At 40.6% G+C, this 123627-nt stretch overlaps 2 protein-coding genes across 5 annotated transcripts in view; one reads left to right on the plus strand and one right to left on the minus strand.

The window, feature by feature from the left end:
• The first annotated feature begins 7266 nt into the window (after positions 1-7266).
• Positions 7267-65697, plus strand: CLUH (clustered mitochondria homolog). 3 transcript variants are annotated; one of them, XM_063449788.1, is made up of 26 exons: positions 7267-7520; positions 25680-25873; positions 27675-27846; positions 33253-33396; positions 34540-34667; positions 39538-39692; positions 41862-41987; positions 45589-45736; positions 46124-46216; positions 47091-47785; positions 50063-50286; positions 51196-51300; positions 51964-52064; positions 52570-52722; positions 53986-54048; positions 54340-54584; positions 54879-54963; positions 57035-57188; positions 58207-58346; positions 58530-58610; positions 59517-59642; positions 60190-60311; positions 60807-60900; positions 61297-61431; positions 62613-62686; positions 63316-65697. In XM_063449788.1, exons 1-26 carry the CDS (start codon positions 7436-7438, stop codon positions 63485-63487), a joined length of 4014 nt encoding a protein of 1337 aa, XP_063305858.1. In that variant the 5' UTR covers positions 7267-7435; the 3' UTR covers positions 63488-65697. The 3 variants fall into 3 exon arrangements, with proteins under 3 accessions (XP_063305858.1, XP_063305850.1, XP_063305867.1); XM_063449780.1 differs by lacking the exon at positions 7267-7520 and adding an exon at positions 16937-17745; XM_063449797.1 differs by lacking the exon at positions 7267-7520 and adding an exon at positions 23684-23794.
• A 33566-nt stretch (positions 65698-99263) lies between these two features.
• Positions 99264-123627, minus strand: part of PAFAH1B1 (platelet activating factor acetylhydrolase 1b regulatory subunit 1) — a 68374-nt gene continuing 44010 nt past the window's right edge. For both annotated transcript variants that reach the window (XM_063449857.1, XM_063449862.1), the window contains exons 6-11: positions 112527-112695; positions 111709-111811; positions 110572-110800; positions 109466-109567; positions 104069-104225; positions 99264-102950 (exon numbers count right to left, since the gene is read on the minus strand). In XM_063449857.1, the coding sequence (XP_063305927.1) occupies positions 102877-102950; positions 104069-104225; positions 109466-109567; positions 110572-110800; positions 111709-111811; positions 112527-112695 (834 nt within the window). In that variant the 3' untranslated portion in view covers positions 99264-102876. The remainder of the gene's footprint in view (positions 102951-104068; positions 104226-109465; positions 109568-110571; positions 110801-111708; positions 111812-112526; positions 112696-123627) is intronic.

The raw sequence follows: 123627 nt of genomic DNA on the forward strand, positions 1-123627 counted from the left end.
ATATGGTCTCACAAGGGGTCTGAGGATCTCATCTCGGTACCTAGTGGCAGTCAGGCTACCTCTGGCGAGCACATGGAGGGCTGTACAGTCCCCCAAAGAAATGCCACCCCACACCATTACTAACCCACTGCCAAACCGGTCATACTGGAGGATGTTGCAGGCAGCAGAATGTTCTCCACGGCGTCTCCAGACTATGTCACGTCTGTCACATGTGCTCAGTGTGAACCTGCTTTCATCTGTGAAGAGCACAGGGCGCCAGTGGTGAATTTGCCAATCTTGGTGTTCTCTGGCAAATGCCAAACGTCCTGCATGGTGTTGGGCTGTAAGCACAACTCCCACCTGCGGACGTCGGGCCCACATCCCACCCTCATGGAGTCTGTTTCTGACCATTTAAGCAGACACATGCACATTTGTGGCCTGCTGGAGGTCATTTTGCAGGGCTCTGGCAGAGCTCCTCCTGTTCCTCCTTGTACAAAGGCGGAGGTAGCGGTCCTGCTGCTGGGTTGTTGCCCTCCTATGGCCTCCTCCACGTCTCTTGATGTACTGGCCTGTCTCCTGGTAGCGCCTCCATGCTCTGGACACTACGCTGACAGACACAGCAAACCTTCTTGCCACAGCTCGCATTGATGTGCCATCCTGGATGAGCTGCACTACCTGAGCCACTTGTGTGGGTTGTAGACTCCGTCTCATGCTACCACTAGAGTGAAAGCACCGCCAGCATTCAAAAGTGACCAAACATCAGCCAGGAAGCATAGGAACTGAGAAGTGGTCTGTGGTCACCACCTGCAGAACCACTCCTTTATTGGGGGTGTCTTGCTAATTGCCTATAATTTCCACCTGTTGTCTATCCCATTTGCACAACAGCATGTGAAATTGATTGTCAACTTAGGAAGCAACACTGAGTGACAGTTTGATTTCACAGAAGTGTGATTGACTTGGAGTTACATTGTGTTGTTTAAGTGTTCCCTTTATTTTTTTGAGCAGTGTATATATTTTTTAATTTATGAAGACTTTCCTTTTTTAATAAGAAATAGTTGTTGATCTCTTATAGCCTAATTAAAGGAACATTGAGCAGAGTAAGTGATGAGAACCGCACTCAGTCCCAACGGCCAAGGGTGCTCCAGAGCAGGACCAGCAATCCCAGTACAATAATCCAAGAAGAAAAAACTCACAGGCACTCCAACTTCAAGCCGCAGGCAGATTTATTATGACAGAATGCAACGCAACGTTTCGACCGGAACTATGACAGAATGCAATGCAACGTTTCGACCGGACTTTTGAGGTCTGCACCTTTAACCCCTTAAGGACACATGACGTGCCTGACACGTCATGATTCCCTTTTATTCCAGAAGTTTGGTCCTTAAGGGGTTAATCTGGAATAATGTCGACTGTGCCTATGTATGAGAGAATATAATTCGACTATATAGTCTCTGTCCTTATATATACAGACTCTTATGTTCCATATGGGAATTCCCTGTCCCTGTATTTTCTTCACTGTCTCCTTTTTATTTTTTTTTGCTAGGTATAGGTGTTTGACTTTTGAGGTCTGTACCTTTAAAATGGAATTGGCTTTTATTTGGTATGATGATTATTCTAAGTGTCCATCTCTGGTATTCCTATATGAATAACTGTTACCCCTGTTTATTTACATTGATTTATATTGTATATTACATCTAATAGATTTATTTTCCTGATCTGTGCCATACAACATGCCTGAATGATTAGGATGTTCTGTGAAGATTTACTTTGGGATAGTGATGTGGCAGAGTGAACATACTCCACTATGTGGGCTGTGCAATGGTGAATTGAACACAGAACGATGTTATGTTTGGTCCTCCAGCCAATCCGTTCGGAGGAGGATTTCGCACGTGCGTTCCAATGACGTCACGTGCGGTTCACAGACCCGGAAGTGGGTTACGTTTGGATACTATGGAGGATACGCTGCATGTATTTACTCTTTTTATTTGATGTTTTCTTGTTTTCTCTCCTCTATGGGCATAGTATTTGTAACCAGGGAATACTCATGGCATCATAGGTTATCCTATATATATACATTCTAGAATTCCTAGCATTAATATGATCATAGAATGATTCATGTCTTGTGTGTATGAAGTTAATGATATAGTGTGCATTACTGATCTGATTTATGTATATATTGTAATATTTCACATTTGAAATTTGTTTTTTTTACAATGCCTTTTTAAATTACCTTTTCATCAATTAGGATTTTTGTTATATAAGCACATTTTGCACCATGTGGTGTCAGCTTGAAAAATACCTTTCCGGTCGAAACGTGCGTTGCATTATGTCATAATAAATCTGCCTGCGGCTTGAAGTTGGAGTGCCTGTGAGTTTTTTCTTCTTTAATTAAAGGAACATGGCCAACTTATTTGCTGAGAACAGCATTTGAAGCTCTCAGCCAGTGAACAAGCCCTGCATAGCAGGGTTCAACTCTACAGCATGGGTAGGCAACTTTTTAGTAGTACTGTGCCATCCTGAAATCCCTTGGTGGGCCAGTCACACTGTATGTTTGGTGGTATGTTATGTGTAGGGCTGCTTGGGGTATTTCATGTGAAAGGCTGCTTGTGAGATTGTGTGGATTGTCAATGGTGTTGTATTTGAGGGGACTGTGTGTCTGTTTGTGTGTGAGCTGTTCGTATTATTTGTATGGGGAGGGAGGTTTATTCTGCAGATCTGTGTATATCTAGCTGTGTGGACTGCTTCACTGGGGTTTAGTGGGGACCCCGCTGGCCAAGTACAGGTCAAGGCTAGGAGCTGCGATCCAGTGGCATCACTAGGGTTGGTGTCACCCGGTGCGGTAACTCACGGTTGTTGTTTTTTTACCAATGTTACTCTTAAATCATAACTCCCTTATAACACTAAATGTAATGGAAATTGTGACATTAACAACTAGGAAAATTAAAATGACCTTTAATTATTTAACCAGAGCCATGCGCACAGGGTGTGCTGGGTGTGCCTCTCTGATTAGGCGGTTTAGGCAGTAGCCTAAGGCCTAGCGCTGTCTGTGGCATCGCAGCCGCCTAAACTCCCTTAACCCCTTAAGGACCAAACTTCTGGAATAAAAGGGAATCATGACATGTCACACATGTCATGTGTCCTTAAGGGGATAAGGCAGACTGTGTCATGTCACCCGACACCAGGAGGGGGCCCGGCGGCTTGTTCTGTATACCGTTGGGTGCCAGGGCCCTCCAGTCTGTCGGGAGGAAAGCGCCAATTGCAGACACCGGTCTGCAGCTCTGCAGTGTGCAGAGCTGCTGCAGACCATGTGTCTCGTGAAATCTGGCCAATCAGAGCAGTCTGCAGCTCTGCACACTGTTCCACGCAGTGGCACTCACGCTGTGAATCTCCCACACAGCCACTTGACATCCAGGACTCTACAGCTGTCTTTGAAGCCGGCTCTGACAAGACAGTTTTACAAGAGCATCCAGGCTGCTGGGATTGAGACTCTATAGAAAGGTTCCTTACTATGATGCACTTTTGTGAGTGATTTTATTTATTTTTAGCTATGGTTTGAATAAATTTTATATGGAGAACACTATGTCTCTCCATCTTATATTGTAGAGACGAAAAGGTGGATGGTGTCGTAGGAGAAGAAATCATTTGGATTCTGTTGGTCCTTTATGTAAAAGGTGTTATACCTGCACTTTTACGTTTTCTAACTGATGTACCATACTATTATTTATGAGCATACTAGTCTGTTACTAGAATATTTGAGCTCAATTGGCTATTTCCCTTGTTGTTCTCGTAGCAGGGATATCTGCCTAACCTCTACAAGAGCTTACATTTAATAGACATTATTGGATTGAATATACTCCTTTATATCCTTGGGGCACTCTTTTATCGAATATTCTTATAGCTGAGATTGCCTAGCACACATGGATACTTTGTATACCTATTTATATGTATAATTCTCTGTATCTATTTTCTCCTGATGATATATTATTCAAAAGGATACATTTAATTGAATCATCTTTCTACAGGTACTTATCTCTACTAACTTTACTGTGTAGTAGATCTACCATCTTTACTGGAGGTATATCCATCTATAACTCTTTATCTGGATTTACACTTGTTCATTAGAAATATAAATTTAGGGGTTGGTATCTACTCCTGGTGGGGGCAATAGATTGTTTTCTTTTTGCTTCCTTTATTACTATTCTGCACACTGTGGAGCTGCAGACGGGATATCCTGCCCACCGGACTGCCAGGGAGCCCACACAGGACCAACAGGGAGCCCACTGGACCACCAGGGAATAAAGGACACTGAACCACCACGGAAATAAGGTATTTAATCTAACCCCCTTCCTCCCAGTATCCCCCCTCGCTTTCACCCCCTCCCAGTATACTCCCTCCCACACCATTACCCCTCCATCCCAGAATCCCCTCTCCCTATCACCCCCCTCCCAGTACCACCCTCACTATCACCCTCTCCCAGTATACTCCCTCCCACACCATTATTACCCCCTCCCTCTCAGTATCCCCACTTAATATCACCCCCTCCAGTGTACTTTAGGGGGCTCCCCTCATGTCCTTTAGAACTCACCCCTCCTCTTCTTTCCCTTAGTGCTTTCCCCTCCTTTTCCTTAGTGCTCTCCCATCCCCTCCTGTCCCTTAGTGCTCTTCTATCCCTTAGTGATCTCCCCTCCCCGCCTGTCCCTTAGTGATCTCCTCTGACACTTAGTGATCTCCCCTGTCCTTAGTGCTCTCCACTGGCCTCCTGTCCCTTAGTGCTTTCCATTGCCCTCCTGTCCCTCAGTGTTCTCCCCTGCCCCCCTGTGCCTTAGTGCTCTCCCCTGTCCTCCATTCCTTAATGCTTTCCCCTGCCCCCTTGACCCTTAATGCTTGCCCTGACCCTTAGTGCTCTCCTCTGCCCCCCTCATTCCCATAGTGCTCTCCCCCCTCGTCCCCTACAGTTTTCCCCCCTTCCCCATCTTTCCCTTAGTGGTCTCTCCTCCCCCCCATCTTTCCCTTAGTGGTCTCTCCTCCCCCGTCCAGCTTTCCCTTAGTGCCCCACCCCATCTTTCCCTTAGTGGTCTCTCCCCCCCATCTTTCCTTGGTGGTCTCCCCCCCCCCCATCTGTCCGGCCCGGCACGGACCGTGGTACAGGAGCTTCTGTTTCCTGTACCCGGCCGGGCAGAGAGGAAGTCTGTCCGGGTCAGGAAACAGAAGCTCCTGTACCGCGGTCCGAGCCGCCGGCCACGCTACACTGAGTGACTCGTAGGAGGGAGCGCTGTGCGGTTCCCTCCTGCCGGGTCACTAGAATCTTTCCCCCCCCCTGGCCGTTGAGCCCTAGGCGACTGCAATCACTGCTTGGTTTACACTAGCAGGTATCTGAAGTTCCACTGGATGTCTTGATAGGCCAGAGCATGTCTGTCTCTGCCAGCCTTGAGTGCCGTACAAAGGCACCTCGGGAGCCATGCATGGAACACATGCCATAGTTTGCTGATCCTGCTCTACAGCTAACAGAAGCTCATTGCAGAACCTTCTACCTCCAAAGGAGTAGTTGACCAGTCCTGACAGACTCCAGGTAAGTTATAAAATGGTTTGCAAACTGTTGCTTACTTAACCTTCGGAGGGCAGTAGGCCACTGGTGGCACCATAGTACCTACAATGTGCTGTAGTGGTTATGGTGCTTAGAGTGTTTCTTTATACTACCTCACATTCGATTACAGCTCTTGAAAAAATTGAGAGCCCACTCCAACTTTTTGTTAAATGAGCATCTCTACATGTATCGCAACGATTCTATTCATGTGACTGTTAAATTCCAACACAGGCACACAAGATTCTACTTAATGAGGTACTGATAAGGTGATTACCTGAACCAAATCTTATTCAAACAAATGCTATAGGGTCAGGAACACAAACATGTATTTCTGACCCTGTAGAGTTTAACATCCATGTTAGTTGCCCATCCCCCCTTGCTTCCCTTAACCCCTTAAGGACCAAACTTCTGGAATAAAAGGGAATCATGACGTGTCAGACATGTCATGTGTCCTTAAGGGGTTAAATAAAGTAAAAACTTACATTTATTCTAACACAGCGCGGGTCCGACGGTGCTGGCCCTGCCCTCGATATGCCTCCTTGGCTGAGATCAGTAGAATTGATATTGGCTGAAATTGTCAATTCTGATTATCTCAGCCAAGGAGGTGGGGTGGGGACCAAGACAAATGCTGCTCTGGCATATCAGCATCTCCTCATAGAGATGCATTGAATAAATGCATCTTTATGGGGAAAGTTCACCGTCTCCATGCAGAGCGTAGAGACACTGAATGTCAGGTCTGCACGTTATGCAGCACTGACCCAGGAAGTACCTCTAGTGGTCATATGACTGCCACTGGAGGTGTCCCTAGGGAGCAATGTAAAGAATACCCTTTTCTGAAAAGACAGTGTTTACAATAAAAAGCCTGCAGGACAAAGCTCCATGCCACACAGCCAGGTCAATCAATATAGGGCCAGTAGATCAAGACCCTGTCATGGCCAGCCCAATCTCTAGACCTAAACCACATTATAAACCTCTGGAATGTCATCAAGTGGAAGAGTGATGGTCTCAAGCTGTCAAACAAAGCCGAGCTGCTTGAGTTTTTGCCCCTGAAGTAGCATTAAGTCACCCAAAAGCAATGTGAAATACTGGTGGAGACCATGCCAAGACGCACAAAAGCTGTTATCGAAAAGCAGGGTTATTCCACCACATATTGATTCCTGTATTGTGTAGTTTAAAAATGAATATGAACTTGTTTTCTTTACGTTATTCAAGGTCTAAAAACACTGCATCGTTTTGTTGTTGTTGCTATTTTGACCACTGGTCATTTTCTGCAGCTAAATGCTCAAAATGACAAATATTTTTATTTGGCATTTTGGATTATTAAAAAAAATAAAAAAAAATGGACAGCAGTTTATAGAATAAAACAAAAAAAATATATTCATTTTAGCCAAATGAATACTTATAAATATAAAAAACCATTGAAACTGATCCTTTTGCAGAACTTATTGATTTCAGAGCTGAATAAACAAACAAATAAATAAATATGCAAATATCACAAACAAAAAAAACAGCATTCACTTGTAAAAAAAAAAAAAAAAACAACAAATAAAAAGTATGATTTAACTCAAAGCTTTTTTTTTTCTTCTTTTTTTTCCTTTGTTGACAGTCCCAGCTTGCCAAACCAGCTGCAGTGCGCCTGTCACTTTAAGGCGTTCTGTGACTCAGCCGGTTGTCGCCCAGTTTGTCCTCCAGCGGCTGCCGTACTGTGCAGTCTGCTCTGGAAGGTCGGGTGGCAGAGGTTACAGCTGCACCACGTGTGTACGTACGTACGTGTGTGTGTTTGTATGTGAGAGTGTGTGTCTCTGCGTGTTACCGGTCGGCTCAGTCCTTCTAACAAGCTCCACAGACATTCGGCAGCCCAGCGTGGAGGACATGGTCAGCAAGACAGAGGAGGCCGGCATGCCGAGCTGTGCTACCGCCGCACACCCCCCACAGAGGAGCCCAAGCCCCTGCTGCGGTAATAACATGGGTCTGCATGGGGGGACCGGGCACAGAGCTGCACCCTGCATACACTATGCCCTTCACCATCCAGGGGGCTCACTGCATGCTGTCTGACACTATAACCACATACCTCAGTGACCACCTACCTCTGTGGGGAGCTCCAGCAGCCCTGGAGAAACATTCCCATAGAGACCAGCCAGCTGAAGGGTGGCTGATAGTCATGGGATTCATAGCCTGAGTTCCAAAGCTTCCTTTTACTAACAGTGACTTAGAGGGCTGTGTAGGACAGGCAATGACACAGGGATGGGGCGGGGGATACAGCTCATTATGGGGGTCTTGTCCACACACTCACTACAGAAAACTGCAAGAAAAGTACTAATGGATGTGTCGGCTTCCAATGATTTTGCAGTATTCAGTTGACTCCTTTTGTCATGGAGTAACCAGGATGTACCTGGGTAAGGTTGTGGTGCTAAGGCCATTATGTAAAGTGTGTGAGGGTTCAGGAATATGCACTTCAGTTGTTTTTAGTGATTTGTTACAGTATCAGAGGAGACAATGCAGTCTGATCAATCCCCAGCTTTGCTGCAGTATAGATAGAAGCCTTGATGTGGTAATCCTATGAATTGTGATGCCCTCCTGCAGGTGATATATCGCCTTGTTGGCATGCATGTGAAGAAGTGTTATACAGAACTTCACATATAATGTCCTGTCTGCTCAGAGCATATTCCTTTAGCAAATGTAAATATATATGTGGCTGTATTTAGATAATTTTTTCATTCGTTTATTTGGTGGTTTCACATGCCTATTAAAGTCATATTATCAGTCGAGTTGCTTTAATCTTAATTTTCTTTTATTTGTAAACACATGTATTCTTGCTGTAAGAACGTTTAAGTTTATAGAGAAGGTATGCAGTAGCTGAGCTGCTGTTTTTGTGTAAATGTATAGCCATGCATCAATAGTTGGAATGTGTTTTTACAATCCATGGGTCTGTTTTTAATCTAAAGCAATGATAGTGAAAGATTGTTTAAATTATACATATGACAGGCTGTTGTGTTTAATGATTAAGTCTCCTGTGCTCCAGCAGTGGTGTAAAATACATGACTTCCTACTGTTGGATAGAAAGGATGATCCCAGTGTAGTCCAGACATATTTCCACCCTCCTCCTTCATTGGATCTACTATGTAGTCAGTGCATGGTGCTAAAATGGCACTTCTTCTTAGGGCTTTGTTTGTTCCAGTTACTAATAGCATATGTCCTCCAGTAACCATGTGATTTTTTTTAAAGAAGTTTCATAGGGACTCACACACTCTGCTAGAAGTGTTTCTCCCATAACTGTGATTCCTCCCTATCAAAGGGTAGCTGATAATCACACACTGTTCTAGAACTACAACTCCCATGATGCTCTAGCTTTACAATACCTGGGAATCTATATTGTATTAGGGTAACTCCCATGGAGCATGTAAGGTGGCACTGTCCCTTTTAAAGTCACTAGGTGTGCTCCTGTGGCACATGCCTATATGCAGGGCCGCCTGTGCCCTGGCCATGTGCAGGTGTCTGGGAGAAAGAGGCATCCATTGGCCTCACATGGATGCTTTGACAAATATCAGTAAATGAAGGTCACCTTCACTCGACCGTACCATCTACTGACGGGGGGGGGGGGGTCACATATAATCCAAGTATTACACCACGTGTATCTGACTAGCAGACCGTTACATTAGCGACGTCTGTTTGCTAGCTATATGATGGATGTATTTATTAACTTTTGCAGGTTCGATTAGAAGGAAGTTAGTAAGAGTAATTGCCTGATAGAGGCCGCCCTCCCCCTATGGAGGTTTATCACAATGGTACGCTCCGTGACCTGGGATGTTGTTTGATGGCGAGCTCTGATTGGCTGTGACAGTGTGGGCGGAAGAGCAGTGACATAGCTGGGCTTGGCTGGGTTAACTCGTGCTGCTTCCTGGCAGGGGATGCTCAGGCTAGTTGGTATTTTCTGGTTTCCTGTAAGAATCATGCTGTCAGCTCCCTGGTTAAACCCTATTCTCTAGCTAAATGTGTGTGAATATTCACTAAAGTTTAAAGTTAATTTTAATTTATCCCCCCCAATTCAACTATTGGGGGCTTAACATGTACTTTAAATTTTTGACAATTCACACTCTAATTGAATCCCTGCCTAGCTTGCTCCAGGACTTGGTAGTTCTTATTATTTATATTCTAGCAATTTGCATTTTTCAAAATATTTTCAAGAAGAAAAGAAAAAAAACAAAAATACAAGGGGGTTTATCTTTTAGCAATTTGCATTTTTCTTTATTTTTCAACATTTGTATTATTTTTATTATATATTATTTATATTCTAAGTAGCTAAAGCTTAACTGACCTGCCAGTATGCATTGATTGTGAGGTTAGTTTGCAAATATGAAGGCTTTGATAAATTTGTCAGTTTGTTATAGTGTGCACATCTGAAGCTCTTGTTGCAATGTGAAAACTACACATTAAACCCATTTATTTAAACATAAACAGTGTATCTAAAAAGAGGACATCGTCTTAAATTAGAGGGACAAAGGTTTAAAAATAATATCAGGAAGTATTACTTTACTGAGAGGGTAGTGGATGCATGGAATAGCCTTCCAGCAGAAGTGGTAGAGGTTAACACAGTAAAGGAGTTTAAGCATGCGTGGGATAGGCATAAGGCTATCCTAACTATAAGATAAGGCCAGGGACTAATGAAAGTATTTAGAAAACTGGGCAGACTAGATGGGCCGAATGGTTCTTATCTGCCGTCACATTCTATGTTTCTATGTATCCAAGACATTTAATCAGTGTATTCATATTTCTTTTTTTTTTGAATTCTTTATTTTTGCACTCGACAGGAAAGGCAGAAGCAATACGACATGTAAGCTTGCGCAGAAGCCAAATTATACAGGAACATATAATCAAAGACAAATACATAACACCTTTGGCACCCACAACAATTCACTGTATGCAGTGTATTCATATTTCTAATGATTTTTTTTTTGTCAGTCTTTATCAACTATATTGCTTGCTTTGCGTCTTCAAGGAACACTACAGTGATTATTTGTTATTTTTTTTAAATCACCATTCAGTAGATATATCGCCAGATAAAACATAATGATTTGTTCTGCATGTTGTCTTTTGGGGGTTTATGAAAAATTATCTTGCAAAAGCTGCAGATCTCCTTTCTCCAGCCTTTGCAAGGCATCACCTTTACCTCCATAGTGGATTGACTTCTCATTGAGCTAACTCTGTGGTCAATCTGCCAGCATGTGCAAACAAGACTTTCCTTTCAATGAACTCGTTGGAAAGTATTAGTATTATGACTGGAGCTAACGGGAGAGACAGAAAACCTCCCCAGATGTTTGATAAAGGAAGGTTTCTACTGAAATTGGCACTTTTATCAATTGAATAAAAAATAGACTCCAGACACATGCTTTATCTGTTCAGATGTATGCTTTATGGCAGTTTCAGATCTGCTATGAGCAGTTTTGTGGTACAGCATATTTTCATCAGTGTGTATCCCTATACCCTCTTCGTGTGCAGAGATATTTTCAGTCTTCACTTGGTCTTAAAATCATATTGAGCTTTTTAGCTTTAACAAATCTTATCATGGGTTACTAAGATTTTCAGATCCTTTCTTTAGTCATTGTGCAATATAAACCATATTTGTGAACATATTACAGATGCTCACACATGCATGAAACGAGAGACCATAGCATGCAGGTAAAGCAAAGATATGGTCGTACATCCTAAGAAGTTACCAGAGTACTGGCTTTCCGAGCGGAGGCAGGTCTGACAACCAGGTTTTTCACTTATCACAGTAACTGTAATGGTATTGACAAAGCAGTTTCGTCATTGGGCATGTTGGTCACATTATGTACACTCATGTCATGTGTTGAATTCTGGGCTGTGAAATAGTTGCCCTCTAGTTACAATCTCTGTGATTATTAGTCTCCGTTATATATCTTAAAAATTAAAAAAAAAAAACCTTACCTGTGACTGCTCCTCGTTTGCTGCATTTTCCATAAAGAGCAGGAAGTAGATTTCATAGCCTTTTCTCCCATTATTTTCAGCATGTATATCATGCATATCCTATACTTTTCTTATTTATGTTAATGTATTTGATTAGCTGTTCCAGATCGCTTTAGTTGTTTATTATTATTATTATTATTATTATTACCCTTTTATATAGCACCAACAGATTCCGTAGAGCTTTACAACATTATAAGATAAGGGGGATTTAACTATAAACAGGACAATTACAAGAAAACTTACAGAATGGTATGTTGAAGAGGACCCTGCTCAAGCAAGCTTACAGTCTATAGGAGGTGGGGTGTAATACACAATAGGACAGGGAATAGCAATCAAATAAGGTGGGAGTAAAGCAGAGTTGGAGGAGAGATTAGAGTGATGCCCTTTAGGAGAGAGCAAGAGACAGGTATGTGTGGTAGAGGTTACTCTGAGAGGCCTTAAGCTTTCCTAAAGAGATGGGTTTTAAGGCACTTCTTAAACGATTGAAGGCAAGGGGAGAGTCTGATGGCGGCAGGCAGGCTATTCCATAGGAATAGAGGAGCCTGCGAGCAGTCCTGCAAGTGTGAGTTGGCCGTACGGGTGCGAGCAGCGGACAGGAGAAGGTCACGGGCAGAGCGGAGAGACCGAGAAGGGGCATACCTCTGGATCTGTGAAGAGATATAAGACGTGCTAGAATAGCTTAATTTTATGTTTATTCAATGACATGTGGGCTCCTGTATAAGCAGTCACATAGAAAGTCCATACATGTTACTTTGCAGGTGTACAACACACATGTTGCATAGCTTGGGGCGAGCTGTGATTCCCTTGTGATCTCATATTGTGTGGAGGATGCATACACCTAAATTCATTTTAGCAAAGAATAGTTACACTCATAGTCCTGAATAAAATACAGATAGGGAAGCTCATTGCACTAAATATGTAACATTTGATAGGCTGGTCTTCCCTCTTAATGTACATATTCAAGTTGTTCCCAGAACCTCTGGCATGCTTTTTCCATTAATGGAACAGAAAGTATTTTGAAGCTGCAGCGACGTGACTATCTTGTATAGTTCAAGGCCAGTACACTGCTTCATTTGCATGGGAATGACAGCCTAAATTATATATCACTAACATTTAAAGGGAAGCTGTGTGAGGGAAACTTTTTATGTATGTATAATATAGGTATCACATTAAAATATCAATAAGAAAAATAGAAATTCAAATTGAAAGATACCGTCACAGGTTGTTTACACTCACTTTATAGTGAGCATCTCTTTAGTTACAAACAGACGCTCACCAGAAAGAGGCTGGCATCAGTGAGGATTGACTTGTTGGGGAAGCGCCCCCAGCAGGACCAGTAGACTGTCGGCGGCAGTGGAGAGAACCCTCTGGGATGGCAGCATTGGAGCGAGGACCAGCAAGTAAATAATATAGCAGCTCCCAATCCACAAAATTATATGATTTGTCACTATGATAATTCATATATTTAGTGTCTTGGCAGCTGCCATCTGTTAAAGCAGTAAATATTGTATTTTCAGAGAAAAGGCAGTGTTAAAATTACATCCTAGGCATACCTCCACTGGCCACTCCTCATATGGCTGCTAGAGGTGCTTCCTAGATCACTATTGCACAGCGCTGTCATTCAGTGTCTGCGCCCTCTGCATGGAGACACCAAACTTTCCTCATAGAGATGCTGATTGGCCAGAGCTGTGTTTGACATGTGCTGGCACTGCCCTGATCTGCCTCCTTGACAGTCTCAGCCAATCCAATGCTTCCTATGTGAAAGCATTGTTATTGGCTCAGAACACCACTTCTGATGATGTCAGCCAAGCAGGCAGATAAGGGGCAGAGCCAACAGCAGCAGACTGGAATAACGGTAAGGTTTTACTATATTTAAGGTGACCTGGGGGGCTAGATGTTTTTTTTTTTTTTTTTTTAACTATAAGGTCACCTCAATGAGAAGCCTTTGCGAGGTAGGTGCTTTGTGCAATTGTTTCCTCTTGATTTTAGCTCCACCAAGCCAACCAAACCAGGAAGTAACAGGACCAGTTGTCTGATATCCAGGAGGTATAATAGGGTTAATTTCTAAAAGTATCAATTTCTGTTGAATCCTGCACATTTGTAAAAACTGAAGTGCTTTAGGGGTGTAGAGCAGGGGTGCCAAAAATGGAAATCCCCAGATGTTGTGGGAATACAACTCCCATGATACTTTGTCATTCTACAGATATGTAAGTTGTAGTTGTAAAACATCTGGGGATTTGTACTAGGCGAGCAAAATGCCATCAGGGTCCTGGAGATGTTTATAAGCCACTTGACCTGTAAAATATAAATGCTGCAGTAGTTAAATAGAAAATGCCACATACAGCACAAAGTGCAGTGGATTTAACTGCAATAATACAATGCAATATAGTCCAACCTAGTTTGCATATGTGGTGTCTGTGTCTTACTGTCAAATTAAAGGGATACTATAGGCACCCAGAGCACTTAATCTCATTGAAGTGATCTGGGAGCAAGGTCCCTGTCACCTTAAAACTGCAATGTAAAACACTGCATTTTAAGATAACTGCAATGTGAGCCTCTCTTGAAAACCCTTACATGAAAGCATTGCATCAATGCTTTACTATGGAAAAGGACTAATGCATGTGTGGCGCTCACCATGCATGGTCATTGGGTTCCCCCTCACGATGACGCTGGAGGAGGAAGTAAGTGTTTTAAAGGATTATTAACATTTTGACTGACTGGGGAGGCGAGGGGGCAGAGTGACCTTTATAGTTTAAGGAGCACAAAACTGTATTCCTAACACTATAGTGTTCCTTTAAAGTGACACTTTAATTTTGTTTCTCTCTCTCTCTCTCTCTCTCTCTCTCTCTCTCTCTCTCTCTCTCTCTCTCTCTCTCTCTCTCGTGTAAAGGCAACAGATTAGAGGGACATTCCAACCATTGTAACGATTTATATTTGCACAGTAACGATGCAAGAAGGTCCCTTGTCCCTGCACATTGTTTCTTACAACTGTGTCACGTGTGCAAAAATGGAAGAATCCCACTTCTCACTCGAATATGCTCACAGCTTAACATTGAGTAAATAGTTTCAGCCAATCAGCAGCAACTAGTAGATTGACAGAACTTCTTCCTTGCCAAACACCCATTCAGGGTTGTCTGTAGATGACGTGAAAAAAGAGAGCGCCTTACTTCACAAATAGAGAAACATAGAATGTGATGTCAGATAAGAGCCATTCGACCCATCTAGTCTGCCCAATTTTCTTAATACTTGCATTAGTCTCTTATATCTATGATGGCCTTATGCCTATCCCACGCATGCTTAAAGGACCACTATAGGCATCCATACCACTTCAGCTCAATGAAGTGGTCTGGGTGCCAGTTCCCTCTAGGGTTAACCCTGCCTGCTGTAAACATAGCAGTTTCAGAGAAACTGCTATGTTTACATATGGGTTAATCCAGCTTCTGGTGGCTGTCTCATTGACAGCCGCTAGAATCGCTTCCCCGCTTCTCACTGTGATTTTCACAGTGAGAAGATGCCAGCATCCATAGGAAAGCATTGAGAATGCTTTCCTATGGACTGTCTGAATGCGCACACGTCTCTTGCCGCGCATGCGCATTCAGGCGATGATGGCGAAAGGAGGAGGAGAGTCCCCAGCGCCAAGGGAGCCTGGCGCTGGAGAAAGGTAAGTGTTTAACCCCTTCCTCCAACTCTAGCCCGGCGGGAGGGGGGCCATGAGGGTGGGGGCACCCTCAGGGCACTATGGTGCCAGGAAAACGAGTTTGTTTTCCTGGCACTATAGTGGTCCTTTAAACTCCTTCCCTGTGTTAACCTCTACCACTTCAGCTGGAAGGCTATTCCATGCATCCACTATCCTCTCAGTAAAGTAATACTTCCTGATATTATTTTTAAACCTTTGCCCCTCTAATTTAAGACCTCTTGTTGTGGTAGTTTTTCTTCTTTTAAATATACTCTCCTCCTTTTACGGTGTTCTTTCCAGAGAAACATGCAAAATGGTATAATCATAATTCCAACAATGTATCAAGGATGGCTGAATTAGCCGCTGCTGTATACATTTTGCAGTTACATAAATCACAACTACACTGCAAACGGAGACCATATGCCTGAAGTCAGGAATACATTATTGCCAGCAGGCTGCATCTTGTTGAAGTAAGAATTCAGAAGGAGGAGCTCTCACTTCAAAGTGCACTTCTCAGATTTCAATACAGATCTTGAAGTAAACAGGCATTCTAACACATATCACATGTAGCAAATTGTTCTTTTTTGTGCAAACACAATTTGGAATAAAGTACACTGAATGAAGGACACCTACAAGTAATTGCTCCAAAAACACATTTGACATAAAGGATCAGATTTTTGCTTAAACAAGCCTGTGGTATAAAGGATTGTAAATAGAGCTTTAAGGAACACTCCAACATTAGAAATAAGTACATTTAGATTACTGGCTCCTCCACACTGCCATAAAAAGGAATTACTTCTGTGACAAGACCAATCTCGCCACATTGCATTGGAGAAGCATGGTTGCCCGCCTGTTGCCTCTGGACTATGGCCCCATGTTAAAACGCTTGATTTTCCTCTGCAAAGACATGAAAGCCGGGTCATTCGGTGCTTACCCTGTTTGAGCGGTGATACCCCAGATAGCTATGCCATGGAGCCCATTCGTATAATGAAAGACTTTGGCTCCATGGCAATTGAACTGTATGTGTGTGATCTGTGCTCCATTCAGTAATAATGTGCGCTCAGATCTGAGCTATCTGGGGATATGTACCTGTTTTATGCAATGGCTGCACAGTTATATATTTTTATGTATTTTATTGTCTTTTGCTGCCATGTGTTCAATTGAGTTTTGCCTCTGTCCTTGGAGATAATTGGATTTCTTCCCAATTATCTCCAGGATCAAAGACTCTGTGGAACTGGTTTTGGGCAGAAAAGCCATGCTTAATTTGGTCACAAAGGACTTCGGTCTATCTTTTGAACCAATGGACCAATTTGGATTATTTTGACACATGTTTGTATTTGGAGTATGCTGTTTTTGAAAATGTAAGTTTTTTTTTTTTATTATTATTTTTATGTGAATGTGAGAAATTACCATTTTAGGGTTTTGGAATTGCGTTGTTGTTATTGTCTACTCCCAGGCAGAGGTCTGCTCACTACTTCTTCGAATGCCTCTTTTTACAACCGGATTTTTTTTTTTCCTCAAAGGAATTTCGTAGTAAACCTCTTGTCTTGCTGATTTACGACTATACTGATGTCTAGGTTTTCTGAAACTGTAGTGCAGCCTCTTGGAATTTCAGACAATATTTTGGTTGCAGAGCCCGCTCTTTATAAATAGTAATTGACAGCACAAGTAGCAAGTTCAGTATTAGGTGGACCTCTCGTTATCCTGCATGCTGAAAACCTTCCCGTTGCTCCTGAATTGTTGAAAATGGGTAACTGCGTTTGCTGCCAATGCTGCAGACGTTGTTTTAAAATCCTTTTTCGAAAACAAGAATCTCATTCTGATGGGGAACGAGTTTCTCTTCTTCCTCCATCGAAGAAGAGCCCACTCCACGTCCAGGTATCAGCCAGTAAAGACTATGGTATCGCTTGTGCCAACCTTCAAGGGATCATGTTTTTGGAAAAGTCTTCGTACAAAGAATCAGTTTGCTACCATGATGCTCTAGGAGGAACTAATGCAAAGCATTTGAATTTGGAGAATGAAATTGATGAGGGAATTTGTAGCTGTGAAAATGTTCATCCCAAATCTTTAGACTCTGAAATTGACTCTGTGGCTTTTAATGTTCCTAGTGACTTTCAAAGTGACCTTGGCATAGTGGAAGTGCCAGGCTCCTCTTGCACATTCGCGAAATGTGTTAAAAATGAACCTACAAACAATATTACTCTCTTAGAACTGCAAGATGAGACTCTGGAAACAGCCGACCGAGATGTTGCTTATGCAGAGCCAGAAAACCAGACTTTACAAACACAAAGCAGCTGGACCTATCCGAATGTATTCATGAATCTGGACTCTTCACGCAATCCTAATAGAAAGGCTCCTCCTGCAATAGTGTACACCATTCAGTTTGAAAGAGAGGAAGCTGGATTTCCACTATTTGCAGATTTAAAAACCAGCCCTCTTTCTGCGTGTGATACAAATGAACCAATGTGTGCTCAAAAACACAAGGTGTGCATTAGTCTTGGGAAAGGAATACTGCGTTCAGGTGAGCTGTCAAAACATTTTCTGAGTAACAACACTTCAAGCAGAACACTGTTTAAGCCTATTGAGAGAGATATATATATATATATATATTATTTTTTGAGTCAAAATAGTCAGATTTCAAAATCGAACCTCAGAAACAAAAACAAATATTCTACCAATGATTTCCTTTGTAAAACACAAGGCCAGCAGCTGCAAACCATTTAGTGGGGCTTGGGATGGTCTTGCAAAACATGTGTGAAATGTGAAACTTCAGGCTAAATAAAGGCACTCATTCCTGAACATAGTTCAAGTTTAAAGCTCAGGTTCATGGTTCCAGACTTTTTTTTTTTTTTTTAAATATGAATATTTTTCTAATTGGACAAAGAGGCTTGTATTTAAATAATATTACATCTTCTACAACATGTGTTAATCACTGTTCTTGTTTATTTTTCTTTGGGGATGTCAGCTTTCATGTAGTCTGACTTAAGAGATGTTACGAGGGCTTCATGTTTGTAAATACTCCCAAAATGCACCACATGCGTGTGCATCCCTCCCAATATTGGAAGGTATGAGAATGCGACGGAGTGAGTAAACCGAGAAGGAGAGAAAGCCAGCGATGCAACTTCCATCCCTGGCGATGGCAATAATGGGCAGATTTGCCTGAAAAAGTGCGGATCCAAACACTGAAGGGGCATGTCAGCCAAAAGCCTAAACCACATGTCATCCATACTTTTCTATTTTAATATGGAATAAACCTCTACTTTAACAACTACAAGACTTTATGGAGCTGCCCACGCTTAATAAGCAGGATGTTTTATGCTAGTATGGGCTGTTTGGGGACTACAGTGAGATGTCTGCAATATGTAGCATTTATATAATTTACTAAAATGAGAATTCAAAGCGTATTTCGAATTTGAACACCAGAGAAGTAAAACTGAAAGTAGAGCAGATGTCGAATTTTTCCAGTTTGGCTATTTCGACCTTAAATTTAAAATTCACATGGAAATCTCAATTTTAGAAAAAATATAGTACACCATAGTGTCCCTCTGCTAGCAAATAAGGGGTTAAACAATAACTTTTTTCTCTCACCTGATTCCAGTGCTGATGACCCTCGGCACTGGATTGGGCTCTTACACCAACTTCTCAATCATCCGGAAACCTAATGAGCACGCACATTTCCACATAGGAAAGCTTTGAATCCGTGCTTTCCTAAGGGATTTTTCGAGACACAGTCGTCAGCGTCGTTTCATGGAGATAAACCCTGTGAAACTACAAGAAGTGCCTCTCGTAAACAGCCACTAGAGGCAGTCTTATCCCTGCAATGTAAACATTACTGTTTTAGAGCAACTAAGATTGCCGGGATAAGGGTACACGAACACTGCACTCAGACCACTTCAATGAGATGAAGTGGTCTGAGTACCTATAGTGTCCCTATTAAGTTGATAACCCTGTCATTCGTTAAAACCATCTCAGAGTGAGAGCCCACAATAAAATAATCAGATAATGTTGGAGTTAGCCACAACTAAATTTCCTTATTAAAAGCTTGTGCATCTCTTCCAAGGTGGCCACTCGAAAGGGAAAGTGATTGACTGCACGCACAGCCTCTATTTCCTATGTGATATTTGTCATTTGGGATTGGTAGCTACTGCAGAACTACCACTGTGACCATGTTCTAGCTTGAACCAGAGGTATAGCAATAAAGCTTTGTGAACACTAAATACTCATCTAGGAACTGCAAGATTTTAGCTATACATTTGCAAATTTTATAGGTGAAAATGTCACCACTGAAAGGTGAGAAAGCAGGAGTTCGGCAGTCTGTTCACGAATGATCTGATATGGTGTCACTTTAATGCAAATAATGTTTTCGGCAGTAAATGTTTGATATACGTTATTAAAGGGACACTATAGTCACTGAAACAACTTGAGCTTAGTTAAGTAGTTTTAGTGTGTAGATCATGCCCCTGAAGTTTCACTTCTGAACTCACTGCCATTTATGAGTTAAATCACGTTTGTTTCTGTTTATGCAGCCCTAGCCACACATCCAATGGCTGTGGCTGACGCAAGCAAAATGGTTTCATTTACAATCAGATGTTACGTACTGTAAAAGTTTTAAATTCCTGCTCTGTAAATTGAACTTTAATAGCATACAGGAGGCTTCTGCAGGGTCTAGCAAGCTATTAACAGAGCAAGAGATAAGAAACTCTAAATTAAACAGAATGGTCAATACAGGAAGTATAAACATTAGATGACTCTTTAAAGGAAGTGTTTAGGAAGGATGTGCAGGGAGATGTGCCTAGGGCTGTATAAACAAAGTGATTTAACTCCTAAATGTCAGAATTGAGCAGTGAGGCTGCAGAGGCATGATCTACACACCAAAACTGCTTGATTAAGCTAAAGTTGTTTTGGTAATTATAGTGTCCCTTTAAACTATAATGTAATTCAAACTTCTTGACTTTTACCGCTATTGCCAGAATGCCACAGTGACTGCACCAAGTATAGATGGAATAGATACAGGGGTCAGCAACCTTTTTCCACATGAGGGTCAGGTGCATATTTGTAAATGGACGAACAGGGTTTGGTGATTTTTCTGGATTTTTCCCTTTTCAAAAATATTGCTATAACTAAAATGGTTATGGTGCTTACTGTGACCTGAACAACTTAAGAAGAGTAGTTTTAACTAATTGTACTTTTGACTCTCCAGGATAGAGCTCCAGAACCGCTTTTAAAACAATCATAACAGGTGTTGAAATACGGCACTAGAACTTGTATTCAACACAGATAACTGCATAGGGCCTCTAGCTGAGACAAAGCAGTTCACAATTCTGGCTAAAGCTTTCAGCAAGCTGTTTAGAGCCAATAATTGCAGTAGAGATTAGGCATTAGGGATTCGTAATTCCAGCTAACGTTTCTGTATTAATTTATATCCGTGGGAAGAATTAGTTTGCAGCCAAATACTATTTTATAAATATCAAAGTTCCAACAAATGAACTGATGCTGTGCATGGCAGCCAGAATACAAACAAAATGGCCAACAGTAAATATTGCAAAAAAAAGGCATAGGACAGTATTGAGGCATTATATTGGTAGGGAGTTAAAGCATACTGCGAGTCAATTTCACAGTTTTAATAAACAAATTTAGGCCACCCGGACCGGCTACTTTGTGTTTTTTTTTTTTTGTATGTATAATGCTAATATACACAGCTACCCAGGGAGAGAGGATTCAATTCATAAAATGTAGATGTTAAATTATATATCTAGTTATTTACCTTAACTGGGAATTGTGGTGAACTGATAAGGGAACTGAAATTTTTCGGCCAAAACCTGGTAAATAGAATGGTAGAATTTTTTTCAAAATCTGCTTTTATGACTTAAAAGTCCCTTGTCAGTTCTCCCCTTGACTTATTTGTTGGTCTAGTAGTGTATTTGCAGAGTAGCTTCTATTTTGGCGTGGGGATTCGGTATTACAGGATTAGCAGACTGTAACACGTGTTAAGATTTATGTGTAGGCCACTAGACCATGACCTAATCTAAAGTTGGGAGGCTGATCACCAAGTACCAAGTTGGATCCAAAATGCAAAAATTCTCAGTTATTCACTAAAATAATCTCCAGAGTCACGATGGTGTGACTCTGAACGTGTGCGAGCCTGAAGAGTCCATCTGGAAGGTGGATCTTTGCTGTAGTAGTAGGTGGATTGGTAAAATCTCTACTTTGCTAGATCCCAAGGATTAACCTGTTGGCATGTCAATCGCAGTGACAGGTTCATAGCTTACAAGCATCTACTTACAAAGCTGCTCGCTAGAACAGGAATTGTTGGACATTAGTGCCTTCTCTGGCATTTAATGTAATTTGATGTTTGACCTGGCTAGCTATATGTTTATCCTGACTTGATTAGTAATCCCCTGACTTGATTAGTAATGTAGATTAAACTGTAAACTTTTGACATCCTAAACTTTGGCTTTTCATTGACTGTGTTTTGTGCTGTATACTACATTGCTTCCCTGAGGACTTTTGCGATATGCCCAACTATTCTAAAGAACTGGTATTAAGGTGCGTTTGTGTGTGTCTCTCGAAATATTGACAGAAGTTCAGGAATGGACTGAAATGTTGATGTGTATCTATATATCATTGCACAAAACAGCAGCAAATTTCAGCAAAGTTCTTGGAGTGTGCGCTATGCAGGTGTGTGTGTGTGTGTGTATGTATTACACTCACATTTTTTATTTATTTTTTTGGGGTTGCATTTATATAGCGCGAACATATTCTGCAGCGCCTTACGAGATTATGAGAGTGAAATTTAACAATAAATGAGACTAGTACAAAACGTTAAAGGAGAAGTAGGTTGAAGAGGACCCTGCTCAAACGAGCTTACAGTCTAGAGATATATATATATATATATATATATATATATATATATTACACACACGCGCAACACTTTTGTTTTTGCCTCCATTTTTCATGGGCTGAACTCAAAGATCTAAGACTTTTTCTATGTACACAAAAGGCCTATTTCTCTCAAATATTCACAAATCTGTCTAAATCTGTGTTAGTGTGCACTTCTCCTTTGCCAGATAATCCATCCACCTCACAGGTGTGGCATATCAAGATGCTGATTAGACAGCATGATTATTGCACAGATGTGCCTTAGGCTGGCCACAATAAAAGGCCACTCTAAAACGTGCAGTTTTACTGGATTGGGGATAACCAGGGGGGGGAGGGTCTGAAAACCAATCAGTATCTGGTGTGACTACCATTTGCCTCACGCAGTGCAACACATCTTCTCCTTCGCATAGAGTTGATCAGTGTCAGTGATCGGTAAAGCCAGGATTTATTCTGCTAACTGAGTTATACGCAAGTGAATAGCAAAAGGCCTCCAAATCTGTCCACCAGGTTGATAAACCTCAATAAACATCACTGCAATACATTGACAAACAGAAGTAATGCAGAACTCTACCACCATACAGTCATACATAATACAGGTGTACTAAACTGCTATATCACAGCATCAAGTGACAGTGATATGTCCAGGGTGTATGAATCTTTTTCTTCATCTACTTTTGAGATGCAACTAGCCGCTCGTGAATCCATGAAAAGGATACAGACAGATCTAATATGTATCCACCAGGACAGACCGTGGAAACGACCAATGATAAAGTACACCACCTATTAAAATGTACTAAATTGAACAGAATACCAATCTCTGATGTTTAATAAATATACAAAAATCAATCTAAGTGCAGTGATACAAAGTGAATGTTATAATAAACAAATCCACAACTTGGTGTGGATACATCGTACATACTACTAATAATAAGCCCCGAACATCGTAGCTCCACATGTAGAATGCAATACTTACAGAACATGTGGAAGATAAATCCTAAACAATATACCGTATATAATATCAGCTGTATAGGACTCCAAGGTAGGGTCAGGCAAAAATAATGCTCCAAACTACCTAACATACCTGGATAAACATACCATGGGCCAGAAATAACTGGATTTACCACGACAGGGCAGTCACTATACAAACAAATTCCTAATCAAAAGAATTGTCAAAAATGTGAATATAATACTGCTGTAAAAAAAAGTACCTTTTTATGAATGGCACTACTGGCACCATGACAATCTCATTTAAATAAGTTAAATTAAGTTGTTATGGAGTGTTACTTTAAAAATAAAATTTAAAAAAAATAAAAATTAGTTTCTGGAAACACCAAATACATTGTTTGCATCATATGAGTGCCGTGAGGCTGGAATTAATAAGTTTGACATGTTCTTTGCTGCGGAGGAACAGGAAGAAGTTTCTGATATCCCATGACAAGCGATGTGGACTTTTGAAAACTCACAGAGCCTGTTCCTGCTCTGCCTCTGCCTCAGGTTGCAACCACACCCACTGCACAGCATTTTTTAAACTTTTGTGCCAGTATTGGAGATAATCTGCTCCCCCCTTCACCTTGTGTAACTACGGCATGCAAACACACACTTTCTCTCATTTAGCATTTTTCATTCAATCTCATTATTAATAGCACTTTGCAGAACCAAGTGTCTGCCCTGGAGAACAGCACATTTTGCAGGTAATTCACAGTATTTTTATTTTCTTTGACTTCTACGCCTAAACACCATACAACAACTGAATGAATGAATGAATTGAGGAATGGATGATGATTTTTTTCAGACTGATGATGGCAGCGTAGCAAGCGATATACAGACTGCCCGTCTCATTTGTGAAGCTGGGGGGATACAAGGGCCTAGATAATGTTTGATACAAATGACTGATTTCATCATTCTTTATTGATACATCACATATGTTTATAAGTCACACAGCCTCCAGAAATATGTGGCCAACAAAGGGCTAACATTGTGTGAGACTGGTGGAGTTTACAAAGGAGTACTGTATTTGATATGGCATGACAGAAAGAGTTAATTGTGTACTTGTTTTACAGTTTGATATACAATCCTCCAACTCATGATTCTCCGATTGTCTCTGAGCTTTATTGAGGCTCTGCGGATAGCAATACCCAGTGGCGTCGCGAGTACCTTCTAATGCTCTGACCACTGGTGACCAGAATGCTTGTACTGTACTCTATCCAGTGGATTGATGGAGCTTCCTTGTCTTTTTTTGCCTGCCTGTTTACACATAAGGACTCTATCACTTCCCCCCCCCCCCCCAGCCACTTTCTTAACTTGTCACAAACATATTGGCACCAAGGGTGGCTATGGGCTCAACACTCTGGTTTCCAACTGTGTAGATGTAGTCTCACGCAAGGTCCACACACTGTTTTATGTTTTGTCACACCTTTTTATAACACCAGTGTTTGGGTACAAGGTGGGAAGACCTATTTATTACATTATCCAGTATCTAGTTGGTGATTAGGTGATACTACTGAAGTTGAGGCTGCTAGGCGAGTAGCTACAAGGTACCAGGTTGCTGCAGTAGCTTCGGTCATTGGTAGTATGGATAAAAGGCGAACGCGCTAGCAGGTTCATGTCTAGCTTCAAAGAAAGGAACCAGGCACACAGCACAGTCAACATATAAGCCTGTTGGTAAAAGTTATCCCATTTGCTTATATAAAATGTTATCTACCTAAAGTAGCTAATAAATGTAGCGTGGTCTCTTTTTATGAAGAACCTTCAAAAAAATATTTACGATTTTAAATCTTTCAGGGCTAGTTAAAATCGCCAACCTCATAGAAGCACCATATCAAATGGGAAACCATTTACATATGATGTTGCACTGTGATATCTCATATGCGCTATTGAGTATGTAATCCACCAATGGCAAAGTTTGAAGAATTGAAAAGGTTTTGGCGCAATACCAAGTTAATCATTTATACACACTCATTTAAAGGCATATTACTCTGTCACCTTGCAGGGAAGCTTTGTAATCTAGTCCTACACCAAATATTATGCTCATACAAAAAGTGATACCAGGTAGGAAAAGAGGGGCTAGGAGATTTGGGTCTCAAAGAGGGACTGTCCCACCTAACTATACTGTACTTGTACAACCCCTTTATTAGTGATATAACTCACATCTTAATTGATATGTCCTAATGCTATTGGCCTGTATCTACATGATCAGTATCTTCATACCAACATTACAGATCTGTGCCTCCTACCTCAGAGAATAGTTACTATTAATATGCAAATATTAACCTCAAACGTGACAGTTGCATTTCCAATCAGAACTTTTCTACAATATTATATGTTTTCTCCTCATTCCCTCTGTTATATCAGAACATCATTCTCCCCCCTCCTATAATTTACCCTTAAGGTAAGTTGGCCCTTTTTCTCACATGCCTACCACTTGAAGTGAGCGCTATGATATTTTAGTTCATCCCCACTTACCCTTCCCCATCCACCCACTCTTCCACTTTATCAACTCTTCTGCCAATGTTGAGTTCATTACACTAGTTATAGAATAATGTTATAATTATATTCTCTATTTTTCTTGTGCTACAGATCATTCTACCGGTATGACACTGATGAATGGTGATGGAGAACACAAGCATGAGGCTGATGTGGAAACAAAACAGAATGGACATGATGCAGGAGAACCGACAGAAGATGGAAATGAGCAAGAAGTCATTGTTATCCAGGACACCGGTTTTTCGGTCAAGATACAAGTTCCCGGGTTAGAGATGTTTACTATCCAGGTAAAGTATTTGCTTTTGTGCATACGCAAAAGGAAATTCTCACCTTATAGTTGCAGGTTCTTGCGATGGTAAGAGTATTCGATTATCCACAATTTATTAATCTACAAAGTTGGTTTCGATATGTGATTAATAATCACGGTGACTTTGCCTATAGGAATGTCAGTTCCACTATGTTTTCTTGAACACACATCACTTCTACATATTGATGGGCACCACAAGAAGAGTGCTGTCCTGCAGGGTGGTATTCAAGCCATACAGCACTGAGGAATCCTCCAGCCGATGTAATGTTCATACTACAGAGCAGCATGCTTCATGTACTGCCAGTCAGCATGAAGAAAAGATTTGTGTTCTGAAAAAACTTGGTGGATCTGTCTACCCTATTATGAGTATATGGGGCTACCTGCACCTTTTTATGTAGTCATTCGTTTAAATATTTGTACAAGAACAGAAAAACCATGGGTTATTCTCAAGGGAAAACAAATCCTCTGTAGGAACTAGCTGGGAATTAACACATTCGAACGAGTTAGTAAGGTAGCCATGAAAACCTAATTTCCACCCCTATCTTGTTTCAAGATCATGTTTGGTTTTTGTACACATAGAAACAGGTTTGGCCCATCTAGTCTGTCCAATTTTGTAAATACTTTCAATAGTCCCTGCCCTTATCTTATAGTTAGGATAGCCTTATGCCTATCCCACACATGCTTAAACTCCTTTACTTTGTTAATCTCTACCACTTCACTCTCTACCACTACCCTCTCAGTAAAGTAATACTTCCTGATATTATTTTTAAACCTTTGTCCCTCTAATTTAAGACAATGTCCTCTTGTTGTGGTAGTTTTTCTTCTTTTAAATATAGTCTCCTCCTTTACTGTGTTAATTCCCTTTATGTATTTAAATGTAATGTACTCCTGTATATTACATTTAACATATTTCTGGCCATGCAGAGACCGCATCCTATCCCTTCTTGTGTGCGGGTCTTGAACCTCATGGTGCGGTACACATCCACAGCAACATGGAAGGAATGTCTAGACTACACATACAATTAAGCATTTGCCTCTGCTGCTCTAATCACCCCAGTAAACATTTCAGTAGCATGTATTGGGGTTATGAAAGGGGCTCTGTCATTATCCGGACATTAAAGGGTCTCTCCAGTGCTACGAAAACATTAATTTTCCTGGCACTGCAGGACCCTACAGTGCCCCTCTCACTACCACACCCCCATCATCCCAAGTCGCTGAAGATGTTAAAACCCTTTCAGTGACTTACCAGACCAGCGCCGAGGGACATCGGCGCTGGGTCAGACTCCGCCTATACTCCTCCCGCTGTCAGGCGGCGGGGGAGACCTAATGCACATGCGCAGCGTGAGGCCGTGCAGCGTTGTATAACACACTTTTCGTGTTCTAAGAACACAAAGTCCCTCTAGTGGCTGTCTGAGAGACAGCCACTAGAGGAGGACTTAACCCTGCAAGGTAATTATTGCAGTTTGTAAAAACTGCAATAATTACACTTGCATGGTTAAGTGTAGTGGGAGTTGGCACCCAGACCACTCCAAAGAGAAGAAGTGGTCTGGGTGCCTGGAGTGTCCATTTAACCGTTCCCTTTATAAAAAAAATAACTGAAAAATAGGCTTAGTTGCGGTTTCATATTAAATGAAAATTATTTGTATGTTTGTGTTTTTAATTTTGACAGTGAAATTTGCAGATCATTTCCTGATGATATCAGGCCTGGCGACTAAACCTCATTACGTTGCAAGCCATGTAATACCCCATCATGTATTACGAATTTCTCTTTCCTTCTCCAGGTCTCTCCGCAGGAGATGGTGCAAGAGATCCACCAGGTTTTAATGGACCGAGAGGACACTTGCCATAGGACCTGCTTCTCTCTGCAACTCGATGGAAATGTTCTAGATAACTTTGCTGAACTGAAGACCATTGAAGGCTTCCAGGAGGGCTCTGTGCTCAAGGTGGTTGAAGGCAAGTTTTTGATGTTCTTTTATTGTTCCTCTTTTTATAAAATTTCTCATTGTCTGAAACAAACATTTATTTATGGGATAATTTTGAGAGGTTCCTTAACCCCTTAAGGACCAAATTTCTGGAATAAAAGGGAATCATGACATGTCAGGCACGTCATGTGTCCTTAAGGGGTTAAAGGGAGAAAACCAGCTTCTACTTATTACATTTTCCCTTGTAAGAAGGTCATTTCTCTTTCTCTACTCCTACATGCTGGTTTTTCCCCATTGATTCTAGGGTGAGTCCAGTATTCCTCCTGTACTCCAGACACCAATACTACTTTAATGCATTTGATAGGTTTTGGCCTATATGCTGTATCTTTTTTTTTATTTTTAATAAATAAATAAATGCTACACCATGAGCCTGCCTCCCTTGTCATGCCTCCTCATGCCAGAGAGACTTCCCTATCAAAAGGTATACACACAGTCTGAGTCCAAATAGCACTGAGTGAGCTGCACAACCTAACTACAGACAGGTAGTTGATATGCTTGCTATATGTCTCCCTGGGTGTCCTATCTTTCTAAAGCAGGTTGCTTTTATAGTTCATATCATTCAGTACTGTCAGTGACTGAGCTGTGTGCATACATCTTATTATTTTATGTATTCTTATTACCATTTATATAGCGCCAACAGATTCCGTAGCGCTTTACAATATTAGGAGAGGGGGGATTTAACTATAAATAGGACAATTACAAAAAACTTACAGGAACGATAGGTTGGAGAGGACCCTGCTCAAATGAGCTTACAGTCTATAGGAGGTGGGGTGTAAAACACAATAGGACAGGAAATAGCAATCAAATAAGGTGGGAGTGAAGCAGACCCGGAGGAGAGAGTAGATTGCTGCCCTTCAGGAGAGCGCAAATGACAGGTATGTGAGGTAGAGGTTAGTCTGGAAATGTTCTATAAGGAAGTGTCCCCAAGCAGGGGAAATGATAGAAGAATACAGGTGGACCAGAGATGGATATTACAGGGGAGTAACACCCACAAAACTAAGGTAATGGTGATGCTGGACCGGCGGTAAGATAATATGCACTGAATACATTGTGTGTCTCTGTAATGTGCTGAATGCATTGCATTTGTGGCTGATTTATGTTAAAGTAAACCTTTTGACACCCTCACTTTAATACCGGGTTTACCGGCTTCTTTAGGTTGACACAACCTAAATCATCTCCAAATGCACTGAATACTTAAAATGTAAAGGGACACTATAGGCACTCAGCTCATTGAAGTGGTCTGTGTGCATATTCCCAGGTCCATGCAAAGGTAATTATGGCAGTTTTTAATAAACTGCATTACTTACCTTTGTGTGGTAACCCACCTCTAGTAGCTGTCTACCAGATGGCCACTAAAGAGACTTCCAAGTAATTATGCGGCTTTTGGTTCACTTAACTGATGCTGGACGTTCTCACACTATGCATGAGGACATACAGCGTCACCCGAAACCCCACAGAAAAGCATTGTAAAATGCTTTCTTATGGGGGAAGTACTAATGCGAGTGCAACTTTTGCCGCGCATGCTCATTAGGTCTCCCCTGCCAGCTGACGTGCCCAAGCCAGCGTCGAGGGATATCACTGCTGGGCTCAGGTAAGTAACCCCTTCTGTGCCACAGGGGGAGGGGGAAGGGGGGGCATTATAGGGAACTATAGTGCCAGGAAAGCCACTTTTGCCTTTAAATCACGGTGTCTTGTTAGATATGACCGCATACTGTTCAGGTTGCACTTGCTATACGCTTCTTACAAATGACTATGCACGGCAGTGCAGGTTCACACGTACTTTATTCTCTCTACATCTGTTAAATGGAAGTATTGCCGGTAAGTAGGATTATACTTTACAGCATTACTGTCTGGCTTAAAGGGAAAACAAATTGTGGATTTATACAGGACTTTCTTTAGTTTGCATGTGTCATTGTCCATTTCATTGCTTATCAAAAATATGATGATCCATTTATCTTACAAATACTAAACAGGCTGAATACGTATCTGATCCACTCAGGGATAAATTGTAAGTGCTTCAGGCAAAAAGCTAGTATTCATTCTGGGTATTTTACTTACAGCTGTTCTCAGAAGTAACATTTACTTTAAATGAACTGTACCAGTTCTAACGTGCATCGGAATAGATCTGTCTGGAGATCTCCTGTATATATTAATGGATGTTCCCATAAAATTCAGTAATAAACAATTCGAGTTAGAGTGCTGCTTAAAACGTATAACCCCCTTCTGAGAGATGGTGTCATTCTAAATGAAAGTTTAGCAATTTTTGGTATATTACAGGTGAGGGCAACATGGAAAAACAAACCTCCAATAAAGACATAATAATCCAGCCGTTAGTAAGGGCAAATCTTTATAGTTGTTACAGATCGTAGTTTATTACTTACAGGGTTAAATCGTTTCCCTTGGATATACTGCGAAGGTGGAAAATCCCATTGACAAAGCCTTTTCCAAACAATCCTCTTAATTGACTGAATCTGGAAAGATTTCACTCTACTGATGATCATCAGTTCTTATCAAAAGCAGCTCAGGTGTAATAACAATAGAGGAGGTTTGACAAGACAGGTGTTATTCTGTGGCAAAGCACTAAATGAGGAGAAATCGCCATGGAAACCAGTAGAATCTTTATCACCTGGTTTGCCTTGATAAATCTCCTCCTATGATGGGCAGTCATAGAGATCTACACTATCCCAGTACAAGAATATCGCTTGTCTAATCACTTCCCTTTGATGTACTCTAAAAGCTCCTCATTTGTATCGGACACAGCTACATACTTGCTTTCTTTAATACGACATGTACACAACTTTTAGTATTAGTGTTTTTCAAATCTATTAATAGGCCTGTTTTAATTTTTTTAAATACACACACAGCTGTGTCCACAAATATGATTAAGATACTAATTAACTTTCCTGTGATAAAGCCCTGGATTGACACTCTGCCATGTTTTTGGATCCCAAGGACAGGTTTGTTGCCTTCATTAGCACCCCTCAAAGGGCCAAAGTCCTCTTACTATGTTGATCCATTTTGCTGACTTAGAAATCTAGAGTCCTTTACAAAGTTAGTTCCACCTCACACTAAATACTTTGCATGGACTGCTTATAGAGTAAACATGGTAAACCGAACAAGGACTGTTGCATTTTATTATACAGGGCTAATTGCTTGTTTTTTTGGTTTTTTTTTTTGTATTATAGTTATCATTTGGAATTATTAAATCTCCATCATGTACCATTGACTCAAAGTTGTGCTAGTTTTATGTTGTCTCTAAGCAAGAGTTTTATTTAAAAAAACAAAACAAAACACCCCAAACTTGAGGCAAAGTGGTTTATTTGCTAAAATTAAAATGCCCTGTGGCCTGGATTATTAAGATGTATCCACGTCTTTCCAGTTGCATTCGTATTTAAAAAATCCTAACTTTATCAATATTTGCGTTTCTTGGTATATCCTCCAAATGGATTTGAATGCTCACTGGATTTCGGTGCTAACTAATGGCTGGTGTTCCCTAACCCTACCCCATCCTTTTGAACTGCAGTTTGAGAAGCATTGGAAGTTGCAATCCTGTGTGATTAGTGAGAAGCCTCTGAATGTCGAATTGCTGTCACAGACTGAACACCAGACCCGGTGTTGGGGAAAAGAGGGCATGTTTGCAGCATTTGCAAGCTGTGGTTTTCTATAACCCTAATAAAAAAAATAATAATACATAAATGGTTTTTTTGTTGGGGGTAAATCTACTAAGCAGTTAAACAAACAAAGTAAATATTTAAATGGAGTGTCCCCTTTAAAGCTCATGTATATAAAGTGCTTTGCTAGGTAGTCCATGAGCTTGCAATCCAAATGAGATAAGAGATAGTAAGAGGGAAAGGAGGTTTTGAAAAGGTGATTACGAGAGAATTACAGCATATTTCCAGCCACTAGTAAGATGTAAAGCAGACTAGGAGGTAATTGAGTGAGATGTCAAGCAGCTGGAAATGCATTCTGCAAATTAGGCTGAAATCGGTGTGGGAGGGGAGATTGGTGGTTAGTTAAAATGAAGTTTGTGGGTTTTTTTTTATCCGTCTCTGAGCAGAAAATAAGTCAAATGCATGGCATTTTCTAAGTGTTTACCGCTAGGGGGGATAAAGCAAACCAAAAGTATGTCAGCCAAATTCTATCACCTAAAATATTAACCTAATGTATATCAATTATATACCCTGAAAGGGACAATAAAACACTGCCCGAACAGAAAACTACAGTGATAATCGACATGCAAACATGGTATTGCTCAAGGATGCAAGGTGAATAGTTAGTGTAGGAGTGGGCATTCCCTCCAATGGCCATTGAAGTAAATAAATGACCTCCGTTGGTTTAAATATACATAGGGATTTGGGAAGAGCGCTGGTAACTTATTTTTCCTTTGGTTTTTACTTGATGTATTGGGGCTGATGTGTACTATGGTTGTTGCTGCCACCCATGAGTAGTGGGAGTGTCAGCGCAGGACTTGTTTTTTTGTTTTTGTAAACTTAATGTTACTAGTAAAAATGATATGGTGACAAAGGTTAGAATCAAAGAGGTTAAGTGTCTTCCAAGATTCCGTCAACACCTGAAAGTTTGCTGGGTGGGACAAAAATATATATATATATATATATATATATTTTTTTTTTTTGGGTTGGTAGGCAGAGGTAATGGGTAGTTTCATTCATTCATTCATTCATTTATACATCCATATTTCATGGCTAAACAGTTTTATTGCAGAAGCGCATAATAAAACCCATAATGTATAATTATCTCTTACAAGGTTTTACAATTTTGAAAAAGCATTAATTTAGCACTAGACTAGTTTTCATCACCAAAATGTTGCAGAATCCCCGATCTCTCCAAAAGACACTCTCTGGTAAAAAACAAAACAAAAAAAAAAAACAGTTTTCCTTAGTCAAGTCTCTTAGAGGGAGATATCACAAACTGTTTGTAGTGTGAGAAAATCTTGTGAATTAGACGGATGATCATTTTGGTTGTTGTAACTTTAATATTCCCAGCAGTGTATACTACTGAGTTATTAAGAATTCTGTATTACTTGCTCTTGGCTTACGATATTATAAGCATATCGCTAGGCGATATCTTGAACGTTTTCCTGGTCCTTTGTATCATGGTTCTAATCAGTCATGCTGTGAGACACTCTATCCTAAAAGCTCAGTCATCCTTAGATCTGTTTTTCCAACTAGAAATTGTTCTTATCCTAGTTGTTCTTGCTTTTCGTACCGGGTCTGGTGATCACCTTGTAGAAATGTTAATTAACATGTGCGTAAGCTAATCCATGGGGAATGTCATTTTATAACTTGCATATTCTTTTTGGAACTTTTCCTCGTGAAGTTTATTTGCCTGTAATCAGCTGATTTGTATAACTCTACAGAGCCATACACCGTGCGGGAAGCCAGGATCCATGTGCGTCATATACGAGACCTCTTGAAAAGCTTGGACCCATCTGATGCTTTCAACGGCGTGGAGTGCAATTCCCTTTCCTTCTTGAGTGTGTTCAGCGATGGCGACCTTGGAGGTATGAGGGCAGTAATGTAGAAGGCCTTCCTGTTAGCAACTGCATTCCTTTACTTATTTGTGAAGCCAACAATTAAAGTATTGTTGAACTATCAGAAATTGTTCTTTGATGTTTGCCTGTATGGCTGGTAACATCACAAGGGAAACTGTACATCAAGGGTGTCAAAAAGGTCAACCCCAGATGTCGTAGAATTACAACTCCCATGATGCTTTGCAGGCCTTTAGAATGACAAAGCATCATGGAAGCTGTAGTTGTAAAACGTCTGGCGATCTACCTTTTGGGCACACCTGCTGTACCTGAAGTTCATTGTGCCATTCAGCTTGCTAAAGTGCATTGTCGGGAGCATCGCATTTTAACTGCAGTTTACTGAAGTGCTGATTTTCTATTTCAAATATGCACTTTTATAAATAATTGCAGAAACAGCTCCTGGCTGTCAACCAGCCAGCAAAGAGAAGGTTATCTTTCTGATTCCAGTAGCTCTACAGAGCTATTGGAAGTGTCAGGTGGTCTCTGCTAAAGCTTGCCTTACTTCGTCACATTGTGCTTGTGAGTGATTTGGAAAAAATGCCTATACATTCTTCTTTTAACAACTTTATTCCTGTAAGAAAAACAAAACTGGTTTCAGTGAACGTGCCAAATAGTTTAATTGTTACTATTTTATGAATGAGAGTGCTTGTATGGAACATACACTGCTTTCCCACTGAACACACCGGGATGCATTGATAGGTCGCTGGCCCTTTTTGTTTTGTTTTTCCCACTCTGTTTTGAGATTTAGTGGAAGTTTAAATGTCTTTAGATTATCGTACAGTACTTTTTATTTATTATTTATTTATTTTTTATATAACCTCTGTGAACCTACTGTGTGGCAGTACAATTGCTTTTAGAAGACAAAACACATGATTTGCTGGAACAAGATTCTTAATGTAAGGAAAAAATGATTGCAAGATTTTTGCTATCAGCAATTGACAAATGTCTTTGCTGACAAAAATGATCAGTGAATTTCTATTACTACTTTTCAGCGCAATTTGAAAAAAAATGTTGTCAAATTTATCACTTCCACTGTCTACTTGTATTGTGGTTAAGCCACTGTATATGTTTGCTTTGGATTAAGCAATTTTTTCCTTGAATGTGTCCCTAATGTAGATAGTGGAAGAAAGAAAAAGAAAGGAGCGGATATTGAACAGATCGATTGCACTCCTCCTGAATATATCCTGCCCGGAAGCAAAGAGAGACCTCTATGTCCGCTTCAACCACAGAACAAAGACTGGAGGGTAATATTACTGAGCCACCTGTTATGTCTCATATTGTGCTGCAAAACACCTGATAAAAATAGATCCAAGGGGAAATTTATTTGAGATATGTTATATGTGCTTGTAAATGACCCTCGATTGACACTTCCAAACCTTGGAGAAGAGAGGCAAAGTAATAATTCATATTTATATGCAGTATGGTACTATTCCATTTAAAAAACTGGCTTTATAACTCTAATAGTCAAAGAACTGATCATGTGGCTGCTGGTCCATGTATAATGCATACAGATCCGATTAGAAAGCTTAAAGTAATATTCCACTGAAATTGTTTTAACAACTTAGTAGATGTCTCATCTGGAATCTGTTGAAGCCACTCCACCAACTTGGGAGTCACAGCCCCAAGTGCTCCTATCACAACTGGGACTACTACTGCCTTCACATTCCACATCCTTTCTAGTTCTTCCTTAAGTCCTTGGTATTTCTCCACCTTCTCATGTTCCTTCTTCCTGATGTTATAGTAACTGGGTATTGCCACACCCACCACGACACTAGTCTTCCATTCTTTGTCTACCACCACTATGTCGAGTTGGTTGGCTAGCACTTGCTTGTCTATCTGGATCTTGAAGTCCCACAGGATTTTAGATGGATATGGCATTTCTGAGCAAGATGATACACAGAATTCAAAGTTGAATTGGGATACAGGGGTTAAAGCAACATGAGTACAGGTAAGACACAGGTTTGATAGAAAATAGACACCATTCTCGCAGAGGGTCGTAAATATCTTGTGTGAAGATCAGAGTGAGGGGGGAGAGAGAGGGGAAAAAAACAAGCGAACTGCAGAAGATGGTGCTAAAAGGGGAGAGTCAAAACAAAATACTTACTTGTATAAAAATTCATGCATTTTTATAGAAGTCATTATTCAGTTTTTACTCTCACCTTCTGGCACCATTTTCTGCACTGCTTGTTTTTTTTTTTTTCTCTCCTCCCTCACTCTGTGATCTTCACACAATATATTTACGACCATCTTTAAGAATGGTGTCTAATTTCTATCAAAACTGTGTCTTGCCTGTACTCATGTCGCTTTAACCCCTGTATCCCAATTCAACTTTGAATTATATACATCATCTTGCTCAGAAATGCTTTAGACTTGAGAAAGGGATGTTCTCCTGAAAGCGTGTCATTAAAAAAAAGGTATCACAAGATACAATTTATATATATATATATATATATATATATATATATATATATATATATATATATATATATATATATATATATATATATATATATATATATATATATATATATATATATAATATAGGTGTAGAAACAATCGCACTCCTGGGACTTGGTTGAAGTAGTAAAATTTAGCTTTTATTTATTCCATATAAAATATCAACGTTTCAGCTCCAACATGGAGCTTTCATCAGGACAGGTAACATGTAACAAATGTGCAGACAAGAGAATATATACCCCAGATCCCTCCAAAACAAACTGAACACTCAAATTAAATTAAATATGCACCACAGGAGTGTACTTACTGAATCAGTGTCTGGATGTAGCACAGCTGGCCATGGCTGTCTCCCACTCTGCCCTTGTATCTGCATAATTGGGGCTCAAAGGGACTGTCGTTTGTACCTACTAGCCTTCCAGACAAATTCCAAACTGAGGTAGAATTGTATAAATTTGGACGGAATCTACGCCTGAAAGACTTTTTTAAAGACAAAACACAAGAACCCCAGACTGACACAGCAATCTTCAGATCAAGGAGTACATTTGATCCCCCTTCTCAGCAACTATCTATTAAGACATTCATGAGAGACATGCAACAAGACACTGAAACAGCATTGACTACAAGGAAACATGTATACTGCAACACCAGTAAAAAAGAACATATGATTATCAACTCCCTGGCTAAAGACAGCAATATAGTCATACGCCCAGCGGACAAAGGTGGTGGAATAGTTCTACTCAACTACCAATACTACAGAGAGGAACTACTGTCTCAACTACAGGACACCAATACATATAAAATACTACTGGGTGATCCCACAATTCCGATCATGAAGCAAGTATCCTCGATAATACAAAGAGGCCTTGAAGCCAACTACCTCTCCATGGAACTACAAAAAGCTTTAATCCAACCTACACCAAGAACACCTATCATTTACACCCTACCCAAAATCCACAAGAGTATGGACCACCCTCCAGGTAGGCCTATAGTCTCAGCCATTGGGGGTGTCCTTGAACCACTGGCGAAATGGCTAGATTTCCTATTTAAGAATACAGTGGAAATGTTACCAACCTGCATAAAAGATACTCCTAGTTTATTGAAACTCCTGCATCAAACCATACTTCCAGATGAGACTACCTACCTGGTGACATGGGACGTCAAGAGTCTCTACACCATAATCCCACATGAAGCTGGTATTGAAGCAATGCGCAAAGTACTTCAAAATTCCACAGTATACAAAGGCCCCCCCATAGAATTTGTACTGGAAATCCTGAGGATCGTTCTAACTTCCAACTACTTCAGGTTTGAACACACCTGGTACCAACAGACATCAGGCACTTCCATGGGGGCAGCCATGGCTCCGATGTATGCCAACAGCTACATGTTTGTATTTGAGTCCCTACACATCCTACAACCTTTTGCTGCAAATATAATCTTCTATCGTCGATTCATCGATGATGTGTTTATAATATGGAGAGGGGACTTGGAGTCAATCACATCTATGGTAGATTCGATTAATGAAGCACCCACACCGGTCAAACTCACAATGACAGCAAGCCCCACAGAAGTCGACGTCCACATCTACAAGAACCAGTCCAAATTGGCATACACCCTCTATACCAAACCAACAGATAGAAATACAATACTCAAAGCAGACAGTTTCCACCCGAAACCACTCAAGGAATCACTACCACTCTCTCAATTTATGAGGGTAGTGCGCAACAATTCTGATCCTGTGAATACCCAAAAACAGATCAAAGAGATGTGGACCAAATTCAGAGATAGAGGCTATAAAGAATCAACCTTACAACAAGCACTGATTAAAAGTCAAGAGCCAGCACGACAGAATACCAAAAATATTCCACGCCTGGTATTTCCAACCACGTACCACACAGCGTCCAACAGTCTACAAAATGCACTAAGGTCCAACTGGCGCATCCTAGAACGTGACCCGAGCCTACCAGAGGTCTTCCACAATCCCCCCATGATGTGTTATAAAAGAGGGAGGAACCTGAAGGATCTTCTTGTCAAAACAGATCCAGTGCACTGTTACACCAAGGAACAGACATCTGTTAACTGGGGCTGCTACCGCTGTCTGGGCTGTGTCACCTGTAGTCACATGTCACCAGGTAAATACTTCACTCACCCTCATTCAGGGAAGAGATACCCTATCAAACATAGACTCACTTGCACTACAGACTTTGTAATCTACAAGCTGCTGTGTCGCTGTGGACTGTCCTATATAGGAAAGACAGATCTCCCCTTAAGAGAACGCATAAGGAACCATCGTTCTAATATCCGCATAGCCTATAGGGACAATAAGGCTGACCTCCCTGTGGCCAAACACTTTTTGGCATTTGGACACCCCCTTCCAACGTTGAAGTTTATGGCTATAGACCATATCCCCTCCCTTCGCAGAGGAGGAGATCGTAAGAAACTTTTACTTCAACGGGAAGTCTATTGGATTAAAACTCTGAATACTGTCCACCCTAAGGGTCTCAATGAAAAATGTGCCTTATCAGTATTTTTAGGATAATTCCTCTATGTCTATACTTAGCATCTGCTACTTATCTATGGTGTGCTAAACTTTAATGTGACAACACTTCCAGTATATTAATTGTTGCTACATGTGTTAGCTACTGTATTGACAATACCATGTCATTATGTGTCCAGCTCAATATGCCTAATATGTACAATTATATTATGTTACTATTTTCAAATAGTCACTGTGTGTCAAGTCCTGTACCAACTCATTCCTATTGCTATTACCATGCTATAGCTATTCTGTTGAGGTTATGTTGTCTTAGCACTAAAACATTTTTGCCACTTAAAAAAGTGCCAGTACAAGCTATTACTATAAGGTTGACGGTACTCTGTTGCTACTCCCACCAAGTCCTTCCCTTATAGATAAGATGCATTCTAACTATTCGTCTATTATACTAATAATTTGTTAGCTCTGTGATTCACCATCTTGTCCTGCGAGTATTTGTTTTTAATAATTAACTGCTTAGTAACTTTCTATTTATACAAGCTTTTTTACACTACTGAATCAAGTACCTGGGCAACACCGCTGGCTAAGGATGATGAGAGTTAAAGTTCTGTTTGTAATCACGGTAACCTCAAACCATGCATACTGGATATTGCCAGGAAATGGTTGGAACACAAACACTCCCCTCCCCCCTTCCCTCTGAGCCCCAATTATGCAGATACAAGGGCAGAGTGGGAGACAGCCATGGCCAGCTGTGCTACATCCAGACACTGATTCAGTAAGTACACTCCTGTGGTGCATATTTAATTTAATTTGAGTGTTCAGTTTGTTTTGGAGGGATCTGGGGTATATATTCTCTTGTCTGCACATTTGTTACATGTTACCTGTCCTGATGAAAGCTCCATGTTGGAGCTGAAACGTTGATATTTTATATGGAATAAATAAAAGCTAAATTTTACTACTTCAACCAAGTCCCAGGAGTGCGATTGTTTCTACACCCATATCTACCTTTGCCACAACCAGCACCGGGCACTACAAAAGTCTTCTTGGAGTGCAAGCTACTACAATGTATATATATATATATATATATATATATATATAAAAATTTTGACTTCATGTCCGTGAGCGTCACTTAATTAAAGCTATCTCTGACAATTGTCTTATTGCAGCCTTTGCAGTGTCTAAAAGTTCTCACCATGAGTGGCTGGAACCCTCCGCCTGGCAACCGGAAGATGCACGGAGACCTGATGTATATCTACGTTATTACCATGGAAGATCGGCACGTGAGCATCACTGCTTCCACCAGAGGATTCTACCTCAATCAGTGAGTGTCTGTCCTGCAATCTCATGTAAAGTCTGCTTATTTACGTGTTTATTTTAGGTAGAATGAAATTGTGAGCCAATATGGCCTTGATTTTAATACCAACACACTTCTCTGATTGCCCCATTCCAAGAACACTAGCAATGACCATAATGTATTAGAAGTATCTGTACTGCTCCCTTTTGTATTTTTTACCTGCATCATTCTTTCTCATCAAGATTGTAGTCTGTAGACTTTGTCAACATGGATTGCCCTGCAGATTTGACATCATCCATTCCGTATAGCCCTGTCTTCAATAAATGGGACTGAACTAGATATTCTGAGAATGTGGTTACGTAGTGTCATGATAGACTGGTTTTTTTTTTTTTTTTTATCCTTGCTAAAATCTACATTGTGTTTTAAGAATTTTCAAGTGGCAAATATATTCAAACTTCAGCTTAGCTGCAATTGGATAATGTCTTAAACACACAGTATGTTGTAGCCGCTGTAGTTCCCCTATTTACCATTATAAAGTCTCAAAGCAGAGAATTTAGCAGCGCTTACCGCACAGATATCTTCAACTCTCTTCTATTGTTAGTACAAGATTCTCTATATAAAATATGTAAATAATTAAGAATACAATAAACAAATAGGGATTGTCTTGGAAGCAATAGTTTTGTCTTTTCAAATATTTTATTAAAATATGAATAAATATAGTCATATAAAAACTTGATAATTATATTAATTTACAGCAGAGATTATATGATCAAAGTATATGCTTGCTTGCAATATCCGTAAAAGTCAATCTCTAAGCCTTGTAAGATGCAGCGGCATCAATTCTCTCCTCTGTGTGTGATATTAATAAGTACACCTATTTATACCATAGATTTTCACTCGGGTCATGTTTAGGAAAATAGAAAAACAAACCTAATCTATCTCAACTTGACCATTAAATGACAAAGCCTTGACTTGGTCATTTCACATGGGGACCACTAAATCAGTCTATTGTCATAAGCTATACATCCTAATCGGTTTGGACTAAATCCTTTTAGGTGGGCTTTCCTTCCCTCCTCCCCCCCCCCTTGATGTCACACTAACCTAGAACGAGATGGCATTTGTACGAGAATCAATGTTTCTAACAACTTGTTTGCTACATCTCTTAAAGACAAAGTACACCGTTTAAGAAATACAACTTTTCATTCTAAAAACCTACAATATTTGATAATGTCCATAACAATGTGAACGTATAGCAAGCTTAATACACCACCATTCTCCCTTTTGCCTCTAATGCACATAGTCGGGGAATTGGCTCTTGTTTGTGTGCTTTTTGCAGGTTGTTTAGAGGACCGAAAGTCTCCGGTCAATTTTAATGTATTAGTTGTGATGTTCCTGCTTTACACGTCCTCAAGATGTTGTTAAAGTTTGTTTGTTTTGATACGCCTTTCTAGAACAGGAAGAGCAAAAAGTAAATATGACATTAGCGGCATGAAAAATATAGCCTCAAACATAATCTCCAAAATAAATAATATAAGAATGTGAGAACGGAATGGAGCCACCAGAAGTGAAGCACATGTATTACCCGGCCCAAACCCAACCAAACATGTTAAAGTATTTGTGTTATTTTAAATTTCATATCATTGTATGTGTGTTGTAAAAACTCGGAGCGCTTGGCTTGCAAATCAAGACAATATTTTCTGATTACGCTAAGTAAGTGACCTTTTTGGCACTCCAGATGTTTTGGACTAAATCTCCTATAATGGTCTTACTGTAATAAAGCTGGCAAACCATCAGGGGAGATCTCTAGACGTTTTTGTTCCAACTCTCCCATGAGTAATGGGTGTGCATCGTGACACTTGGAATCCAGTAGCTGCAGGAGAATCAAAGATTGGCATCTCCCAGCCAGTCATGTTTATTAATCCATTTTATATCCGACCAAACACAACTTTCCAATTTAGCATAGGGCTAAATTTAGGATGGCTTCTCATGCTGAAAGTCGGCTGTATTATTTGTTGCACGATGTAGCATTGAAACATTATCCCTGTTTAATTATTTTGTGTTTTCTGCCCTGCCCTTTTCGTGGCAAATTAATTTGTTTTAATTTTCTCTCATTGTGGGCAATGTATTAAACTTCACCAAGCCAATTAAATGTGGAGTGCTTGACTGGACGGCCCTGTTCCCATTTTGTTTTTCCAGATCTACTGCTTACAGCTTTAATCCTAAACCAGCCAATCCCAGCTTCCTCAGCCACTCCCTGGTGGAACTGCTGAATCAGGTCAGCCCTACATTCAAGAAGAATTTTGCTGCCCTACAGAAGAAAAGGTAAAACCAGATTTCATTGTCAATTGCTCATAAACCTCTACTGTTTTCTATTTGGCTATATTAGCCTCACATTTGAAATCCAGCTTGAATTCCAGGCAGTTGTCACTTTAAACCTTAATCCTCAATTGTTGTTGCTTTTATGCATCAACACATTCTTTCCAACACCTGGATGCATCTACATAAGAGTTTTATTGAGCGGAATTGGGTAGGGATGAGCATTCACAAGATAAGGAAGTGATTTCTTTAGAATGGCACAGCTGTTATCATTCTAGTTCTTTTCCGTCCCAAATATAATGAAGATGCTTTTCCCACGGAAATAATGGGTTATTATTGAAGTGGCAAAATGTAAGGGGTGACCTGCTGTGTCACTGGGGAAAGTGAAAGAAATGTTTCATGTTGGGGAGGCAGGATTGATGACTAAGGTTCTGGGCGTTATTTAATTGGAGGGTGGGAATAAATATGCTGCATCAAGTCTAGAACTGCTTTGTCTAGGAATGGCTCCTTTTTATGTGTATATTTAGAACCCACGTGATATCAAGAATTAAAGGTGCACATAAAGCACTTCTGCTGCTTGGAGTCTGCAGTATTTGTAACCGTTGATTAAAGTGCTGATTTTCAAGAAAATTCAGCCCTTTAATAAAAACTCGCCAATAAGCGTCCCCAGCTGTCAGACAACTGGGGGTGATTTCTTTTGTTGTGCTAGAGCAAGCTTGCCTCCCCCCTTCTCAATAAGCTGCACTGTAGCCCAGTAGAAACATCACAAAGTCGCTTGTGCAAGCCTCTGGTGTATTCCCCAGCAGGTGTCTTTGGGGTTATATCTACTAAAATGTTAAAGAAAAGGTTAAATTCAGTGGACTGTTCCTTTAATGTGCGCACTGCTTTTATAGAAAGAATTAAAACTAGATGCAGACTCTAACCTGCCTTAAACCTGATATTTAATTATCTGCTGAAATATTATAGTAAATTATATAGTGCCAACATATTCCGCAGTGCTGTATATTTAGCAGGAAATCACATCTGGGGAAGATGTGGGGTTTCTGTAAGAAGCTAGCAATTCTACTTTCTATGTAATGATTTAGCATTAATGCTGTTTTTGGAAATTTTATGATTTGTTTGCCCGTGCGTTCATTCTGATGTCAAAACCTTCACTTTATTTTGCTCGTAGAGCATTTGTTATGGAAATAGTTTTTTCTCATTTACTTTTATAAACCGCATTGCTCGACACATAGGCAGCCTGTCATCTGGGCACATGATAGTCAGGATGATACGTCCCTCTTCAGATAGGAACATTGTCCTTGACACCCAGTGTTTCACGGTCACTCTCACTTTTCAGCCTTGTAGTGTCCTTCCATTTAATTTCAAACATGCAAAACTTAGTAGATCTTGTCAAAGTTTATCAAATGTCCTTTTACAATTTTAAAAATGGCGTGATTTCCTGAATGCAGCGTGTGCTCTTCTCACTGTGTAAGGAGGTCCCTTTTTTCCAGTCTGCAATATTAATTCTAACTTCAGTAATTTGCAAGAATACCTCTTTAGTGACTGATGTTAAGAGTTATTTTTTTTACTTTCTGTAAATTTGTGTAATCGTACGCTATCAGAGTATTAGTACACTAATGTACACTAACGCTCCTTTACTGTAATGAAGTTGTCTACTTCACATATAAGAGTTTGCAAGGAATTCTACATGGGTAGAAGAGCCTACAGGTTTGCATCATCACGTCTGTGCTACACCTGCTTTAAAGAACAGGATCCTGTGTTATCAATTAGCATAGAATTGTTTCAGAGAGAGTTTGCCTTAGAAGTTACCGTATATACTTGAGTATAAGCCGAGGCCCCTAATTTTACCCCCAAAAACTGGGAAAACTTATTGACTCGAGTATAAGACTAGGGTGGGAAATGCAGCAGCTACTGGTAAATTTCTAAATAAAATTAGATCCTAAAAAAATTATATTAATTGAATATTTATTTACTGTGTGTGTGTGTATATAATGAGTGCAGTGTGTGTGTGATGTAGAGTGTGATGCAGAGCCTTGGTTGGGGGTGGGCATTTTTATTATTATTTTTTAATTATTATAAATGTAATATTTTTTCTGTTATATTCATTTTTTTATTATTATTATTTTTTAATTATTATTTTATTTTTATTTTTTTAGTCCCCCCCTCCCTGCTTGATACATGGCAGGGAGGGGGTCTCTCACTCCCTGGTGGTCCAGTGGCATTGGCAGTTCAGTGGGGGGGGGAAGGGGGGCTGGCAGAGAGCACTTACCTCTCCTGCAGCTCCTGTCAGCTCCCTCCTCCTCCGCGCCGGTCCGTGCAGCTCTTCTGTCAGCTCACACTGTAAGTCTCGCGAGAGCCGCACTATGACCCCGCGGCATTGGGAGCTGACAGAGGTGCTGAACGGACCGGCGCGGAGGAGAAGGGAGCTGACAGGAGCTGCAGGAGAGGTAAGTGCTTCCTGCCAGCCCCCACAGCCCCCCAGTCTGTATTATGGCAATGTAAATTGCCACAATACAGACAGTGACTCGAGTATAAGCACAAAAAATGTCCTGAAAAACTCTGCTTATACTAGAGTATATACGGTAATAACTCCACCATGACTCAGACCATATAATGGTCATACGCCCATGTTTAAATTCTATAGCATTGGTTTATTAGAGCCATGAAAGCAATCTGTTTATTAGCTCATCACTATGTCCTATAAACAGTTTTTGTTTCTCCAAATTTCACATTATAATTTGTTAACTAATTTTATAATGAAAGGCTGTTTTTATAGGATTTTAAAACCCTGTTGGAGTCCTTGTAATTAGCTGCTATGTCGCAGTACAGGGTTATTTCTGTCAGTTTGTTTTGTTTTTTTGTAGTTATGTTTAAAAAAATAAATAAAATTATATACAGTATAATTTATTTATTTTTTGCTTGAATTTTGATTTATAACAAATCCATTCCTGTGTGGTGGTTTTTTCTTTTTCTTTTTTTTTTTTTTCTTTCTCCGGGCAATGACCCTTTCAATGTCTATTGTGTGTATATGTATGTATGTGTATATATATTTATTATATACAAGAACATGGGTATATATATATACACACACACTCTCTCATGTGTAGTAGTAGCAGTGTTGTTGTTTGTTTTTTTTGGGGGGGAGGGGGGGGGGGTTGATAAAAGGATTGCTCTTAAAACATGATTAACCAGGAAGAATACTATGTGTTTTACATGGTTTATGGTAGTAATCAATGGAGAAATGAAATAATTAGGTACACTCTCAGTTTATTGAAAGCTACAAAATGAATTTAATGCAGCCCTACTCGCGTAGTGTTTTTGTTTGTGTCTGTTAATTTATTTTTAATTAAAATGGTTGCTTTTAAAAGTAAGTCTACTTCCAAGCAATAGCACGTTTTTAGCTTCTCTATTGTATTCCGAAAATGCATAAAAGTCCTATGACCAGAGATTAAACGCAAACAGAGCTAAGTAGATGTTAAAATAAAATCCTGGGCATTCTTTATAAGAAGCTTTTGTTGGGCACTTTGCTCTCCAGTAAGAAATATCCCCTCTTGTGTACAAGTTTAAGTAATTTGTGACCATGTGGTGTGATGCATTGTTCTAGAGTTCAGAGACATCCTTTTGAACGGATTGCCACCCCATTCCAGTTATACAGCTGGACTGCACCCTTAGTTGAACATGTGATGGACTGCGTCAGAGCGGAGGATGCCTACACATCTCGTCTTGGTTATGAAGAGCACATCCCAGGACAGGTACCAATTGTTCAAGCATTTTTTATACTTGTGTAGGAGACAGGCTGGGCATTATAGAGGATGTAGCGCACAACAGCAGATGTGTCAAAGGCTTGCGCTAGCTGAGATATTACACGGTTGATCAACAATAATCAGCCACATTCTATTTGGCATTGGTCAAATGGTAAGCAGTCATGCTTACAGTTGCAGAACAAAAGCCTGAAGTAAGCTATAATTCATCTTTATCTTTGCAGGGATCCTGCAGAATTTTTGAGTAATGTATTTGCCTGCATAGCTTAACGATTCACTGGTTGTATTCGCCAGCTTTTGGGATGGGATTGAAAAGCATTGCATTACATTTTGTTTCAACAAAAAAAATAAAATGATTATTATATGTGATTATTTCAGACCAGAGACTGGAATGAAGAACTGCAGACCACAAGAGAATTGCCACGCAAAAACCTGCCAGAAAGACTCCTGCGTGAAAGAGCTATTTTTAAGGTATTACACGGAATACCCTATTTTTATAGGCGTAGATCTGGGGCAAAGTACAACATTTGCATAGGAAACAATGGATTGCTTCTGCCGATTGCACCAGATGCTCTCTTATGAATTGTCCCACCCAAAAAAAAAGTTTAATCAGTAATTTAATTGTATTGAATTTTCATTTTGGTAGTATACCTGTGTGTGGTGGATCCTGCTAATGGTGACATAATGGATGACTATGCAGGCTGTGCTCTATAAGAGTGGTAGGCAACCTTTGGTGTTCCAGCTGATGGACTTCATCTCCCATGATGCTTTGTCCACATGGCTGTAAGAGGATTCTGGGAGGTGTAGTCCAACATCTGGAGAGCCAAAGATTGCGTATCCCTGCTCCATATTGTTGTTGCTGATGTCTCAGAACTAATGATTGTAAAGCTGTGGATAAACTCAATGGTGTTTGTGTTGAACTGTTCTCAAATTACGTAGTAGTCCTCTTTGACATACGCCACAAATGCCATGGCAAATTGCATAGAAATCGGCATAGCTATTGCAGCTATGCATATGTTGTTGGCTTTAGTTTTAGTGAAGATGATTTAGTATTAAGCAAAAATAGTTCACTCTGAGTTATTCATCAAAATGAGAACTAAAACGGAATTTGAGGCCAAAATCGCACTGGAACTATTCTCCAAGTCCGCTATCATGTTTCCAGATTGGCCTAAATTTTACTTTTGAAAGTTTACTAAATAACCATGTAAGTGGGAACAGCTCTAAAACCTATATCTCTGTGCTATGATCATTTTATTTTATTCACCGTGCACATCACGGTTTAAAAATTCAATTTAATCTAAAAGGTGTCATGTGACTTCCCCCCCCCCCCCGCCCCCTCCCCTAGGTACACAGTGACTTTGCTGCAGCAGCTACGAGAGGAGCCATGGCAGTAATTGATGGCAATGTCATGGCCATAAATCCAAGCGAGGAGACAAAAATGCAGATGTTTATATGGAATAATATCTTCTTCAGCTTGGGTTTTGATGTCCGGGATCACTACAAAGATTTTGGTGGTGATAGCGCTGCCTATGTGTCTCCCACAAATGACCTTAATGGGGTACGGACATACAATGCTGTGGATATTGAGGGGCTGTACACACTTGGGACAGTGGTAGTGGATTACAGAGGTTACAGGGTAACTGCACAATCTATAATCCCTGGAATATTGGAGCGAGAACAGGAACAGAGTGTTATATATGGTTCTATTGACTTTGGCAAGACTGTTGTCTCGCATCCAAAGTATTTGGAGCTTTTGGAGAAGACCAGTCGGCCACTCAAGATCCAGAAACACAAGGTCCTGAATGATAAGGATGAGGAAGTGGAACTGTGCTCTTCGGTTGAATGCAAGGGTATAATTGGCAATGATGGACGCCATTATATCTTGGACCTTCTACGGACTTTCCCTCCAGACCTCAATTTCCTCCCTATTGAAGGAGAAGAAATGCCAGAGGATTGTAAGAAAATTGGGTTTCCTAAGGAGCACAGGCACAAACTGTGTTGTCTACGCCAGGAACTGGTGGATGCGTTTGTAGAACACAGGTAAAACTATATACATTGTATCCTGAATTACACTAACCATAGATATACTACAGGGAACTGTTGTGTTTTCCCCATACACATGATGTGGCAAGCATATATTTTATTTTTTTTAAGAGTAAATTGTTACAGAATCTTTTATGCTCCGTACACAATTAATTTGAATGTGATTACCATGTAGAAGAATAGTGACTGCCTTGAAGTGTTTGAAGTAGGCATGGAGTGTTAAACTACAACTCCCTTGATGCTTTTCATACTTTTGGAATGCTTTTAGAATGGCGAAGCATCATAAAGCTGTAGTTTTTAAAACATCTGGGGATCTACCTTTTGGACACCCCTGCTCTACACTGTTTTCTGCTACATGAGCTACTTTAAAGCAGCAGTCTGTGTAAACCATGTGTAAGTGGTGAGCAGATGGCAATATGTAATATCTGTGTATGTGTGTCTGAATAGCACAATCACAACACATGTCTGTTCCTGTTTGCATAGCTTTCCCTGTTACAGGTGAAATCCTTACTATTTACCTAGCAAGTTTGCACTGGAGATATTTACTTGTGCCAATGCTTCTCAAATGTGCGTTGCATCTGATGTAAGGGTGTCAGAACAAATCAATGTGGGATATCTGGCAATGATTTGTCTTTCTGCACCTGCAATAGGGTACCTTTTGTTTTGGTTAGAATATTCTGTTTAATCAATGGTAATAACCAACATGTAGCTTTTCATTGTGAAACTACAAGGCCATCTGTTCTACCATAGACCGTATCCTTTCTTTTGCATTAATTGCTGCTTATCATGACACCTGTTTTACCAAAGTGCTGGGTAGTTTCCTGCTGATATCTATGGTGTTCATGGTCAATTTTTTTTCTACTTTTTCTGCAACCTTTGCACATTTTCTAGAATTTCTTTTTTTCATATAATGTACATATTCAAAGGGTTTATGCTCTGTTAAAAAATAAAAATAAAAAAAGGAACAAATTCTTCCTCACCAATTTTTTTTTTTTTTCCTTTCTTGGTTTTTGGCTGTGTACACTTAACTTCATTTTTGCGTTAATGTTCTTACTTAATATATAGTCTTAATGAACTCTATGTAATCTAGGCCAGTGTTTCCATGGTAGCTGCATCTTTTAAAGTGGGATGGTGATTTTATGTCGCATCTGAAGGTTTTGATGATTGTGCTTGAACAGTATCATGGCAAACCTTTGCTTTCCACATTCACATAATAAACATAAAAGGCAGTGTTTATTAAGTAATAGGAGGCAAATGTAGGTCTACAGGCTGTATAAATGAGGACCGCAATACCTCTGCTCTAAGAGACTCCAGGCTCCATGTACTAAGCCTGCCAAGTTCAGGGTTTCATCATTGAAAATTCAGTAGGAACTCCCAGTTTGGGAAAAAAACGAACTTCTATTTTAGAGGCTGGTTCCTCCACTCTGCTTCTCCCACAAGAGTTGGTTGATCTCTAATCTAGTGGCAAGAAGGTCCATCACTGCAGCTGTTGGGAGGCTAGGTTCATGTTACCTTTTTATACTGACGGTCTCCTGGAAACCAATGCTTCTCTATGAGAAGCCCTTACACTTTGTGCAATTTCCCATGGTGGGTGAGCGAGGAAGGGCATACTGGGTGCAAGCCAGAAATCTTTTGATATCTACATTTTTCTGAACAGAGGACACTCTGTTAACTCCCAAAACACTTAAGTAAGCTGAACTGCCTTGGTGGTTTGGAATGTTTCTTCAAAATATGTTGAAGATTGTGCAGATAGATATGAAGTGAGGTTGTTTTTCTAACGGTGAGAACTTCATAAGAATCTTTTTATACAAAAATTGTTATAAACTAGTTGAACAGTTTGTCGCTTGCTGTTGTCCGTAAGTTCTAGCATGCTGTACATTGTGCATATCTGATAGTGATTCTTAACATGATTAGTGTTGCTCTTATTTTACACAAGATGTACCTTTTACTAGAATTAAAATACACAAAATGGGGAGTTATTTTGGGGTCTTTAATCTGATCGTATTTATTAAATTAGGTTTAACGTGCACTAAAAAGTGTTGCACTACCTATGTTCTGCCATTTTTCCCTAAAATATCCATTTCAAAAAAAGACCAAATTTAGAGCAGTAGAAAAAGAGAAATTAAACGAAACACTTTTCTGGTGGAAAAAGTGACAAATTGAATCCATTGTATCACTGGGCAAAAATACATTAATTTCACTTTGATAAAGTCAGCAAAAATTGATGTGCAGCTGTCACTTAATCCATTTTTTTGGTTTGTTTTTTATTCCCAGATACCTCCTGTTCATGAAGATGGCTGCCATGCAGCTGATGCAACAGAAACCTTCCGTACAGGAGAACGCAGGTGCTTTGGAAAATGGAAGCTCGCCATCGGAAGCTAGTAATAAGGACGAGCAGGCAGAAGCTGCCAAATCAGAAGACAATCCAGAGAGCATTGACGATACAGAGGCCAAGCTCAGAGAGCTGGAGGAAAGCATTGAGGCCCATAATGAAACGGGTATTTGGTTATAATTGGCACACTTTGTGGATTTTATTTTTAAATGTTTTCATATGTTATGAAAGTGAGATGCACAATCTGTGATACAAGTGCTTGTTTTAATAAGTAATCTATACATAAAGCAGTCATCTCTATATTTCTGTATATTTTAAATGTTACAATCCGTTGAATTGATCTTCTATAAAAGGTTTTTAAAGGCAAACCCAGAGTACAAAATTTCCACTTTTCATTTGCAATTAGAAATTCACCCCCCAGTGCATGTGCCATGGATTTTGATGTAGTTTGAGTGTATTGATCATGTACCTGCTCAATTCTCTCCCATTTTATGTTTATCTTTATGAACTCCTAACCACATCTCCCCTGACTCTGACTTTCACAGTCTGCAATAAAAAAAAGATTCATTTTCAATCAGACTTTAATTGGCTTTAGATGTGTTTATTTCCTGCTCTGTAAATTAAACTTTAATCACACACAGACTCCTGCAGGGTCTAGGAGGCTATTAACAAATCAGGAGATAGGATATCTGTGCAGTAATGGAATCTAGAACATCAAAGTTACTTTTAAGAAAGGCAGTGTGACTAGGACTGTATAGACAAAGTGATTTAACTCCTAAATGGCAGATAATTGAGCAGGGAGACTACAGGCACATAATCTATATACCAAAACTGCTTAATTCGGCTAAAGTTGTTGGTAACTATAATGTCCCTTTAATCCTGACCCAAGCTATTCTGAAAAACCTTCTTGAGATGGCCAGCAGCCTGCTTTTCTCGTAAGTGGCTGTTTTTACCATTCTGCTTTAAAATGTGGATATCGACAGAATTATGATTACAAACGCACATTTTAGGAATTTCAGTGACCATTACAGGTTCCATTACCAGATGTTCTGACTGTTTTTATTTGTATATTCAGTGGATGCAAAAAGTAGAGAGGTGATCCGGAAAGCTTGTGAGTCAGTTTGTTCCATCAGTGACACATCCTTCGACATTCGATTCAACCCTGATATCTTCTCACCAGGTACGGACTGGGCTTTTTAAATCACTGGCACTGTTTACAAGAACACATTACTAATCATTACATTTTATCTCTGCAAACCTGCACTTCCTTTTTATGAAAACACAGTGTCTATTTCTGCGCCAAGGGCATTTTAATAAAAGGGGGGGGGGGGGGGGGAGAAAGACATGTTCATGGACAAACTAAAAGCCGACACGTTGATCTGCACATTCCCGTATCAGATGATGGTTATCATCTAATGGATTGATTTTTAGCTAGTGTCCACATTCTGTTCATTAGAAGCAGTAGTCATTCAGTCACAAAGGCTCTGTGATATGCAAGGGCAGTATAAGGTCACTCATTGTTTACCACCTTGGGCCTAAGGCCCTTTTCACATTGTATCAGGCACTATATGTACAAATGTACCAATGTTTTCAGATCTCAATATTTATCCTGTACATTTGGCATTTGCCATTTACTAAGCAATCCAGAATGTTTGGTATTCCTGTTTCTGCAACTGGGATTCATTCTCTACTGCTGACTATGTGAAGAGCTGGTATTTTTTACAGAGGTCCTTCCCGCAGTTTCAGGGACATACTGGTGTCACGCTGTTTTTTATCACAAGGAATATTGATTTTTTACTGCACATTGCATACTGACCTTTTCCATCTTATTCTCATTTAACAGGCGTGCGTTTTCCTGAGTCAATTCAGGCAGAGGTGCAGGTTCAGAAGCTATTATTAAAGGACGCGGCTGCTTTTGTGCTAACCTGTCAGATACCAGGTTTGGTGAGTTGAAAGCTCCCCGATCTTGTAATTGTGCCTCTTTTCCTTTGTTTCACACTGGGGAGCCTCTGGCTGAGTGCAATGTGAGATAACATTTTATTCTATCTGCTGCTGAAAGATCAGATGGTCATAAGCGAAGTGACAAAGCTTTACTGTGACAGCATGATGTACGTTTTATATGTTGGTAAATTTTAATTTATTGTTACATATTATCGCTTAATTTAAAACTGCCTAGTTTCCTTAAAGATATCTAAAGATAATATAGTTCTTGCTTATTTATAATTACATACAAAACAATATAGACATGTTAAGGATTAGATGGAGTGAAAAACTTGTCTTAATTATACTTTATTTAATTTGCTTCTGTATTTATGAATCAAAAGAATTGAGTTCAGGCAGAAAGTGCTTGGAGGTGGGGGAAGTGAGCATTAACTACATGGTAATACTAAGGAGTAAAATATTATCTGGCTTCATGGTGATTTGAAATAACGTTGTTCATTCCTCACAGATTAAAGATTGTCTTGAACACAATATTGTTCCCATGGATGGGGCCACTATGACCGATGCAATGCACCAGCGAGGAATCAACATGCGATATTTGGGAAAAGTCATTGATATTGTCAATAAGTTTCCCATCCCACCCCAGATAGATCACGTACATGTGAGTAATCCATGTTTTAAACTCTTGGTTCATTTCATTAAGGGATAGAAATGTTAAATCTTGTTCTCCCCTACAGCTTAAATCTGAATATGGACATTTCCTAATCCAGTATTTATACAATAAGTGGACCTTGGTCACTATTCAGCTCTGGTATTTGATCCATAACTTTTTTTTTTCTGAACTTTGGTTAGAAATTAGTATGTTTTATCCAACACATTCACAATCCAAAAAAATCCCATAATCATTTTCTGTTGGCAAAGCAGCCCAAATTAGAAATCCTTATTGACTTAAAACAGAACTTAAAGGATCACTATTGGGTCAGGAACACAAACCTGTATTCCAGACCCTATAGTGTTAAAACCACCATCTAGGCCCTCATGCCTCCATAAATATAACAAAATCTTACTGTATTCAAGTCTGAAGCTGTGGATCTGCATGCTGTTTGCCTCAGAAAGATTGAATCAATGAATCTCTAAGTAAAGTTCAGTGTCTGCATGCAGAGGGAGGAGACACTGAATGTTGGATGCATTTTAGGCAGCCATGACCCAGGAAGGATCTCTAACAGCTATCTGAGGAGTGGCCAGTGAAGTTATCACTAGGCTGTAATGTAAACACTGCATTTTCTCTGAAAAGACAGTGTTTACAGCAAAAAGCCTGAAGGTAATGATTCTACTCATCAGAACAAATTCAATAAGCTGTAGTTGTTCTGGTGACTATAGCGTCCCTTTAACTTGCAGTAACTTGACCTGTGCATAAATACTCTTGATCTCAAAATTAAGTAAAATTACTCCATCTTGCAAAAAATCTACACTGCCTCTCTGACTCATTGTATAGTGCTGTAATATTATTGTGCAACAGTGTGTTTCTGCTGGTGCGACAGGATTTCACCGTGAAACGCTACACATACAGACTCCAGGCACCATGAGCAACTCAAATCACTGAAGCGGTCATAATGCTTGGAGTAATCTTTTAAGCACGGGTTGTGGTGTGCATATTGTTATAATAAAGACTATTTGACCAATGGTCTAAGTGGGTTTTCACCAACTAGTACATCTGTTTCTCTATTGTTTAAGAAGTGCCTGTTCTGCCATGGAGGTGCTGTTTATATGAGTGCATATTGCAAGCCAGGTTTCTGGCCAGTGTAGAAATTAACAATGAGTTTTTCTCTTCTGGGCTGTACTGAAGCTTTGTCATTTGTACTAACGTTGTTTTAAATTCGGAACAAGTTTAATATTAGTTTTTTGGTTTTTTTTTCCCCTTCAGAGAATTTTAGTAAGTGAAGTGATTACCCGTTCTGCAAAGCACATATTTAAGACCTACCTTCAGGTAAGAACATTTTTTTGAATGATTTGTTCTTCAATCTATGGAACCCCAAGTGTTTTTATAATCCTCATTAATGTTAACATCTTTCAATAACTGTAATACAAAAATGTATAATTTGCCAAACATCCGGTTATTGTACTTAAAGCTGAATGGAGCGCATGCTGCTAAGCAAGAATGTACTCAATCATGTTTAACTGTAATTTCCAGTTCACATGTATCCAATCTCGTGTTCTGGTTACACCCAACTCCTCGAGGCAGCTTTCTGATGTAATTTTGACTTTCATCTATTCACAGGGTGTGGAGTTGTCCGGATTATCTGCTGCCATCAGCCACTTCCTGAATTGCTTCCTCAGCTCCTTCCCTAATTCTGTTGCTCACTTGCCCACTGATGAGCTGGTGTCCAAGAAAAAGAATAAGAAACGCAAGAACCGAAATCTCAGCAGTGTTGATAACACCGCATGGGCAAGCGTCACTCCTCAGGAGCTGTGGAAAAGCATCTGCTCAGAAGCTAAAGCCTACTATGATTTCACTCTGGAATGGTAACTAGCCATTTTTTAACAGTCTTGTGTTACCTTTATTTTAGACCGGTTGTAGATGCCACGGGTTACTCAAACACTGTCAATCATAGAATGTTTGGCTGCAGGCTGCCTGTACAAAGTGTAGGTTGCAAAGAATGGATTCCTTTGGATGTTGTCCCCTTAGGGTTACCTGACCTCTATGGGTTTTGTGAGATATTTAATTTCTGCATTCTGTCAGGCAGGGTTTAAAAGCATAGGCTGAGATCACATGGTTTGTTACCAGATTAATGATATTGAATGGATTTCCTTTTTCAGTGAAAATGTAGACCAAGCAGTGGAGAACTATAACATCCAGAAAATCAGTCTTCTGAGAGAAATATGTGTCAAAGTTGGAATTCAGGTAAATGAAATGCTTGTGTGAATCTTCTAAAACAAATGTAACGTTCGTACAACAAAAATAAGCAGCCAGTTTATTGCTAGGTAACCTCTGCAACTTTATTATAAGCAATATCCAAGTCTTACAATGGCTCTTCCGTTATCTTCTATGAACCTTTTTGTGTTGCTCGATTGTAAATTGTTTTGATGTCTAGTTGACCCGTGCATTTTATTGGGCCCCACATCTTTCGAGTGCACAAACCTTCTCTCTTTTCTGAACAGGAGAAAGTTGGCAATGATCCAATGCAATACTATCAAAACTTATTTAGTACTCACAACCAAAAAAAAATATTGCCAACTATGCGTATTTTTAATGTGTCCTTTGATTTAATTTATGGGCTCCCCTCTTAAAAGAAAAAAAAGCATAACATTTATTTTTAACCCAGCCATTGGCCAATATTTTCCTGTAAGCTCCTTCTCCCCCTCCCCCACCCCCACCCAGAGATCATCTTTGATAAACATGACGTACAGTGCATGTGCAGCAATCTCTACCAATCCACGTTCCTCTTAGAGAAACATTGAATCTAACACTTAAATGTCAGATGCGTTTGGCATGCTTAGTGCAATCTTGCTATTGGTAATGATGCCAAACGGCAAGACAATCAGTGTTCAAAGATCTTAAGGAGGAATTGCCCCTAGTGGCTGACAGTCTGCACTAATGGCATGTTATCTGAATAATACAAACATTGCTGTTTCTCGGAGAAAAAGGAACAGCATTTATAGGGTGTCATTTTAATAATCTGATAATGTTTTCATGTGTGTAAATAAGATATATTGTTATTGGAGAAATAAAACAGGAGATTCCTCTGTACTTTAACAAAGTTTACTGCATTGTGCAAAATAATTCTCGTTTTAAAAATAAATGTGTTGATTAGAATGCAGATAAGAAATATTACTTGGGTAAAATCCGCCTGCAGCCTGTATAAACTCTCATATTACATCCTATACATTTTTAAGTTATTTGAAAAGAAATACATATTTTTGACTTTTTTAGTTTGAAATTGAAAATATCTTTGGACAAGGGGTTTTATTCTTAGAACACTGTAGGTACTGTAATTGTTTCATGCCATTGAAGTGGTTATAGTGTGAGAAGTCCCCCAGCGCCTTTCCTTCCATTTTGTATTAAGAGAGTTTTCCCAGCAACTCCTCTACTCTGTGCTGATTGTACTTTTCAGGAGACATTGGCCTAAGCAACAGTGGGTTGGTGTGAGTGGCTTACCGCTTTTAGTGCTTATTGCTGGTACGAATTGGTATGACCAGAAGAAAAGTGTGTAATCTCTGCCTTAGCCATACCTTTAGTGGAGGAGATGGCCAGCCCTGGAATCGCATTCAGTGTTAAACAGCTAAAAACGTTTAGCACTGAATGATTTAATGGAGGAGGAAGCACCAGGCACCATAACCAAATCAGTTAGATGGAATTGTTATGGTGTCTAGAGTGTCCCTTGAAATCCCATTGGAAAATGAAGTGAGATTTTGTTGTCATCAGAAAGCACAGGAATCTACAAAACCATTTTCCAGAAAAATGTAAACCAAGTTCATGGCTGGCTTTAAATATCAGGTATTAAATATCAAATGTCAATAGATATCAATAGGATTGAATGTGACAGGAGAAACATGAGCTACTTCATGGCACCTGGTAAATGTAGTATTATTAGTGGTTATCACAAATTCTGTAGCACATGTTGAAAGGATAGATGGAATGACTGTCATTGTGTCTTATTCTAGTGGACTGCCGTGTCAGACGTTTACTTAAGGTCCAAATGCTATATTTTGACAGTACCTATTTCCTGTTTTTTATTTAGCATGGTTATCTCTATATCTGGTATGGTAATTTGAATGGTTTATGATATTTTCGAAAATCTCAATAATAAAAACAGGCCAATTTATTTTATAAGCTGGATATGCCTTCTCCCCCCCCTCCCCCTCCCCCTCCCCCTTCCTGAATTCTTTGCTTTGACTGCATTCCCTGTGACAGCGTACCATTCTACACAGTGTTTGTGTAGCCTTGTAACTGTTTTGTTTTCTTTACCCCTCAGATTCTGCTGAAGGAGTATAATTTTGACAGCAAACATAAGCCGACTTTCACCGAAGAGGATATATTAAACATATTCCCAGTGGTGAAACATGTCAACCCCAAAGCAACGGATGCGTTCCATTTCTTCCAGAGTGGGCAGGCTAAAGTACAGCAAGGTGAGTGTGTCCTATGCCAGTCCTCACTTTAGCTTTCACTTCCTGAAATATTGAATAAATTTTGGGATACACGAGACACGGTGACTAGAGCATTTTCAGTTTCTCTCTTATTTCAAGTTAAAGACGCTTGCATCACTTGACTTTTTTGTTTTTGTTTTTTTTGTTTTTAAACCAGCACACAAACTCTTTTAAACCAATATTAAAACAAAAAAAGCAAACTGTATGTAATATTTCTACACTTGGTAATATTCCGTGGTTAGGCATGACTCTTCAGCCTCCCCACCCGTCTCCCTTTCAGACCAGTCCAATAACGACCGTTACAGGGCATCATTGTGCAGCAGCAGGAGAAAGCAGTCAATGGAGCCTGCTCTGCATGAATCACACTGATCAGGCTCCCTCTGTTCTCCACCTATCAGATGTTGCAAGATGAAGAGATCTTCCAACTACACATGTGTGAATTTGTCCAGCATAACAATGCACTTTTATAGCATTCCTAGGTATGGCAAACTAGTTGGATCAGTGTCTCCCCTGGAGTGGGTGTGCCAAGCAGAAGAAAGCAGAAGCAGGTCAACATGGAAAAAATGAAATCCCGTTTACTAGCTTTCTCAGTCTGCAGAGTATGGAAACTCTCATTCAAACCAAAAAGCTGTTGAATGAGATAGCCGTCTCAAAGTGAGCCATGGCCCTTTAAACGCCCTTTTAATTTATTGGGGATATTTCCCTAAAGAAGGCATGTTGGTGGAAAATTGCCCCAAATGTAGGAAGCTCAGGGGGAGTATAAATTGAAATACTGATCCTGGTTTGGCTATAAGTGAGCACTATTTTCTTTGGCCAGCAGTCAGTCGGTAAATCCATGCAGGATACAATGCTGTTCTTTAAATGTACAGGTCCACAAAGTAGGCGAGTGCAGTTATGGACCTTTTCTGCCATGCTTGTTTGTGCTCTTTGTCATGAAGAATTCTGTCTGACAGCTGTCTGTAATCTTTCTTTCTTTTTTTTTTTTTTTTTGTCCGGTTAGGTTTTCTGAAGGACGGTTGTGAATTAATCAATGAATCCTTAAATTTGTATAACAATGTCTATGGTGCCATGCACGTGGAGATTTGTGCCTGCCTACGACTTCTAGCACGGCTCAATTACATCATGGGCGACTATTCTGAGGTAAACCAACCATTGGCTAGGAGCACAGCGAGAAGATAATTGTAGTCGGCAGCAAATTATAATTTTTATTTTTAATTATTTTTTTTTTAACATGATTTTAGTTAGGAGAATTTAATATTATCAGATATCATATCACTTTTGAGTGTATTGCATTATTTTCCTTCTTAATCTTTCCCCTCTTAGGCCTTAATCAACCAGCAGAAAGCTGTAATAATGAGTGAGAGGATACTTAGCGTTGAACATCCCAGCACCATCCATGAATATGTAAGTATAGTTAAATATTTTCTCATCTCTGTATGCATTCTCTATGCTGACTGACAGGGAGCCAAGATGGAGGCATACAGAATACAGAGGTGCGGGTTTTCGCAATGTTTTTTTTTTCATGCAGGCTCTGTCAATCTTAGCCAGGGGAGGTGTGACTAGGGCTGCATAAACAGAAACAAAGTGATTTAACTCCTAAATGGCAGTGAATTGAGCAGTGAAATTGCAGGGGAATGATCTATACACTAAAACTGCTTTATTTAGCTAAAGTAATTAAGGTGACTAGTGTTCCTTTAACCCCTTCCACCCCCTAGAGCCTGGCGGGAGGGGGTCTGGGGGTGGGGGGACCTAGAGACGCTCTAGAGCCAGGAAAACGAGTATGTTTTCCTGGCACTATAGTGGTCCTTTAATTGTTTCCTTTTGTCAAACACCATTATTAAAAGGATGCTATAGTCACTAGAACCACTATAGCTTTATTTAGTGGTTCTGGTGTCTGCAGCCTTGGCACTGAGAAAAGGCTGCTGGCAAGTAATACCTCTAGTTGCTGTCCCTTAGATGGCCACTAGAGGTGCTTTCTGTGTCAGTGCTGCACAGTGTGAAAGGTTTTTTTTATAGAGATGCATGATTCAATGCACTTCTATTGGGAGATGCTGATTGGCTGCGATCATCAAAATTGATGCTCTCAGCCACACAAATATTAAAACAAAAAATATACATGTTCCAGTTGGACTTTTAAAGAAAGCATATGTTTAAAATTGATGAAACGCAAAATGGGATTCTGTGCAAACAAATGTAATAATCCTTATTGAAGAAAAAATATACAAATGGATTTTACTTCACAATGACAAGTATCTTTTCCTGATATTAATATCGATTATTCTTTGTGTTTTTTTTTTTTGTTTTTTTAAGGTTAATCTAGCATTATATTGTTTTGCAAACAACCAACTTTCCACCGCATTAAATTTGCTGTACCGGGGACGGTATCTCTTGCTGTTGGTGTATGGAGAGGGACACCCAGATATGTCTCTGTTAGATGTAAGTGCATTTTTGGATATTTACATATTTATGTCAAAAATATCTAGTCAAAAAAATATCTACTACATGATGCAGAGAGACTAAAACAAAATCCCATTAGAAAAATGTCGTTTTCAGTCACTCTGCATTGCAGTTTGGGCATGGTTGTAAAAACCCAACACTTCCTGCTGAATAAAAGTCAGGGCAGAGCACAATGGGTATAGAGTGTCTGTCTACTTTTCTTTCGGAATCTTTCTAAACACTTTACCGAACAGTTCTTCATCAACACAAATGTTCAAATTATTTTAAATAGGATTGAAGTATCTCATAGTATCTGATTTTACATTTGATAGTAAATGTTTACAGTTCTGAGCTCCATCAGTAGGTCAGCTGTACTTCTTAGTATAACCATATCTTTAATGTTCCATCTGGCCATGTTAACTCATGCTCTGTTTAGTATCCTATGTTTGCCTGTAGTGTAATTCTTGGGAATATGTGTTGCTTTGTTCTCTCTGGTATTTAGATTATCACAGCCCATTAAATTTAGCTTTTTTACTTGTCTCCTTAGAGCAACATTGGACTAGTGCTTCATGGAGTAATGGAATATGACCTCTCCCTCCGATTCCTGGAGAATGCTCTCACAATAAACACCAAATATCATGGATCCAAGTCTCTGAAAGTAGCACTCAGGTGAGATTGCTTTCATTTAAAGGCCTGTTTCTAGGAATTCAGCTTAATTCTATATATTTTCTGCACTTGCATTGGTGCATTTATTGAGGAATGAAAAGGATTTGGGGGGGGGGGGAGAGAAGGGTTATTTTTTTTTTTTTAAATCTAGGATCTATCCAATATAGTTTGTAAAATCCTCTGAAAGTCATTCAGTTAATGGGATGAAGTGGTGGGGGTTACATGCTTTCTGTTGGCAAGGAGAGCTGACACAACCTCTTCTCGGCCTTACCCCATACGTGAGGTTAGAAGAGTTCAACTTCTCCCTGATTCTAGATTGGAAAATGAACGATGAAAATGCCTGAAATGAACAGCTCCCCGATTTTATGACTGATAAATGTAATATTATGGAATTGGAGGATATTGTAAACCGTAATTTCCAATGTGACATTTCATGCATCAATGACATTATGGACGTCCTATGTATTGAAGTTAAATGGCTTTGATTTTCCTTTTTAGCCATCATCTTGTAGCCAGAGTGTATGAAACAAAAGGAGAGTTCCGCTCTGCCTTACAACACGAGAAAGAAGGGTATACAATCTATAAAAACCAGGTATGCCGTAACCTCCCTTTTCCATTAGATACACATAGTGCAATCAGTATGGCATCTATTCCGTTTCATATTTACCATTTCATGTTGTGCAAGCTTTTGTTGTTTTGAAACCATCCTAATGGAGCTCTGAGCTGTTGATTTGCAGTGAATACATCCCAATTCCCTGATTTGCCTATTTGGGCATAATTTCGTGTAAGCATCCCTGTCCACTTTTGCCATAATGCACCAATTGCCAAAATGAATGCCAGACCTCTTAATGTTTAATGCTGGTATTACAAATAGGCTAAATGGATTGCTCTGCATTATGGGGGATGTAGTCCACATATTTTACCAGCCAACTAATCTCTATATAGGACAATCATTTTATCAATGGCATTTCTTTTTAATTCTACCTAGCTTGGGGAGCAACACGAAAAGACCAAAGAGAGCTCAGATTACTTAAAGTACTTGACACAACAGGCCGTGGCTTTACAGCGTACAATGAATGAGATTTATAAGAATGGATCCAATGCCAATATAATGCCTCTAAAGGTAAGTGTTTCTTTACCAGATTGAGAGGTGTATTCTGCTTCCATTAATATCTTTAATCGTTCTGATATACATGCCATTACTTGGGTTTCAATTAACTACAACTCCATACTGAGGCCCATGAAGTACTACCTACAGTGTAAGCTCAGGATTGTTATAGATAGTTAAACTGGCTTCATGACGAGTCTCACCCCCTCCATCCCCCTCCACAAAGCGCTCACTGAAAAACTGCAACAAATGTGAATTTGCAGCAAATTCAGGCATTTCAGATATGATTTTTACTTGTGAAAAACATTTTTTACCATATTTTTATTTCATTGTGTATCAGACCAGTTAACCCCAGCATGGAGTGTCCCTTTTGTTTCCATATGTTATTTATACTAAATTTCTGTATACACTTAACTAATATTTATGCCTGATCCTAAGCAGTGTTGACTAGTGTGTCAACATTTTTCTTTCTTTTTTTTTTTTTTTTTTCTAACCCAGTACTTTTTCCAGCAGAATAAGCCCTGGTCAAAATGTAATTCTCACAGTGACAAATATATTGCCTTGCTTATCAGTCATGACCCCAGAGGGGACACTTGGCACAAGTCAAACTAGTGCTGGGATTTCTTGGCTAACTCCTAGTCGTATCACCAGCACCTGTTCTGCATTCGGGACATAAAGGCCGTACTCCATTAAACGGATTAACATCTTTATTCACATACAAAATTATATTTAGACATCAAATGCAGAGGAGGGGAGAGAATGCACATATGCAAATGTGTTTCCCACTAGACATACTAGTGTCTTAAATGGCAAGAGAGAACCCACCTGTCTGCACTCACACGGTAGGACCTTTCAAATTTAGAACACTTCACTGCTGCACTATTGAATTAAGGCGTAATAGAACCTACATTTGTTTCCTGTTTTTGAATTTTTAGGTATAAAACGGACTGTATTTTGTGACTTCCAAAGTTTTATATAGAACTTCTTTTTCTTTATTCTACTCTTTCCTTAGCCTGTTTTTCAGGCTTGCGTGATGTTAGCTCAGGTATATACAATAATACATGTGCAAAGATTAATTCCGCTCTAGTTTTTCAGTGCTTCTCATTTACAAAGAATTCAGAATTCAGCTGCACGTGTACCTCTGACAGTCATTGAGAAAGCCGTGTGGATGACATTTAATTTTCTTGCTTTCTTAGTTCACAGCTCCAAGCATGTCTAGTGTTTTGGATCAACTTAACATTATCAATGGAATCCTGTTCATCCCACTCAGGTGAATGATTTGTCTCTTTTTTTATTTTATATCGTTGTATATTTACTGTATCCTTTGAAGATATAATCAAGTTTGCTCCTGGGTTACACAGGCAGAAGATCGATTTTCCTTATCCTCCTCCTTTGGCTATATCTTCTACCCTTCTGCTTAGATGTAGCTTATACTGGGAACTTGACCACAAAGTTCTGGCCATATGCGTGGAATGCCTTTCCCCGTTCTGACCTTGGTGAACATAGTTTCCTTTCCAGGCATGGCAACCAGTAATTGCTGGTCTTCCTCTAGAGCACGTGAACGCACCCTAGTCTATATTTATTCCAAATCAGACTTCACATTAGAACTAAAGTTAGTAAGCCTAAAATTCAAGACTGTTTGTGTTCCATTCTCTATAGTAAGGGTTTCTATCTTCTCTTCTAGTTAACCTAGCATAATGCATTTCTCTGCTTGTCTACATTTGTTGGTCAGTCTATCTGGAGGGCCGGCTTCAGTACGAACTCAGGTCTCTAGTAATCAGTCCAAATACTCGTGTTGTCCCGGTTCACTTTCTCAGTGCCGTGAAGAGTTCATGTTTTGATCTGAAACTTCTCGTTCATATTTTCTCCTGCCTGTGCTTATCAGTATAATTTCTTTAGTCATAGGGACCTGGAGCATCTGAGAGCTGAAGTTCAACGTCGCCACCTGCTCCAAGAATCCATAAAAATAGCTGAAAACCAAGAAGGGAAAGTGCAAGAAACTAAAGAGCAAGAAGAGCCTCAAACTAGCACAACAACAAACGAAACACCCGAGACACAGAACTCTGCTTAGTCCTCCACTGCCTTTTTATTTTTCAGTGTAAAACACCATTTTTAGAACATTTAGGCTCAATGAGTTTTCTAACCTGACTTTAGTGGGTGGAAACGATAAGCTGCAGAGGTACAAATGCAGTTAAAATAACAATGCAAAAGAACTAATTCATGATCCACCAATCTAAACTCTCTCTGCACCACCTGTGTTTGCTGCACTGAGGCACCTCCGTCCCGAAGCAGAAGCAGGAAAAGTGGGTTTGACTCTGCCCGAAAACCAGGATTTAAGTTTGTGTGTTTGTGTGTGTGATTTAAAAAAAAAATAATAATAAAATCCAGTTCTACCTTTGTATATTGTAGGAAATCAGCAGGTGTGCTGTTTAGATGTGACTGAACCTTTCTCAGGTCATTTCCTATGGGAATCTCGAACAGAGTATAATTGATGAGATGTGGAAAACAAGCCAGATCCAAGTTGCATCACTGTGTTCTGAGACGAAAGGTGCAACAAACAGCCCTCCACTAAGCCATACACAGAGGGGATTGAGACCCTAGTATTCCACAGCACGTTTTGGCAAACAGTAACCAGGATCATGTTCTGTGGTGGCACACGCTAGATTTCTAAACTAGGGGATTACACATAGTAAAATGTCCTATGCTTCCGTCCGCCTATTCCTTTCACTATTAGTCTCGTGTATTATATACTTTGTGTTTTTGTTTTCTTCCTGTATGGTGATTGAGGCTTGTGAATCATGTGTATTTAAGTATTCTCTGTTTGTCTACTTGCTGTTATTTCTCTCTAAACTACACACATTATCAGTGCCTGAACATATAACAGAGCCATGGTCACAGCAGTATTTTAGTGAAGAGGCTAATGCTTTGGGGAATAAATGCCATATCTAGTTGTCCTGTGGACATAATTTCTTCTTCACCTTTTATGGCCAGTCTTTGTTTTGAAGAAGCAAAGTTTTTGTGCCATTTTTGTGTTTAAAGCCTTTTTCAATATCCCCTCCCCCACCTTTCTGTTTAACCATTGGCCAAGGCACAGTGTTATTAAAAAAAATGCCACTATAGTGAAAATTACAATGGATAAAATTGATCAGGCAAATTTTCTAGATGGCTGGTTCCTACAGAACTTCAAAGAGTAGTTTATAATATATTGTCTTTCTTTCTTTGTAGTGTCTTTGTCGTAGCAACTTTTGATTGTAAAGACAGTATTTGTCCTTCATCACTTGCCTTAACTCTAGAATTCTGCAGTTCTTCAGCATTTGCACTCTCCTGGAGCTTGGCATAATTCTGTAATCTTTGGCTGCTCCATCCTTTTTGAGAAAATAACTTAAAAATATTTAAAATAAATTAAATAACTAAAAAATAGACTTGCTACCGTTGAGCTGCAGTATGTTTAAGAGGGCTAACCCCACACTGGCTTTTTTTCATTTTTTTTTTTATTTTTTATGCTGTTCTATTTGCACAAAAGGAAATAATTCTAGGGAGACAGTGGACTGGTTCCATTGCATATGTCGGAAGAATGTAACACCTTATAATCTAAAGGATCCTGAAAATCCTTGTAATTTGAATTGTTATTCAGAAGTCTATGGGGCAGGGGAATCTGCAGGTTTATAGCATTTGTATAACAATTTATAGATTTCATAGGACTCATTTTAACCACCTGGTGCAGAGTATTCTGGGTAAATCTTTATTTTGAGAATAGGAGACCTGGTTTATTTTAATGTTTCAATTACTTTTTTTTATATTTTTGCGCTTTTTTTTTAGTTTCTTTTTCTTCGGTATTTTGGTTAATAATTGTAATCATTAAATCGTTATTTTGTGGGAAAATAGCCCTGTATTGTGTTGCTTACAATCAAGTTACTAACAATCACTTGTAAACTGTACAGCTCCGATTGTAAAACATGTAAACATTTTTGTGTTTCGACTGTGTTTAAACGATTGTGATGTTTGTTAAACTTAGCCTGGTGTACAATTCTCTGCTTTGCAGGCTCTTTTGACACAGCAGATACCCGATTACTACTGCTCTCCTTCAATCTACTTTTATGATGGTTGAAAAGCTGCTGTGTATTGTTTTATGGGGATAAAAAAAAAAAGAAACTTAATTTGGGGGATGGCCTTTTACCAACAATCGCAGGTAAAGCAAAAAAAAAAAAATCATTGTTGTCAATCATAAACGGGTTCTTGAACTTTGGAAATTTTAGCCTTCAATAAATTGAGGACAATGTACTGTGTGGATCTATTTTTTATTTATTTTATATATACAAGAATTGACAAATGTTTTGTATTTTAACTTCAACCAACACAATGTGTAAAGTTTGGAAATATATTTTCTGTGTAGCCTGGCATAAACAACATCTTTTGTTGGCTACAATGCTGCCATGGGTTTATAGAACTCTTGTCCCTTGGCACAATTGCTTAATTTAGTCTTAACCCATTTTTAAATGATTTAACACTGAATGAGAGTTCCTAGCCCCCACTGGAATTATGTCTATGATAAAGATCACACTCTGCTCTAGCAATACCAAGTCATGCTGGCAATGGGCACATGCGATTGTCAATTTATCGCTCTCAGCCCATCATTTCTGCCCATTTTTGCTTCAGGTAATGATTCCTCAGAAGTCTGAGCATCAGAATCCTAATTGGGGCACCTACTAGTAAGAGAAAAGTTTTGGGGGTATGTGCAAACACTGCCACTCTCCCACAAATTCCCTCTTTAAAAAAAAAAAAACCAAAAAAGGTTTCCTTTTGTTACTGAGCTGTTTATTAGGGTCTCCATATCACTCAATCATTCCGGATAATGATTGTTTTTTTTTTAAATTTAATTCTTTATTTGTTATATTCCACACTGGTGTTATACACAAATATAACAAAAAAAAATGAGAGCATTAAGATAAAGAGTGCCGTTTGGGATAACTCGGCAATAGTAAAAAAAAGTATGTGAAATTAGGGATTTTTTTTGTTTTCTTTTTGGTTCGATATGTATTGTCATAAAAGACAGAGTAATATGATAAAGGGGGGTGGGGAAATAACTTCAAACTAGAGTACAGAGGTGACGATCAAGTATTCCCCTGTGGTTACTAGTGATTAAGTTGGGCACATATCTATGTGCCCTAGATCTCTGAAAGGGGTGAGAAAAAGCACCTCCTTGTGGTAAAATCACACTTTATTACAAGAAGGCTGAATGGGAACCTGGAGGGGGAATGGACCATAAGGAGCATGCAGTGGTGATTAGGTGATGTACATGTTGAGCTTGAGCCAGCATACTAATAGAAGAATGAAAAAGTAAAAAACGCATTAAGCAATATAATATAAAGCATCTATATTAAACTTGGTGTAAAGACAGATGTGGGTACAGCCAGTCAAGTGGCATCTCGGGAAGTTGAGGGTTGTGGTGTAAACGCCATGATTGTACAGGGGTCTGGGTTGGACAGACTCAATCTGTTCTCGTGGGCTTCAAACGGCTCAGCTGGCACAGGAGTGTCTCAAGCTCTTGAGAACTCTTTGCTCTGTGGGTAGCATCTCGATGAGTGAAAAGCAGCAGTCGTGGTGTCACCAATTAGTAGGGAATATTTCTGGAGTGGAGTTGCTGCAGGAGAGATTTCAAGGCCCTGTGCCGGGTAAGTGAGCTCCTGGTGAGGTCAGGGAAGAACTGCAGTGTCTCAAAGTGTAGTAATTTTTTTTTTTATCCCCCTGCATTGCTGCAACGAGAAGGGCCTTTTCCTGGAGTGATCTAAAGCGGAGAATAAGGTTAGAGCAGGGGTTCCCAACCCAGTCCTCAAGTACCTCCTATCAGTCCAGGATTTAGGGATTACCCTGTTGTGTCTAAAGTTTTTTTTCTTTTTCTAAAACCACCTCACACACAACTGGGTAATCCCTAAATCCTGGAATGGTAAGGGGATACTTTAGGACTGGGTTAGAGGATGCTGCTGCTGGCAGTCTGAACATACTGTCAGGCTGTACCAATTTGGCCTGTTTAGGAGGTAGTAATCCAGAAATTAGGTGCCTAGAAAATTTCTATTTAAATTCCAAATGAAACGTGTAGACACTGATATTTCAGTTAATATTTTTAAAATAAATATCATAATGTAAATATTGTGTGTGTGTGTGTGTGTGTGTGTGTGTGTGTGTGTGAACTATTAATCTGAAGTATAAAAGTCACACTATGAAATATAATAAACACTTAACCCCTTAAGGACACAACTTCTGGAATAAAATGGGATAGTGACGGCATATTTCCGTCATGTGTCATTAAGGGGTTAATATACTGTTACACACAGAGGACACTGGCACTCTCACTGGTTTGAGACACACTCACACTCTCTCTATTTTTACTTCAGTCAACCCAGCCTCCTTACTTTTGGAAGCGTTGGCGTGGATCTTTCCCTAGGGTCTTTTCTGCTATTCCAGCACTGCTCCCTGGTGTGCTTGTTCAGTGATGCCAGGCTAGAGTAACATCATAACCTGGCTCCTGGCATCACCACCAGGGAGAGCACAGAGCACAGACCAAAGCGCACTGTTGCCACCCTCCTTCATTCACCACTCTGGACACCCCACATTCGGGAGAAATATGCACCTGCTATTCATATAAACAGGTGCCTACTCTGCCTTAGTGCACAGCCAGCTCCTGGCATATACCCCCTTCTAGTGTTGCATGTACCCTAGGTACCACAATGAATAGGCCTAGGTCTGCCTATCACTCACAGTAAGTGCTTGACCTTTATATAGTCATTTTCATAATATCTCAGAATCCACCAACCTCCTCCTTTGATCTACGCTCTTTCCACTCACTACCACTTTTGGAAGCCTGGAGCATAGCCCCAACGCTTTCCTCTTTAATAAATTTAAAATACAGCACATTACATTATTGTACAGATACACTGAAGGAAAGTTACGGTCTTCAGTTTAAAGGGATACTGTAGTGTAAGGAATACAAAGCTGTATTCCTTACACTATACTTCCCTCTGGCTCCCCCAGCACTGTAAGGGTTTAAAAAAAACAAAAAAAAACTTTACTGCATTCCACTGCCGACGTCCCACAGTACCGGGTTGGCGATCAGTTCAGTCACCCAACAAGGGGGTGGTGTTTCTGACGCAGAGCATGAGGACGTCCTGCATCAGGCGACCAAAATTTGCTTAGCAAGCAGGAACTGCCTCTAGTGGTTGTCTGATTAACGGCCACTAGAGGCAGTCTTAGTCCTGCGAGGTAATCAGTGCAGTTTCTCTAAAACTGCAATAATTTACATTCCAGGTTTAAGGGGGCAGGGAAATTGCACCCAGACCACTTTAATGAGCTGAAGTGGTCTGGATACCTATAGTGTCTCATTAATGCACATTTACAAGTTTACAGCGGTACCTCCGGCTAATGGATTCAGATCAGCTATATATTGTTTTACTAGTTTACCATGGTTGCATATGCTAATGTTTGAGCTCCGCCTCTTATAGCTGACCGGAACTAAAGAGAGACTTTAAAAGGAGGCTAGGTACTAAACAAAACAAACAAACAAACAAACAAACACCTTAAGGGTAGTTATTCTTCATTAGAAGAAGTATACAGTCTGCCTGTCTTGTTATGTTTTTGTAGATCTTCCTTTATTTTCTGCACCTGTTATTTAGATACCTACACATTGTTTATTTATTATGGTATATATTGTATACATTAAATTTTGTGCAGAATTGTCCATATTCAGATATATTCTGGTGATAGGACATTTTTTGTTACGGTGTCCATTTTTTTTTTTCACACTTACCTATTTTACCTGGCCCACCTCTCTTGAAAAGTTACTGGGTCAAACATAGGGCTTGAAAATTAAATACTCTGGACTTTCTGCCTGGGTTGTTAGGCAGGTCCCTCAAGCTGTAATTAATAAAATCAATTAATTATGCAAAAAATATTAGAGAAATATATACTACTACAATATATAAAATCAAAATACATTTAGAATTAAATTACATATATATATATATATATATATATATATATATATAATTTTATAGTATATCAAAAATAAAGCATTATACATAATCCAGAAAGGCCAGATTTGCTGCAAGGTGAGTGCTATGTCATCCTGCAGCGTTAAAGCCCACATTTTTCAGGACGGCATAGCACGCCCGCTGATGTTAAGGGGCTAAAGAAGATGTAAACGGATGAGAAGTTTTGTCACCAAATTTGAACACCAAACTTGCTGCTGGCTGTTTTCTGACCTGCTTGCTCCAATTATCCAGCTTGCTCAAATTATCCGGCTTGCTCCATATTTTGAAAATGTGCCAAATACCTGGATGTGGAGAGGAAATTGGAGTTATGAGGTGTGATGTAATCTCAACTATAGTTCAGAGTATTACATAAGAGTCTGCCTACTAAAAATTATTTTTGCATTTACACAAAAAAAGGGAGTCCTTTGTTATTTGACCAGTGTATTTACACAATTCTACTAAATGGTTGTATAAGTCCCTCCTGCAGTTATTTGAAACTCTTAAAGAATGATTTTGTCCATCTCAAATCTCACCTGCCTTAACTCTGCAATCTCACTCTTCAACTCTACTTTCTCCTGTCAATTAGACATCATGGCAAACATGCAACCGTCACCCCAATTCTGAAAAAAAACAACCTTGATCCCAACTCCCCATCAAACTACCGCCCTATCTCGCTACTGCCATTTGCCTCCAATATCCTTGAGAGTTGTGTATGTGAGATTAAAAAAGTAGGTTGGGGCACACCCAGTAGTTTCTTCAGCAGGTAGACTTCATTGTGGAGTACAACATTAGACATTCTACAAGACAAGTGTATGCAAGATTGACAGACTTTCTCGAATCTAACTCACTGCTTGACCCACTTCAGTCTGGATTCCACGCTCATCACTCTGTCGAAATGGCTGTGACTACAGTATCCAACGAGTTAATCGCTGCTAAATCTCACAGTCATTATTCTATCCTAATTCTCCTTGACCTTTCTGCTGCCAGTTAACACTGTTGATCATGAACAGCTCCTTCCTCTCCCAATGCTCTCTCAGTGTTTCTTTCTCTGATTCTACCTTTCCTCCCCAACCCCCTCTCTGTTTGTGTTCCCCAATGTTCTATCCTTGGTCCTCTACTGTTGTCTATCTAAACTGCCTATCGTGGTAAATTCATCAGCTCTTCTGGCTTCAATTATAATTTATATGCTGATTACACGCAAGTCTCCCTCCCTGTCAATGGCGCTACCAACACCTCTACCTCGCAGCCTAGATGTTCTCTTTGACTCCGACCTCAACTTCACCCCTCATGTCCAGTCGATCGCCAAATCCTGCCGCTTCCATCTCAAAAATATAGCGCGCAGTCAACCCTATTTAACACCAAATGCAGCTAATGGGCTGGTCTATGCCTTTGTTCTTTCTCCCCTTGACTACTGCAATACCCTTCTCAGCGGTCTTACGTGTTCCCAGCTTGCATCGTTGAAATCTATAAAGTGGTGATGCTCATCTTCCTGTCCACCCGTACCTTCCACGACGCCCCCCTCTGTCAGTCCATACATTGGTTTCCTGTAAGATATAGAGCTCAATTTGAGATTCTGGTGCTTGCATTTAGTCTCTATATAATGCTGCTCCAGCAAAAAATGAGGCGCAAGAGAATACTGAGAACAGGCAGCAGCTGAAATAGCCTGCCCTTCGGTGGATCCCCGCTCAGTTCTCAAGCTGGTTTTAGCTCATCTTGTGCCATTACAAAGAGAACATCTCTGAAACATATTAGACTGGTCCCACCCATACGGCAGTCCAGATCCGAAATGCCAGCAAGTTCCCTCTGCACGAGAGACACAGCAACCCCAGACGATCGTTTCAGCCTTGTTAGGCATCATCAGTGAGGCTTAGCTGATAACTCTCTAGGCACCGTGAGCAAAGGGTCCACGTCTAGAATGCTGCTCCAACCAACCTACCCTCCCTAATACACAAGTATGACCCGTCTAAGCCCCTGTGCTCTGCTGTAGACCTATGTCTACCCTCTATCCATACTCACAAATCTGATGCTCGCCTTCAAGACTTCTCCCTTCTCTTCTACATTAGACTTTCACCAAGTCTCCATTCCTTTAAAAAAATGATTGAAAACTCAGAGAAAGCGTTATCAATTAAACTGTTAACAGTTTTTCATCCCTGCACCCAGAAGGATAGGTCCTTCAACTGTCAAAAATACCCTATAATGCCCTCAGTGAATACTTTCCAAGCAACCTACTTTGCTACCCCAGCTGTTACCCTTTGTGTCACTATACCCCACTTCCTCTAGCATGTATTTCATTGAGCAGGGCCCTCAACCCGTCTGTTCCTGTGCATCCAACTTGTCTGGTTACAGTTAGATATCTATTAGTCCACCCATTATACAGTGCTTCGAAATTTTCTGGCATTTTATAAATCATAAAATAATAATCATACGTATAACCGTTCTAAAATGGTTTGGATAATACAATTTGGGGGACAGGGCACTCCTGGCACCACAGTGCGCTGTAGTACTTATGAAGGCTGTAGAGTCTTTTAACTGAAGAAATCCACACCTCTTCTTCCTGCAATTGAGTGTCTCCATCCTAGCTCCCTTACAATCACTGTTTCAAGCTCTGGACCTTGCTCCTGGCAGTCAGCATAGAGACTAAAATAATGTTTCTATTTCTCCACTTCATGTCTTCTATGATATTTGTAAAAGGACACTATAGGCACCAAAACAACTTTAGCTTAATGAAGCAGTTTTGGTGTAAAGATCATGCTTTTGCAGTCTCACTGCTCAATGCTCTGTATATACATATACACTTTTAAATTAGATGCACTGTGCTGTCACATCCGACTGAAAATGAATCTACAGAAAACCAAAACACCCCCTCTTACACCACTCGCCCTCAGATCTTTCTATGAGTGACAACAGGACAGCAGTACATCATAAATTTAAACCCAGATCCCACTTTTTCCTGATCCAGAGCAAAGGCCCCTTTTTGGAGACCTTTGAACAAACATATGGTCGACCAAGAACTTCAGGCCTTAACAAAGAAAATAAATTGATCACGTACATATAATGTAACTCAAAGGGAAAAGCTCATGCTTAACAATCTAATGGAAAGGGAAAACCTGGTTATCAGGGAGGCTGATAAGTGGGGAGGCATTGTTCTAATGACTACCACATACTATTTGGAAGAGTCATTGAATATCTTGAATGATAGAAAAACATACTGTCTTGGGGAACGATCCTACCTCTCAGTTTAAAGGAACACTATAGTCACCTAAATTAGTTTAGCTAAATAAAGCAGTTTTAGTGTATAGATAATTCCCACTGCTCAATTCACTGTCATTTAGGAGTTAAATCACTTTGTTTCTGTTCATGCAGCCCTAGCCACACCTCCCCTGGCTATGATTGACAGAGCCTGCATGAAAAAAAAACTGGTTTCACTTTCAAACAGATGTAATTTACCTTAAATAATTGTATCTCAATCTCTAAATTGAACTTTAATCACATACAGAAGGCTCGTGCAGGGTCTAGCAAGCTATTAACATAGCAGGGGATAAGAAAATCTTAATTAAACAGAACTTGCAATAAAGAAAGCCTAAATAGGACTCTCTTTACAGGAAGTGTTTATGGAAGGCTGTGTAAGTCACATGCAGGGAGGTGTGACTAGGGTTCATAAACAAAGAGATTTAACTCCTAAATGGCAGAGAATTGAGCAGTGAGGCTGCAGGGGCATGTTTTATACACCAAAACTGCTTCAATAAGCTAAAGTTGTTTAGATGACTATAGTGTCCCTTTAATTCAGAACTTAAAATAATACTGGAGGATGCTAAGAGTAAGGAGATTATTTCACAAAAGAACTTCGATTACCTGTTCCCAAAAAATCCAATAATCCCTATTTTCTACTTCCTTCCGAAAACCCACAAACGCCCCCCTGATTATCAGCGGCATAAATTCATTAACAGCTAATCTATCCGCTTTTGCGGACTCGTTCCTACAGAAATACGCACAGGGAGCGCCCTCATATGTCAAGGATACCAAGTCCTTCTTGCAGGAATTGGAGTGTATTGAGTGGGTTCCTGAATACAGTTGGGCCACACTAGATGTGACCTCTCTGTATACAGTGATTAACCACCGATTGGGACTGGAGGCGATCGATTATTTCATGGCAAAAGATACAGAACTGTCCATAGGTCTAAGGGAATTTATTTTGTCCTCTGTTGAATTTATTTTGAATCACAATTATTTCTTTTTTAATGGTGAATATTATTTACAAGTCACAGGGAACGCCATGGGCACCAGGTTTGCACCCAGTTATGCCAACACCTATATGCGAAGGTGGGAAGAATTGTTCATATGGTCGGGGCAATGACTGGAGGGAAAACCTGGTGCTCTGGCGGCGTTATATAGATGACATTATTATTATTTGGAAAGGGTCTTCTATTATGTTCCAGGATTATGTTAGTTTTCTGAATTCGAATGTACACAATTTGTTTTTTACCCCAGTGTGGAACAAGAGTGAGATCAATTTTCTTGATCTTACCTTGTTCTGCGATCAGGGATATATACACACTAAATGTTTCTTCAAGCCTACTGATGGCAACGTGTTCGTTCATCAACAGAGTTGCCATCATAAACCCTGGTTAAGGGAAATAGCCAGGAGTCAGTTTACACGCCTAAGGCGTAATTGTTCCAGTATTCAGGACTTCCAAGTCCAGTCTCTGCATGTTAAAAAGAAACTCCTCGAAAAGGGGTATAATAGGAACACACTGGAAAGGGAAATTCGCTCCATAAACTCAATAGCAAGAAATACACTATTGGCAGATAAATTAAATCCACGATCCTCCAATGAAAACTTTAAGTCCGCTTTTATTACCCAATACAACACTGATTTTGGAAGAATAAGAAAGAGTTTAAATAATTTTTGGCCTATCTTATTACAGGACCCTGTCTTGGGAGCCTCTTTACCGGATCGACGAACAGTTATTTTTAAGAAAAACAGGAACTTTAAAAATATGCTGGCTCCCAGCTATGCCATTAAACCTATTGTGAATGATACCCCGACTAATTTAGGATTATTTAGAGGGTGTGGCCTTTGCAAGGCATGCACTACTGCATCCGTTGAGAGATCCAACTGCTTTTCTAGTTCCATCACTAATGAGGTGTATACGATAAAATCAAAGATGAGCTGCCACACGGACTTTGTGGTATATTTATTCCAATGTCCGTGTGGCAAACAATATGTCGGACGCACTAAGAGAGCCCTCAAAATTAGATTTTTGGAACACCTGAGAAATATTAGAATAGGTCTAACCACCCACTCAATACCAGCCCATTGTACCACCTGTCCTTCTTTCTCCTTTAATAAGTTCCAATGTATGTGTATAGAGAAAGTTCTCCCTTTTTGGCGTGGAGGTGATAGATTGAAAAAACTAGCCCAAAGGGAGACTTTCTGGATCCATAAACTTCAAACACTGGCACCTAAGGGCCTTAACAATTATATTGACTTAGTCTGTTTTCTTGATTAGGGGGCTTTATATGTACATTTTGGTACTATATAGATTTTTTCTTATTTTTTTGTTTCCTGTGTTCTTCTTTCCCATACGGAGAGTTCTACATATTTACACTCTCACTTTATATACTGATTAATGTGGTTGGATTTTCCGAATGCATTTACTATTTTCCAAATGGATTTGTACACTGTGGCACAATTCCTGTATATACTGGTAACCCCTGGGGTCCAAAACTGCTTTAAAAATATGATATTTCTTCTTCCTATTCTCTTATGTATCAGTGCTCTAGATAAGGGTATGTGTGCACCTCCAAGCAACAAGGAGGATTTTTTTTTATTTTGGGTATATATTATTAGACAATGTATGAGTGTTTGTTCTTTTTATGCACTTGTCACTTTAAATCTTGTTGTCCATTATTTTATTTGACAAAATAATATATTATAATGCTACACATGAAAGTCTTCACATGTACCACAATTTCCACCTTATTCGGGTAGATTATTCACACTATATATAACAATTTCTCTTTGATCACTTGTTCTTAGCTAAGCAGTACTAATACTTTTCTCTTTAGCAGATGTAAAATCTTATTCATTCCGCCTAGTAATACCCTCGTAATAGATGGGGTAGGAGTCCACTAGAGGGCGGTACAACAGTACATCAGCTGGAACGCATTGTGGAGCGCGGAACTGCACAATCACATACACTTCCGGTAAAACGAACGCATCAATTTCAATCAGAACGGACTTACATGAATTATGGACACACATGAAGGTCTTCTAGCAACACCAATAGAATTCTGGTAGGATGAAAATGCCCACGGATCCACCAATGAACTCATGGATTAGCCCTATTTAAAGGGACTTTTGAATGGGGGTATTAGGATATGTTATTGTCACTGTGATTATATATATATCAGGGGCGGACTGACCGGTCGGGCACTTCGGACATGGTCCGAGGGCCCGGCCGGGAGGGGGGCCCGCCCTCAGGGGGCCCGGCCGCCCCTTTAAATGCTGCAGCCGCCTGAGCGCTCTCTTAAGAGCGCTGAGCCGGCTGCAGCTTCTCACCTCCCCGTAGCGTGGCCGAGCTGCTCTGCGTCCGCGGTGCCGGCCGGAGTGATAGGAAGGTGCACACACACTGAGTGTGCACCTTCCTGTCAGTCTGGCCGGGTACAGGAAACAGAAACTCCTGTTCCGCGCGGAACAGGAGTTTCTGTTTCCTGTACCCGGCCGGACTGACAGGAAGGTGCACACTCAGTGTGTGTGCACCTTCCTATCAATCCGGTCGGCACCGCGGACGCAGAGCCTCTCGGCCACGCTACGGGGAGGGGGTAGAGGGAGGGAGGGAGAGAGGGAGGGAGGGAGGGGGGAGTTAAAAGAGAGGGGGGGGGGGTAAAAGAGAGGGGGGGTAAAAGAGAGAGGGAGGGGGGGTTAAAAGAGAGGGAGGGGGGGTTAAAAGAGGGAGGGGGGTTAAAAGAGAGAGGGAGGGGGGGTAAAAAGAGAGAGGGAGGGGGTTAAAAGAGAGAGGGAGAGGGGGTTAAAAGAGAGAGGGAGAGGGGGTTAAAATAGAGAGGGGGGTAAAAAGAGAGGGAGGGGGGTTAAAAGAGAGAGGGAGGGGGGGTTAAAAGAGATGGGTTAAAAGAGAGAGGGAGGGGGGGTTAAAAGAGGGAGGGGGGGTTAAAAGAGAGAGAGAGGGGAGGTTAAAAGAGAGAGGGGGGGTTAAAAGAGAGAGGGAGGGGAGGTAAAAAGAGAGAGGGAGGGGGGTAAAAAGAGAGAGGGAGGGGGGTAAAAAGAGAGAGGGGAGTAGGGGGGTAAAAAGAGAGAGGGAGGGGGGTAAGAAGAGAGAGGGAGGGGGTAAGAAGAGGGAGGGGGTAAGAAGAGAGAGAGGGGGTAAGAAGGGAGGGGGGAGTAAGAAGAGGGGGAGGGGGAGTAAAAGAGGAAGGGGGAGTAAGAAGAGGGGGAGGGGGTAAGAAGAGGGGAGATTAAGAAGAGAGGGGGGGAGTAAAGGGGGTAAGAAGAGGGGAGGGGGGAGTAAAAAGAGGAAGGGGGAGTAAGAAGAGGGGGGAGGGGGGTAAGAAGAGGGGAGAGTAAGAATGGGGGTAAGAAGAGAGTGGGAGTAAGAAGGGGGTAAGAAGAGGGGGAGGGGGGGTAAGAAGAGGGGGAGGGGGGAGTAAGAGGAGGGCAATTGCCCCCTCCCCTGTCCGCAGGCACCGTGCGGGCAGCCGGCAGGGGAGGGAGGAAGAGAGGACCCGGGAGCTCAGCCTGCAGCTCCTCTGGGTCCTTCTTGCGCGAGCACAGATCGTTGCCGCGGTTACCACGGCAACGTTACGGCTCTTGCAAGAGTAAACTCTAGCCCTGGAGCTACGGGCTAGAGTTCACTCTCAACACTGTGACCACCAGGTATTCCTGGTGGTCGCAGTGGTGAGAGTGAACTTTAGCCCCATAAACACACTGCCCCCACACCATACACATTCACACACTGCCCCCCATACACACACACACTGCCCCCACACACACCATACACATTTACACACATTGCCTCACACACACACACATACACTGCCCACCCATACACACACAGCCCCCCATACTAACATTGCCACACACATACACAGCCCCCTCGTACACACATTGCCCCACACACCCTACACATTCACACACTACACCCCCTCACACACACTGAACCTTTCACACAGACTGCACCCCTTACACATTGCACCACTGCTCCTATACCCTACTACAGCCTCATATCCCAGCAGACCCCAGGTAAGTTGTCAAACTGTTCTTAAACGGTTTGACTACTTACTCTGGGAGGGGGGCCCGGCCCTCCTGGCACCATAACGACTACACAGAGTAGTAGTGGTTATTGTGCATGGATTATTTCTTTAAATAATCTACGAGTGCCCCAGTAGCCAGCAAGCCAGCCAACCCACAGGCCAGCCAGCCCACAGGCTGGCCAGTAGACAGCCAGCCAGCCTACAGGCCACCAGTTAGGCTTAAAGCCAGCAACCCCACAGCCTGCCAACCGCAGCCAGCCAGCAAGCCACAGCCTGCCAGCCGCAGCCAGCAAGCCCACAGCCTGCCAGCCGCAGCCAGCAAGCCCACAGCCTGCCAGCCGCAGCCAGCAAGCCCACAGCCTGCCGGCAGTAGCCAGTAAGCCCACAGCCTGCCAGCAAGCCCACAGCCTGCCAGCCGCAGCCAGTAAGCCCACAGCCTTCCAGCAAGCCCACAGCCTGCCAGCCGCAGCCAGCAAGCCCACAGCCTGCCGGCAAGCCCACAGACTGCCAGCCAGCAAGAGTAATTAAGGTAAGAGGAGCCAACTTGGCCTAGGTATCAGCTATGTTGTGTTGCTATATTGTGAATAGGAACCAGAGTGTTGGAGAGACCCCCCTCCAGGCCCCATTAGACTCCATTGTAGTCTCTAATGGGACCTGGAGGAAATTCTTTCTAACACACTCTCTAAAGGACACTGAGATAGCCTCTGCTAGAATGCTCCCCCCCTCCATGGCCCATTAGCCCTCAATTGTAGTCTCTACTGGGGCCTGGAGGCGACTGTTTCCAGCAGGGACACTGAGATGGCCTCTTGTTAGAAAGACCCCCTTCCAAGCCTGTTAGACTCCATTGTAGTCTCTAATAGGGCCTGGAGGGGATTCTTTCTAACACACTCTCTAAAGGACACTGAGATAGCCTCTGCTAGAAAGACCCCCCTCCATGGCCCATTAGCCCTCAATTGTAGTCTCTACTGGGGCCTTGAAGGGATTATTGCACTTTTGTTCCTTGTGTCTAAAGATTGTGTAGGGTGTGGCTGGAGGCGGTGCATGGAGGCGGGACATGGGTGGCGCTTGCTGCGGAGTATGGGTGGGGCCTGTAAGGGGGCCCTTGATTTATTTTGCCCGGGGGCCCTGAGGGTTCTCAGTCCGCCCCTGATATATATATATATATATATATATATATATATACTTTTTATATCATTGTGGTCCCTGAGGAAGTTTCTCTAAGAACGAAACGCGCAGCACCGACTGTTCCTTTTATATTTGTACCTATGCTTATGGTGATTGTTCACCTTTTTATACAAATAAACCACCTTTTTTTACCTTCATCCATTGGAGCCCTGTATTATCAACCGCTGTTCGTGGAGTGGCAAGTGGGACCAACAGCCCCCCAACAACTTTGGGTGAGGCACCCTATGAGCGCTGTATTCATCACGACCTTGTGAGTGCACTTATGTGTGGCGCATTATCCATTGTATTTACTGTATTGCACTATTTTTTTGGTTTATGTCCCCTTTTTTTAGATTTATCCATCCGTATCCCAAATATTTGTTTTGGTTTTCTATATATTGTTCAAAGGTCGCCTTTGGGTAGTGCGCTTGGAAGGCTGTTTCTTGATCTTAAAGTATTATTTATTCTTACAATTCACTACTTTTTACCACTGTGGTGATATTTTGTTTTGTACCTGAAAATGAATCTAGCTTGTATGCAGGATGAGTAACAGCTGAGTGTGGCTAAGCCTGCATTGCCATAAACCAATAACAGATAAATGGCAGAGAATTGAGCAGTGGGATTGAAGGGGCATGACATATACACAAAAAAACACTTCATTATGCAACATTTGTTTTGATGGCTAGAGTATCCATTTTATTGTAAATTTAAAAGAAAATAGAGCATCGCATGAAAATGCTTAACCCCTTAAGGACCGCTGACGGTTCAGGACCGTCAGCGGTAAAACATGCGTTTGGACCGCTGACGGTCCTGAACCGTCATAACGGTTTTGGGCTACTTACCTGATCGCCGTCGGTCCCACGGCGGCGATCAGCTCTCCTCCCGGTCCAAGGGGGTTGCCTGTCTGCCCGGGCAGCCCCCCCTCGGCAGATCAGGACCCCACGGCCATGTGATCACTCGATCACATGACCGCAATAGGGGTCTGTGTATCTGCCTGCAGGGGGACTGTCTGTGCTGACAGGCAGTCTCCCTGCAAGTGAAAAATCACAAATAAAGTTTTAAAATAAAGTAATAAGTGTGAAAAAAATAATATGTGTATATATATATGCTATATATACATGTATTATATCTATATATACCTATATATAATATATGTATATATATCATATATATATAATGTCACACTAAGTGTATTTTTATATTTATATATACGTATATAATTATAAAAATACACTTATATTTAAATTACACACGAATATATACAATATATATAATAACTATATATATGGTATATATATATTATTATAAAATACAAATAATATGTTAATAAAAATAAATAACAAAAAATAAAAATAATTTTTAATAATTAAAAAAAAATTATATATATATATATTCAGTTTTATTCTAACAGTATTTTGATATTGATATATATATATTTATATCAAAATACACTTAGAATGTAATGATATATATATCTATGTATAAATAAATAAATAAAAATAATACGAAATATACATATGTCCACATACATAATTACATAAATAATTTCATAAATATACACGTAGACGTCAAATATATAAATATGTATATATTAAAATTCTACGTGCATATTTATGTAATATTTTTACCTAATTAAGTAATTTTAATGATTGCAATTTGAGAGACCTGCCTGCCAACCCAGGCCAAAAGTCCAGATAATTTAATTTGCTAGCACTGTGTTTAACCCTGTAACTTTCTATGACACCCTAAATCCTGTACATGGGGGTACTGTTTTACTCGGGAAACTTCGCTGAACACAAATATTAGTGTTTCAAAACAGTAAAACATATCACAGCGATGATATTGTCAGTGAAAGTGAAGTTTTTTGCATTTTTCACACACAAACAGCTCTTTCACTGAGGATATTATTGCTGTGATATATTTTACTGTTCTGATACACTAATATTTGTGTTCAGCGAAGTCTCCTGAGTATAACAGTACCCCACATGTAGAGGTTTTATAGTGTTTGTGAAAGTTACAGGGTCAAATATAAGGCTTGATTTTACTTTTTTTTTTTTAATTGAAATTTGTCAGATTGGTTAGGTTGCCTTTGAGAGCGTATGGTAGCCAAGGAATGAGAATTAGCCCCATGATGGCATACCATTTGCAAAAGAAGACAACCCAAGGTATTGCAAATGGGGTATGTTCAGCTTTTTGTAGTAGCCACTTAGTCACAAACACTGGCCAAAGTTAGCGTTTTTTGCATTTTTAACACACAAACAAATATAAATGCTAACTTTGGCCAGTGTTTGTGACTAGGTGGCTACTAAAAAAGACTGGCCATACCCCATTTTGAATACCCTGGGTTGTCTACTTTAAAAAATATGTACATGTTAGGTGTGTTTCGGGGATTTATGACAGATAACGGTGTAACAATGTCACTATTGATACATTTAAAATATATATATATTGAAACAGCAATTTCCTACTTGTATTTATAGGCCTATAACTTGCAAAAAAAAGCAATAAAGCATGTAAACACTGGGTGTTTTTAAACTCGGGACAACATTTTTAATCTATTTAGCAGTTTTTTTCATTAGCTTTTGTAGATAAGTAAAAGATTTTTCAAGTAAAAGTCCAAAAACATGTTTTTTTTTTTTATTTTTCACCATATTTTATTATTTTTTTTAAATACAATATATGACATAATATAAATACTGGTATGTAAAGAAAGCCCTTCTTGTCGTGAAAAAAACAATATATAACTTGTATGGAAACCGTAAATGAGAGAGCGGAAAATTACAGCTAAACACAAACACCACAAAAGTGTTAAAACTGTTCCTTTTTTTGGTCCTTAACGTACAAACATCACAAAAACAGGCCGGTCCTGAAGGGGTTAATGAAGTGGTCTGGGTGCCAGGTCCATCTAGGTTTAACCCTTTTTGCTTTAAACAGAGAAACTGCAATGTTTACCTATGGGTTAACCCAGCCTTTAGTGGCTGTCTCATTGAAAGCCGCTAGAGGCGTTTCCGCGCTTCTCACTGTGATTTTCACACTGAGAAGACGCCAGCGTCCATAGGAAAGCATTGAGAATGCTTTCCTATGAGACTGGCTGAATTCAGCCGGTGACGTCAGAAGAGGGATGAGAGTCTCAGCGCTGGGGGGGGAGGGGGGGGGGGGAAAGGTAAGCGATTAACCCCTTCCTCCCCCTTCAGCGCCACAGGAGTGGGACCCTGAAAGGAATATCCCGGCTCACATCATTAAAATATTAGGCCGATGGGAAATCCGCAGCTTACACCAGAAACATTCCTCAGCCAGTACAAGAGGTGCGTCTAGCATTTAAGACTATGATTATGTGATATACTATGATGTATTTGTAGGCTGAATAAACTGTTTTATATCTTTTTTGCCCTCTTTTATTTCAGGCCTACTACCTCGTCAGTTCCGGCACACCACAACTGACCTTTCCATTCCCTGTTTGTCTTATGTTACTAACGCTACGGCTTTATGTCCTGACCACGAATGGAAGGCATGGCCTGAAGTTGCGGGAGGGGCTTGGTTACCCTTCTTAAGGAGCACCAGCCCTTCCCTCATTACCGTCTTAGGTCTGGCGAGTTGTCCCACCCACCACACCTCCTTTTATAAGCATTTCATAAGGTAGGCCCTCTTTTATTTCCGGCACACCACAACTAACCTTTCCATTCCCTGTTTGTCTTATGTTACTAATGCTACGGCTTTATGCCCTGACCACAAATATATATATTTTTTAATTTTTTTCCTTTAAATATGTTTTATTGTGGTGGAATCACGGTAAAAATAAATTTAGTAGGCCGAGATTACCACGTGGCATGTGTACGTGCATATGCTGACGTATCGATCAGTTGGTTGCACGAGGCAAGATATGATCAGTAGTGTACGGAGCATGTGCAAGAATACAGGATATAGTATTCCCCCTCCTCCATTGTGCTGGACAAGCCATGCGGTCAAACAGGAAGTTAATTCTTATTGTGTTGATTGGTTAAGAGAATGTGCGGGTGGAGCTTAATATGGGAGGAGTTATATGCCTATATAAGGAGCCTGCACTATTGTCCGGGGCTCAGAACTTGCTGTATTTTGGTGACATTAGTCCCTCTGAGTCCCGATCGGTGATCCAATAAAGAATCTCTTCCTTCCTGAAGAAACCTGTGTCCATCTCTCTGTGCTTGGCTTCTCCGGTATCATTTGGTGCATTGGCCGGGAAGCTCATCGTTCAACGGTAGCTGAGAGGCAGAGGCGTGAGACGGTCTATCTTTGCCCACGTTCTCTACGGCTGCACCCCTGAACTTCTGCGTGGACCTCCCTTCGTCTCGGCGCCACTGGTCTGTTGTCCAGGAGATCATCGGCCTCTACGTGAGAAGTGCTGGGGTGTCCCCGTCGATGAGTGTGAACTCAGGTTCAGGAACGAGGAGGTAAGACAACTGCTGTTTTAGACGGCAGGACCCACTAGGGGTATACCGATTGTGCGGTAGGCCCAAAGGGGTTTTGAATCTGTGTATCTGCCCCCTCTGTCGGAGGGAAGGAGCGAAGGCGCACCGCTCGATCGAACGCTCTTTAGTCAGACCGTTTGATTTGGTTAGTCAGGCGGGGTCCTGGTGTAAATAGCCCTAGCCGGACACCGGTGTCTTGTCTAGACTAGCGTTCTAGGGTGTATATTACGTTCGCTAGGTCGGAGGGACCGGGAGACTAAGCGGCGCCTGTGTAAATTCGGTTCGCTAGTTCTCATCCTATCTGGGCTAAGTGGGAAGGCGTGTAAATTTGGAACCCACTAGACTTTTGATAGTGCGACTAAGAGGCGCCTGTGTAAATTCGGTTCTCTAGCTCGCTATATATGTGGTGATTGGGCAGTGTGGCTAACCAAAACGGGTGTATATAGTTTTAGGTAGTCCATTCAAGGTACTGGCCAATAGTTTAGTTGGGAATTGTAAATGTGTTAACGATTGTTTTAGTAAAGTGTATATCTTGTTAGATAGCGCGAGCTCAGCCGTCTAGCGAGAGTGTTAATAGTGTGTTGCTGTATTATAGTGCACGGTACCATAACCCTGTATATTTACTGACACTGTATATAAGTACTAATCATTGTCGTCCATTGCATGTTTAACACCATAACCACTAATAATTGTATTGTGACCTTAACTTGTGCTTTGACCTATGCTAACCGTACTGTAACCGCTATTTGTAAAAGACGATGTTACTGGGGTGTGTTATAGACGGGTAATTCGTATATAGAGAATTATAGCGTGGGTGACTGTATAGTTATGCCAAAGGGCATAATATTGATTATATAGTGACTGGTGTAACAGCTGTGTGTGTACGGGAATTCCCTGAGTGTTTATTGTGTTATTGTGTACGTTTCACTTGGTAACCGTACCACGTGGTGCTGTTGCCAGAGGAAACGGGTGTGATTGTTGAATAGTACGTGTGTATAGTATTCGTTGTCAACGACGTTCCATTGTTAAGTATGGGTGCGTCGCAGTCAACGATTCCGGATCCCTTAGGTTGTATGGTGAAGAATTTTAAAAAGGGATTCAAAACTTGTGATTTTGGGGTTAAGATGTCTCCTGTGCGTTTAGTTACTTTGTGCACTAGGGAGTGGCCTACTTTGGTTGCGGCATGGCCGCCACGTGGCAGTTTGGATCTAACTCTGGTACAGCGCTTACACGTGGCTGTATCAGGTAGGCCTGAACTTTACGGCCAGTTTCCTTATATTGACTGTTGGAGACAGGCCGTAAATGACTCGCCAAAATGGCTCCAGACATGCCACGAGGAGCAGTGTCGCCTCATGGTAGCTAGGACTTGTTCGTCCACTAGGACTGGTGTTAGGCCCATTTTGGACACGCCCCCTGAGTCCGAGATCCCTTTGCCGCCCCCTTACTTTCCGTTAAGAAGAAGTGACGCAAACGCAGGAAACCCTGCACCCCTCCCCTCATTACCCTCATCCACTTCCGCTTCCTCCTCCAGTACAGGATCCACCCCCCCTCGTACTAAATCTCCCCTTCCGGAACCAGAACCCACCCCCATTAGAAACGAATATCCTGATTTGGCGCTACTTCAGACTTCCGGTCAAGCTTCATCTAGCTCGGCTCGAAGTGTTTTATTTACGACCTTTTCCCAAAACCAACCTCCCACATCCCCATACCCTATCTCTCCCCGACCGGAACCCATGACTGACGCCTCTCTACGTAGCCCCATCCAAACCCGACAGTTGACTGGTGCCCAACAATTAAAGCACTATCAGATGCCTCTTCGCCTAAATCCCGGGTCAGCTTATATCGATGCCGCAGGTCAAATGGCACACGCTGACCCAGTCTTCGTATATGTCCCATTTACCACTACCGACCTTTTAAACTGGAAGACCCATAATTCCTCGTATACTGAGAAACCACAAGCCATGACTGATCTGTTCACCTCAATAGTACAGACGCATAATCCGACATGGGCTGATTGCCAGCAGTTATTAATGACTTTATTTAACAATGAGGAAAGGACAAGAATAAATCAAGCAGCCATTAAAGCATTAGAAGATAGAGCCCGTGCTTTGAACCAAGCTAATCCAGCAGCATGGGCCGCAACACACTATCCCAACACTGATCCCGATTGGAACGTAAATGGTGCTGATATGGTTCAACTCAGAGCCTATAGAGACGCTATAATTGCTGGCATGAAAGCAGGAGGAAAGAAAGCCATTAACATGTCGAAGACAGTTGAGGTGATTCAGAAAAGCGATGAAGCGCCCAGTGTCTTTTATGACCGATTATTGGAGGCATACCGCTTGTATACCCCCTTTAATCCGGAAGACGCAGACAATTCCCGAATGGTTAACTCCGCCTTTGTCAGCCAAGCATACGGAGATATTAAGCGCAAGCTACAAAAGTTAGAAGGGTTTGCAGGTATGTCCATCACCCAACTAATGGAGGTAGCTAATAAGGTTTATATGAACAGGGATACAGAAAGTAAGAAAGAGGAAGAGCGCAAGATGCGTAAAAAGGCTGATATGCTAGCGGTAGCGATCGCAGGCGTAGATAAACGGGGCCCAGATAGAGGCAATAATAGATGGAATAGGGAGCCTTTGAGTAGGGATCAGTGCGCGTATTGCAAGGAAGAAGAGCATTGGAGGAACGAATGTCCGCAAAGAGAGCAGTACGAGAGAGACCAACCCAGGGCAGGCTACGGAAACTTTAGAGGCAGAGCGAGAGGTAGAGGAGGCCCCGGAGGGAGTAATGGTTATAGAGGGAGTAATGGGAACAGAGGAAGTGTTAGGGAAGACAGGTATATTCCAGCAGCGCAAAGGTCCCGCGATAGAGAAGGTAGGGACTTCGTAGGATTGGCTGACACGGTCATGGAGGACTATTGATACCGACCGGGCTCCATCCCCCTTGGTCGAGCGGAGCCTATGGTCGATGTATCAATAGGGGGAAAAAGGAGTGCGTTCATGATCGACACTGGTGCTGAACATTCAGTGGTGACTAATCTAGTTGCTCCTCCATCTGGAAGGACTATTACTGTGATAGGAGCAACTGGAAGAAGTGCTGAAAAACCGGTTCTTAAAAGTCGACTCTGTACATTGGGAGGCCACGTAGTAAAACACCAATTCCTTTATATGCCTGAATGTCCAGTCCAATTGCTGGGACGTGATATGCTATCAAAATTACAAGCGCAGATTACGTTCCTACCAAATGGAACAACATCCTTAAAGTTTAATGGACCTTCAGGTATTATGACTTTATCCGTACCAAAGGAAGAAGAGTGGCGACTTTATACAGTGTTGACTAGCCAAAACCCTAGGAGTGATGAGACATTATTTAACATACCAGGAGTTTGGGCAGAGAACAACCCACCAGGACTGGCCTGCAATATTCCACCTATAAAAATTGAACTGAAACTTGGGGTTTATCCAGTAAGCCTAAGACAATACCACATCCCGCAGAAGGCTAAGAAGAACATCCAATCCTATCTGGATAAGTTCATACGGTATGGTATCCTAAAATTCTGTACTTCCCCCTGGAACACCCCATTGCTGCCTGTTCAAAAGCCCGGTACAGATGAGTATCGACCTGTGCAGGACTTGAGAGCAGTCAATGATGCGGTTGTTAGTATACATCCAGTTGTACCCAATCCATATAACCTGCTTGCTTTAATTCCGGGCGGGGCTACTTACTTCACAGTCTTAGATCTCAAAGATGCCTTCTTTTGCCTCCGAATTGCCGCAGAAAGTCAATGTATTTTCGCTTTCCAATGGGAGAATGCTGTAACGGGCTCAAAACGCCAAATGACTTGGACAAGACTGCCCCAAGGGTTTAAAAATTCACCTACCCTATTTGGTTCAGCCCTAAGTCAAGATCTATTGGATTTCGAGTCCATCCCAGGAGAGTGTGTCTTGTTACAATATGTAGATGACTTGTTGATAGCAGCAGTTACAAAAGAAATCTGTCAGCAAGCAACGCACGATCTACTACACATTCTCTGGAAGGCAGGATACAAGGTGTCCAGAAAGAAGGCTCAGTTGTGTTTGCCAACTGTCAAGTATCTGGGATTCCATATCTCTGAAGGTCAAAGGATTATGGGGCCAGAGAGAAAAGAAGCTGTCTGCCAAATACCAATACCCAAGAATAGAAGACAAGTGCGAGAATTCTTGGGGGCAGCAGGCTTCTGTAGGATATGGATTCCCAGCTATGCGATACTAGCAAAACCTCTGTACGCAGCCATCAAAGGTACAGAGCACGACCCCTTCTTATGGACCCAAGAACAGCAAACGGCATTTGAAGATGTGAAGAAGGCTTTGATGAGTGCCCCAGCATTAGGTCTACCTGATCACACACGACCATTCTACTTATATGTACACGAGCAAAGAAGAATGGCTGTGGGAGTATTGACACAGTACTTGGGATCATGGCAAAGACCTGTTGCCTACATGTCTAAGCAACTGGATGCAGTGGCCAGCGGACTTCCACCTTGTCTAAGAGCCGTAGCTGCAGCCGCCCTGCTAGTAGCTGAAGCCGATAAACTCACTCTGGGTCAAGAACTTTATGTACGAGTCCCACATGCAGTACAGACGTTGTTGGATTACAAAGGAAATCATTGGTTTAGTAACAGCCGTATGACCAAGTATCAAGCAATGTTGTGTGAAAACCCAAGAGTGCATTTAGAGACTGTAAACACCTTAAATCCAGCTACCCTTTTGCCGCAACCTACTGAAAGTCAACATGATTGTTTGGAAGTAATGGATGAAGTATTTTCAAGTAGACCAGATCTTCGTGATTTTCCCATCCAGAACCCCGATGTTCAATATTATACCGACGGCAGTAGTTATGTGAAAGAAGGGATCCGCTATGCAGGATATGCAGTAACAACAATAGACAAGGTGATAGAAGCTCGGCCACTGGCGAAAGGAACATCAGCACAAAAGGCAGAATTAATAGCACTAACACGAGCATTACAATTGGCTGAAGGTTTAAGAGTGAATATCTATACGGACTCTAAGTATGCGTTCTTAACCACTCATGCCCACGGAGCTTTGTATAAAGAAAGAGGACTACTGAATTCAGAAGGCAAAGAAATCAAATACGCAGCCGAAATCCTACAACTATTGGAAGCAGTGTGGGAGCCGAAAGAAGTCGGTATCATACATTGTCGAGCGCATCTGAGAGGAGATGGTGATGTAACCAAGGGAAATCGGATGGCAGATAGTGCAGCTAAGCGTGCTGCTGAATCAGGAAGACAGGAGTATGTGGGGCATATAGCTGCTCTTATACCAACTCCACTGTCCCAATGGACTGCAGTTTATACAGCTCAAGAAGAGGAGTGGTTAAAGACTGAACCGGGAAAGTATTTGGAGAATAAGTGGTATCAGCTAGAAGATGGAAGAATAGTCATACCAGCATCACTAGCGGTAGAAATTGTCCAAAATTATCACAACGGGACACATTCTGGGAGAGACAGTACTGAAGAATCTCTCAGAAAACATTTCTACATACCAAGATTGTCCAACTTGACTCAGGCCATTGTACGAAGATGTGTAACGTGTGCTAAGAATAATGCAAGACAAGGACCAGTAAAGCCACCAGGAGTCCAGTTTATGGGGGGACTCCCCATGTCCGATCTACAAATAGACTTTACAGTGATGCCTAAATCGGGTGGACATCGTTACCTGCTGGTAATTGTGTGCACCTATTCAGGCTGGGTAGAAGCATGTCCTACTCGTACAGAGAAAGCAGGAGAAGTTGTGAGATTCCTGCTACGAGAAATAATACCCCGATATGGACTACCCTGTTCTATAGGATCGGACAATGGCCCAGCTTTTGTTCATCAGTGCCTACAACAACTGACTCATATGCTTGGTATAAAGTGGAGGCTTCATACTGCATATAGACCCCAGAGTTCTGGTAAGGTAGAGAGAATGAATAGAACTATTAAGAACCAGTTGGCTAAAATGTGTCAGGAAACCCAACTTAAGTGGAACGTTCTCTTACCTATAGCTCTATTGCGAATCCGCAGTACCCCTACCAGAAGGATGGGCCTCTCTCCTTTTGAAATTATGTATGGGCGACCACCTCCCGTACTTGGTAACTTAAGGGGGGATTTGAGTCAGTTGGGAGAAGGAATTACCCGGCAGCAGGTTGTAGAGTTGGGTAAGACTATGGAGGAGGTACAGAAATGGGTACAAGATAGATTACCTGTGAATATTTATCCCCCTGTTCATAGTTATCATCCAGGAGACCAAGTGTGGATTAAAGAGTGGAATAATGTACCGTTAGGGCCCAAGTGGAGAGGTCCTTATGTTGTTCTTTTGTCTACCCCTACAGCGATAAAAGTAGCCGAAGTGACTCCGTGGATACATCACTCCAGGGTTAAGCCAGCAGCAGTCGATTCTTGGCAAGTTACAGCAGATCCAGAGAATCCCTGCAAGATCCGGTTGAAACGCACTACTCAGTCGGAGTAACGAGGAATTATTGTGGATTACAAATTTTATTGTTACAGGTGTGAGTGAGAAGGCCATAATAAAGCCTGTCCGCTTACCAACACATAGTGTATAAGCCAGGAAAGTCTCGAAGGGACACCTGTGAAGACGAGCAGAACTCCATTCCCTGCAGCCCTCACATCCTGGAAGCTGAGGTTCCATCGCACGGACGAAGACTGAGGATGACGGCGAAAGATGTGCTTTTGATTGTGTTTATTTACATGTGTTTTTATATTCAGGAAGGTAGAGGTACCGACACTCCTAGCTGTGAGGTATGCATTAAGACTACGAGAACAGGTAACCATATTTCCCAAACCCTAATTTGGCATTCACAATACGAGTGTAAAGGAGATGTATCGAGATGTAGATACTTAAATATAGACTATAGTGTGTGCCATTTAGGAGTAGGAGAACCTAAGTGCTTCAGTCCGGAGTATCAACCTCGTACAATTTGGTTGACTCTCAGGAATGGAGATCCTCAGGGGACCCTAATTAATAAGACGGTGTTAGAATCCGTACATTCTTCGGGTGTTCTGCTATTTGATGCGTGTAAAGCAATATCGAGTGGTAGAAAACCGTGGAATGTATGTGGGGATCTTAGATGGGAGAGGACGTATGGGTCTAATGATAAATATATTTGTCCCAGTAGTAAAAATAAATATGTAAGTCCTAGATGCCCAAATAAAGACTATAACTTTTGCCCATATTGGTCTTGTGTGGGGTGGGCGACTTGGGGACAGACAGTAGATAAAGACATGATAGTGACTAAGTTGCCGACTAGCCCATATTGTAAGTCTATGGAATGCAACCCAGTCCATATACTTATTAATAACCCCGACAAGTTCTTAGATAAGTATGGAAATTTATTTGGGTTTCAGATATACGGGACGGGTTTAGATCCTGGGACATTATTGTTTATAGGAATAGAGACTGATACGGTATCCTCCCAGACTCATCAAGTATACCATTCCTTTTATGAAGAGATGAGTATAGATAATAAGATCCCCCATAACGCTAAGAACCTGTTCATTGACCTAGCTGAAAGTATTGCCGGTAGTCTTAATGTTACCAACTGCTATGTGTGTGGAGGTACTAACATGGGAGACCAATGGCCTTGGGAAGCAAAGGAGGTAATGTCCGGTTCTGAGGCAGTTGACCAATTAATATCTACACAAGCCGATTATCATATGAGTGTTAGAGGTAAATCTGAGTGGAGATTAAAGACCTCCATCATAGGTTATGTTTGCATAGCAAGGAAAGGAATAATGTATAATACTTCTGTAGGAGAATTAACTTGTCTAGGGCAAAAAGCTTATGATGATGATACAAAGAATACAACTTGGTGGTCGGCTTCAAATGTCTCAGAACCATCTAACCCGTTTGCTAGATACGCCAATTTAAAGGACGTGTGGTTTGATTTATCCATCACATCTACCTGGAGAGCCCCAGCAAATTTGTACTGGATCTGTGGTAAGAAAGCCTATTCGGAGTTGCCACAGGACTGGGAAGGGGCATGTGTGTTGGGTATGCTCAAACCATCTTTCTTCTTGTTACCAATTGAAACAGGTGAGACTTTAGGTGTTAAAGTGTATGATGTGAATCATAGGAAGAAAAGGGGACCCATAGAGATAGGCACCTGGGAAGATAATGAATGGCCTCCCCAGCGTATCATAGACTATTATGGGCCAGCCACGTGGGCTGAGGATGGTACCTTTGGTTATAGAACCCCTATTTATATGCTCAACCGTATTATAAGATTACAGGCGGTGGTTGAGATTATCACAAATGAGACATCACAAGCGCTCAATCTTCTAGCGAAGCATAACACCAGGATGAGGACAGCAGTCTACCAAAATAGATTAGCCTTGGATTACCTTTTGGCAGTAGAGGGAGGTGTATGTGGGAAGTTTAACCTAAGCAATTGCTGTCTTCAAATAGACGACGAAGGGCAAGCAATAGCTGAGCTTACTAGCCATATGGTTAAACTAGCGCATGTGCCTACTCAGGTATGGAAAGGGTATAATCCAAGTAGTTGGTTTGGTAGCTGGTATGAGTGGTTTGGAGGGCTTAAGGCAGTGGTAGGTGGAGTCCTACTGATTTTACTGTTGTGTCTACTCCTACCGTGTCTTATACCCTTAGTAGTTAGGTCTGTGCAAAGCCTGATAGGAAGTATAGCAGAGAGGAAGGCTGCTGCACAGATAATGGCGATATATAAGTATAAGGCTCTAGATCAAAGAGAACCAATACAGGAAGATGAGTGTTAAAAGATTCACATCATAAGATAAGTCTGGTCTGGTTCAAGGTAACTTGCGGTGTAAGCAAAACTAAGGTTATGTGATGCCTCAAGTAATTGTAAAATATCAAGAGGCATCAAAGGGGGGAATGTGGTGGAATCACGGTAAAAATAAATTTAGTAGGCCGAGATTACCACGTGGCATGTGTACGTGCATATGCTGACGTATCGATCAGTTGGTTGCACGAGGCAAGATATGATCAGTAGTGTACGGAGCATGTGCAAGAATACAGGATATAGTATTCCCCCTCCTCCATTGTGCTGGACAAGCCATGCGGTCAAACAGGAAGTTAATTCTTATTGTGTTGATTGGTTAAGAGAATGTGCGGGTGGAGCTTAATATGGGAGGAGTTATATGCCTATATAAGGAGCCTGCACTATTGTCCGGGGCTCAGAACTTGCTGTATTTTGGTGACATTAGTCCCTCTGAGTCCCGATCGGTGATCCAATAAAGAATCTCTTCCTTCCTGAAGAAACCTGTGTCCATCTCTCTGTGCTTGGCTTCCGTCAGTTTCTCCGGTATCATTATCTTTGTAGTGCGTTGTTTAACAGACATGCTTGCATTAACAATTCACATGATCATATATCACAATGAAAGATAGTAATGATAACATGAAAAGCCAATACTACTGCACTTGGGATATTTGACAGGACAGGGAGAACACTAAAAAAAGAGGGAGGGGAGAGGAACATTAAGCAGGTGGGAGCACTAATGGAGAAGGGAAGTTTTTCATATTAGATTCAATTTACTAAAAAGGCTAATATTAATAAAATTATAGGGGGGAAAAAAGCAAAAACTTTTTTAAAAACCATTTGGGGAAAAGGTCATTTTTGGTTTTGGGCCAAAGGCATCCTGAATTTTTGGTTTCGGACAAGAATTTTCATTTTGGTGCATCCCTAATCGCAGTATTCTCATACACAAGCCTATTTTATATTTTTAAATCTATCTACCAAACTATAAATACATACAGTAGGTGGAACACTTTAAACGGATCTGTAGAGGAAATATATCACATAGGGTAATACTGTAAGATTGAAAGAGATAATAAAGGATCAAAAATTGATACTCACAAACATGGAGCCAAATAAAATCATAAGGCTTTCATGAATTGTACAGGAGGACTCTTTAAGGACGTCCTCAATCCTGCTTCCTGATGGATTAGGTGGAAGTAATAGATGAAAAAGGACGTCTTTGGTAGCTTCTGTACCAGTGCCGATACGCGTTTCGCCCCTATAGGGGCTTCCTCAGTCGGTGTAGTGTTGTGACGAGTCCTCTTCGCTTTATGTACCTGGTTGCTGGCGTTCATTTCCGGATTCTGTTCTTCTATTCATTACTTCTATTATACCACCTACTCTATGTATTTATATTTTGATAATTAGAGTGGTATAAGGGGTTCCCACTCAGGTGGTTCATAGCACTTGTTGCTAACACTTTCTTCCCCACTCATTGTGTATTGTTTTTCTTTATTCTATCTACCAGACTAAGTTATCCTGGAGATACCAAACCGCCTGTTACTGCCACTATATCTATTTTGAAGTGTTATCAATGCATATATTGCTTTCTCATGAGTGTATTTTGTTTTAATTTTAATATCTTAAAATTGTGCAGCTCATCTGGTCATGTCATATCTACACAGCCACAGATTATGCCAAATGTCATTACAAAGCTATGTATATGCCACTGCACTTTAAAAAATAAAGAATGGAAGGGGTGAGAATAAACAGTAACCTGTTGCTTGGCAACAGTTAAAAAAAAAAAAAAAAAAGAAGTGAATAAAAGAGCCTTTAACAAGTAGCAAACCTGGCAGAAAACTGCAAGAAATAATTCCCAAACGGACTATCACAAGATGGAGAATAAGAAAACAAAACAATTACAAAATACAAAAAAAGCATTGCAAGGCTAGTGTGCATTTAAAGGGAAACTCCAGTGCCAGGAAAACAATCCGTTTTCCTGGCACTGGAGGTACCCTCTTCCTCCCACCCACCCACCAATCCCCAGTTACTGAAGGGGTGGAAACCCCTCCAGTCACTTACCTGAGGCAGCGGCGATGTCCCTCGTCGCTGCCGCCGCCTCCTCCGCACCGCTCCTCCCTCTGATTCCGTCGGCCGGTGGGCGAGACTGATTCCGCCCACCGGCCGAGGAGACAATGCGCATGCGCATTAGCGCTCCCCATAGGAAAGCACTGAAAAATATTTTCAATGCTTTCCTTTGGGGAAATGAGCGACACTGGAGGTCCTCAGCGTCCACAGCGTGCGGACGTCCAGCGACGCTCTAGCAAGGAAAATCCTTGCTAGAAATCAGGAAGTGACCTCTAGTGGCTGTCTAGTAGACAGACACGAGAGGTGGAGTTAACCCTGCAAGGTACTTATTGCAGTTTATAAAACACTGCAATAATTACACTTGCAGGGTTAGGAGTAGTGGGAGTTGGCACCCAGACCACTCCAATGAGCAGAAGTGGTCTGGGTGCCTGGAGTGTCCCTTTCCTTTAAGCTATCTTACTGACAGCCACTAGAGGCATATTATTGTTGCAATGGGCAAAAAAAAAAAAAAAAACCCAAACGCTGACCTGGCAATGGTTTCAGTTACAGGGTTAAATAGACAAGGACATGGTACCCAGAACACTTCACTAAGACCATATAGTGTCCATTAATAGCCATGTTTTAATCACTCCTTATATTACTCATCACCGGTCAATCAAAGGTCCACATTCGAAAATTACAAAATTACATTGTACAGCAAGCAAATTTACAAGGAGGTAAGCACTCCTGATGATGTAGACTACATTTCCCATAACGCTCTTAATGCTGGCAAGGTTTCAGAGATGTAGCCCAAAATACCTCGGAGTGCTAGGGTTTCCTATCCATGGTCTACAATACATTCCCTGCAAGCAGAGTATAAAGGATTTGCTGGCCTGAAATATACACTGTGCTCTACAAAAACATACAGGGTTATTTACTTAAGTGAGAATTGAAAGTAAAGTTTAAATTCAAGTAGCTGAACTGGAAGCATTGCTGATTTAGATAAGGTTTCCTGTTTATTTTTTAAACTCACTTTCAATTCTCAGTTTAGTGACTAACTAGGCATTCATTATAAGCAACCTCAGGGCCGCCACCAGAAATTTTGGGGCCCACCTCCAAATCCCGCCAACAGGAATACACACACAGACACAAACACTGACACAGATACACGCATATAGGCATACATACTGACACACATACCGAGACACATACAGACACAGGCATACATAGTGACAGACATACATTGATACACGCATACATAGTGACAGACATGCATGCAGACAGACAGACACAGAGCAAATTTTTCAGCCACCCTCCTATTCTTACCTTTTCTTTGCAGGAGGGTGGCTGGGGCTGATGGGAGTCGGCACGGCTCTCCTCACACACGGAATGAGCTGGGAGGAAGTGACCACTTCCACCCAGCAGCTCTTGCGCTACAGCTGCACTTTTTTTTTTTAAAGGGGCCTGGTCACGCTATAAAACGGCCACAGCGCTGACCGGGCCCCTGAAGATATAGGGCCCATCTAGTGGCCCTAAGTGCGTGGGCCACCCGATGGGCCCCATCAGCGCACGGGTCTCAGTGCAACTGCACTGGCGGAAATTCTGTTGCTACACGTGGGGGCCGGGCCCCGTGACAACAATCAAGGTTGTCACCCCCTGACGGCGGCCCTGAGCAAGCTAGCTTACCGAAAACCATTAAACAGACATTAGTCACCAGAACAACTACAGCTTATTGTATTTGATCTGGTGAGTATACTCAGTCCCTGCAGGCTTTTTGCTGTTAGCACTTTAGTTTTTTCACTCATACTGCCACTAGAGGTGCTTCGCTTCCAGGGGCAGTGCTGCTGTGTGTGTGAATTCACATCAAAGAGTCACACTTCTTAAAAACATGACTAAAGCTACAGTATCAGATACACGATTCTTGTTGAGGCCTCTACTAATTGAATAGTTTAATAGATTAAAAAAGGGTGCCATTTAATATCTTGAAATCAGTATGTGTGTTGATCATACAACTGTAGATTCTTTGCTCGCAGCGTGCTTACAAATTAAGATGTATTTAATATACAAGTTGTATTTGTTTTAGTGAGTATAATCATTCCCTTCAGGCTTTTTGTAATCAACACCATCTTTTCACAGAAAATGCAGTCTAGGGGATACCTCTTCTGGCCACTCCTCAGATGCCTACTAGAGGTGCTTCCTGGGGCAGCAGACATTCAGTGTTTCAACCCTCTGCACGGAGACACTTAACTTTTCTCATAGAGATGCATGGATCCAATGCATCTCTATGAGGAGATTCTTCTGAATGGCCAGGGCTGTGCTGGCTCTTCCCCTGATCTGCCTCCTTGACATCAGCCAACCCAATGCTTTCCCTATAGGATAGCATTGTGATTGGCCCAGATCACCACTTCTGATTATATCAGCCAAGCAGGCAGATCAAGGGCAGAGCCACCAGTAGCAGACTGGAATAAAGGTAAGATTTTACTATATTTAGGGGGCTAGATGGTGTTTTTAACACTATAGGGTTAGAAATACCGATTTGTGTTCGTGACCCTATATCGTTCCTTTCAGTGAAGATCCAAGGCTGCCACTGGAACTCATTCTGTTGTGTGGGCTAAAAGTGGAGAGGTCCCATTGATTAGCAGTTTCAAGATCCAATACATTTGTGCCACCTTTTTTCCCCTTTACCTTTAAGCTGGTATCTGTACTCAGTCAGTCCTGATAAAATTTATTGGATATTACCCATTAGTCTAAAATACATAATAATTTTCCTGTCCTGATTATAAAAAGAGGCTCTGTAACTTTGTAGATTGCTTTTAAAGTAATTTTTTTTTTTTTTACCTTATCATAGTAGAGACTGTTGATTTCAAACACTGACCCAAAGTGCATATTTATGGCTGAAGGATCCGGTTACATACTAAAGGTAGGGATGAGTGTGTGTATACATTCATACTCATCACAGTAGAGAGCATGCAGGAGTCTTAAAAGTAAATTTCAACTGTTGCTTTATTGAGCAATAACAGGAATACACAACGTACAGATCGACGTTTCAGTCTGTAAAGACTACAATTTGGTTGAAGATCGCACCGGAGCAGATAAAGACCAGGACATAAAGAAAAAAAATTTGTGTATGTGTATATATATATATATATATATATAAATATAAATATTTTTTTATTTTTTTTTTAACCATATACTGCATTAAATAAAAAAAAAATCATTTCAAAACTTCCTTTAAAGTTCCATTTTAGTTTAAAAAAAAAAATGCTATACATATCCACCATCCATCAGTCAAAAAAGTCCCACAGAAGGGCACACTGTAGACATCACAGCCTGGCACAAGTAAAAAGATAATCTAAAGAGCAAGTGTCAAAAAGGAACTTAATAATACAAGGTGCATAAAGAGCAAAAGCAAATTACAAATGGATGTGGGTGGGGTGTTGTAGCATTAGTCACATTGACTATCTGAAAGGGGCCGGACAATCCTATTTAAACAAATTTTAACATAAGCAGCATTTCCTATCCTAGCTGTTGTAAAAGGAAGAGCCACCCATTTGCAAATGCAGACATGATTAGCAAGAAGAAAAAATAAACGATGGAACAATCTTGTTTACTACTTCACTACTTGTTTATGCTAAATAAATGAAACGCATGTTTTGTTTCCTCCCTTACAGGCAGAACATTCTATTTTGTACAATATAAAAATAAAAACAAAAAAAAAAGGTTTGCGTTTTTGTGTTCATGTTTGTGTAATACCAACCTTTAGCTTTCAGAATGAATGGACGAATGAAAAGCCCTTTGGAATTTCATTTGCCGTTCTATTTTATTATTTTTTTGTTTTCTAATGCCTCGAATGGCAAAAAAAAAAGAAAAATAGACCATTTACACAAAATAATGTTTTCCTACCAGTGATAAAATAATGTGCCAATAAAAGCCATTTGAAAAGTACAGTAGGCTTGTACGTTTAAGCACATGTAAAATATGGCCCTTAACATTTTTATTCACTATCCATTTAAAAGCTGCAAAGACAGCCGAATTGATGCAAAAAGTATAAAAAAAAAAAAAAAGTCACAGATCTAGTTTTATATGCATTTAATAGTTTACCAATTGGTACAATAAGATTTTTTTAATATGCAGAAAACATGAATAAATTTTGTTTTACACAGTTTGAGAGCAACAAATCTTACTGTAAAACACAATGCAGTATTATATACATTCCTTTACTGATTTTATAGGTTTTTTTTTTTTTACTGTGTCACTTTCTGTTCAGTAATTTCTTAGTCATTTAAAAAACAAACAAAAAAAAAAAAAAAACATCCTTACGAAAATGGACACTTTTCTTCATGTCCATGTCAAGGGTCAACTAAATTGAAGAAAATTTGTTCAAAAATAAACTCAAGGTAAGGAGGGAATGGAGAATTGGACAATGGCAGCCTGAAGAACAATAAAGCAGCCACTTACATGATAGACTGGAATAAAGTTCTGTTTAGATGAGGTCCAGTTGTGACTTGTAAATTCATACTTCATAAAAAAAATGAATAAAATAAAGAATAAAAAAAAATAAAGATAAATTTGACTTGTTTCCACATAGTGTATCTTTCAACAAACTTGGTTTTAACCTGTGTGCATTTACAGATAAAAAGGATTGCAAGTGGTTGTAAGTGCCTTACTGTTAAATAATTAATAACCTATTTCCCCTTCCCCGTTAAACATGTCAAGGTTCATAAAGCCACCACTGTACGACAAACAAAATATAAACTTTAAATAGCATTTTTGTGGAGGGCATTGGTGGTTTGTACTTAAGAATGAGAATCGAACAGGCGGTTCACACATAACATAAGAGAGGCAAAAACAGGAAAAGTAGGATATGACAAAAAAGTAGACAGGGCTTCATGGGCCTAATAAAAGCTCTGAAACTACAGCACTGCTCCACAGGCCATGGACTTTGAATTGCTAGTAACTAGTTTCTCTTTGATTAGTGCCTGGGCACATCATTGGTCACACCACACACAAGCAGGACGGTTTCATTTTCTAAAGTGCAAAATGCATTAAGAACACCAATATCCTTTACTGTAACCCTCAAATTTTTTTTTTCTAAGAGTAAATTTAAGAGCTAAATATTTGCAATACTAAAAATTATACAGAGGAATGAATTGGTTGTTATGCGGCAAGGGGAAACACAATGTATTTACAAAGAAATTAAACATCCATTTGGAGGTTATAGTAAACATTTGGTGTGGTGATAATCTTCAAAGCATTAAACAGTGGAAAGTCTGACAGCTCACACCCAAAACAAGCTGTGCATTTTATTTGACACTTTTGTGGTGTTTGCCAACCATTTCACAACATTTTTGAAGTTTCATTTTGATATGGATAGCTGTAATATTGCCCTTTCCTACTTTTAAAACTCCACACATCATTAACCTTGATTGATTTAAGACAGTTTGATAGAATAACAAAATTGGTGTTGCTTTTCCAAGAATGACAAATGTCGCTGTTTATACTGGTCTACGTTTTTCGAAATTTTGATCATGTGAATAATTTCTTGACAACCCAGACACACATCTTAGTGATTTCATCAACGCCAAAATATTTTACTGTTCAAGTGAAAGCCTTCATAAAGGCAACTGCATTATGTTCAGACTTGTTAATTTATTGACAAAATAAAAATTACAATATACACAGTGAAGCAGAAGGGGGAGGAAATATTAAGGCACACTGAAAAATCACATCAGCACTGGGAATCAACATTTATTTAGTGTCAGAAGGCGATACTCTGAGCACCCATGTGGCACTAAAAGATTAATGCTGGCTATCAGCAAAGATCAATGACAGCTACAAAGTGTTTGTAAGAGGGAAAGCTATAAAATAGATCACATATTGAGATCATTGTAAATGATCATTGTAAATGTTGGTTAGAGTTTCAATTTAGAGCCACAATTCAATATATAAAATATGATTAACTCTATATTTTGTTTATTCAAAGGCATTTACATGATGTTGAATGACTATGTCGAAAGACTAGACAAGTAAAAACTGAATAAAAGGGACTATAAAAGCCACAACTACCCTCCCTTCTTGTGTAATTATTTGAGAATGCAATAGTCTACTGCAGGTGTAGGCAACCTGTGGCACTCCAGATGTGGACTACATCAGCCGTAATGCTGGCAAAGCATCAGGGGTGGTGTAGTCTACAACCTGGAGCGCTGAAGGTTGCCTACCACTGTTCTAACGCATTGCTAGAAGTACATTTCTTTCACCAAGCTTCTAGTCCAGATCTAAAGGCAAAGAATCAAACAATGTAGAATTCTACTGGTTTACATATTAATTCATATCACCACACCTACATCTGCACCAAAACAGTAGATGTTGTCTTTAATTATTCAGAGGAGTATTATGTGTGAAGTTGAACTTCTACATTTATCATGTAAACGGATACTTTTAAGTTATTGTTGTGCCACAACAGTTGCAAAAAGATGTACAATGAGAACAGATTACATTATTTCAGCACGTTTTATATTTGTTTTGGGAATTTTAGAAATTAGTTGGAATAAAAAGGTCAGAGGAAATAAAGAAGAAAAAAGAGTCAGGTTATTGTTTTAACACAAATGATAATTAGATGATGGCAGTTAGTAAAAAATAAAGGAATTGGTTTTAGAAATGCAACTGGCATAAAATCATAGTTGAGATTACTTGAAGGGAGACTTGCATAACTGAGCCAGTGGATTTTAGCAATATTATAGCTAACATTTTCAATATATACAATGAGTGCACAAGTGTCAGGAGAAAATAAGTAAATGCTGCTCCCCCTCTTCACCCGCCCTTCCCCCAATATTTTTGATTTCCTTTTATTACAAATTAATATTTTTTTTTAAGTTGTCTTACTGTGGTTTTGTTGCCAAGGTTCCAAAACCACTTGATAGCTGAGGTGGCAAAAATACAAAATATTACAAGTTTTAGAAGTAAAAGGTAACATGCATAACTAACAAATGCAAACCAATACAAGGATTGTAAACGTTTGTGAAAACATCCAGCTTTAAAATGTAAATGACCAAACAATTGCAAAACTAGAACCAGGTCTTTCTGTGTTTTCATGATTTAAGCTACAGAAGTCAGGTCATAAAAACCAAGTCAGAGGTGGCTACCTCTTCATTTCTTGTTATCAAAAGGCTTGGCTGCACTTTAGTACAGGTGGTAGCTATCAGAGCAGCCAGATAGATGGAACTCTATAGACGCCAAAAACCTTTCAGAAACCACAAAATGACAGTGGTTTGGCAATGTCGATCACTCATTAACAGGGAAAATAAAAATCTGTCATCCACCAATATGGATATTTATCATTTATTTGAAAGGGCACATGCTTAGCCACATATCGATTTTTAAATAGGAATTTGAGTGAATTTGGTTTCCCAAAACAAAAATGAGAAAGAAAGTTATGGAAACTAGTATCTGATGGGGCAGGTGTGTAGTTACTGTAAAGAATCCTCAACATTTACATTAATCAATTGCAATAGGCTATGGTGAAAACCACAGGCCACTATTTTTTATAACTTACTACAGTTAAATATTAGCAAGGGAAAAAACTGTTCTGTAGGAGTGAGATTCAAGAATTAAATGGTAGGAAACCATGACAGGAGTATTGTAGCGTCAATGCTTGAGTAGAGGCAAGAAAGGTTTCCAACACTAATAATCAAATGTTCCATTACTGGGATCCAAAAGGCTTTGAAGTGTTCAACAACAAAATATCCACGTAGCCTTTGTATTGTTTAATTTAAAGTTCGAATTGCAGAACTGCCGAAGCCCAAGTGATCTCTAGAGCCTCTAGAGGGAAAAGGCATGATGGTAGCTAACCCTGAGACACACAATGAAATAAAGAAGAGGTAAATACAACAATGTTTTACACATGCAAAGTGGCTGTAATAAAGTACAAACATTTATGGAGGTAACTACTTTAATCTTGTGACAAATTTGTTGCATAATTCATATTTCACCTTTGATGACAAGTCTTTGGTTACCATCCAACAATCATTCCCTTGAAGGCCATCAACTGTGTAATGCCCCTGAAATACCCTAGGTGGCGATTATTAGATACTAATCAAATTGAAAAAGAGCCAAATCCTTAAAAACCAAGTGGGGGAAGATTAATATCCTGCATCATTAAGTATTTAGTGCTATGTTCTGCAGTAATCATTACTTACATAAAAGACAAGTGCTGCCGCATCACAAAAGTTCTCCTATTCTGCGGACACTCCAATGCAAAGGGTGAGTTTTTAAAGCCCACTAAAAGTGTAGCAGATACACATTACTTTTCAAAAAAGCCCCACAAATGTGCTTCTGAAGTGAGTCCACTGATCTAGGAAACCACAACTGAAGACAAAAATAACATCAGGCATGATCCTGCAGCTGGAGCAAGTTACATAGTCCGCTTCTCTGACACCCCAGAATTACCCAGATCTTGCCTCTTAGGTCTGATGTGACCAATGCCTGCCCGTGTTTTTAAACCTATGGTACTTCTAGACAACGTATGTAAATTTACAGTATACAATTTGGATTCACCATGCATGAATACTTTTTGTGTAACATTTAATAAGCTCAATCTACATCCAGAATAATTTACATGAAAGGACAATAGGTATTTAACAGAGCTGAATGGGTAACCGTGGTATCTGAGTGCATCCAGAGGAAAGGGAATAGGCGAGGGGACCCAAGGTGAATTCAAATCAACGACACTCCCACACTTTTACTGTTTGATCTACGCTTCCAGTGACCACGTAAGGTGCAGTCTTATGGAAATCTGAAATTGGAGCACAAGATAACTTTTAGTTAGTCACAAATGTTTTTGGGAACAGTATATCAATGGAGTGGGGTAAAAAAATACCACTAAAGGAAGATTGTGGTTTGTTTTGTTAAAAAAAAAAAAAGTGCAATGACAAAAGTCTGCATAAGTTTACCTACAGCAGTGTTTAACCTAAAAACAAGGACATAAAGCACTATCATAAGGTTTTCAAAATAATTCAAATATACATAAACCATAAGAATGTATGGTTCTAATACAATACAGCCTAACAGGGTCTTTAAAGGACCACTCTAGTGCCAGGAAAGCACACTCGTTTTCCTGGCACTAGAGTGCCCGGCTCTGGAAAGGGGAAAGGGGTTAAATCTTACCTTTTTCCAGCGCTGGGCGGAGAGATCTCCTCCTGCTCTCCTCCTCCGAGTCGGCTGAATGCGCACGCGCGGCAAGAGCTGCGCGCGCATTCAGCCGGTCACATAGGAAAGCATTCATAATGCTTTCCTATGGACGCTGGCGTGCTCTCACTGTGAAAATCACAGTGAGAAGCACGCAAGCGCCTCTAGCGGCTGTCAATGAGACAGCCACTAGAGGACATAGGGGGAAGGCTTAACCCATTCATAAACATAGCAGTTTCTCTGAAACTGCTATGTTTATGAAAAAATGGGTTAACCCTAGAAGGACCTGGCACCCAGACCACCTCATTAAGCTGAAGTGGTCTGGGTGCCTAGAGTGGTCCTTTAACAACTCAAATACTGCACATTTCCTCCATCTCCACAATAAAAATATGCTGCTGACGTTAGAATACATCCAAACATTTATTTGCTAAAAATGAGACTATTTGAAATCTGTAGAATTGCTTTAACTCCTTAAGGACACATGACATGTGTGACATGTCATGATTCCCTTTTATTCCAGAGGTTTGGTCCTTAAGGGGTTAAGTGAAATTTAAATCAGGAAATAAAAATTCTGTTTAGTAATTTGTAGAAAAGACTTCGAATTTAGGAACCAAACATTTTTTGACAGAGAAACAAACCTAAAGACAGATATTGATGTCTAGAATAATAAAAAAATACAAAATGTGTGGGAATTAGCCCCCTATGCAATGAAAAAAATATTCTTACCCAAAGAGGTAACAAAGTGTTCGTGCGCATTCAGGGTTTTCATGCATCGTTTGTTCTTATAGTCCCAAATGCGAAGGGTCTTATCATCGGCACAGCTCAATATAAATTTTCCTCCCGGATGAAACAGAATGCCGCGCACCCAGTTATCATGGCCAACCTGGTGATGAGGGGGAAGAAAAGAAAAGTTACAAAGCATTAAGAAATAACCAACTTATAATTACAGTGTAGTGACAAGATGGTGGATACCTTAATAATGAGCACCCTAAATGTAACTTGCATCTTTGGAGATGCTGTTCCAGCAGTGGTCTTGCATTAAAATATGTGGATTGTAACATGGGTGAAATAGTAATTTCCTTCTCTGTAATATAGTGTTACTTACAGGAAGCATGTACTGTAGCTATTGCCAGCCAGTGCACAACTCTCTGCCAACCCTGCACAATATACAAAAAATAACTTGCTGAGTACCTATGCCAGGCTGGAATTACAATGCCCAGATTGATCCCAAATGTCAGTGGTTATAGATTATGCAGTTTACATTAAGTCATGTAAACAAATAGCAGTAATTTTTTATTGCAAAAATACTGTGCCCCAAAAGTAATGCAGCCATTCTGCATTTAATGCTACACATTTTTAGAACATTTGCCCGTTTCACATGAAGTATACAAAAAAAAGTTAAAGGGAGACACTAAACACCAAAACATCATCATCTTCATATAGCATTTTGGAGCCTAGATGCTGCCCCTTTCTTAGGCATTGTCAAATATAGCAGTTTACATTTTTTTCTAAAACAAAACCACTAGAGGAACTTCCTCAATACCTTTGATTTTCAAACATTCATATTCACCATCATCATCACACACAGTATGACAACATTTAAAACCACTACACACTTATCAGAAAGTAGCAATAGATAAGCAAACAGCAGCGATTGCCAAGCATGTTCAATATGCTTTATTGCCAATATTTAGAGTTCATTTAAATATTCCAATTTTAGATACGTAAAAGACAGACCATATTCTGAATTTATTCCACAAATGTTAGATACAGGTTTCTGGATGACTAAGCTGTAAACCAAGATCATGCCTAACTGAAAGCCAATATTGTAAAGTTAGTTACTGCAGGAGCAGGTTTTACAACTTCACAATATCATTTTAAGGTTAAGTAACAAGTTAAATGTTTCTACAATAAAGTCACTATAGTCCCATTCTTTATAAGGAATGAGAAAATTCCACCATACCAGGATATACATAATATGCCATTGGTCATTGTTTTTTTTTTTTTTTTTTTTTTTTTTTTTAACATATTTGTGTTTGTGTTTTATAAGAAACAAGGAAAAGGGGGGGTTCCACATTGTAATACATATACAGTAGCAGTATACATTACATGGTAGTTTGCGTTAACAACGTCTATAAATTGGGACAACACATATTGCAGGTCTTGCATTTACGCATACAATATTTAGTACATATGTCCGTGTCATTACACATCTCCACATTTCGCTATATTACAACATATTGTATGTGCAGGGTCACCTCCTGGGATTAATTCTACTCAATAGTTATGTCTTGGTGCCCGCTTGTGTTTTGTGTCATGGCATACCTATCGCTTGTCCCTCATTGGTAAGCGTGTGTGGAATATGGGAAAACCCAGGGAAGGAAGTGAACTCATCTTAACATAAACTTGAACTTGATCTGGATCTGGGACCAGTAATGAATGCAAAGTGAACTTCATTTGGGTACGCTCAGCTCGGTTGGGACTTCTGTTTTGTGGTTATGTTTTTATTATTATCGGACCTGGCTTGCTATGCTGTACCCGCCCCTCGATGCGTGAGCCAGTCATGCCATACCCACCTCATGTTGTTGTGCTTTCCCCTTCATTCTAAGAGCCATGTTTCATATAGACAGACATATCTAATTTCTTTGAGATCTCTTCTATGGAGGGGATCGCTTTGTCCTTCCAGTGAAATGCTATAGCCATTTTAGTGACTGTGAGAAGGTTTACTATCAGAGGGGTATGGTGCTTCTGGTGCAGCGTTGGCAACATATGTAGTAAGTATCCTTCAGGTGACAACGGCAGGGTAATGTGGGTTATCTTGTTTACCAGTGTTTATACGCTTAACCATAGTGGCTGAATGTCTTGGCATTCCCAGAAGACATGTAACAGTGTACCCTGGGATTTCTCGTACCTCCAGCATAGAGGGGAGACCAAACTATACATCTTTGCCAGTCTGTGAGGCACCATGTACCATCTCATTGTGATTTTGCTATATGCCTCCCACATAGAGATGCTGCTAGATGCCCTCTTGGTGATGGATATGGCCGTGTGCCATTGTTGTGTTGTGAGCCCTTTACCGATATCCCTCTCCCATTGTGTCATGTATTGGAGTTTGTGTGGGGTAGCAGCTTCCCACAGGGCATTGTAGCACAGTGCAAGGGGCTTGATGTGGCGGGCGTTTAACAGGTGTTGTGGGCTGTAAGCTATAGGTCTGAGTCATTGGCTTGTGTATTGGCCTGTAGGATGTTCTTGACCCTTAGGTATAGGAATAGGTCTCTGGAGGGGAGGGAGAATTCTGCCTGTAAAACTGTGAATGGTTTTACTACACCTTTGTCAAAAAGATTTTCTACCTTCAGGATACCTTTTGCCAGCCACTTGTGGACTTCTAGATTCGGAGAGTGGGTCTGTAGTGCTGTGATTGAGACAACCTTAGCAGTTCCTTTGGGTCTAGTATATTCGAGGCCCAGTTTCTCCAGGCCTGTAGAAGTGTCAATGTGCATTGTAGGATTGTTTTTTTAATGAGGGTCGGGGCGCCCACCCACAGAGCTTGGGTTATTTGTGCCGGGTGTATGCAGGCATCTTCAAAGGAGAGACAGATTGGGGTTGGTGCTATCTCGGAAGCTCTGAGTAGTCTTAGACCTTGAGCTAATAAGGAGGCCTGGTAGTAGAACCGGACATCGGGGAGGCAGAGACCTCCTCTAGTGAAGTGGAGGCCTAAAGTCTTGTTTTTAATTCGCAGGGGTTTCCGTTTCCAGACGTGCGCGTTTATAAAAAATTGGAGCCTGTGAAGGAGGCGGGCTGGCAAGGTTATGGGGATGGTTCTGAACAGGTAAAGTATGTGCGGGAGAATCATCATCTTAATTGAGTTTATGCGGCCTATCCAGGAAACCTCTAGGTCTTCCCATGATGTTAATTGTGTTGTGAGTTTCTGAATCAGAGGAATATGGTTTTCTTTTTGTAGGGTGCTGATTGATTTAGTAAGTTTAATCCCCAAGTATGATAGCGACTTTTTCCTCCAGTCGAATGTATATGTGCGCTCAAGTTGTGTCGTGAGGGTGTGCGGTATTAGAATAGGGAGAGCTTGTGTTTTTGCAGTGTTGTTTTTGTAGAAGGATACTTTGCTGTATGTGGCAAGGAGATTTTGCAGCTGTGGGATAGAGTGCTCTGGTTTTGTGAGGTATAGAAGAATATCGTCGGCAAACAATGCTAGTTTCTGTTCGCCCTTTGGCGTAGATATGCCCTGAATTCCTTTTGTTTGTTTTATATGCCTTATCAAGGGCTCTAGGCAAAGAATAAAGATGAGTGGGGAAAGGGGGCAGCCCTGTCGTGTGCCGTTTTGTATGGCTAATGGAGTCGATAGGAAGCCTGTACTAAAGATTTTAGCAGACGGTTCTTGGTACAGGGCTAGGATGCTGGTTATGAACTCTTGGGAAATGCCCATTTGGGCGAGTGTTAATCGCATATATTTCCAATTTAGGCGATCAAACGCTTTCTCAGCGTCGAGCGCTAACAGGACTCCCCCTTGATGTGTGGAGTGGGCCCATTCTATGAGGTTAATGAAGTGTGTGGTGTTGTCGCCTACTTGCTTGCCCGGGACGAATCCTGCCTGCTCCTCTGAGATCAAAGTTGGGAATAGAGGTTTAAGTCTGTTTGCTAGTAGTTTAGCATACAGCTTGATGTCTGCGTTGAGTAGGGAAATAGGCCTTAGGTTAGCGCAGATCGTCGGGGATTTGTTTGGCTCGGGTAGCATGACTATAAACGCTTCCAGCATTTCTTTAGGGATTTGCCCAGTTTGTTTAATGTGATTTAAGAGTTTGGTGATGTGCGGAAGTAGTATGGTGCTTAGTTTGTGGTAGTAGTAGTTGGACGGCCCATCCGGGCCAGGCGATTTATGTTTAGGTATACTAGCGATCGTGTTGGCCACTTCTTCACAAGTGAATGGAGCTTCTAACAGCTCATGTTGTGCTCTTGTAATGGATGGGAAGTGGGTAGTATTCAGGTAGCGGGTGATTTACTCTTCAGATGGTTGGTGTGTTTGGGGCATTATTATTTTTTTTTTATAGAGCCAACAAATTCCGCAGCGCTTTGCAGTGGGTGTACAAACATTTAGTTGTAACTAGGCAAGTTGGACACAGGAACAGAGAGGTTGAGGGCCCTGCTCAATGATCTTACATGCTAGAGGAAGTTGGGTAAAGTGACACAAACGGTAAGAATAGTATTAGACTAATGACAGTTGCAAGAGAGGAATCAGTCGGGAGCTATTAACAGTTTAATTGATACGCTTTTATGAAGAAGTGGGTTTTTAATGACTTTTTGAAGGAGTGGAGACTTGGTGAGCATCTAAAAAAGGAGGGAAGTGAGTTCCACAGCAATGGTGCAGCCCTCGAGAAGTCTTGAAGGCGAGCATCAGAGATGGGAGTACGGACAGAAGAAAGACGCAGAGCTTAAGGGCCTAGACGGACATACTTGTGTATTTGGGAGGATAGATAGGTGGGAGCAGCATTATGTAGAGATTTGAAAGCAAGAACCAGAATTTTAAATTGAGCTCTATATCTATATCTTACTGGAAGCCAACTGACATAAGGGTGAGGCGTGGGAGGTGCGGGCGGACAGGAAGATGAGCCTCGCCGCCGCATTCATTATGGACTGTAACTGTAAGTTGGGAGCATGTAAGACCACTGTGAGGAGATTACAGTAGTCAAGGCGAGAAAGGACAGTGGTAGATGATAGTAATTCTTAAGGGAGTGGGTTTAAATAGGTGGACAGTGTGGCCTTCAAAAGAAGAAAATGATTGGGCAGGGGGAAGTTATGATTGGTTGAAAGGTACATTGATGGGAAAGAAGGGTGCCTACACCACCTCCTTTACAGTGGAGTCTGGGAGTGTAAGAGAATTGTAGCTTACCAAAACAAAGAGGCATGAGTAGCGCTATCAGTGGGGGACTACCAGGTCTCTGTAAGTTCAAGTAGTGTGTTATTAAACCTGCCGGTAAGAATTTCTATTCTGTATGTATATCTAATTCCCAACTGAAACAATCTGCACCAACCCACAATTTTACATATCTGCCCTCCAAACATCTCTAACTTTAATTCTTAAGATATAACTTGAAAGACTGTTTTACTTACAAGTGTCATTAGGCACATGCCTGTGCTAATATCCCACATCTTAATAGTCTTATCTCTTGATCCAGACAACAAAAACGGCCCAGGCTTACCACTCTTCTTAGTCTGAAAGAGGAAAAACATGCAAATTTATAGCTATAACAAAACAGAACAACTTACAAAAACGTAAGTGAAATCATGCATGCCGATAATGCTTCTAAAGCCATTCTTTAGGAGGAGCCATCTCTTCAGAAAAAAAAGCAAATTAAAATACCATTTATTTTTTTACATTTTATTTTAACAGTATTTTCCTGCTGGTGTGACAGGGAAAATAGAAAAAATAAATAAATAAAATATATATATAAAAACTTTCTTCTCATATTCCTCTACATCCACTGAATCATTTATTTGTGAGCATGCTGAAAACACACAGTAAAACAAGGTAATCTGTAACTTTAAGACTAAGCAACTTTTAAGTGAAATGGTTTGGTAGCTGCACACAATAAGCTAGTCCTCTACTCCATTAAGCCACTATACTAAAATAATCATTTCTATAACAAGAAAGGACAAGCCATTTTAGAAGGGCTCAATTTTGGAAAGTCACATCAATAATGTTTAATGTACCATGTACTTCTGATTTTTACACAATTCATTGTCTATCAATTTAGGGGTTCATTAAGTGTAAAAGCTTAAAAAAAATTAATACGATATTACATGCTGATGTTGTCTCACTCAATTTCTGTAAACATGTGTCCTATTATATCAGAAATCTGGATCTCTCAAATTTGGCATGAAAAAGGCAGTGAATTGGCTGGAATTGGAACATAGCACAGTAAGTAAATGTCATTCCCAGATGGGGCTGTTAACACTTCCTATATTAGTAGTGTGTCTCTGGCATTAAAAGGGGGTATGAGAGTTCGAGTCCACAGCACGGCCCTGTGCGAGCGAGACATGGAAACACTACTTGATTACATACTTTATGTACGCTAAATCCAGCTGTACATTATTTGGCTTCAAGTGGTGCTCATCATGGGAATGTTCCAACTGTGCTGCTATTTTATTAAAAATGCAAAATGAGCTAAAGCATAACACTAATGTCCCTGCCTTTGTAAAAATACAAGATTTTGTACCTCTGATCCTGTTGCATCCAGTATGGTAGAATAGGAACTTTCAGGAGCCCAAGAAATACATTCTACCACATGCTCATGCTCTCTAAGCTCTGCTTTGCATTCTTTTGTTGCTACCACCCAAACTCGAACTGTTTGGTCATTAGAACAGCTGGCAATCAGTGTACCATCTTGATTGGGCCTCACCATGCGGACCCATTCTCTGTGCCCTGTGAAAGTCTTCACAGAATACCTAGAAAGTAAAACATACATTACAAAAATATCTAAAGGAATCTACAAAGTAAAATGTTTATAGTGATTTGGGGGAACACTGAATGCTGATCAACTGTGAGGAACGTGAATGTTAAAAACACTAAAAACTTCAGTTGCAATTGTGGTATGAAAAAAAACAAAACTTAATATACAATGAATGAGAACACCAGATTAATAATAAAAAAAAAAACCACATGTATCATTCCCTCATTATGATTAGTTTCAGCAGATCTCTCTATTTCTATCTATATACCCATTTCAATTTAAAATGGCAGCCAATCAATACCATATCAGATAATGAAGTAGTATACTGTGAGGAAATTGAATGTTTCAACAATATTTAAAAAGACATTTGCACTAGTTTAACAAGTACTTAATTGTATTTATTAATGGTTGGTTGGTTGGTTAGAGCCCTCTTTAAAAGCGCTGGATTAGGGACATTCTACAGCAGGCAAAGTAAAGGTACTAGAGGTTGCCTAGAGATTTCAAGGCAATATGCACTGAATTTAAAGTCAAACATTCCAAGCGTAAGGAAGCTGAACAAAACCTGAACTATTCTAGAATGGTGATGATTAGAAGTGGAGTTTCAGCAGTTTCCTAATCTGGATAGATCGCTGGGCAGAAAAGGCTAATCCCTGGAATTTGCTAAAAGAGAAATGCAGTGTTCTTTTCTCATTCTGCATAAGACCTGGGGAAATCGAAAATGCATCTAAAAACACTAAAGCAAAATAAATGAATAAATGTATAGTTCAAGACCTAGACTGAGCATATTTTTTGTTTATTGCATTAGTAAAGTCTTTATAATGTATTCAACAAAGGTGTCAAAATAGAACTAGGCATAATGCAAATTTTAAATTAACTTTCAGTTAGAAAACAAAACATACTAACCCAGTCTGCACATCCCACATCTTAATGGTTTTATCCCTTGAGGCAGACACTATATGATCTCCATTAGGCATGATAGCTACTGACGAAACATTGTGATCGTGACCTAGGAAGAAAAATAAAACTATTAGATCTAACTGAATTTTGCACAGAATGTTGTAATGTATGCATGGTTTATTGTTAAGGAACCTTCTGTTCAAAGGACTAGGCAAAATATAACACTTATGGCTGTTTTGCCACTAGAGGTCTCACTTGCATCACAATAAGTAGTCAGTCATTTGTGCTTTTCGGTGTCAGGAAAAACTCAATATGTTGTTTTCTCTAGTTTTCCTTGTTGCTCAGTTCTTGGAAGATCTCTCTATGTTGACATCTGATTGCTGAGTGAGGCATGGGGCCATATTTTTTTTTTTTTATAAAGATTTAGTAAACAACCTACTACTTCTGCTAGCACAAAGTATACATGGAATTTACTAGTCTAATTTAAAATATCTGTACCACTGCCATCCTAGAGGAAGCAGCAAACATGTATTTGTAACACTTGGCAAAATATATATCCTAATTTACACAATCAAATTTGTGCATCTATAAAAGAAACATTCATAAATGATAAACGATTTCTAATTCCATTGGCAGTCAAAAAGTAATTAGATCCCCAGGGTCTGCAATAAAATATTCGTAATTCGCTTGTGGTCGATGATCCACATTTTAGATTAACTGGGGGATATTAGGCCAACTATGGTTTAGCAGTGGATGGTAGGTAAGGTAATACTACAGTTCCCAATAACAGACAGAATCTTATAAAGTAGGTCTAATGTTTTTACCATGCATAGTTCTGATGCATTCAAATCCTTGGAAATCCCATAACTTGATAGTCATATCAGCAGAACAGGATGCCAGAAGCTTGCCAGAATGGTCAAAAGAAATATCTTGCACAGAGTCTGTATGTCCCTTGAGTGTACGTTCAAAATCTCCTGTCTCATAATCCCACACCTACCAAGAAGAGGGGGGGGGGGGGGGGGGGGGAGGAAAAAAAAATTCGGTTAGCACCAGCTCATTGCTTGGCAGATTGTGAGTGCTTCTATTTGCACTCTGCAGGGCAGTCTGGCACATCTTAGAATAAATTAACTAGGTTTCAGGACAAAGGAAGCTGGCATTATTCTAAGAGGGTTTTTAGAGAACTTGACTGTTTTTCATATTCCAAAAGAAGAAGAAAAAAAAAAAAAAGGAAAAATAAACATCTCTATGCAACTGGAATTAAAATAATAGCAGCTTGATTTGAAGACAACAGTGTTTAACGGCAAAATGGTTTTGCACTAGTCAACCATCTGCTCCAACAGACCAAATACAGCGAGAAGAACTGGGCTAATTATACAAAACTTTTTAATATTACATCAGGGCTTGACAATATTGTCTGGAATCTAGGAGCCAGCTAAAAAAGTTAGGAGCCAGATTTTATAAAACTAACAAAGTTTAATTCACGAGAAATATACAATTCTCAAAGGGACACTAGTCACCAGAACCACAACAGCTTAATGTAGTTGTTCTGGTGCATGCCGCCTGTTCAATGTAAACACTGCCTTCAGAGAAAAAGCAGTATTTACATTGCTGCCTAGTAACACCTCTAGTGGCAGTCACTCAGACGCCACTATAGAGTCCTGTGTCAGTGCTGCACCTTTGTTCAGCGTCTCCACGGAGGTTTCATATAGAAAGCATGCGCAATATCCGCCCAATGCTTTCCTATAGGAAAGCATTGGTTTAGCGGAGATTATCTCACCCATGAAGACAGGACAAGCCGTGGAACACTGGCATGGCGTGGGAAAGAAGGTGACTAAACACCTCTCTCATGTTCGGAGCGGCGCAGGTACCTAAACAGACACAAGAAGACGCGCACACACACTGACAGAGAGACAAACATACACACAATTTCCAATTTAATTTGAATCCACCCAGCCTCCCAACCTTTGGTAGAGCTGAGTGGACTTTCCCTGGGGTCCAGTGGGGCTGCTCGCTCATCCTGTGTGTGAGGGAGCAGTGATTTTCAAGCTGATCCCTCTGCTCCCTGTAGTGATACCTGGGCCGAAATGACGGCATATTCCGGCTCCCTGCATCATTAAACAGCGCGAGAGAGCAGAAGGGAGCCGCTTGCATATCACTGCTCCCTCGTGCGCTGCCCTAGCCGACAGAGATGCTCCCAAGGACGGCACTTGCACGATCCTCAGAGCAGCCGCTCCTCAAGAAGAAAGGACTGCTCTATTGTTCCCCCATCCTGCCTTTAGCTAAAGGGCTTCAAATCCCATGAGCCCGAGAAGGACCAAGGCAAGTAGTCAAAACATTTTCAAATTGTTTGACTACTTAGTCTGGATATGCTCAAGGACACACCAGGCACCATAACCACTACCAGTCTTAAAATATATCAGACAAATTAAGTTTCGCAAAGATGAAATATTCACTCAATTCAGGTCTGATTCCATAAAATTTAAATACTCTACGAAAGACAAGGTTTTGTGGATCTTTCTTTTGGCTTTTAGACTGAATACACTTTTTACATACTTTGCAGAGAGCAGCACCTAAAAGGGGAAGTAGCATTTGGATATTAGGGGGAGATATGATTATTTTTAATAAACAGAAACCTTATTTTTGTAGGCGTTTCATCACCTGATGTTCACAGTAGTTACAAAGCTTATAGTGCAGACTATTTGCCAATAACATTCTACTACATTTAAACACATTCGGTGTGCGATTGTGACAATTTTGCTTGGTGTTTGTTCCACTGTAATTTAATGCTTTCCAAAAAGCACATCAGATGTTATACATCATTCTTTTTTTTAATAAGTGAAAAAAGTTTTACATGTATTACTATACAACTAGTACAAAAAAAGAAAAAACTCACAATAGAAATAAAAATAGTAAGTCATTAATGCTAAAATGTGTTTTATGTCTAGAATTAAAATACATTTTTGGAAGATATATGATAAATATTGCAGGGAGTAAATTATAGTTTTAGGTTACAACTATATGGAAAGTTAATTAGATAAAGTTTAGTTTTGACGAGAGAGCCGCTTTAATAGTTACAGAATTCAAAACTGCTAAAAAGTATGACACTTTATTTAACTATATTATACATATTCCACCATTTTGTTGGAAATTTCCCAGACTGCGTATTTATTACTTTTAGATAAGCCTGGGGGAGGAGCATGGGCAAAGCCTGACCCAGTGACGAGGGACATTGGTGCTGGATTCAGGTAAGTGACTGAACCCCTTCACCTATTAACCCTATAGTGCCAGGAAAACTGCTTTGTTTACCTGGAACTATAGGATCCAAATTTGGCATACTATTTCCAAGGAAATAAATAGTGTATACACACAGAGCATTTTTATGGTAAATTACACAAGCTCTGTTTGACCTAACTCAAAGATCCAAGATTTGTAATCTGTTTAACCGCTTCTCTTGAATACAGCAATACCCCAAATATCTTTTCAAGGTTTTTGAGGAACTTATAGGGCAAATTACAGACGTGAAGGTTTTAAATAGATCCTGTTTGATGAAGTGGCACTATCAGTCACCATACTAACCTTCAAACTAAGAAGGTATTTCCTACAATAACCAACACAAACTGGACTCACCCCAGTAGATGTAAAAGTGTCTCAGAAAACAAAGGCACACCATCACTTGGATTTGTTACCAGATAGAACACACAATCCAAGAGCTAATCTACCATAATTGCCGGACTATCACTGCAGAGGCAGACAGCAAAAGCACATTGATGAGCTAATCCGCATTAACTATTGCAAGTGTGTATCAGTTGTCAATTCGTGTAGGATCACTGTGTTTGGTAGTCATGGTTTTGCAATGCTGTGAACAGCCATGTTGGGCAATTACTGGATAGCCTTGGACCTGAAGTATCCAGTAGTAGTATGGCACATGAAGTGACCACTGCATTTACTAATTTGGGGACTCAGCTGGCTGCCAGTGAAAGCAAGCAAAATCAATAGGGTCAGCTGTCCTGCTTGCCTTGGATACACACCTCCATATGGCTATTTCCAAAACATCCCAGTCATGCTTTCTAAATGCACTTCTCTCCACCAACATAAGGTTGCATCATTAGTCAGCAAGTGTTCATGATAGTGTTAAATCTGTTAATTATACCTACATTAAACAAGGTCTCAACTTCACTGGAATATGAGGCGTCTATGATAATGTTAAAAAGCAGTGGAAAAGGACATGCTTGGTGGAAAAGAGCCAGTTAAAAAAAAAAACAAAAAAAAAAACACTACCTCCAGATTTGTCAATATACAATGCCTATCAGAGCAATATACACTATTCCGATTTATAAGAATAAAAATATCCTAACTCAAAAAACATACAATTCTGTACTTCCGTATAATATTTACAATTACATTATGGAAAATAAAGTGTAGAAATCAAAGTATCCCATGAATAGTAACCAATATATAGGTAACCTTTCCAAAACTGGGGACACAGTATATTTATAAACAAACCCCTTACTACCATCTTGTAATGTACAGACATACACTGCATTAAAATGTAAATCTTTTAAGCGATGGGCATAAATGTCCAGAGGCACGCATTAGATCACCTAAAAGAGACGTTTGCATAGAATGGCGCACAGACTCTCTTAAGTTTTTGGTGATAGCCCTGACACTGCATCTATCAGGCATCTACAAGGCCGATTACCAACCACTGCTCACAGACCTGAAAACAAAAATACATAGTTGGAAAGGGAAATTCATCTCTTTGGTAGGCAGGATGAGGCCAGTCAAAATGCTACTCCTGAAACTACAATATTTATTTTGAACCATACCACTCGCTGTCCCCAACAACTACCTGCGCGAGGTGCAGGGACTTGTAAATTCCTTCGTCTGGAATAATTCCAGGCCTCGAATAGCAAAGTCTACCCTCTACAAACCATTCCCACGGGAGGGCGTGGGCCTACCGGATATCGCAAGTTACTATAGAGTGGTTATCATTAGCCCAATACTATCCGCCAGCGACAGCCTCAGAAACTTCACACTGGTCTTCAAGCATCTTGCAGTGTGTGCCTCTCCATTCTTCCTACAGACTCTGGGCCCTTGGTTTCCAAATGAGATGCAAAAGTTGCTCTCATCGGAAAAGAGGACTTTGGACCACTGAGCAACAAACCAGGTCTGTTTTTCTTTAGCCCAGGTAAGACGCTTCTGACGTTGTTTGCTGTTCAGGAGCGGCTTGACAAGAGGAATACGACATCTGAAGCCCATGTCCAGGATCCATCTGTGTGGTGGCTCTTGATGCACTGACTCCAGCCTCAGTCCACTCCTGGTGAAAGCCCCCAACATTTTTGAATGGCTTTTTCTTGACAATCTTCTCCAGGCTGCAGTCATCCCTGCTGCTTGTGCACCTTTTTCTTCCACACTTTTCCCTTCCACATAACCTTCTATTAATGTGCTACAGCACTTTGGGAACATCCAACTAACTTCGCAATTACCTTTTGAGGCTTTCCCTCCTTATGGAGGGTGTCAATGATGGTTTTCTGCACAACTGTCAGGTCAGCAGTCTTCCCCATGATTGTGATTCCTACTGAACCAGACAGAGATCATTTTAAGGCTCAGAAACCCTTTGCAGGTGTTATGGCTTACTTAGCTGATTAGAGCGGGACACTGAGCCTAGAATGCACCTTTGCACAACATTCTAATTTACTGAGATTGTGGATTTGGGGTTTTCATGAGCTGTAAGCCATAATCATCGCACGCATGACATCACGGCTTGAACTATCTTTCTTTGCATGTAATGCGTCCACCTCATTAGTTTTCCCTTTTATGTTGCATTACTGAAATAGATTAACTTTTGCACGATATTCAAATTTTTCGAGATTTACCTGTATATCATACTTTCCAAGGGCCAGCATTGAAAAGCTTTGCCGACATACAGAAACAACACAGGCTACCCAATAATGCAAACTTCTCATATGTGCAACTATTGGCATGGTTAAAAAAGCAACAAATTATCTCACACAACACGGTAAACGGTCTACAGCTGATGGAGGTGAAGCAGATCTGTCTCAGACTAAAACCAGCCAAGAAACTGATCTCCACCCTACACGCCAAAAATAGCGTCATAGCCAAGCCCCAATCCTTCACCTTTACTAGGGCATGGGAGCGAGAGCTGGGCGTCTCTCTCTCCGAGAGCCAATGGACCCAAATACTCAGGGCGCACAAAAATGTATCACTGTGTACCTCGCATATTGAGATTTCTGAAATCTTTATACCGTTGGTATATGGTACCAGCACGACTGAAACGGGGAAACCCGAACCTGCCAGATACATGTTGGCGCTGTCTCACAGACAAAGGGACGATGACCCACATTTGGTGGTCATGCCCGAAACTAACGCACTACTGGTCAGGAATAGCACAGATTATACATGATTTCATGGGTATACGCCTACCCAAACTTCCAGAAATCTATTTACTAAACCTTTTCCCAAAAGGCCTAACCAAGGCTCATATACCACATTACCGTGGCAGCCCTACAAACTATTAGCAGACTCTGGCACAAGCCAGATCCACCAACACAACCCAATGTCTCAAAACGTTAGAGTTAACCAAAAGCCATGAAACAATGGCGCGCAAACATTTACCCCCGAAACCATTCATAACCTCAGCATGGATGACATGGGAGTTATACATTTTAAACACTAACAAAGATAACCTAACCATTACCACGACAGCCTCCTTAGTCCATTAGACCTCTATGAGGAGGCATGTCACCATGTCTGCAAACACCAAAACTGTAATCACCTCACCCCACTGAGGCGCTTGGAAGCCCCGTCAGCTGTGACCATAATTATACCTATGTGTATGTATAATATAAGTGTAATGAACCGAAACAATCCACATGTAACACCATGTTCTTTACACACCCTCTATATACCCCCTCCCCACCACCCCAGCACCTCCACTTGTTGTATTAAAATATAAAAAAGCCGATGTGCAGTTTATAAGGCACACAATCCAGGGAAATGTCTAATACTGTAATGTTCACTAAACATGCCTTTATTATTTCATTGTCTATCAACGACTATCACTGTACATTGGAATTGAAAATTTAAACAAAAAAAAATGCAAATCTATAAAGCAATGTAGATTGGGAAAGAAAACACAAACACTTTATTAAATATCTCAGGTTTTTTTTCTCCCCCAGAAATAAAATAAAAAATAATCACATCGGAATTCTTAAAAATGTTAGTTTGCAACCACTTCCATTGACATATTTAATTTCATTTCTGTTTATTTGCCATCGTTGCAGAAAGTTGCATGACATTTGAACAGAGACATTGTTGCAAAACCATAGTACATGGGTAAACAAACACTAATCAAGCTTCACGTCCTTCGTACAGTATCAGCGTATGCGTCAAAGTGGAGAGACATGTAGTCAGTAACAATAAGCTAAACCATGGCCAGTGTTTACCAAGTCAATGGACCAGAGATCAGAAATTGAGGAACAGTAGTAAGGCTAATCGCAGTTCCTTAGAAATTAAACCATAACTAAACAACTGTGTTGGCCAGAAAGGTTAAGAAAAGTCAAGAAGTCTATAGTGGTCTTACTAGAATGCTGTCTGCTATATATAAATGCAGATCACAACAGGTCGGGTGTGGTGACTGCCAGTAAGGGATCCGATCAAATGGCAGGTAAATGGGGACCAGGGTAAGTGAGGGGGTAGGAGGGTGAGAGTATGTCAGACATATTTATACTCTTATTATCACAAAGGATAAATACATAAAAACAGAATCTGAAATATTTTAGTCATCTCAGCCTGCTCTGACTACATCACATCAGGTTCTAAATATCAGTATTTGTTTCATGTTTTACCAAGAATACACTGAGGTTGATAATGATTTCTATTCAAGATAAGGCATAATCTCTGAAATTACACTACTGCATGACAATATTTGTGATTTATATCTAGCTTAATAAGAAGAAAAAAAAAAAGAAAAAAAAGGATAGGGGGGCAGTGCTTGACTGTTGAAGAGAACGGCCGCATGTCTGCTGAGCTCCAGGCCACGACAAGGGAAATACCCACTTACTACAACCTAAAACAGGGCAAACCCACCACAGGGAGACCCAAGTGCCCAAGCGAGCCCAATGGGACGAAGAAACAAAAAACTAAAACCAGAAAAGCCCACGAAAGGCATGGATATCGGAGAGTTATGGCTGCAGGCCCATGGCAACCCAGGCCCCAATATGGCGTCTATGCATGGCGGGTGCTCCGATTTCGATGAGGAGACGTCGGATGAGGGTGAAAGGGAACTCTCCCCGGACCGGCCTCAGCCACCGCCAACCCGATCGCAACCCCCGCCGCCCACCTTAGTCTCCACACCGGTGAGCATGGAGGCCAGAGACCTAATGGCGGAGCATCACAGGAAAATCTCGGAGGATGTCGCTTCGATCAAGGACACATTGCAGGGCCTAACGGGGCGGATTGGGACAGTAGAATATACTGTGAACACCCAAACCAGACAAATACAAAGGCTACAACAGGAGGTACAAGAGCTGAAACAGCTAGCTGGGCAGAATGATTTACGATTCGCTGCGCTTGAAGACAAACGCCGCCTGAAGCACCTTAAGGTTAGGGGCATCACAGATAACATACCAGATTCTGAATTGCCCCATGTCACTAGGCGGCTCCTCACGGCTCTATTAACCCCGAGAGTGGCCAAAGCGCTGCTGATAGAAGGCATATTTTGAGTGCCCAAGCCCGCTAGGGCCCCAGCCACAGCTACGAGGAATATAGTCCTGCAGTTCCAGACCTACAAAGACAAAACCGCAGTCCTGGCAGCTATTAGAGATCAGGCATCCTACCCTTTCGAAGATATGAATTTGACCTTCTACGCTGACCTCTCGGGGGCGACACTGGCCTGGAGGAGGTCCCTGCAAAGACTGACATCCCTACTGAGAACACAACGCATCAGGTACCGCTGGGGCCCAGCTCACACCCTACTGATCACCAAGGGCGACTCAACACACAGTACGCTGCATGCAGGAGGCTCCGACGATACTGGGGCAGCTGAACCTCCCATTGGACTCACTGACCCTACCAGCACCAGCAGACAGACACACAAATCCACCGAACTGGAGCAGTGCCAGCGCTGAGGAATTCGTCCCCAGAAGACCGACCGGCGCACCTACCACCTGAACATAATGGGACTAGAATTCACTTTTCTGGGACATTATCCCAACACACTGTACCCACCTTAGACAGCCACTCTCTAACGAAACCTTACCCTGACCTGTGATTGGCAGACCATCTTCTTTCACACACACTCCAAATTAGCGCAAGGCACCATTATAGGCGGCCCTTCAGGACAGGGACCAAGTTTCACCCAACCCTTACACTACACATCCCGGCCCAGCAGCCTAGCGCGGACGATTAGAATCCGACCAGCTACCCCCACGGGAACGCAGACCTCCTTACCTATACCCACAAAGCACCCCGTGGGGACCTCTTCACTTTACCACAAGCAGGTACCACACACCCCCCCTAAGAAAGCTAATCACACTACAGAAACAGCCTGTCACACAACTACTACACACGACACGAGCGTTCAGTAGAGAACCCTACCCCACAAACACTGAATTTACCCTATCTCTACTGACACATCATAAACGCACAATACATACATCTGGCGCCTTCACAGTGGTGTCACGTGGACCAACCAATAAATGCTGTACAAAGTTTAATATTTCTGTCTAGACAACCCGGCGAGGACAAGATCAGTTACGAACCAGAATTAGTTAAGTGCACCCTTACTATTCATTACCCGACTTATCCAAGTCTAACCTTCACTGGGAAGTAACTTTATCTTATAGGCAAAATGTATTATGGAGAACCGTTTTTCCCTCTGTAACTGCATTTACAGGAGCAGCGCAACCCGATCGCATATCACCTTTAAGCCATTTAATGCTGTAATGTAAAACATACTATTAGCACAAACTGTACTATTAACATAACTAATCTAGAACTGTTAAGAGCTGACCGTCTTATTTCATTTTATTTTACTATTACTAATTTCACAGTTTAGCTATGCTTAAATTGTATAAAACTGTGCAATTCCTCATGCCACTATCAAACTTCAGTACTTCTTTTAACACGCTGATGTGGCGTATGTCGATACCATGTAACACCCTGCACAACAAAAATAAAGAATAAAAAAAAAAAAGGATAGAAAATTCCTAAAAAAAAACAAATCTAAAGTTTTAGATTTAAAATGGAACAATATTTTCATATTTGCAATAATTTAATGATTTTTTTTGTGCACTTTACCTAGCCATAGCCAAAGAAGATCCCTTTTTAAATGAATCCCTTATTGAAATGTCATAAAATTGCCTTCCCCACATTTCTACTATATAGAAAGACAGCATAATGAGGATGTAATTTGTCAATTCTAGCCCATCTTCTTTCCTGTATTGCAAGTAGCCCAGCTTAATAAGAAGGAACAATACTGAGATGTACAGCATCTCACTGAAGGATTTGGGTGGGGAAATAAATGCAAGCAGAGAATGTGCCGCAGCAGAGCTTGGCAGAAAAAGTCACATGCTAGATGAACAAAGCTTTGTTCTGGTAAATGCAAGAGTCATCACACTCTCTGATGGTTACATGGGTCACACAATGAGGAGTGTCACACTTAGAAGAATAAAAAGCAAACAGGACCAGCGTGGTTGACATTACAATGTATCCAAGTAGTTGTCCTTTGCATACAGAGGGAATACAGTTGTGTTCATGGCAGGCTTTACTTTTTGATTATAGTAACAGCAAGTTGCTTTCAAATGAAAAATGAGTAAAAATAAATAACCTCAAAACCATTGCAAAACTAACCTGCTTGACACATACTGAGACAGCCAGCAAGAAAGATGCTAGTGTGAAAAATTGCCTTCACAAAAAACAAAAAACAAAGAAAAAGCCATGTAAACGGGAAACAGAGAGTGACACAGGAAACTGTCAAACCTGCCATCTCACAGACATGAAAGGTGATGACAAGCAATTATTATACGACTTCTGGATTAGCACACATCTTAATTAGTGGGAAGCAAATTCCAGACCAATCATTTCCAAAAGAAACAAAGGCTAGCTGACATTTTTCTCAAGACTGAAAATGGAGATAAGATGTCAATGTATCTTCAGGTACCAAGAAAGCAGCGACATGAATAAACAGTTAATATTTAATGTTTGTGCCAGCAATAGCAAGTGTATAGCATTAAATAATTTCCTGAAATTGAATGCTAGATTCAGTTCTACATAAAAACCATATGATCCCCTGGCCAAAAATAAAACAAGGCAACATGTCACAGACAGCTTCCACAAAAAGGACAACAATCATCAAATTTTCACTTCTTGCTTTTAAACAAAGATAACAGAGGGTGGCCCAACATTCATCAATTTCAAAGTACGTTTAAAAATAGAAATAAGTTTAATTAACCACTTAAGGACGCATGGCGTACTATGCGGCACTGCAAAATGTGGGCTTTGCAGCTGCAGGGCGGCACAGCACACCTCACGGACCCCCTCTTCCCACCTCAAAGGGTATACCATGACTGCCGTACGGTTACAAAGGCAACATAGTTTCAATACTACCTGCAGAGGTCCTAGTGCCCTCAAGTGTTAAGTGATCATGTCTATAGATGGGCTCATGCTACACTTTTTTTAAAGCGACAGTCAGGACAGGACCTGAAAAATTTGATTGTCCCGCTGAAATATAAATCCTAATCTATTGGCTCAATTACTTTTCGAAAAGACCTGGCACTGAAAGTTGTAACAAAACAAAACTGGATAGATATATATATCTATATCTTTATCTCGACAGATTTGTTTTGCTCCAACTTTCAGTCATGCATAAAAAATAGACTATATGCATGACAGTAGGAGCCGATT

The sequence above is a fragment of the Pelobates fuscus genome, chromosome 1 (assembly GCF_036172605.1).
Source record: "Pelobates fuscus isolate aPelFus1 chromosome 1, aPelFus1.pri, whole genome shotgun sequence".
In the NCBI taxonomy this organism is placed as follows: domain Eukaryota; kingdom Metazoa; phylum Chordata; class Amphibia; order Anura; family Pelobatidae; genus Pelobates; species Pelobates fuscus.

What these genes read in the sequence shown, in the direction of transcription:
- CLUH (XM_063449780.1), top strand. Translation starts at nt 16,971, where the DNA reads ATGGGTAACTGCGTTTGCTGCCAATGCTGCAGACGTTGTTTTAAAATC. An exon ending in GCTGCCCTACAGAAGAAAAG is followed by an intron (nt 41,988 to 45,588) that starts GTAAAACCAGAT and finishes GCATTGTTCTAG; the next exon opens with AGTTCAGAGACATCCTTTTG. An exon ending in TATTTAAGACCTACCTTCAG is followed by an intron (nt 54,049 to 54,339) that starts GTAAGAACATTT and finishes ATCTATTCACAG; the next exon opens with GGTGTGGAGTTGTCCGGATT.